Source organism: Cornus florida, unplaced genomic scaffold, assembly GCF_030987335.1.
Source record: "Cornus florida cultivar Cherokee Brave unplaced genomic scaffold, ASM3098733v1 CherokeeBrave_3.0.0_Hap2_Chr02, whole genome shotgun sequence".
NCBI classification, from domain to species: domain Eukaryota; kingdom Viridiplantae; phylum Streptophyta; class Magnoliopsida; order Cornales; family Cornaceae; genus Cornus; species Cornus florida.
In genome coordinates this window covers 113,009,475-113,131,370 of record NW_026775572.1, presented here as the reverse complement: position 1 = coordinate 113,131,370, position 121,896 = coordinate 113,009,475, and the positions used below count along the sequence as shown (strand labels likewise).

The 121,896-nt window shown below is 35.7% G+C and overlaps 5 protein-coding genes and 1 long non-coding RNA gene across 10 annotated transcripts; 3 read left to right on the top strand and 3 right to left on the bottom strand.

The window, feature by feature from the left end:
- Positions 1–9,373: 9,373 nt before the first annotated feature.
- On the bottom strand, positions 9,374–14,272 carry LOC132295575 (probable inactive purple acid phosphatase 29). 2 transcript variants are annotated; one of them, XR_009478548.1, is made up of 5 exons: positions 13,851–14,272; positions 12,691–13,085; positions 11,991–12,444; positions 9,978–10,070; positions 9,374–9,630 (listed from the first exon to the last, which is right to left on the bottom strand). XR_009478548.1 is itself a non-coding variant. In XM_059793871.1 (4 exons), the coding sequence occupies exons 1-4, from the start codon at positions 14,149–14,151 to the stop codon at positions 9,596–9,598; spliced, it is 1,185 nt and encodes a 394-aa protein (XP_059649854.1). In that variant the 5' UTR covers positions 14,152–14,264; the 3' UTR covers positions 9,374–9,595. The 2 variants fall into 2 exon arrangements, 1 of the variants encoding a protein (XP_059649854.1); XM_059793871.1 differs by lacking the exon at positions 9,978–10,070 and having other exon boundaries at positions 13,851–14,264.
- A 2,329-nt stretch (positions 14,273–16,601) lies between these two features.
- LOC132295574 (mRNA export factor GLE1-like) lies at positions 16,602–44,658 on the bottom strand. Its single transcript, XM_059793870.1, has 12 exons — positions 44,297–44,658; positions 43,956–44,123; positions 43,263–43,386; positions 38,959–39,107; positions 30,959–31,130; positions 30,085–30,289; positions 29,112–29,221; positions 28,672–28,742; positions 27,454–27,535; positions 22,312–22,395; positions 16,934–17,065; positions 16,602–16,720 (listed from the first exon to the last, which is right to left on the bottom strand). The coding sequence occupies exons 2-12, from the start codon at positions 44,108–44,110 to the stop codon at positions 16,715–16,717; spliced, it is 1,290 nt and encodes a 429-aa protein (XP_059649853.1). The 5' UTR covers positions 44,111–44,123; positions 44,297–44,658; the 3' UTR covers positions 16,602–16,714.
- Positions 44,659–46,767: 2,109 nt separating this feature from the next.
- On the top strand, positions 46,768–47,343 carry LOC132296624 (protein FAR1-RELATED SEQUENCE 5-like). The gene has a single exon (XM_059794809.1). It carries the CDS (start codon positions 46,768–46,770, stop codon positions 47,341–47,343), a length of 576 nt encoding a protein of 191 aa, XP_059650792.1.
- Positions 47,344–47,505: 162 nt separating this feature from the next.
- On the top strand, positions 47,506–48,929 carry LOC132296623 (uncharacterized). The gene is made up of 4 exons (XM_059794808.1): positions 47,506–47,948; positions 48,050–48,119; positions 48,191–48,652; positions 48,795–48,929. The coding sequence occupies exons 1-4, from the start codon at positions 47,506–47,508 to the stop codon at positions 48,927–48,929; spliced, it is 1,110 nt and encodes a 369-aa protein (XP_059650791.1).
- Positions 48,930–97,167: 48,238 nt separating this feature from the next.
- LOC132295572 (uncharacterized) lies at positions 97,168–112,024 on the bottom strand. Of its 4 annotated transcripts, none has more exons than XM_059793867.1 (9): positions 111,539–112,024; positions 111,385–111,438; positions 108,517–108,600; positions 101,091–101,216; positions 100,848–100,915; positions 98,028–98,097; positions 97,821–97,886; positions 97,671–97,748; positions 97,168–97,595 (listed from the first exon to the last, which is right to left on the bottom strand). In XM_059793867.1, the coding sequence occupies exons 1-9, from the start codon at positions 111,839–111,841 to the stop codon at positions 97,572–97,574; spliced, it is 873 nt and encodes a 290-aa protein (XP_059649850.1). In that variant the 5' UTR covers positions 111,842–112,024; the 3' UTR covers positions 97,168–97,571. The 4 variants fall into 4 exon arrangements, with proteins under 4 accessions (XP_059649850.1, XP_059649849.1, XP_059649852.1 ...); XM_059793866.1 differs by having other exon boundaries at positions 97,168–97,581; positions 111,539–111,990; XM_059793869.1 differs by lacking the exon at positions 101,091–101,216 and having other exon boundaries at positions 97,168–97,581.
- Positions 112,025–113,107: 1,083 nt separating this feature from the next.
- LOC132295573 (uncharacterized) lies at positions 113,108–114,674 on the top strand. The gene is made up of 2 exons (XR_009478547.1): positions 113,108–113,166; positions 114,157–114,674. It is a non-coding gene; the product is annotated as an uncharacterized LOC132295573 (long non-coding RNA).
- The last annotated feature ends 7,222 nt before the right edge of the window (positions 114,675–121,896 follow it).

The window sequence follows — 121,896 nt, the reverse complement described above, 5'->3', positions numbered from 1 at the left end:
GATCCAGATTCCCGGGTTTGGTTCGTTATATGTTGATATTTAGAAAACCTATCACATAAAATATGTTATTTATTTATTTATTTTTATTTAAAACTCTTTTTAAAATAATAATAAAATTCTAATTCATCAACGTTTTTTCTTACGTTATGAGCTTAGAATATATCGCACTTCCTCTCCCATCTTCACTTTGATGTAACATCAATAACAAAACACTTAAACGTATTTTTTCCCATGTTTTTTTTCTTTCCATTTCTTGATTTCTATATGTTTTCTTCTAAAATCAAATAAGCTTTTGTATATAGCAAACTTTGTATTTGAGTAAAATTAAAATTTTCTTGATTTTCAATTCAATTAAATGTTTTTGTATAATTAGAGAGGATTTATTTATTGATATAGAGTTTGCTTCTAATTCAAATATATTTATTCTAATTACATGCCTTTTATTATCCTAATCATAATCCTTATATTTAAGTATAATTCTTCCTCATACACTAATTATGTGTATTATTCTCTATCCCAATGGATGAAATTTATTCTAGAATAAATATGGATTGTGACAACCCAAGTTTTTCAACCCGGTACGTCAGTGATGATCCGAAAGTTGATCAGATAACGGATCCGAAATGCGGAAGCAAAAGATGAAACCATAGTCCTTTGAGATAAAAACCATATCTAAGACATCAATGTGATATTCCATGAGGTCATGGAAGTTAAAGAGAGCAAAAGAGGAAACTAGAGTTAAAACGGGCAAAATTCGTTAATGAAGGGTAAAATGGTCAATTCACAACTAAAAGGAGAAAATTGGTTCTAAATAGGTCAAACAAGGTGAATACAACCTAATCTAATCATTTCACAACATTTCAAGAGGTTCTAAGAACTCTGGATAAGAATCCCATAAAAATGCCCTTTCCCGGTTTAAGCGAAAACTGACCCTACTTCACTAAAACATGAATATCTCTCCCTGTGTTTTGAATCTGAGGATGGGATTGGTTCCATTGGAAAGGTGACTCATTACACTCAAGAATCACCCCATTTGGATTAGAAACGAAAGAGTTATGGCATTTTGAAGTTGGAACTTCAGTGTTGAAGTAAAACTGAAGAGCTGCGCAAATGAGGGCTATTTCGGTCGACCGACATAGAGTTTCAGTAAACCGAAACTCACAGAATCTTTTCTAAAGGCAGGTTTTTGAGGGGAGGATGGTTTGTTAGACCAAATTAAGCCATCAGTCAACCGAACTGGAGTTTCGGTCAACCAAAACTCCTTGAAAAGCTACTGAATGACTTGCTAAGCACATGAATTGTTGAGGCTTCACCCAAGCCTCAAACCCCAACATGAATGTGGACCAAAAAGATGATTTTAAGCTATACAAGCATGCTCGTAAGTGTACTTTATATGAACTAACATGTTACAATGGCCCATGGCCTCATTACACAACGTTTACAAAATTTGACATGCCAAACATCCAAAGTAGATAAAAAAAAAATACATCTTCAAAAAAGAATGTGGTACCAAATGAATACAAGTACTAAATTTAAACATGCTTGGCCCTTGTGATACCCCTCGGTTCTAGAGCCTCAGGTGATCAAGTCCGAACATAGATCCGAGAGATACCAAACAATTAATATTTAATTGAACATAGAATACAAAATGAATTAAATAAATTAAAATTATTGAAGCATTCTTTTTAAGAAGGTTTTGGATAATTGGATCTCAAGTATTTTAATTTCAATTAAATCAATTAATTCAATTTAAAACAAATATTACAATTAAATCGATTAATTCAAATAATCAAGCAAATAATTAATTAATCAAAACAAGCAAATAAATGTATTAAAAATGCACATAAATAATTAAAACAAATTCCAGGATTGTCCTTTAAAATTAGGGATATTACAGCCCTTGGCCTCTTGTCATACATATCAAATACATTGTAAAGAGCGTACTTATGTACACTTTACATGTTTAGAATCAAATATACACATTTAGATATATAAGGCCACGAGTGGCATTTCAAGCCAACCTTCACAAGAATGGAAACCTTCAAGTCCACAAACCATCCAAGCATAATGAGAGTCTCAACTTTAATTCATTTACCTGAAAAATGTCCTCACTACGTGAGTGAGTAACATAAAGCTACTCGTAGGAAATGAGCATGCATCGACCTAGCATTTTACAATTTTATCACCTTAAGGTGAAACATATTAAAGGGGCTCATATCACCTAACGTCTATATCAAGGTGAGACTCAGGGAGCATCCTAAGCTACCCTAGAATATTTCTAGCATAAATCACATCACTCATGCAATTTCAATAACATAGGAACATGTTATACAAGGCAACAAGATATAGATTCTCAAAGTTATCAGTTTGAAATCTAAAATGAGAAAACAACCAAAGTGAGTCATGCCACCTAACGTCTATGTTCCAAATGAATATATAGGATCATTCCTAAGTCACATTTGAACAATAAAACATAAGTCACAATATCTATGCAATTTAACCGACATAGAAGCATGCTATACAAAGCAATTAGACATAGATTCTCAAAGTTATCAACTTGAAATCTAAAAGTATGAAAATAACTAAATATAGCAATTTAGTATAATTAGAATTCTAATACCACACATCAAGACATAGATTCTCAAAATTATCAACTTGAAATATAAAAGTACGAAAACACTAAATATAGCAATTTAGTATAATTAGAAGTTCTAATACCACATATCAAGATGTAGATACTTTAGGTTATCAATTAGAAATCTAAAAGTGCGAAATCAAATAGTGGAAGACTTGGACATCATGCTCGGAATTCTGCCGAGATCTTAACGGTTATTTTGGGCATTAACCCGCTGGGAAGACCACCCTAGTGCGCATTATCTCAATTGAGGAGAACTCATACCTCCCGCACTAGAGCCAAACTCTAGCCATATCACTTGTAACCATAATTTCCCAAGACTTCAAAATAAATAAGTTAACAACTTATATATGTATAAAATGGTACACAAGACTACCTGCATGCACAAATAGGTTGAAACCACACAATACATGCTTTAAATCCACAACTACTATAAGATGACAATGTCGAATCTTCAGAGCGTGATTCGTTACGCGCTATAATAATATCACATATCGAATCTTCAGTGTGCGATTCGTTACACGATATAACAATATAATCTAATATTGAAAACATAAACTTATAAATCCATTCTAAGTCAAAAATCATGCTTTAAACATACTATCAACGTCAATATATGATTAAATCATTAACGTAATAGAAATGAAAATTAATTACATAGCTTAATTGATTTATCTAGGTTTCAAATCTCAATCAAATGACCCCTAATTAACACATGTTAGACAACATAACATGGTCATTGCATAAATCAATTCAAAGGCTTAATTAGGCCATTTGAACAATAAAATGGAATTTAATCAAATCATGATAATCAAATCCCTAAATTCTAAAACAACATAAAATGGTCCCAAATTAATATATACCAGTATACAAGTCATAGTCATCTCAAATATCAAGTCAAAACTTAATTAGGCCAATGGAACCTTTAAAATAGATTTTAATTAATCATTTTAATTAAAATCTCTAAATTTTCATACTCATCCAAATGCTCTCAAATTAAAGTATGTTAAAGAACATGCCGAGACTTAATTTAGAAGCATGTTACAAATTAATTTCATACAAGGTACGTCCATGAGAATTAAATTTTCACAAAAGATGATTGTTAAATAAAGAGCGCAATTCTTATTCAAATAATTCCAATTTAATATATGTTAACAAGCATATCAAAACATAATTTATCATCATACCACAATTCAATTTTAGGCTATATACATCTTTGTAAATTAAATCTTATACAAAGAAACAAATATTACTAATATTCTAGATTTGATACAAGGCATACATATAAGTTGTATAATCATGGAAAACACTTAATACAACACATACAAAATCCTAAAACATCCCCTACCTCCATTTGAGATGAAATCTCAAATCCCCACTGAAATAATATCGCTCCAAATCTAACGAAATTTCTAGGTTTTGTCGGGGACAACAAGGTGATCATTAAATACCAAGGAGGTACCATGAAAATCCTAACTTGGCCTCAAACCCGAACTCATGAAATAGCCAAAAACGAATTTTAATAAGGGGGAAAGGTAAAGCACGGCAAGTCGAACATAAAACGCTAAGGCACTACACCTTTCTACCAAAGGGAAGTGGCCGAAAAATGAAGAAGAAGGGTGGCAGCCATGGCTGCCATTGATGGCCGGCCAAGGAGGGAGGAAGAAGAAGAGAAAATCTGATTTTTCTCTTAAGTCACCCTATTTATAGAAAAACCTTAAAAGTGTCCCGAATGGGTCCGGAAAAGTGAAATTTGAGCAGACGAGCTCAAATGACAAAACTCTGTGGACGAAAAAGATTTAAAATGAGAAAATATGAATAACGGAAGAAACGACATCGAAAACCGAGTCCCGAGCAGAAAGATATGCCCCAAACAAGTTTTGCACTAACCGGGGCTGGAAAACCTGAAACTGAAGAAAAACGACTAGAAGGAAATTCTAAGAGTACATGATTCGACGAAAAGTGAAAATGAATCCCATACGAGGATTCATGCTCAAAATAAGACATTTAGTAATAACTTTCATTAATTGCACAATGACCCCTCCAAAAAGTGAACTGTATTAATGGCCCAGAATGAAAATATCATTCAAAAATATTTTCTTAACAACCCCTGAAATAAAATATCTTCAAAGGATATTTATGAAAAAAACCCCAAGAAAATAAAAAGATTCTGAAAAACTATATATCCATGCTCCTATGGACACCGGGAACAACAAGAGTACTTTACTACAAAAATAAAGTTACGTATTTCGTAGAAACCACTGAGAATGAAGATACGTAAAGTCAGAAACCAACTCCCAACACAAGAAGTGAGGTTTTTCCAAAAAGTAACGAACGGGGAAAAGACGAAATAGGGAAAAGATCGAAAAGTGAAAGTGTAGAAAAACGAAAAATGCGGAAATGAATCAGTCCTTAAAGGAAGTTGTCAATCTTAAGAAAAGAGTCTCAGAAACTATTTTCGAGTACTCGAGATGATACTAAGTGATGAGAAACTGAACTCAAAAAGGAAAAGATCAACGGAAAAAAAAAAAAAATCCGTGAAAATCAGAAAAAAAAAAAAAAAAAAAAAGAAAATGACCGGGTCATTACATGGATAGATTCATCAAAGAAAAAGTATTTTCAAAATCAACTCAAAGATATATATTCTAAAGAAAAAAGTAGAACAAAAGAACAAAATAGTAGGGTTGGCTGATTCATAGATTTTTGAGCTTTCTTTAATATAAGTTGTCTTAACAAGTTCTATAACTTCTTCTAACTCAAACACTATATCATTAGTGAGATCTTCCTTTTTGGAGAGAAAAAAAGGGAGAGAGAGAGAATGGGAGGGGACACGAGAGAAGTTAAAGAAATTTATGCGCAAGAATTCTAGTTTTTGGCGCAAAAAATCTAACTTTAAGGGTTTGTTTGGTTAGGGTGAAGTAGGTAGAAAGGAAAAGAAACAAAAAATAAAATTAATTTTTGGGAGTTTGGTTACCTGAAAAAGGAAAATTTTTGGGAAAGTGGGATTCCCGCATCAATAAATTTTCCCAAATATTTCCCCGTATAAAACACGAGAAAGTTTACTTTCTCACAAAACTGTTATTTTATTTCCAAATTTCCTATTATGCCTCTCCATTTTTTATTTTTTTTCACATAACAAATATAGCGTGGTTATTAAATTCAGACTTAGAAATTCCAACAATTATTACATATTGGGACACATAATTTGTTTATATCCAATAGGTCGTTACCTATAATTTTTGGAAATAAATTAAGAGTTGAATGGTAGAATATTAAATAATATAATTTTTAATTTTTATTAATATTCAATACAAATATGAAAAGAGATTAATTTGAGTCATCATATTATTTATATGACATAACAATTTCACATGGATGGAAATCAATATAATATTTATTCTTTTCTATCTATATAGTTTTGAACTAAATAGAGTTTTATACTATGTGATTTTTGCAAAGAAAACTTTGCATAGAAGTGGTTCATATTCATAAAAAATATGAAAAGGGACTGATAAATTATACATTAACCATAAAATTATTATGCATGAATTATAAAATATGTTACTTTTGCGTAACAATTTTTATCCTAGAGTTGCCATTTAATGTTTCTTTGAGGTGGCTAAAAAAAAGATATATTTAATAATTCAATAAATATGAATATGTTATCATAAATGAACTATATTCTACATATAAATATAAATAATTATTATTGAAAACACAAAATAAAAAAATCTGGCAACCAAAATGCAGTCCTCCTTAGTTTTTCTAATTTAAATATGAATATAAATAATAATAATAATTATTATTATTATTAATCCATTATTTTATGATAAAACATGAGTAAGTTATAATAAATGAATTATATTCTACATGTAAATATAAATAATTATTATTGAAAACAGAAAATAAAAAGAATCTGACAACTAAAATGCATCTTCCTTAGTTTGTCTAATTTAAATATGAATTTAAATAATAATAATAATTATTATTAATCCATTATTTTACTATTTAATGACTAAAAATTAATATAAATAATTAGGTATAGAGATGATTCATCCAACACAAAACTAATTAATTTTTTAATATTTGAAATCATGAGGGTAGTTTTGGTAAGTAAATCATTTTCTTTTCCTTTTCATACTTTCCAAATTAATAAAATAATATTTTTTCACAACTTTCTTGAAAATTTTTCTTACTAACCAAATGCATGCAGAAAACTTAATTTTCCTTTCTTTCACTCTACTTTCTTTCACTTTCCATCATAAATTTTCGTTTAACCAAATGGATCCTAAAAGAAAGGGCAATTGTGAAATTAAAATTATATCATAATGGAGCGCCGATACTAGCTCCCAAAATATATAACATTTAACTTATAATAACAACGTGTACAAAATTACTATGATTTAAGAAAGATATCTTGATATTTAGAAATAAAAGTTTAGAGGACATTTTTAACATAAATAATTATTTTTAGAAATAAAAGTTTAGAGGACATTTTTAACATAAATAATTATTTTTAATACATGCGCAATTATTTAACGATGACTGGTGACGTGAGTATGAATGGGCCTGTTCGTTGCCCGCAGATCATGGGATTATATTGTGAGAGATGATTGTTGGCGTCAACATAACTGAAGCTTCAGTCAGCGCAGCGCATGCAGACAGCCACGTTGGGACTAGTGGGGGACTGGATTTTTAATTTATTTATATTTTTTACTTTCAAGTTTTGATATTTCTAAAAATTGTCCCCGCTGAATTTTTATAATATTCATAAAAAACCTTAATAAAACCTTGTAAATGTCAAAAGATTCCTCACTTTTTAAAATCATTTGCTCAATAAGATTTTTAAAATTCAGTAAAGACTCATGTCCAAAAATAAAAATTTAGAAAAAACTCCTCATTTGGTATTAAATTTTCTATTATTTATATTTTGCATACGCGAATTTTAATACTCATAAAAGTACCTGGATTGAACTCCTAAAGAAATTGTAAAAGACCATAAAAAAGTTATGGAATTTTAAACTTCTTAAGTAAGTTTAATTTTTCTCAGTGCGAAATTGTAAAAGATCATAAAAAAGTTATGGAATTTTAAACTTCTTAAGTAAGTTTAATTTTTGTCAGTGCTCTCAAATTAATCTTGCATGCACGCTTGTTATATTCTCAGGCTTCGTTTGAATTGAATGATTTGGACCAACAGGCCTGTGGCCAAGCGATATAAGGCTCTTACTTTTCAAAAGAAGGTCAGGGGTTTGAATCTCAGTGGATGCAGTGTGTGTGAGTACCAACTAAGGGAAAAAAAAATTAAATGATTTGGAGGGATTTGAAAAAAAGAGAAAAGAAAAGAATAGTAGAAATCTTGTTTGGATAATTTTTAATGGAGATGAAAGAAAGAATTGAGAAAATAGTAAGTAATATTTTTAATTAATTTGATTCTCATCTTATAACATTTTATAAAAGAGTTATGATAATAATTTAATTCTTGTTATTTTTTTTTTTCTCTCTCTCATAATTTATCTAAATATAAATAAAAATTATTACTATCATTTTATTTCTTTCCTCTTATAATTAATGTATTTTTTTTTTCTTTATTTACCCAAAGGCTTGGGCAAAAGTTATAGATTATTGTGATCCGATTTTTTCACTAACAGTATTTTGCTTTTGTATGCCGAAAAAAAATAATAGTGGACACATGGAGGAGTTAGATGGTGACAGCTGGCCCCTGATTAATGGCCCCCTGTTTGTTTCTAAAATTAAGGGTGATAGTTTTGAACTTTTGACCCAACTGACTAAGGGCCTATAAAGCCCGAGTATTCAATGATTTAGGAGGGATTGCAAACCAGTAATGGCTCTTCATCCCTCGGAAGAGGCTCTTGTGGAAATTTTTGAAGATGTTCTGTTCCTATTCTTCTTGCGTCTTGTTTGGGTCTTTCCTTGTTGAACAGAGAGGCTTTGAAAGCCAATTGTGGTGATTTAGAGTAGAACATATGGCCCAAGTGGTTGTTAAATGTTCTCACTCCAATGTTCTCTTTTGGGTGTTTAATGAATTTTCTGGTTTGGTTTGTTGCCCAAAAAAAATAAATAAAAAAATAAATAAATAAAAAGGTATAGGTGTCATCACTAGTGGAGGCAATGAGTAGAATGAGTGAGCGAGCGCTTTATTTTGACCGAGATACAAGAATCTGTCTCTCAGCTATCAGCCGTTTCCTAAAGCAGGCCAGCACAGACAGTAACATATACGTGAGTGTTATTAACCAATTGCATAGACTCACATAATCTGGACTTTTTGGTGCCACTGCAAACCAGAGTGACGAAGCAAACAAGCAGCTATTTCAGCAAATTATGACTGGTGAAATAAATATATATATATATATATATATATATATATATATATATGATGGTTGTCAGTTATGTCACACTTATTGTGTTCATCACAGCCTCACGGGGCAGGTTGATTGAAGGATGGTAAAAAGAAAGAGAAATTTCATGAATGAAGCTCAGAATTAAGGATAATTCTCCTTTAAAAACAAGTCTGTGCCTAATCTAATGTTTTCTTACTTGCAATGACCAACCCAGTGGGAAAAATAATCTCATGAATACGCCTTCTCATACATACAAAATTACCATTCAATTTATCCAAACAACAGATGCATCATCCACAAGGGTCGGGCACCTGGCTGGTTAAATGGACTGCAAAAAAAGTTTTAGTTTTCTTGGAGATCATTAAACTAGTGAGAGAGATTAGGAGATCAAATTCTTTACCATTACCAATCACCTTCTCATACATACAAAATTACCTTCAGTGTTCACTTCTCACTTAAATCTTACAAATTTAACCAACCTTCATATAACATTATAAACTACAAAACAAAACATTCCCATTGGACCAAACATAAAACTTACTTCTGAACCCATTTTGCTGTGGTTGTCAATTTGTGTGTATATCTTACTTTTCTGCATCGATCAAACGAAGCCACCCTGTTTCTTTCTACGGCTTCCTGTTCAAAGCAAACAAAAGTAGGAAATGAGAAAAGGCCGAGGAGGACATGTAATGATCTATGTGACAACGACCCTAACACATATATTGGGTTTCCACACCGATACAATGACATTCATACAACCTCATAAAAAAAGGAAATCTGTCAACGCTGGCCAAGATGGTGGCTGGCACAACAAAGATGAAAGAAACTAATTGAAGCCAGATTACTTTACCAAGCGTTTAGCTCAAGTGCTATATCCTCCTCCCACGTGGGAGGTTGAGGGTTCAAGTCTTAAACAACGCTGGCCAAGATGGTGGCTGGCACAACAAAGATGAAAGAAACTAATTAAAGCCAGATTACTTTACCAAGCGTTTAGCTCAAGTGCTATATCCTCCTCCCACGTGGGAGGTCGAGGGTTCAAGTCTTGTTTGAGGCACAGTCAGTCTGTGTGCACTTACCTAGCAAAAGCCAGCAAAATAAAATAAAATACAGAGAGAACTCTTCTTGGGTGGACAAAAAAAAAACAAATAAGTCAAGGCAAAGCTGAAGACACCAGTAAACTCTTGTAATAACTTTTTCTTGACTCTTCACATAGAATAATGTGATTTACTGCATATCACATGAACCTAGGTTGAAACAAATTGCACAAGTCATTGATGCCAAATACTGCAATTCTAAATTCATCAAAAATCTTCGGGTAAACTAAAATCATAAAAAATGTGTCCAATATGTTAAACTTATGTCATGTAGGTCGTATGTCATAATTAGGCATGCACCACCATCTGCTTCTGAGTATAATGTGAACAAGCCGAAAATAAAATAGTATAATGTAGAAGTACATAATGAACATTACATAAAAACCATTAAACTTACATACAATATACTGAACGAGCCAATAATAGCAGGATAATGGTCTAGATATATGTGAAATAATTTTAATGTCAGCCATCCAATGTCTTTTTGGTAAGTATTTAAGTCATGCAATGTACCACACTTATACCATTAAATTGACATGAATCTCCTTCAAAAAGGACAAACAATAAGAACTCAATTACAGGAGAAAGAACATCCCTATCATAGTTCTGAGATTGGGTCATCTTCTTAGCCTAGTCATGTCAATAGATGTCTCTCAGACAGAAAATCCTAAATTATATGAACAATCATTCTTAACATTTCTAGAGCACTGCTACTGTCTACCTCTAAGATAGCGCTGCAAATGAACCGAGTTGTTCATGAACAGCTCGGAGTTTGCTTGTTAAAAGCTTGGCTTGTGTTTGTTCATTAATAAAAGAACCAAGCTCAAGGTCAATTTTCAAGCTTGTTTAATAAACAAACCGAGCTTGAACACTACTGTCTCGGCTTGCCAAGCTCATGAACAAGCTCGTATACTTAAGGCTCACAAAATTTGAATTTCTTGTACTGAGTAGTTTAGTCGATATGATATAAAGTTCAGCACAAACTCCAGCCCATTATGGTCTTTGATGTTCATTACTTCATCCCACAAAGATAGCCCATTAGCTCATTATTGATATAAGTAAGAACAGTTGGATTTGTTATTACAAGCAATCTATATTCCCACATAGGATCATATCCCGTAACAGGGAAAAACACATCAAACCCTAGTCCTAAACGTCTCCTTTTTTCCCTCCAGACCCAATGAAATGCAGCACCGCTTGTGGTGACCTTGTGAGTGGGTGGGTGCAAGGCACTAGCAGGCTACCATGCTGGCAAGCTACGGGTACATGATTCCACATCGCCTGAGTAAGGTGAATGTGAAGTGCTTATATGTGCTGGTGTTATCTCCAGACCTTTTGAGGTAAAACTCAAGAATAAAACCAAGCGGGCTCAAGCCCAAAGCGGACAATAACATACCATGTGGTGGAGTGGGCTATTACAGCATCCCTCCACCAAAGCACCATGCGGACGACCCTTTTCCACAGATAACCTAAACAACTACCTTTCCAACGATAACCTAAACGACTACCTTACAAAATAACCTAAACAACTACCTTACACCACCAGCTATTGCAAGCTTTTCTCTCACACGCACCATATCTCATATTGTGAGTGAGTGCTGGTGTATCATGAGCACCTTAAGTACTATGAGGAGTGATCAGAGATAGATGATGGAGATTGGGAGTCACAAAAGAGATCAGCCACAATTTTCCACCAGTCAAAATGGTTAGTGAGTAGGTACATACGCGCGCGCGCGCACACATATATAGTTTGTTAACGAGCTTGAACCTATACTTTTTAGCTTTTAGTGAGTGCGAGTCCATACAATCCGAAGCTCGGCTTGGTTCATTTACAGTCCTACTCTAAGATGTACCAGAAAGACTAGAACCATAGAGGGAAGAAGCCATTCAAAAGAAGCTTACCAACAGCAGAACTCTTGCTCCAAAGGACCTGACCGTCGATAGCAGTGAGGTGTTCATCATCAAGGCGCTTCCATGTTTTGATAGACTTGACTGGTCCCCAACCACCCTTTGCTGTTTTCTCCAAAGAGGCTACAACCACCCTTGCCCTCCTTGACCATCCAGCCTGCCCATAAGCATGATAACCGAAACCTCCAGCATAACAGAGGTGTATACCAGTGAGCTCACCACAGAAGTCATTGAGGTGATCATGGCCTGTGAAAACAGCCTTCACATCCCCAGCTTCCACCATGGTCGTGAAGAAGCCAGAGTTTACAGAAGCAGAGCTAATGCCTTCCTGTTTCACACCTGTGAAATTTGACGAGTCGAAGCTCGCATACTCAGGCAATGGAATGTGGAAGTATGCGATGCCGGGAGCAGGAGCTTTCTGAGGCTCTGGCTTGCTCATGTATGCTTTCTGCATTAAGAAGGGCAACAGAAAAATAAGTAACAGATTATTATTAGTACATAAAATCAATCAAGTGGAAGTTCACTAAAAGCTATCTGCTGCTTAGTTATTGAATATCCTCTGTAACATCATGGAGGCCATAGTTAGTTGATCACAGAGAGAGAGAGAGCGCAGTTGACTAAAAGAGAATGTGGGGGTATTGCTGGATGGTAGAACTGATACAAATCCATGCACCTAAAAAAGTGAGGTTAGTACCTTAAGCTTGATAGAAGTGCGTTGAAACCAAAATTGCTGGGATGGTTTGATCCAGCCATAGCCAAGGATGGATGGAACTGTGGAGTAATCCCCACTGTCAAGGAAGTAGAGATTGAGAAGTGATTTATTTACAAAATTGGAACCGTGAACCCCGTGGACTTCCAGATTGTAGTTTCCAAAACCATCAATGATGTGGGCGTCAGAAGGATTGAACTGAGACAAGGTGTGGTTCATGCCAACAATATATTTCATGACACCTTCCCTTGAGAGGGCGGATTCTTGGTCATGGTTTCCCAGAACAGCAGCCCATGGGATTTTAGACAATATTGCGGGAGCAAATGCAGCATCCATGGATTTGGCTGGATCCGTTGCATCAAACCCGAAGATGTTATCCCCTGCATTCGGTAAATACCCAAACATGTTAACTACATTGATTCATGCGGATGCATAAAGTTTTCTGGAAGGATTATATTTGACGAATAGTAGGCATACAGTTGAATTACTACTCGGCCAGTGTAGTCAAAGGCGCGCAGCTAGGTTTTAGGCTCATACATAAGCAACACTTGCTCTTGTAATATGGAATATGAATGCTTTGATAGTAATTAAAATTTTAATTATGCACATCGTTTCACTCAGGGGCGCGCCTCACCTTGAGCACCATGTGCATAGGCTCTAAAGGACCTTTGATAAAACCATACTCGGCTATTATAACAGAATGATTATGTGTGTGTAATGTTAAAAATTGCACAAACATCAATGAAAAAATTGCATAAACAAAAATAATAATAATAAAAAAAAAAAAGAATTGGCAAAGTGAAGTTAATTTTAAAGCTGAGGAGGATGTTAAATTAGAGAGAGGTACAAAAGAAAGATAGACATGATAGTTATTTTTACTAGGATTGTTGTGCAATTAGATAGATAGATAAGGCCTCCAATGTTGTTATGTGGAAACCCAAAAAAGAATTATACAATAATTGTTAGAAATGAATGAATTTATGCATAATATTGATTGATTTGAAATAGATAATCGAAATGAATTGAGCAAAACAGAGTTGAGTTGGAAAAAGGAAGGAAATGGTAGAGAAGAAAGCGGAAGAAGCAATAACAGCTGAAAAATGGAAGATTAGAGAGAGAGAGAGAGAGAGAGAGAAGTAGGGTACCGGTGAAAACGATGAGGTTGGGTTTCTCGGCAAGGATCATGCGGTTGATGAAGGCGGTAGTATTAAGATCGGAGCAAAAGGGTAGCTGTTGGGGGAAGACGTCTTCACAAGGAGTGGTCTTGCCGTCGCCATAGTGCATATCAGCCACTTGGAGTATTTTAAACTCCCCCTTTTTGCCGTCGAAGCGTAGCAATTGTTGTTGTTGTTTTTGAGTCAACTGTTTGTGTTCTGCAGCCTCTGTATGGAGGAAGAGGAGGAGGAAGACGGCGAGCGCCACCACATTCTCCTTCTTCTTCGCCATGAAAATGGAAATGAAGAATGAAAAGGCGAGTTCCGTGGAGGAGGTAGGGTAAGGAAAGTCCAGGAGTACCAGAGTTTATATTTATTTTATAATTATTTAAAAATAAATCTACTTACTTAGTACAATACCAATCAATCATATTGAGGATTAGAATTAGTCCTACTTATTGTGACAGACGACATGTCCATTGTCATTTTATGGTGATGAGAACGAGAGAGAGAGAGAGAGGGTTAAGTTCATCCCTTGTGACCTTTCCTAATCCTGTATGCCACGGCAACAACAAACAACCTCATTAAAATTCATCGAAACATCATTTTTTTTTTTGTTCTCATTTAATAATACCTCTATCTCTTCTAACTACCCATCATTATCATTATTATTTTGACAAGCACAAATTACGTAAGTTTGTTCCTACATCCTACAAAAAAATTGTCATATTTGTAAATTACGTTCAACTTTGTTCCTTCATCCTACAAAATTTGTCATATTTGCTCTCTTCTGTTCATCCCACAAAAAAAAGTTATTTTTTCAGAACCTAACCTTGTTTAGTTTTTAATATTTTTCGTTAGAGTGGTAGGTAATGATTTTTCAAACACACCCTTATAACATTAAGGCAAGCGGGGATAAACTAAAATTATTAAAAATTAATAACGTAAATTTTAAATTTAAATAACTATTTTGGAACAATGAAGATAATTTACTATATTTTAATAATATATTATAATTATCATTTTATAAAATTTGATGAACACATCTGTTGCATGAAGAAAATGCTAAAGGGTGTCGTTAAAAAAATTAAAAAATAAAATAAAATAAAAATGGCTTCAAATTTCAGACTAGAAGTGTTGTCAAATCTCAAAAAAATAAGAACTCGCAAAAATACAAATGCAATTATAACCCAAATATTATTAAAAACGACTTTCAATCTTTGTAACTCCCATTCTACCAAGGATTAGTTTGATGTAGTGGAATGAATTGAAATACAATGAGAATAGAGATGGAAATGTAATAAGAATGAAATGATCATTCCTTTTGTTTAAAGGTGGAATGATTTTAATGGAATGAACATTTTTAAAAAATAGTGGAGAATAATGATTCCAACTTTAAAATTAGCACTAAAAACAAAAAAAATAAAATAAAATAAAAAATTTCCATTCTCCTTCCATTATTTCCATCACATCAAACTAATCCTAACATTCTTGTCATAAATATATATCAATTTTGCTATTCCGACTTTGAAAAAGCAACACCAACTGTCATTATTAGGTCACGGACTGATCTTGCCTCACCTCTTAACGCCATAAATGCCTTACCCACTAACTAACGCCCGGCATTATTAACTCACGGACTGCTTTCACCTCACCTCTAGGCTCTAACACCATAAACGCCTTAAATTCAATAGCGCACTCCGCCAGTACTACGTGGCGGAAAATCATGCTAGGAAGAATCAATCTCCTTAGCTTATACACTTATTAATTTATTAAAAAAAATACCAAACAACAAAAGTAATTAAAACTATTATTTATAAACCAAACAACATCCCTCTTATACCCTTAATTAGTTAAATAATTACCTAATTGTCCACCACTAACAAAATTACTCAAATCAGAATAGCGTCATTGCACCTCTTCGATATCACCCTTGAATCACAACAAATCATACAGCAGATGTGACCGCTTTTCCCACTTGCAAATAAATAATAATAATAATAATAATAATAATAATAAAAGATTTTATTATTATTATTATTAAGTGCTAACTCTTTCAAATGTAGAAATTTATATGTTAACATTATACATGAAGTGCATGATCTGGATATCTACATGGTGTATATACATCAAGTGAGCTGAAGTAGACATCTTTTGGCTTCAGGTGTAGGGTTGTTTCTCTCTTTTTTTTTTTATAACTACATGGTGTATATACTTTCCCGCAATGGCATTTTGATTGCTTAGTTTTGTCGAGATCCAAGAGGCGAAAGTTCTAGTCATCAATAACACACACACACACAAAAATCAGATTGAACTTAAAAAACTGCCCAGGTAATTCTGGGACAAATACCAAACCATGCATCCTATACATCCTATACTCTAGTGACGCCGATTCCCCAGGTGATAATACTACTCCTGATACTCTGGTTCGGGAAAAAGCGAGTTCGATAACAAAGAACTCTCCAGGCGCCATCCTTCTGGTTCCTCCCAGAACTGGTTTGATTCTATGCAAGTCTGAATATCCTTGATGACTTTATTAATCTTTCCATCTTCTCCACCACGTTCTTTTAGTGCGTTTAAGAAGTCACATGAAATGGTGTTTAGTAACTTCTTGAACTGAGATTTGTACCTTCTGTAGAGAGCAAACCCTGCCATCTGGGAAGAAAAATATTTGCTAAACTCCTAGGCATAATATTGTATAAGTTTAAAAGTGTACAAAGACAATTTTAAGTGTCATCTTACTTGGAGGAACGCATGCAGTGCGATTCCAGTGTATAGATTTGCAGGGAGAGCATTCAAGAATCTTGCAACCCATGCCCAACCTTCTTCCAGACCAAATTTTGGACGCCCCCAGCTTATGCCTGCCATAACGTGTGTTTTTTAGGAACTAGAAAAAACTGAGGAATTGGCAATTGTTTATTTATTTTTTTCAAGTAAGAAAATTGGCAAAATTAACTGTTTTTCCTTTTTCGTAATCAATAAAATGCTTGCCATACCAGCATAATGATATGTTCTCCTCAACTTCAATTTAGAGAACTAATGAAAATCAGAATGCAGGTATGAGAGAGACAAACCTGAACAAGAGCTCCGTATAATTTCATATATGATTCCATCCGCTTTAAGTAACTGTCTTTGCTTTCAATCTTTCCATCTTCCTCTTGAAAACCAATGGCTTTCTTGTAAGTTTCTCCTCCATCAAATTCTGACTGAAGTAGCCAGAACAGTTTAAAATCCAGACAACAACAACGAACAACATCAATAACAATCAATATTAGTGGTTCTTACTCCGATGAGCAGAAAAGTTAAGAGAATTCTAACAGCAAAGAAGGTCCTCCAATGACTAAGAATGTCAATGAGGGGTTCATTACAGTTCTCTTAAAAAACAAAGCGAAATGGAGCTGCTAAACAGAATTCTACATCCTCCCCAAAGAAAGACGAAATGAAGGAAAGGGAAGTAGTATGTTCTTCGGATAGAGTTACTAGGACAATGTCCAGTGGGAATCGCCCACAAACTAAAAAAAAATATTCCATGATAGGTTGCTGGAACATGAGGGGCCTGAATAGGCCCCAAATGAAAAATAAAATAAAATATAGTTTAAATATGGTGTGTTTGCTTGAAACTAGATTGAAATCTCATAAATTCAGCTCTAGATGGGCGTGGATCAATAACTAACATCTCATCAAATGGGGAGAATCATAGTGGGGTGGAATCCTTGTATATATGATGTTCAAACAATCAGTGATGGGGATCAGTTTATGCTGCTAAAAGTAACTCAGCTTGAAGATTAAAAAAAAAAACCTTTCTTTGCTTCCCCAGTTTGTGCAGCTAATAATACTGAGGATCAAAGAAGAAATTTATGGAGAGGCCTCCTTCAAAGTCAGTATATGATTGACAGACCTTGGATTCTGTTAGGGGACTGGAATACTGTCATATCATGAAGAAAAGAAAGGGGGGATGGCTATACCTCAGAGAAATATGAATGAATTCAATAATACCATCATTACCTTGGGGCTATCTGATATGGCTGTCAACAATGGTACTTGGACTTGGTGCAACAAACAACAAATTGGTAGAAGAATACATGATGAAAAGAAAGAGGGGATGGCTATACCTCAGAGAATTATAAATGAATTCAATAATACCATCATTACCTTGGGGCTATTTGATATGGCTGTCGACAATGGTACTCGGACTTGGTGCAACAAACAACAAATTGGTAGAAGAATACATGATGAAAAGAAAGGGGGGATGGCTATACCTCAGAGAATTATGAATGAATTCAATAATACCATCATTACCTTGGGGCTATCTGATATGGCTGTTGACAATGGTACTTGGACTTGGTGCATCAAACAACAAATTGGTAGAATAATACATGATGGGCTTAACAATGGGGTATTGAATTTCCAAATTCTAAGCTTGCATTGTCTACTGCTAGCCTCTCAGACCACTATGCACTGATCATACACTCCACAGATGAAATTGCTTCAAAGCCTAAACCCTTCAAATTTTTGAAGGTTGTATGCAGGAAGGAATTGGAGATGTGGTTCAACAGGCTTGGGAGATTAATGTGGTAGGACATACTTTGCATATACTTTCAAAAAAGCTTCAGAATGTGAAGCAAGCTGTGAAGATCTGAGATTGCAGCTAAATTGGATCTGGATCGTGCCCTTTTCAATGAGGAAGTCTTAATGGCCCAGAAATCTAGAATTACCTAAAAGAGAATGATACATGTTCTAAACTATTATATCAGGAGATTGCTCAACACAGGGCTGTGAATGCTATTACCACTCTTCAGAGTGATCAAGGTGATTGGGCTACTGATCTAGTAAACATCAGTGGAATCGGTCTTCTCAAATCCCTCTCTCTCCTAGAAGATGTCTCTCTAATATGGAAGCTCAAGCCTTTGAGGAGATGGTCACAACAGAAAATATTAAAGATGTTATTTTTCAGCTTGAGGCTGATAAAAGCCCAGGTCCTGATGGATTTCCTCCCATATTTTTCCAACAATTCTGGAATATAGTTGGCAAAGAGGTAATTAGTGCTGTTCAATACTTTTTCTCCCAGTCTAGAATGAACAAGGCATTTAATCCATCTTTTATATGCCTTTTTACTAAAAAACAGAACTGTTTAGGCAGTAGACTTCAAGCCAATTTCTTTATGTTCTACAATCTACCAAGTGAATACTAAGCTATTAGCAACCAGGCTGAGTAGTATTTTGAACTTGCTGGTGGAGAAAGAGCAGAGTGCCTTTATTAAAGGAAGTATTATACATCATGTCATCATCATAACGTCATTAGTCACTATAGTCAATGAAATGGTTAGAGGGTTAGAAGAGTTAAATCAGCTATGGCTCTGAAAATAGATTTGAAGAAGGCCTGTGATTTTAGTAGATTGAGCCTTTCTGTTTAAGTTGTTGCAAGATAATGGTTTTGGCTCGAGATGGATTGGATGGATAAAAGAATGCCTGAATTGTGCTTGTTAATGGCCGTCCTGCTGGCTTTTTCCAACCTCAAAAAGGTTTAAGACGGGGGTGCCCTCTCTCACCTTGCTATTTACGTTAATCACTGCATTATTTTCAGCTTTGGTGCAAAAGGAGGTTTCTGTGCAGAGATTTCAGTTGTGTCATACTGCCAAAAAAAACCAATTTTGAATTCTCTCACTCATTTTATGCTGATGATCTGATCTTGGTAGCTATGGTACAGCCAATTGCATTGCTTCTCTGCTCAATAAGTTTCAAAATCTATCTGGTTTGTCAGTCAATTTAGAGAAAAGTCATTATCTTTTTCTCCAAGTCAATTCAGAAGAAAGAGAAGTTTAATAAGAATTCTAAACATGAAATTGGGAAGAATTCCTACGAATTATTTGGGGCTACCTCTGGTGGATTGAGAGTTAAAGCATGCTGATTTGTAAACCATTATTAGACAAAGTTGCTTCTAAAATTCACAGTTGGTCATCTGTCAACTTAACTTTGGCTGGTAGAATAGAGTTGGTTAAAACAGTTATTTCATCTTTTTTCTACTATTGGTGCAAGGCATTTAAAATCCCTGCTTTCACAAGCTCCTCAATTGATAGTTAAAATCTTTTGTTTGGGGTAGTAGAGAATCTGCTAAGAAATTACTCTTGTTGAAATGGAGCTCTGTGACTTGCCTAAAGAGGAGGTGGCTTTGGTATTCGGGGAGATTGATTCAAACCACTCAACCCACCTCCTTTTCCTTTTCTGAACAAATTCCCAGAATGCTGCTTTTACTTCTATTTGTTGTTGTACAAAGCAACCTAAATTCTCTCCATTCTGTAATCATTTACTGGAAACTAGAGAAACCATTATTGGTGGATCTAATTTCAAAATTGGTAATGGCCAAAATGTGAGGCTCTTCATTGATCCGTTGTGGAATGGGAAATCCTTGCTGCAAACTTTTGGGAGCAAACTCGACAGAGATTTGGATTTGCATATATCTGCTTGGTTGAGTGCTGTGATACAGAATGGTAATTGGTGTAGAACTACTCATATGTCTTCTGAGGTTAATCATATATGGAATAGTATTGCAAATACCCCTCTCTATTCAGATGACGATCAGGTGGTGTGGAAACATGGGCAATTCAGCTTTAAATCTTTATGGCAGAACAGTAGACGTGCCAATGAGAAGAAGAAATGGTATAAACTGATGTGGAATAGAGAGAGACCAGCAGCTTGCTTCACTGCTTGTTTGATTGTCATTAACAAAGTTCCTCCCCTGCTGAATCTTCAAGAGAGAGATATCACTTTAACTGCCATCTGTCATAACTGTATGAATGATGAAGACTTTATCGATCATTTATTTTTCAAGTGTGGTTTTGCTCAAGAACTGTGGGGTTGGATCTTTGAAGCCTTTAACTGGAGACAGGGGCAATTTAGTTCTTTTGATCAATTATTCCAATGGTTTATAAATCAATTCAAGCATGACAATCAGAAAAATACTTTGTACAGGCAAATTTTTACTACTTCGTTATGAACCATTTGGAGAATTAGAAAACAGAATATGAATATTCCAGCTCCTTGTAATGCTGCTCATTGTACTAGAGTGATTATATGGGAGGTATTGGACCAGAGGGCCCTGAATATTTTTAACATTCAAAACTTATCCCATGACTGATATGTTTTGCTTTGTGTTTGTGTTCTTGCTGTACTGGTGGGAGTTGGAAGCTATTTGGAAGAATCAATTGTCCGCTAATCAGGGAGCCTTATGCTATTTGGTTTATGCTTGATTCCTTGCAAGTGCAGCTTGAGTAATACTCATGTGATAAAAGCTGTGAGTTTGGTTATATGGTTTAGGGAGGCGGAGTTGGATTGGTACGTCTTTTCTCTGTTATCTGTTTTTAGACAAATTGTCTTTGCTAGTTGGTGGTTAATATGGGGTTGGCCTATACCGGCTATGTTTGGTAGGGTGGGTTTGAAGGGGAAGGATAACATTAGTTATGAGGGAAAGGGAAGGATAATTTTAATTTGGTATTGTGTTTGGTTGATTAATGAAGGAAAAGAAAGGGAATGACAATAATCAAGTTTGGGAAAAGAAGGGGAAAGAAAAGAAAGGGAATTATTTTAATAAATTGACCATTATACCCTTTTATATATATATATATATATACTGTCTCTAGGCCCACAAGAAAAAAAATAAAAATAAAAATAAAAATAAATAAATAAATAAAAATATTTTAAGGCATATCATTTCAGCCTCCATATTCTCGTTCTCAACTCATATATATATATGTATATTTATATTGTCTCCTCAGGCCCACAAGAAAAGGAAAAAAAAAATTTAGGGCAACTCATTTCAGCCTCCCCAATCTCGCTGCTAACTTGTATGTATATATAATCTTGAGGGTAAAATTGTCATCACAAATACTGCTTCAGCCATTGCCTTCCCTTTCCTTCCATTTCCTCCCATTTTTGGGAGGATAAGTAAAATACTGTACAAAGCTATACATAACCCTCCAAACCCTTCCCTCTCCTTTCCTTTCCTTCCACCCATTTTACCCAAACACAATTTTTTAATCATCCTCCATCACCATCCCTTCCCTTCCCTTTCCTCCCATTTCCACTCTACCAAACTGAGCCTTAGTATTTTGGGGGTATGTCCCCTATATTTTTTGTATAGTTTTTCATTTTTAATAAAACTCATTTGTAAGTGGGTGCGTGTGTGGGTGGGGGGAAAGGGACATCAATAACAATAAAAATTAACTACAGCAGCAGCATCAATTAACAAAGCAACATAGAAAACAGAAGAACCACTGAAGAGAGAGAAAAAAAAGAGTTCAACTTTTGAAACTTCCAATCTTTAATGCTCCATAGCTAATTCATGCTTAAAACAGCGAAAAGGGAAATAGGGACAAAGCGGGCAGCAACGTTTTACTACTTGGAAGACATCCTTTACTAAGCTACAATAAATAATAGGTTGAGCTGAAATTGAGTACCTCTGAGTTATTTATGTACTTTGGAACGATAAAGATGCAAACTCTATTCAACTCAGCAAGCAAAAGATCCATAAGAAGTGGGACCTAGGTTCATAAAAGTAATTGTAAGAAATCAGCACTTTTCAAATAATCAGCAGTCTAATACACATTTAATTTGATATATGCAGAATGACGGAAAATTGGGAAGGCTTAGCCTCAACGAATTAATGATTAGGGTTAAGTGCACAAAACACCCCTCTAGCACCAATATATAGCACATATACCCCCTGATGTTCCCTAAACACCCCCCCCCCCCCCCCCCCCCAAAAAAAAAAAAAAAGAAGTTTATAAAGTATTTAAATAGGGACCTCCTGACACCTTAACCTCGTACAAAGACTTAAATACCCTTACAGTTTATCTTACATTATTTTTAAAAATATCCAAATGGGAAATGACAAAATTGGACATTGCCGGCAAAACGACCCTCCTCATTGGTGACTCTGGCAATGAAGCTTATGCCAAAACAAGAGATAAAAAGCCTGAAAAGACCCAAAATATGGTTCTGAGAAGAGAGCGTGTAAGGAAACAAACTATACACAACAAAAGCGAACTTTGGAGGCAAAACAAGATATATATATATATAGACTGCAGATTAAATGATGATCCAAGACTCAGTTTCAGCATTGATCACAAAAGTGTTTGCAGATTAAGCATTTGAAGGGGAAATTCAGATGGCAATGAGAGGATTGAAGTTGATGGGGTTCACATACAGGTCCCATGGGATGTATATAACTGGTTGTTTGAAGATGAGGACCAAGATGGGTATGCCCTGTTCATGTTGAGTAAACAGGGTTTTATGAAGATTTTGAAGATGACTATGAGTTGACCCATTTGAAAGAGAAGAATGGGATGGCTTTGTAGTCACACTAATCGTGTGGGTTTGGGTTTGAGAAGAAGAAGATGAAGAAGGGGTTGTTGAGGAATTAAGGAGCTTGGCATCGTTGTTGTCAGCGGCTTCCACAGGGTGAAGCTCTGTCATGGAAAGGGCAAGTATGGAAGAGAATGAGCTCAAGGGCCCTTCTGGTTTTTCTTTGCTGGTTTATGCTTGGAAGAGTTGAAGATGATGTATACACATACATATGCATATCAAAATTTGATAAAGGCATATGCATATGTTCATGAACATACAGTAATAAACATATTTGCGAATATATGCATGTCAAAATTTGACCATTCAAAATAAAGGCAGATTAGTTGTATAGGGCAAAATTTGGAAATTAATATAACAATTGCAAGAGGGACATTTTTTGGCATGTTAAAAGGGCAAAAACGGAATAATAAAAATACTTTACGTCACATGTCACTGAAAAGCAGTTTGAGGGGGGTGGGGGGTTTGTTACCTTTTTGCAAAAGTAGGGTCTGACACCGCACAAATTTAAAAGTAGGAGGTCATCATGCACAAACACTATACTACAAGGGTGTTTTGTGCACTTAACCCTAATGATAATAATACCCAGACAATCACAACAATGAATCATGGAACATGCGAAATGAACTAAAAAGTATTTCTATTTGATTTCTGAAACATCTTTAACTTATGGATTTTAAATAGTTGAAGATATGAAATTCAAACAAAAATCTGTCACAGCCATAATTCCTCCTATATAATTACAATAAATTTATATCTCACAGTATCTTCAAAACCATGCCATCATACTTAAGCTGACTGCAAAACCAACCTCATCAACCTGACTAGACCATATTCCGGGTTCGGCTTGTACAGGGAGGTGCATGAGCCAGAATGTTTCAATCCTCAGATAGCCTCTGATCGAACTTTCTCCGCTAACTACCAGAATGATAGAACTAAAGTTTGTAGCAACCAAGAATCAAATATAGTTGGTGTACCTTCAACTTGTCCTATTTAGACCCCAAAAGCTTTGTAGTTAGTACCAATCTCTTTTTACCTACACATAGGGAATTAAGGTTCATCTATGACATGTAGGATGCATGTTGTGGTGGAGAGGTGGAGAGAGAGATCAAACATTGGATTAGAGACATCATATTTCATGTTTGTGACTTTTCGGATTAGGGAAACATCAAAGTTTTGTATGATTTTTCTCCAAGGCACTTCATGAATTGAAGATACTCAACCACAACATCATTCATCTATAAGAATTTCCTCAGGAGTGTTTAATCGGGCATATGAACGGGTTGCTTCATAAGAGAATCATTGCTGACAATCAGTGCAGTGTAGTTTTTGGGATTAGTGCATTCTAGACTCATGGTGACAAGTGCTCATTGGATCAACTGGAACCAGTAATGAACATGGTACCAGGATGCTGGCACCAGAGACTGAGCTCTTTAGGAAGAATGGTAAAAATAGATTGCTCCAAGTGTTAAAATAATTATCTTTGTTTCGAACTTGATAAATCGGATGATTAGTTCTGTCATTGTCCTGTGACTTTCTACATTAAGGATTTTTTCAGATAAACTTGGGTGCCTTTTTTTGTGGTGTAGCCATATGATTGCTTGAATATTTACTTGATTGATTGGTTGATATCGGATTAATCTTTCAGTTCATGTGATTAATAATTATTTGGGAATATCAAACCAATTCAAAATCTATTCACTGTGATTCAATAATGCATATCTATCATCTGAGAGACTCTGTCTAACACAAAAATGTATGCTCCTACTGCCCTGATTAAGATCAGGGTGAGGCCCATAAACAGGTAAAAAAACTGTGAGAGTTTTATTCTTTGATTCTTTTATATTGTTATTATAATTTTTAATCTGCATAAGCTATTAAACAACTAAAAGTAGAGGCAAGCAATAGCAAGAAACAAAACATGCATTACCTGTGCACTAACAAGAGCAATGACATGACCATAAGCAAAAATGCTTTTGATGGAGTTTCTGCAATGTGCGACAACCAGTAATATCAAAACTGGAACACCATCAGTACATTGATTTATTTACTTCTTAAACTCTTTCTTCCTTTATTTTATTTTCTTCGTTTTCTTGATAAGCAAGCAAGAAACTAGAATTTTACACACGCACAACAGAAGCAACAACAGTCTATGACTTCTAAAGGGAGAGTTAAAGTTGTGAGAGGTATACAGCTTCACAGTAGAGACTACATATAGTTTTTTTTTTTGATAAGTGAAATGTATTAGAAGGCGTTCAAAAGGGGAACGCATCCCAAGCTATACAAAAAACTGAAACTATGATCTCAAGGAGCCCAAAAAGTCCACAATATCCTCAATGGAGGAAAAATCTCTCCCCCAACCCCAACAAAAAAGAGTACAAATAATAGAAAATTTCAACACCCCAATGGAGGACTCCTTCCCATCAAAAGATCTTCTATTCCGCTCTTTCCAAATGCTCCACCAAACACAAAAGGGGATTACCCTTCAAAAGACTCTCGCCTGAGCCCCCACCCATTGGCCCCTCCAAATATCTAGCAATTCCCGAGATGTCCGAGGCATAACCCAATGAATACCAAACAAATAAAAAATGAGACTCCAACAATCATGAGCCACAGGACAATGCAGCAGCAGGTGATCCACTGACTCTCCATTCAACTTACAAAGACAACACCGATTAACAATAATATGTCTTCGCTTCCTCAAGTTATCCAAAGTCAAAATCTTGCACCAAGCTGCAGTCCACACGAAAAAGGCCACCCTAAGAGGCGCCTTGGACAGCCCCACCGTCTTCCACGGGAAGGAAAAGACATGAAAACCAGAAAGGCACACAAAAAAAGACCAAACCTGGAACATCCCCTGAGAAGAGGGCACCCAAATCAGGGAGTCAACACCAGTGCCCTCCACCTCCTGTCTGTACAAGAGAGCCAACAAGCCAGTGACATCATCCAACTCCCAATCCTGAAAAGATCGCCAGAATCGCACATCCCAAGATAACCTCTCGCTATCAAGGCGATAGCAGTTAGCAACCATAGCATGTTTGTCAACAACAATCCTGAACAGCCTTGGAAACAAAAGAGCCAAAAGCCTATCCGCGCACCAGGGATCCTCCCAAAACCGGACAAACCTTCCATCCCGAACTTTGAATCTAACATGTTTGGAAAACTTGTCCCATCCTTTTCCAATGGCCCTCCACAACCCTACTCCACTAGCATACCTGACTGGCCTAGCTGACCACCCCCCTCTCTCCTCCCCAAAGCAACAAGAAATAACCCTTCTCCATAATCTATGCCTTTCACTACCGAATCTCCAAAGCCACTTACCGAGGAGAGCATTGTTAAAGGGGGCCAATCTCCTAATCCCAAGCCCGCCCAACTGAAAAGGCCTGCAAACCTGCTCCCATCTGACAAAATGATACTTAAACTCCTCTCCACGACCCCTCCAAAGGAAGTTTCGCTGTAGCATCTCAAGACGTCCAACAACTGAGGCTGGAACCCGAAAGAGCGAAAAAAAATACGTTGGAAGGCTTAACAAGATGCTTTTCACTAGAGATATTGCTTTTTTCCAACCAGCTAATCTTCTTTCGACCCTCTCAATCACCGGGTCCCAACTTCCCACCCTCCTGGCCGAGTCCCCCAGCGGCAAACCCAAATACGAGATAGGGAAACGTTGAGTCCCACACCCTAAAACAGCAGCCAGAGTGTCCACCTCCTGAACCTCCCCCACAGGGACAAGCACACTCTTGCGCACGTTGACTTTCAAACCAAAGACAGCCTGAAAGCAAACTAAGACACATCTCAGATACCTCAACTGGGACACCTCTGCCTCGCAAAAAACAATAGTGTCATCCGCAAAGAGCAAGTGAGAAATCTCCATTTGCTGAACGGAGTCGGGACTGATCTTGAAATAGAGAGTACATATAGTTACAGAAAAAAACAGAGGAAAACAAAAGAAAATTTATACCAATGTAATTATTGATGGTTTGACTTGTATATACATTAAACAAAATGTGGGAATCAAGATTTCAAATGGAGGAAAAAGAAAACAAGAGAGATAGAGAGAGACGCCCACCATTTTCCACCTACAGAATATCTAAGCATGGCATTTAAACATATTGAATAATTCAAAATCTTGTTCTCTTTTCTTTTCATCATATTTCCAACAAACAAATCAAGTAGATAAGGAAAGGAAGTAGGGAAGGAACAAAAAACTATCAACTATAAACAATGGATAATACCTGCTCCGCGAACATTGCAACACTGGTAGTCTGAGGCCAAGGTGAATCTATGAAGATCTTAATTAATTCATCTGTTTTTGCTCTGCAAAAAATGAATTGATAAGTTAACAACCAATTTGTTGATCAAATAATAGTGTTGAAGTATTCCAACCCAAGTTGGAAAATATTGAAGAGGAAATATATTAGGAGATGCAACAAAAAAAAAATTGCAAATTCACACCAACCACCAACCAACTTCGAATTAACCAGCTGAGAAATTTTGTTTCTTTCAATTCCAATTCATCCTGGGAATGACTTTCTTGTTGGAACCAATGCACTTTCTTCTTTAAAAGTGCCTCATCGAATTAAGCTGGCTACTGTCAACTGGTTCAAGGTGTGTTGGAGTGGATGCAGGCCGGGTTTCTATAACTTGCTGCCTTGCTAATCAAAATAGATTGCTCTCTTTAAATAATTTGAGGATTAGAGGTATACAGAATATGTCACAATTGTTGGGCTGCCTGTGATGATTTGGATCATTTGTTTGTGATGTGCCCATTTGCAGTGGCTATTTGGACCTGTTTCTCTGACTTACTGGACTGGAACTTGCAGCAGTATTCTTCAATTCACCACCTGCTTCAATGGTTTGTGGACAGAAACAATATGGCAAATTTGGTATGAGAGAAACTCAAACTGCACCAACATAAATCTAGAGATCATGTGGAGGTTGCTAGATTCATTTGGTGGGAGGTTTTAGAATCAGCTAACATGTCCTTGCTTTATGCAGTGTAATATGCTGGTATCTGTTTCATTGACTGTGTTTGGGTCCTTTACTGTGGTTTAGGATCTATCTTTAGTTTGTTCTTTCTTCGAGGTCTTGGCCTTGTTTGTTTTTCCTTGGTGGATCTGTGATCTATTTGTTCTCCTTTGAGGGAATGCCCTTGTTTATCCTCATTTACAATATTGTCTATATTTATAAATTTTCCAATTTACACAGGAAAAAAAAAAAAAAAAAAACCATTGAAATGGAGCCAATAGTAAAATTTCTGGACAGCATGATCACATAAACTGGTCTCAGATATAGTAGCAAACTATGTAGCGCAAACAGAACAAGGCATTTGAGCAGAATTACAATGCTTCTCAAACTTAAAGTAAAACATTAGATATGGTTGCAGAAGTGGGAAGTCCCATAATCAAAGATATTTGAACAGGCTATAATTTAAATGAAGGTATATGCCTCACCTAACATTTTCCTTTGACCCACTTATTGTTTTGATCCGTCTAGCTATTTGCATCCCATGACTGCGATAATCCTGACAGAAATGACAACTTGTGACTAATTGATCGACATACATAATTCAGCTTACTGAAAAAAGCTTCAGGTTGAATATGGTTACCGGGTTTAAATAATATAAATAAGATTAGAATGTGAAACTGACACTAAAATTCTATGACATAAATATAACTAGTATATAGATAGATCATAAGTTCATAACCACCACCCCATTTAACTAACACGCCAATTTAGTACTTTCAGAGAAGACGTGCTACTCAAAATTAAAGATAGTTGAAAAAAAATGATCAAAATAACATTAACATTTATATTATGCATCAAATCAAAACAACCTAAACAATCTGAAGCTACAAAGTACAAAGCATGTGTCTTTCATGCAGTCAGTTACCTTATTAGAACCCAATCCGAGTGCCTTCTTTTGTGCAGCTACTTCATTGTAGATCTGTAGTCTTCTTTCCTCTAACTCTAAAGCACGTGCTGCACCCTTGAATACATTTCCTGTCATTAAATTGGCCAGTTGATGATGATAAAGTCAAGATACCAGAATTGCACACAGTTCTCTTATGGTTCCCCAATCTATCTGAGTAACACTAATGTGTTTGACAATCCACTAAGATCCCATTATTTAATGAAATATAGCTAACATAAATAATATAGTGAACTCTTTTTAGTTGACATTTTGCATTACTTCAGCTGTTTTATTTGAATTGTGCCTTGTTTTGTGCTGCAGTAGCTTCTAAAGAAGCGAATATTCCTCTAGAGCTGTCAATAAAAGATTGTTGTTGTTGGAAGGTAAAATAGTTTTTGCAAATGCAATATCTAAAGCATATTTAATAAATATACTCCTTCATAAATACATATTTTTCCCACAAATTTTACCTTTACTAGCAAATGTAATTTAGACACCAAATTTGAGCTTAGCCAAAAGCTTTGAGGTGCCAAAAATCTCAACTTACCAAAAAGTTCTTTTTTATATCACCAAACACAAGTAAAAATGTTTTCCCAAACTAGTAGCAATTCTAGCCTACCAAACTGTAATGCTGAACAGGCATCTAGTCTACAATGACAATAGAAGGCCAAAAAGGCAAAGCACTGAGGCAAACAGAGAAATCGTGATGACTTAAGCTTAACAGCCTAAACCAGTTAATGTAAGTGAGGGAAGGTTATCATAGCTGATCCTATTCAGGAATTTGACCATGTAAAGAGATAATTATCAATTGATTCCAATAAGATTTTATAAATGCTAAGAGACCATAAAATTTCTTGGCTTCAGTTACAAGTAGCAATTTATTGATTTCCTTAAAATTTGGAAAAAGGGAAGGAAAAATGATGTTTTCCTTCATTTTCGGAAACATAAATACCTGCTGATGTTGCTTTCTGCATTATATTGGATCCAGATCCCGTTTGGAGCCCATCAGCTTCTTTTAGAGGCACTACAGCAGCACTAGCCCTTCTTAAATTTTCAGTAGCAACCTTTTCTGCAGCTTCTTTTGCTGCTCTCCTTTCAGCTTCCAAAGCTGCTGCTTTGGCTTCTTCAGCTCTCTTCTTTTCAGCCTCAAGTCTTGCCTGCATCCAACAAACAAGAACTTAATTAAAGCATACTAGTGTATCATCATAGTAGTTTTCTTTAAAATCCAGCAAGTATATATGCCAGGACTAGAATAAAGTGGCCAAAAGAAGGTATTAAGTTCCAGCAAGCCAATTATAGGTGGGTATAGTGGAATAGATCTAATAAGTGACATATCAATCAATATCACAAAGTAATGTAGAAGCACGAGCACATATAGTATGAATGCAATGCAGCTAGCAAAGGCAAGAAAAAATTGCTATGCCCATGATATGTAGAGCAAAATTTTCTTCCACCCTATCTCATGAATATAAAGAGATTATGATATTGTCTGTTCTCATACATCCTTGCAAAAATCTAGTATTCAATTAAGGAAAATTATCTGCTTGAAATATTTTTGGCAGATCTGAGGAAGAAATTCTTGGCAATAGCTTCCCATTCTCTACTAATCCATGATGCTGTCTGATATAAAAATGCTGTTTTCCAATGCCATGGAGGAAACAGAAATCATTGGATCGCTGTTTGGAAGTTCAGAAGTTCGGATGGTGGAAAATATTGTCAACCAGTTGCTAACCAAAGTGATTAATGCTACAGATGTCATGGGATGCACTTAGCATATTACATCCCAAACAAAAAAAATCAATGAAATTGAACCCAAGTTAACAAACCTCTGCTTCTGCTCTGATTTTTTCTTGTCGCAGTTTCTCTTCCTGAAGAGCCTTTTCCATCCTTTTTGACTCTTCGAAAACTGCATCATCTCTTATTCTCCTTTCTTTGATCTGGGATCTGTGTTCATGGACCCTCTGAATAGCAGTCAAGTGATTATCAAGTGCTTCTGCACTACAGTAATTCAAGGAGTGTCAATAAGTCATTTTTAGAATTCCAGTGAGAACAAAATGCTGAATTATAGTATCAAATATCATCATAGTTTAACTTTTATATTTGGTCAACGGAAAAATAAAATGAAATTTATCCATCAAAATCATATATAAATTAATCAATTGACATAATTTTCAAGAATATTAAATGAATAATAACTGATTTTTGGGCATGATTCCCTAATTCTGTCCAATGACTCCAACTCACCCAGCACAAAGATTATGATTTGGATCTTTCCTAGGGCTGGGTTCCGAAGGATGAGCCGGAAAATTCAATATCGTATTGTCCCCTTGAAAAGGCAGAGCAGATTAGTGAGGGGAAAGAAGACGGGACAGTTGTTCTGCAGGTGCTCCAGCAGATTTGTGATGAATAAAACAGATCCAGAAGCAGCGGGAAGCTGGGGAACCACAACGGCTGATGTGGTGGGTGCAAGAGAACCTGCAATTATTGGAGGGGAAAGCTGATTTGTTGTATCAGTTGGAATTAAGGATAGGGAGGAAAAGCTTCTGCCATTGCACACCAAGCTTGGGCACAGACGGCAAAGACGAGGGAAGCCAACCGCCATTAGTGTTGCACCAGCAAACTCTAATGCAACAACACCCTCACTCACTCTTGAGCTAAAGCCTATTAAAAAGCTTGTCAAACCCATCTTGTTGCCTAACGAGGAGGAAGGCACTGAAATGGAAAGGAAGGTTGCATCTGTTTTAGTTTGGACTGCTGCTCAATCTGCAAGTATGAAGATCAAGAAGTGTGAAGCTACGAGGAGGACAAGGAAAATCGAGACCAAACCGGTCGGGTGAGATGCATCAGATCAAGATTTAAGCTCAGTCATTGCAGAAATCATTCTGATTGTGAGGGCAATAAAATGAAACTAGACTGATAAGGTGTGTGGAGCGGGGAGAACTCCTGCGCAGTCAATAATCTACCAGATGGATTGCTGGATCAGGTGGATGATGTTCCACAAGGTTCCCAATTGTGCTTCAAACCAGCCTGCCATGTGGAGAAGCTAATGCTGTTATACTCTACTGAGCCAACCAATTCCAAATGCAATCTCTCAGGAGATGCTATTTATTGAGAATCAAAGTTGGAATTTCAATATTCCCTTGGTAAACCTGCCTCCTTTGATAAATTCAAATTCAACAATTTATAGAAATAACAGTATTGCTAACATATTTTAATTGACAACTAAAGCAGCCCACTTGAGCTAAGCAAAAGTAAAAGGTTTATTCTGGATCCAGATGTCAGCGGTCATCTCCATTTTAGCTCCAATGGAGGGGACAAAGGTAATTAGAGTGGTCTATTCCACAATAAGCTCACAGATATTTTAAAGAATTGAGAATGGAAATCTCAAGCATGCACAACCCTCTTCTAAGAATGACACTCACTCGGTTTCTTTTTTCTTTCAAAGATCATAGAGAAAGGGATGAATTATAAAAGGAATGGATTATTGAGCACTTACCAAAGGGAATGTACTCCACACATGCTTATCAAGAATTGTGCCAAGAGAATGTTGGGACAAATATCTAGGAATTTTTTTTTTTTTCCTTTTCAAGTTAAAGTGCCCAATATAAAGAAATAGTCCTTGAGAATGGTTCCTGTGACGACCCTGGTTTTTAGGCCAGGGTGTCCTGTGATGAACCGTAAGGATGATCCGATAACGGATCCGAATGCGGAAGCGAAAAACAAAAAACAAGACTTTAAGAAGTCAAAGTGACCTTCCATGAAGTCGTGGAACTCAACAAGAACTGATGCGGAAGCAAAAGATCAAAAATATGACAAATAAGCCCCCAGGGGTAAAATAGTCATTTCTGAAAACTGTAAATTCGGGTGCCACCGAGCACACCGCTGGAAGGACAACAAAAAAATAATCAAGATGGACTCAAGAATCGCATGATTCGGAGTCCGAACGAAGGAGAAACGGCATGACGAAGAAAAACGAGCACTTAAGGCAAAAAGGGTAAACTGGTAATTATCCAGGAAGAACCGGGTGCAACCGAGCACACCGTTGGAAAGATAGTGAAAAATTAGTCAAGTTCAAAAAAAAATTCACTTGAATCGGAGTTCGGACGAAGGAGAGAAACCCAAAAGAAGAATTGACGTCGCGGCAGCCCGACGAGGGGCCATGGCGCACACGGCGCCCATGCGCGAGCCCACCGGCACCCAAAGACATGGCTGGTGGCAGCCCTTGGCTGCTGCTACATTTTTTTTTTATCTGCCCAGAACTGAGGCTTGAAACGGAGGCCAAGACGAGTTTTTCTGGAAAATCACGAAGAAGAAACCCCCCCTAAAATCGAGTTTTCTACCTGACTTTACGGACGGAATCGAATAAAACTCACTGTAAAATCCCCAAAATGCCCCTAGATCAGAACTGAACAAGAGGGTTAAAAGTTGCTACAGTGATTGTCTGCAACTGAGAGCAAAAACGAGCTAGAAGATGAATTTTTCTGGAAAAATACAAATAAGAAACCCCCCTCAAAATTAAATTTTCTACGTGACTCGCAAAGAGAATTAAAAAAAAATGCAATGTAAAATGCCCGAAATGCCCCTCCATAAAATCTGGTCATGGAGGTCCAAAAAGCTGCTAAAAGAAAACAGAAAAGTTGAACTTTGCGATCGATTTCCGGCACCAAGACGACATTTTCTGGAAAAACACGTAAAAGAAACCCCCCCTAAAATTATGTTTTCTAAGCGACCATGTCAAAAGAAGAAAATAAAACTGATGTAAAAGGTCCAGAATGCCCCTAGATCAGATTATGCAAAAAAAGTGCGAAATGAATTCACAAGAGGCTTAAAACACAAACGATAAGGTTTTGCCCGGAAAAGACCATGCACGCAAACATAACTTACCTATTTGGACGTGCTACAATGGTCCACGACTTAAAAATACCACCGATGCAAAATTCGACCCCCCAACGGGCAAAAAGGCAAAAATGGAACTTGGAATGAAAACTCAGAATCCAAAAATACAAAACGGGATCAAATGACCGTTTGGCCCTTGGCCACACTTCAAACATGATTAATAAGACCCTATGAAAGAATGAAAATGGGATTTCCACACCCGATGCAACCATGGTGAAGCAATGACTTGCGATTTTTCAAGATTTTCACAATATTTCACGAAGTTAAAAAGTACATAGAACACAATATAATGGTCATTGGCCTTCGGCCTCATCTCATACATGTCAAATACATTGAAAGAAGTGCACTTATGTACACATTACATATATGGAATCAAATATACATATTTTGACATATAAGTCTACAAAATGACATTTCATGCTAACATTTGCATGAAATGGAAACTTGAAAGCTATACGACATCCAAGGAATGCTAGGCGTCACGAACCAAGTCTTCGTACTTGAAATATGCCCCAGTATTGTAGGGGTGAGTAACATAAAGCTACTTGTAGGAGATGAGCATGCATCGACCTAGCATTTTACAAATTTATCACCTTAAAGTGAAACATGTTAAAGGGGTTCACGCCACCTAACGCCTATATCGAAATGAGACTCAGGGTGCATCCAAAGCTACCTTAGAGTGTTTCTAGCATAAATCACATCATCTATGCTATTTAAACAATATGGAAGCACGTTATACAAAGCAACAAGATATAGGTTCTTAAAGGTATTAACTTGCAATTTCGAATACAGAAACAACTAAAGTGATCATGTCACCTAACGTCTATGTTCTAAATAAGTCTAAGGAATCATCCTAGGCCATGCTGAACAATCAAAACGCAATATACAACTTCAATGCAATCTAACCACATAAAAGCATATTATACAAGGCAACAAAATACAATTTCTTAAAGCTATCAGCTTGAAATCTAAAGCACGAAAACAACAGAAGTGGGTCATGCCACCTAACGTCTAAGTTATAAATGAATCAATAGGATCAATCCTAAGCTTTATTAGAACGTCAAAACACGATTTTCAATATCGATGCTATTTAACCAACATTGGAACTTCCAATACAACGCATAAAGCATAATTTCGCAAAGTTAACATCCTGTAACTTAAAATGGAATGACAATTAAGAAACAACAAGTTACAACATCATCTAGTTAACAACTTGAAAATAAAATGCGAAATCAAACAAAGTGGATACTCGGACGTCACGCCGGATCAGACCGACAACATAGTTACTTTAGGGTTACTAGCCCATGGGTAACCTCCCTATGTGCGCACTAGACTATATATAGAGGGACTATCCCCCGTACTAGAACCACGTCCTAGCCATAGTCAAACAACGACATCCCCAAGTTTCCAAAATCAACAAGTTGTGCAACAACGCATATATCAACAGGAATATGCAAGATAATCAACTATCTACTAAGCACAACCAAATTTGGAAACCTATACAATACATGCTCTAAATCCACAACTAATATGATATGATGAATGTCGAATCTTCAGTGTGCGATTCGTTACACGCTATGCATGAAAGATGTTAAACACGAAGTGTGTAAATCATTACACAAGGTAACAATATATTCAATAAGGAAAACATATTATCACGAATACAAACATAGCAACTATGTTATCCAATGTTCAAAACATAACCAAATGAATATACAACAAGTCTAAGTCCATGATTTGAATATAGAAACCACTTCTAAAACACAACTAGATCATGGAGCAAATTGATAGAATTTAAATAGATAAACACAATTAAATTCTCTAGATTCTGATTCAATTCCAAATAACCTCAATTTAATACATGTTAAAGGACATGGCATGGTCATCACCTATATCCATTCTAAAACTCAATTAGGTTGTTGGAACAACAAAGTAGAACTTTAATTAAATCATGCTAATTTAATTACTAAGGTTCTAAAACAACTTTTAATAGTCCCAAATTAATATATACTAGTAAACAAGTCATGGCCAATACAAATATCAAGTTAAAACCTTAATTAAGCTAAAGGGATCACAAAATAGATTTTAATTAATTCTTTTTATTAAAATCTCTTGATTTTCAAACTTAACCAAATGCTCTCAAATTAACCTATGTTGAAAAACATGCCAATGACTAATGTAATATCACATTACAAGTGTATTTCATTCAATTTACGACCATGCGAATTAAACCTTCACTAAAGTTAAATATAAAACAAAAATTGCAATTCTCATGCAATAAATCCCAATTTAATACATGTGAACAACCATACCAAAACTTAATTTTCTAGCATGCCACAATACAATTCCAAGTTGTATACCACCATGAGGATTAAATCTTAAACATGGAATTTAATTAAATAAAAGGTTTCAAAACCTAACCGAATATTCTAAATCAAATATATGTGAAACTATATGGCATGTAAATCAAGAATATCAAGTCAGAATTTAAATAGAGTGAATAGTGCACTCAGGGCAAATTAATTAATCAAATTAATTAATAATTATTAATTTTCAAAACACCTCCAATCACTTTCAAATTCAACTATGTTGGAGAGCATGCTAAGGCCTAATTTAATATGCTAACACATATTGATTTTAAGCTAGTTAAGGCTATGTGAATTAATCTTTCACCTTAGATAAATATTAAATAAAATCTTTAATACTTATTCAAATGTTCCAATTTTAATACACGACAATGAGCATATCAAGGGGCAATATAAAATCATACTCAATGTTTAAACCAAGTCATGTGCAACCAGGAAAGTTAGATCCCGTACAAGAAAAATAAATAATAAAATCTCTAGATTTTATATTTAATCACGCAAACAAGTATTATAAGCACCACAAGCATGCTATATAACAAGAATTTGAACCTAGAACATCTCCTACCTCAATTTGAGATGAAAATCCCAAAGGCCCACCAAAATGGAACGGCTCCGAATCCGACGAAACTACTAGGTTTTGTCGGGGACAACGCCGTGAACATAACCCCCATGAAAGCCCTATCAAAATCATAAGTTGACCTCAAAACCAAACTCAAGAAATGGTCGAAACTGAATTCTAATAAGGGGGAAAGGTAGAGCACGGCGAGGGGAACAACAAACGTTAAGGCCGAAGACTTTCCATCAAGGAAAAGTGAACCAAAAGAGGAGAGAGAAGATGGCAGCACCCCTTGGGCTGCCATGGGAGCTCCAGGTCGTGCATGAAGAGGGGAGAAGATGAAAAATGAAATATCTCACCCCCCTTTTATAGAAATCTCAAAAAGTGCCCCGAACGGGCCCCATCGGGTCCGAAAAAATAAAATTTGAGCAGACGCGCTCAAATAGCAAAACTTTGTGAACGAAAAAGATTCAAAATGATAAAATATGAACAACGGAAGAAACGGCGTCGAAAACCGAGTCCCGAGCAGAAAGTTATGCCTAAAACAAGTCTGGCGCAAACCGGGGCCAGAAACCCTGAAACTGGAAAATATCGACCAGGAGGAAATTCCAAGAGTACACAACTCGACGAAATGTGAAAATGAATCCCGTACGAGAATCCAGGCTCAAAGAAGACATTTTGCAATAACTTTCATTAATTACACAATGGCCCCTCCAAAAAGTGAAAACTGCACTTATGGCCCAGAATAAAAATATCTTCCAAAAATATTTTTTTAAAAACCCCTGAAATAAAATATCTTCAAAAGATATTTACGAAAAACACCCCAAGAAAAGAAAATAATTTCAAAAAACTTTGCATCCATACCCCTGTGGACACCGGGAGCAACCAGAGTACTTTATTGCAAAAGTAAAAATACGTATTTCGAGAAAACCACTCAAGATGAAGGCACGTGAAGTCAAAAACCAACTCCGAGCATGAGAAGTGAGGTTGTGCCAAAAACTGACAAACGAAGATAAGACAGAATAGGGAAAAGGACGAAATAGGGCATAGTGTCGAAAAACGAAAAATATGAAAATGATTCGGTCCTCAAAGGAAGTTGTCAATCCACGGAAAAGAGTCTCAGGAACCAATTCCGAGCACTCGAGATGACACTAAGCGACACAAAACAGAGCTCAGAAAAGAAAATTAAACGAAAAAAATTCATTCGTAAAAGTTCAGGAAAAAGGAAAGGAAGGCAAATGACCGGGTCGTTACAGTTCTTGGCATGTAGCTGGGAAACTAATCGTTTTAAGGCCTTGACCTAGGCTTAAGCTCGTGAAGGAAAAGTTAAAGTTTCAATGTTCCTTTGGTATTGGACATGAAAAGGTTTAGACCACATTTCTAGTATAGTAGTACTACTTGGAAGGGGTGACAGACACTACTGAATCAATGTGTTCAAGTTCAATATATAACGATATCTACTAAATTACAGACAAGTGGCTTTAGAAAAGCATACATTTCCCTATTCTATTATTTCTGTAACATCAGGCAAAAAGTTCAGAGTTTCAATCCTTTTCCTCACCTCCTGTCGGGGAAAAAGGTGAATCTGTTTTGGATTTGCATGGTTATTGATCGGCCTGCTCTCAAAAATCCTAAACAAACTGATTTTTTGAGATTTAGGGTGTCTCTCAACTAGTGAAAATAACCAACATAAAAGGTCTTCAAGAGGCAAGCAACCTACACAAAGAAGAATTGAGACACGCAATATTGTATTTTACAATGACCTTTGAAATTGCAACTCTTCTCAGAAACAAAAACAACATTCAGGCAGGCCAGCTAATCAGTATCACAGACACTATGAAGTAACTCGGAAACATTTAAACACGACAACTAACTAGCAAAGATGACACGGAAACAACCAAACAGAATGAACGGGTAATAAAAACGTTGGTGACAAAACTAAAAGTTCCCAAAGACTTGTTCCAACTATCTAGGATGTTGTATGAAGAACCAGAATACGAAATCTTACATCTTGCGTTCATACTGCATATCAAGTTTCCTGTCCATGTCGCGCCTTGCTTCAGTATGTTTCTCAACTCGAGCAAGTGCAGAGATAAACTTCTCGTTTTCACTCATCAGATCTGTCTCCAATGCTAAAATTTGGTTTCTAATTTCCTCCTGTTAATCAAGACATTCATGACAGATTAAATATATGCACTTATCAGAGAAGATTGAATCGAACATATAAATGCATCTTTTTCCGTGTGGAGGGAAGGAGTGAGAGAGAGAGGGAGAGAGTTATGGATGCATATTAATCCCAAGTATGGCAAAGCTAGATGAAATTCATTTCTAGGCACTACATCAAAAAGTTTTAAAATAGTACATACTAAATGAGACAAGTTGAAAGGGCCATGCTATCAGCATGTAAAGTAACATATACTGTATACAAGTTCAAGTTTCAATTTTCATGCAACAATATAAAGTATGGTTGCACATACAACTCTGAGGATAGGATAACAACTTTGCCAAAAAGTAAATATGATATAGTTCTGTGTTTAAGAAAAATTAGAACTGCCCCATAAATTTTAGAACTGGTTAGAGGGATATGGGGAAAAGAACATGGTCTATCTAGGCTATTATAAGCATACCTCTATACAACAGAGGGCTCTTCACCTCATGAACATGCTAATCACGTGTTAGGTTTCACAAGTTTAAAGAAGAAACAAATTTTCTGTCAATTTCATTCATGAGAAACAATGTGGTGTCCTGTTCAGGCTATGCTGTTTCAGCACAAAAAAACAGGGTAATGTTCACAATAAAAGTGTAGTGACCAATTCTGAAGTCCAAAACCTAAGCATGCAAGTGTCCATGAGTTAGCTAGTAACGCAATAACACTGGATTTTTAAAAAAATAAAAAATAGGACTATTATTGCACTAATGACCAAGGGCATGAAATTTCAAAATTCTGAGTGAACAGATAACGCTAAAGAGATTTCATATTAATCACAAAAAGGTTCACTGAAGCCCTCTCCTAAACTCATCAGAATTTGTAGAAATGTGTTTATTAATGCATGTCAAATAGGTATCGCAGCCATCTTAAACCAAGAGTGATCACACAGACACCTTCTTATGTATCATGCTCCCATCAAAGCTTGAGGTTTTGCATCATTATTTGATACACAAAGTTTGTTTTTGTTCAGATTATGAAGCTCTCCAATTTCCCAATGCCTAAAAGATTATCATATCTTGGCATGCCAAGTGCCCAAAAGATAATCATAGAGCGGAGAACTTCCATGGGAGAGTCAGGTCCTGGTGGGAGAAGGCTTCGGTGTTTAGCACTTCGAGTTTTGTTTTAGCTGGGAAGCTTCGGTTGTTGAAGACTGAGCTTCAGAGATGAACAAGGAGGATTTTGGGAATTTGAAATGGAGGAAAAACAGGGCTCTTTGTGAGATTGCAGAGATTGATGGGTTGGAAGGGTTGGGTGGTATTGATGAGGCTCAGAGTATTCGGAGAGCAAAGTGTCAGGCAGATATTGCTGAGATTGCTACTCTGGAGGAGATTTCGTGGCGTCAGAAATCTAGGGCCTTATGGCTTAAGGAGAGTGATTGAAATACGAGGTTTTGTCATAGACTTGCCAATGCCCAGGAGGGGTAATCATATTGGGAAAATCCGTATTGATGGGGTGGGGTTGTGTAGGGAGGAAAATGAATTTAACATAATTACCCTACCTAATATGTGTAGGGGATTGCCTCCTACTACGAGAGACTGAACTCTGAGAAATTCAGATGGAGACCCCGATTTGGAGGCCTTGCCTTTAACTCAATTTCTGAGATGGAGAGGGATGGACTTGAGATTATTTTTTCTGAGGAGGAAGTCTTGAAGGCGCTGAAGAGATGTAATGGTGATAAAGCTCCCAGCCCGGATGGTTTCACTACGAGGTTCGTGTTGGAGAGTTGGGATGTGGTTAGGGATGAGGTGATGGGCACTTTTCATGAGTTTCAATCACATGGGCGGTTTGAGAAGTCATTGAATGCTTTTTTTATTGCCTTTATCCCTAAGAAGGGTGGAGTGTCTGATGTGAAGGACTTTAGACCTATTAGTTTAGTGGGGTGCATTTAAGCTTATAACTAAAGTCCTCACCCTGAGATTGAGGGATGTCTTGGACGGAGATATTTCAGAGTCCTAGAACGTGTTTGTTGGCGGCCGGCAGATTCTAAATTCTACTCTCATCGCTAAAGAGTGCATGGACTCTAGGTTGAGTAGTGGTGTCCCCAGTATTCTCTAAAAGTTGGATATCGAGAAAGCTTATGACCATGTTAGCTGGAGCTTCTTACTTTTATCTGTTGGAGAGGTTGGGTTTCGGGGTGAGATGGAGGAGGTGGATTGAGGCATGCATTTCATCGGTGAGATTTTCGGTTTTCGTTAATGGGGTTCCGACTGGTTTTTTTCGCAGCTCTCGGGGTATAAGATAGGGGGATCCCCTTTCTCCTTTTCTATTCATCATTTTTATGGAAGCACTCAGTAGACTGATGAGGAGGGCTATGGATTTGGGGTTTATTAGGGGATTCAGGGTGGGCAGAGATGTGGATCATCAGCTTGAGATTTCTCATTTACTGTTTGCAGATGACACTCTGGTCTTCTGTGACGCCAATATGTTGCAGCTACGATACTTGAGGTGTGTTTTGGCTTAATTTCTGGTAGTCTCTGGCCTGAAAGTAAATATGGGAAAGAGCACTTTAGTTCCTGTGGGGGAGATTCATGACATTACTTCTCTTGCATCGGTGCTTGTATGTGGGGTTAGCTACTTTCCGATTTCTTATTTGGGGTTGCCGTTAGGTTATCCGTCAAGGACGGTGGGGGGTTGGAATCCTGTGATTGAGAGGTTTGAGAGAAGATTGGCCTGGTGGAAGAAGCAGTATCTTTCAAAGGGTGGGAAGGTCACCCTTATGAAGAGCACGTTGTCGAGTCTTCCTACGTACTTTCTTTCTCTTTTTTAGGTCCCGTTCTATGTGGCTGAGAGGATTAAGAGGATTCAGCGGAATTTTAAGTACCATCTTGTTCATTAGGAGTAGGTGAGCAGACCGTTTCAGCTCGGTGGTTTAAGCATTAGGAGGTTGCCCCCATTCAATAGGGCCCTCCTTAGCAAGTGGTTGTGGAGATTTGGAGGCGAGCGTCATCGATTGTGGAGGAGGGTTATTTCGTGTCGCTATAGGGAGGAGAGAGGAGGATGGTGCTCTTGTGTGCCTAGATTTGTTGGAGGAATCGGTGTTTGAAAATTAATATGAATTTTCAAAACACATCAGATTTAAAGTTCGACATGGTTCGGGTACTTGATTTTAGGAGGACTTATGGTGTGGTAATCGTTCTTTGGCTTGTCTTTTTCCTAGACTTTTCAAGATTGCCTTTGATAGACATGTTTTGGTTGCCGACTGTTATCGGCTTGATAGTGGCAGGTATTCTTGGGATGTGTGCTTTCATCGAAATTTCCAAGATTGGGAACTAGATGACATTTCTTTGTTACTGGATCTATTGTATAGACAGGAGGTGGATTGTGGATGTTCTGACTCCCTTTTTTGGGTGCCCTCTCCCCAGGGTAGATTTGATGTACGTTCCGCGTTTTGTTGCCTTTCCGAATTTTCAGGGGTTGATTTTCCTTGGAAGACGGTTTGTCGCTCTAAGGCTCTCGTCAAAGTGGCCTTTTTCGTTTGGACCGCAGTTTGGGGTAAGATTTTGACGCTTGAGAAAGAGAAGACAGGTTACTATCAATTGGTGTTGCATGTGTAAGAAGGATGGTGAGTCGGTGGATCATCTCCTTTTGCATTGTCCCGTGACTCATGATTGTTGGAGTCTTATTTTTGGCTTGTTTGGCGTTTAGTGAGTTATGTCACAGTCTTCGAGAGGATTGATTGACACTTGGAGATGTTTTTCTGTGGGATCCCATGCCCATGATGGCTGGAGGGTGGCACCTTTTTGCGTTTGGAAGGAGCCTAATAGAAGATCTTTTGATGGGGAGGAATCTTCCATTGGGGTTCTGAAATTTAGTATTATTAGTTTTCTTTTTTGTTGGGCGAAGGGGACATATTGTAATTTAATAGAGGAGATAGTTGACTTTTTGGGTTCCTTTGGTCCGTAGGACCTTTTCTTTTGGGCTCCGGCCTTTGTGTTGTCTACAGGATGTGTTCCCCTTTTGAACACTCTCTAATACATCATTACTCATCAAAAAAATAAATAAGTTTAATAAATAAATAAATGCACATGCACTTTCAAATTTAGTCAATTTCAAAGCTTTCAATAGTGATATTATTATAACAAAATAATCAACAAGCTACGCACCGTAATACTAATCTGATACTCATAAGTTAGTTCTAATAATGCTCCTTCTACTGGTCCCACCACTTTGTCCATCAAATGATATTGGGTTTCAAGAGCTGACTCATCTCCAGAATTATCGCTGTCACTGAAGAACAAACACAGTCATCCATCATCAGACTAACAGTTTGCATATCTTAAAATCATTATTTTGTTATCATGAACAATATAACAAGGAAAAAAATCACGTGCTCAAATGATAAGAGTAACCTCAAAAGTCGGATACAAAATTGATTCCCTCAAACAGCTCACATTATATACTTTTAGTGACTCTATGAGATTCATACACAATATCTATAATTCTATATTCATAAATTAGAAACTAGCAAGCCCAATCTGATCTTCAGATCCCTAATCGGACTCTGTATTTTTTCAAAATTATCCAAAATATTGATGAGGCTCCTCTGAAGCTCTAAACCTCCTATCTAAGCTCACAGCTGTAAGCCCTCAGCTTGTCTTTAAACTCGTAAAACTTCGATCCACTATTTCAATGTAAATCCTATACCATTACCCTCTAAATTCTAATGGAACTTCCTGCTTCTACAGTGTTACCTTCCCCATGTATAGTTAATGTTACTGCTAGTTTCTTTTAATTGTTAATTTGCTATTTTAATTATACATGAAGTTTGACAATAGGAATGTAATATGAATGTGCACCTTATGTAAAGTTCATCACAAGCAAATCGTCTACCCCAAACCAGAAATTGCTCACGAGCCTCCCCATCACCATCACCATCACTTCCTACATCCTCAATCTCATAGTCTGATATATGCATTGCGAAAGTCCTCGGACTTCTTCTGATATCCTTCATAATTGAAAGTTCTCTGAAGAGAGGTGACCAAAATGTTAAAAATACATTAACCAACATAAAAGTACTTGCAGATTTTTAAAAGATCATAAAAAATTTCACCAAATAGGATTTAGTTTGCAAAACAATTATTACAGACCTTGATTAATTGATTTAGAAAAAAAAAATTAAAACAAAACCCATACATACAAGTTAGCAGTTGCAGAGAGATAGGGGGCAAGCTTGAGAGTTGAGAGACAGCGGCTGAAGCTTGCGAACGGCGAACCCGAACTGGAACAGCGGGCGATGGAAACTGAAGGATATGGGTTTTGAATTTTTGAACAATCTGAAATAATATGCCGAAATGGGTTTTGATATACGTAATAGGTTTTGGAATTTTGATTCTCGCAGACAGATAGATAAACTGAAGTATATGGGTTTTGAACTTCTAATTCTTGTAGGTTTTGTAGTTTGCAGTTGCAGAGACAGAGAGAGGGAAGTTCAGAGTTGAGAACGAGAATAGAGATGGAGGCGATTGGGGAGGGATCAAAATCGTCTCCGGCGCAACAGTAAATCTGTTGCAGCCGGTGCACGGTACATGAACAATAAATCGTAAATAAACAGTAAAACGCGTTAAAAAATAATGAACAGTAAAAGTAAAAGTGTATAGTATATATATTTGGATACTGCCTATTATAGATACTACCTACTATATTATACATATGGGCCCACCAAATAACAAGAAAAAATGGGTAAAATTTGAGTTTCATTTCAACTTAAAAAAGGGCTGCGATTTTTTTTCATTATATTGTGATTCATTTTTTTCTCATCACAAAATAGAAGGCTAACTTGTGAACTGGTTGAGGGGGTTCGTTTGGATCTGAAAACAAAGTTGAGGCATGTTGTAAAGATGATCTATTTTTTTCTCTTCACAAAGTAGAAGCTAAACTTGTGAACTTGTTAATTCTCTTCTTTGGAAGTGAAGGCAAAGTCGAGGAATTTGGTAAAGACTTTAAAACAACACATTCTCTACAACTGACTGATATTGGGTATGTTTTTTGGTTTTAATTTTTGTTGTTTATTCAATGATCTATCTGTTATTTTTCCCTAATAAAAGTTGAGTATAATATTTGCGATCGACTATTGATTCTAAATACTTGTATGAATTGATACAGTGAAATAAAGTAAAATATGAGATTTTGTATATATATATAATTGGGTAGGCATGTTAGAACAGAGTTGGGACGTTGAAGTATTGGAAATAGGGATTGATTAGATTAACATGTTGGGATGTGCGGTCAATATACTTTTTTGGATTATTCAATTCAAATTAGTTCTTCCTTTTTTGTTTTGTATAGTTATAAATGTTAGATTTTTTTTGAAGAGATATGTATATCAATTAATATGTTGAAATATAAATTTCATTGATCAGGCATGTTAGAACAGAATTGGGATTTTGTAGTGTTAGAGATTAAGATTATTCATATTGACATGTTGGAACATGCACTTGAAACACATTTTGGGAATATTCAAGTCAAATCAATAATTTCCTTTTTTGCATTGTATAATGAAAAATGTTATAATTTATTTGAAGAGATAGGTGTATGAATTCCTATGTTGATATGAATTGAAAATAATAATAATAAAAAAAAAATATAAAAAAAAAAATTTGATTTTGTATATATTTCATTGCTCAGGCATGTTAGGATATAGTTGGGATCTAGTAATCTTAGAGATGTGGATTATTCACATCAGTTTTTGGGATTATTCAATTCAAATCAGTTCTTCCCTTTTTTGCATTGTATAATTATAAATGTTAGATTTTATTTTAAGAGATACTTGTATCAATATTCATATATTGAAATGAAGTTTAAAAAGAAAAAACACAAGAGTGATGTTGCATATATTTCATTGGTGAGGCATGTTAGAACATAGTTATGATGTTGTTGTCTTAGACATGGGGATTATTCACATTAACCTATTGGATCGTGCTCTTCATATAGTTTTGGGGATTATTTAATTCAAATAAGTTGTTCCCTTTTTTGTATTGTATAGTTATAAATGTTATATTTTTGGAAGAGAAGTTTTATGCAGTTCATTGGTGATATATGACCAAACTAAGTTGGGATGTGCAACTCTTAAGTGGTCATTGGTGTTCCTATATTTTAAATTTAAGCTCTTCCATTATCTTGTGTATTTTATATACGTACAACAAGTTAAAAAGAGGAAATTTTACTTGAATTATGTTGTAGGTTAAAAATTTTACTCCTTTCGATGGAAGATGACATGATAGATATTGAAGACACAACAAATGTTGTAGTTATAGAACCCCAAGTGAATCAATGGAACCAAGGTTTAAGATGGAGTTTGATACGGAACAAGAGGCATACGAATTTTATAATGCATATGGGGGTAGAGTTGGATTTAGCATCCGGAGGGAGTATTTTAATAATAGCCGTAAAATTGGGAAACTTTTAACGAAGTTGTTTACTTGTTTTAAGGAGGGTGTTAGAAAGAAGGATAGAAGGGACAAACATACAAAGACTACGCGAGCTGAAACAAGAACTAGTTGTGGTGCACAAATGCATATTAAATATGATGAAGCAAAGGGAAAGTACTTAGTTGATAATTTTGTAGATAGTCACAACCATCCTTTGATAATTGATTAATGCACCCACATGATGTCGTCGCAGAGATGTATTTCTAGCGTCCAGGCCATTGATGCGGACTTGGCTTCAGATTCAGGAATTGCAGCTCGTAATTCATATGAGTTAATGGCAAGGCAAGTTGGTTGTAAAGAATCAGTTGGATACATTAAGCTGGACCAACAAAATTATATAAGGACCCACAGACAGAATGAGCTTCAATATGGTGAGGCAGCATGGCTCACCAATTATTTTGTCACTCATGCTTGTGATGATCCTTCATTTTTCTATGTCTTACAGTTGGATGCTGAACAGATAATAACCAATATATTCTGGGCAGATCCTAAAATGATAATTGATTATGGCCATTTTAGAGATGTTGTAACTTTCGACACTACATACAAACTTGTACATGGCAACCGTCCCTTTGCATTGTTTTTGGGTGTTAATCAACACCGGGAGACGGCTGTATTCGGGGCAGCCCTTATGTATGATGAGACGGCAGATTCTTTTGTGTGGTTATTTGATACTTTTTTGAAAGCGATGTCCGGAAAAACACCAAAGACAATTTTGACTGATCAAGATGCAGCAATGGCGAAGGCTTTTGTGTAGGTAACTTGAATTAAGATTTCCACTCCTTTTCATATGCTGAAAATACCTATAATGCCTAATTAATACAATGAAGTAAATAATGGAAAAATGTTTATTATTCTAACATGATTTTAGGGTTTATTTTAAATGTCATGACTCAAACATGATTTTATGTTTTAGGTTATGCCTGGTACAAAACATCATCTATGTACGTGGCATCTAATGCAAAATGCACAAAAGCATGTTGGGTTCTTGTTTAAACGTGATGAACGCATCAAAAATGTGATATCTAAATTAATGTTCGAAATTGAGGAGGAGGAACAATTTATGTCAGAATGGGATTCAATGCTAAGGGTGTATGATCTTGTTGGTAACACATGGCTTGAGCATTTGTTTAGCCTGAGACATAGATGGGCCATGGCATTCGTTAAATATACGTGGTGTGCCAGAATGCGCACTACACAATTGAGTGAAAGTTTCAAAGCTCGCTTGAAGGAATACTTATCGAGGCAACTCATTCTTCCTGATTTCTTCACCTATTTTGATAGGTTGTTGTCGGATAAGCGTTACAAGGAGTATGAAGCCGAGTACCATTTGGTGCAGAGGCTTTCGCAAGTTAAATCAAAGTGTGACATGTTACTTAAAGCCGGGAGACATACACAAAAGTTATATTTCAGCTTTTCCAGGAAGAGTTTTTAATAGCTTGTGTGAGTGATAATGTTAATAGTTGCAGTGACATGGATAACAATGGACAACGTGTTTATAAAGTTACTAGTCGTAATGGGATGCAACGTTCTGTGACTAGAACAGTTGAGGATGAATTATCTTGTTCATGTGGTAAATTTGAAATGAATGAATTTTTGTGTAGTCATATTTTAAAATCCTTAAGGATTGTATGAACATCATTGAATTGCCTTCTCGATATATATTAAGAAGGTGGATTAGGAAAGCCAGAGATGGGAACTTGGATAAGATTCTTGGCTGTGAAGTGTTGATGGATCTTAAACTTAAGGTAAGGCGACAACACAGGACCCTTTGTCGTATTTTGACCGAAATATCTTCCATTGCATTGGAAGACAATGAGGGATACAATGATTTATTAGTAAAAGCAATGGAATGGAAAAAATCTGTCCAAAGAAGTTGTAGTCGTACTTTGGTTGGCAGTAGAAAGGCTGGTAAAATGCAGAATAATGGGGAGATAAAAAACAGTGGAATAATTTCCGTGGGCGTCAAGACGAAAGATACATCTAAAGGACAAATGCGTAGGTGCAAATCTCCCATTGAGAAAAATGCCAAGAAGAAGAGCAAGTGTATGAAAAGAATAGTTGAGGTATTTACCAAAAGTTTTTAGTTTACTTTTCATATTGTACTTACATTATTGTGGTCCTTGTTTTACATTAATGTTATGGATTTATTTGTCGTTTCTGGTTGTGTACTGAATCGAATAAAAATTGAATTTTATTGTTTTTTAGAAAGCGAATGATAGCATGGTCTCCAGAGTGGGAGGTGGCAGTTGTAGTCAGACATGTCTATTAGTCGATATTAGTATTGTTACGACTATATCATATCCAACACTTAATTTTCGTGATAGTTGTGCAATTCGTTAATTTTGTTTACAAGTTTACTGTAACCTAACAGAAGTACACAATTTTTGTTGAAGGGCAATGAAAATCCAGGCGAATGTGTACATCATCAATGTTATATGCCACCACCACCTATAATGCACAATAGGCAGGCTTTCCAACCTCCGTATAGCCCCGGTATTCATTTTTCGCAACCCATTACTCCATTAAGTAACTAGGTAATTATGTTGAATCAATTGCATTGTATTAGTGGAGCACGCTTTCTAGATTTAATTCCCATAATTTCTAATGAACACTATAAAATGTTGTAAAGTTCTATTGGTGATTCACGGTTGTTTTCATCTGAACTATTTAGTACTCTTTCTTCGTATGGCGAATCGTGCACGGCTAATTTTGGAAGTCAAATGGTATATATTTTAATATGATTTGTTAGTCAAACCAATATATTTTAGGTCTTTATTTCTTTATTTTATCTAACAATTCCAATTTCTTTCCACGGTCATAAATAAAGACACCTGCTCCCAACCTCGGGCAATTGACTTCCACTGAAATGTCGCAACTGCCAAACTCAGAGATTAGTCGTCCAATTCAACAACAATTGTTCAAATATTGAGTAAGCAATGTTTATGTATTTTACTTTATCCATGTCGACTTCGTCTAATTCTCTGCCACTGTATCGAAAAGATAATTTTAAATTACATACATCTCTAATTGGGCTAACCAATGACTGTGGTATCTGCAGTAAGAAAACAAAGGAGGGAGCTTTTGGTTTTCTGAATTTTTGAATGAATTCGTCTGCCATAGTTAAGTGCAGTTTGGTGTTGGTACTACCTCCAAATGGGAATTGGGTTGTATGGATGAAGTTTGTATATTCTTCCTAGTTTGGTAGGTTAGCATAGTTAAGTTGCACTGGAGGAATTTATATTTCTGTTATTTGCCAATTGTTGTAAACGATTTTATGTATTTGTGGATATATGCATTTGGCAATTGGTAAACTATTGGTTTTTTTGCTTTCACTTTTCACAAGTAAATGTATAGTTTTGCAAATGATGAATCCCAACATTTTCATACTATGCATCTCAACACACAAACTTGCTGCATCACAACATTTTCCCAAATTGTATCCCAAATTATCCCGACCAGCTGGGACAGATGTATTGTTGCATTAAATAGAATAAGTGGGGGACTAAACTTTTGGCTGACTCACTATATTGCAAAATTAAATCTTTAGTTTTTATGTTCATATATACTAAATTCAATATTCTCTCACCCACTATGATAATTACATACATCACTAGTCAATCAAACTGAATTGTGTAAATCAATGTTTTCCAGCTGGGTCATACAGATGTATTGTTGATAAGTGGCAGAGTAAACTTTCGGCCCTTTCAGTATACTGACATGGAACTCTGACGTTCATAGTTAAATCACTACTTAAACTAGATTCTCTAAAAGTTAACTTGATCATAATATCACACTAACTAAACCTTCGCAACAGTACATTCAGTCAGGGGTTTGGTAAAAAACGAAAACACAAATTCATAATCAATACATAGGTGTATGAAGGTCTTCAAATATGATCCATTTTCATCATTTCACAACTATTAATGACATAATAATTTGAGCCAGTGCGTCACCAAAATTTGCTAAAGTGCATCCCAAGTTTGTCCCTACTAGCATCCCAAAATTGGCAAACATTAGGATCCAAATAATTTCATATGATGAATCCCAACATTTTTATACTGTCCATCTCAACACACAAACTTGCTGCTTCCCAACATTTTCCCAAGTTGTATCCTAAATTATCCTGACCAGCTGGGAGAGATGTATTGTTGCATTAAATAGAATAAGTGGGGGACTAAACTTTCGGCTGACTCACTATATTGTGAAATTAAGTCTTTAGTTTTGATGTTCATATATGCTAAATTCAATATTCTCTCACCCACTATGATAATTACATACATCACTAGTCAATCAAACTGAATTGTGTAAATTAATGTTTACTAGCTGAGTCATACAGATGTATTGTTGATAAGTGGCAGAGTAAACTTTCGGCCCTCTCAGTATACTGACATGGAACTCTAACGTTCATAGTTAAATAACTACTTAAACTAGATTCTCTAAAAGTTTACTTGATCATAACATCACATTAACTAAACATTTGCAACAGTACATTCAGTTAGGGGTTTGGTAAAAAATGAAAACACAAATTCACAAGCAATACATAGGTGTATGAAGGTCTTCAAATATGATCCATTTTCATCATATCACAACTGTTAATGACATAATAATTTGATTCAGTGCGTCACCAAAATTTACGAAAGTGCATCCCAAGTTTGTCCCTACTAGAATCCCAAAATTGGCGAACATTAGGATCCAAATAATTTCGTATGATGGATCCCAACATTTTCATACTGTGTATCTCAACACACAAAATTGCTACATCCCAACATTTTCCCAAGTTGTATCCCAAATTATCCTTACCAGCTAGGACAGAAGTATTGTTGCATTAAATAGAATAAGTGGCGGACTAATCATCAGAAGTTTCAACATTATAAAGAGATCACAATTACATCACTAATTGCTGGTCATATCAACAACCACCAACATTAGAACTTTCAACATTATAAAAGCAGACATACTCAGCAAGGAAATGTTCTCCCACAACTAAATTATCAAACATGTTCTCAGCAAGCTCAACCAATAGAGGAAGAGGGGGAAGAGGAGCGTGGGGTAACCACCCCCTTCCTGCTCAGATCTCCCATCCACCTGTTTTCCCTTATCCTCCTCCAACAAGGTCGCAATTGGTTATGTGTTTGGACAACCTTACTGCAGAATTGGCCAACCTAATTGCAACTATGGGCAACCTGACTGCAAAAGTGGCCAACCTTATTGCAGAAATGGGTCGGATGAAAAACCACTTGAGGGTGTTACACAGACGTGTGCGCCACCTTCAGAGGGTAGGCGACGACTCTAATGTCACCGAGGTTGTTCCTGTTGCCGATTCAAGTTCCTCATCCAGCTCCTATTCTTTCTGAAGGATAAGGGGACTTGGTCTAGTGGACCCTTTTGCAGTTCCTTTTGGGAACTTAGGTCCCTCTGTCGAACCTTTCTACTACCTTTTGTAGTTCCTTTTGGGAACTTAGGTCCCTCTGTCGAACCTTTCTACAGATGTATTTTAGTTTACTTTTGCAATTTAGGTCCAAATGTGGAAGATTTGTATTACCTTGTGTAGTTCTGTTTCGAGTATCAAAAGTTCTTTTTATAGACCTTATATATGTATTTACTTTCAGTATATGTTTACTTTGCAATGTAAAAAAATTGTATGATGAATCCAAACATTTCTCTACTGTGCATTCCAACACAAAAACTTTCGGCTGACTCATTATATAGTGAAATCAAGTGTTTAGTTTTGATCTGCATACTAAATTAAATATTTTGTAGTAATAAATATTCTCCCACACACTATGATAATTACATACATCACTAGTCAAACTGAATTGTGTAAATCAATGTTTTGCAGCTGGGACAGACATATGTATTGTTGATATATTGTTTTGCAACTGGAAGTCTGACTTTCATAGTTAAATCACTACTTAAACTAGATTCTTTAAAAGTTAATTTGATCACAGCATCACACTAATTAGTTCATAGCAATATTTCGTATTCAGTTACATATGTATGAAGGTTTTAAAGTAGAATCCATTTTCATCATATCACAACTATTAATCACATATTATTTTTGGATACACGTCACCAAAATATTCCTACCTCGCATCCCAACATTTCCCTATTGTAAATCCCAACATTTTCGTACATTGCATCCTAACATTTTCCTAGTGTAAATCCCAACATTTTCCGACCTTGCATCCTAACATTTTCCTAGTGTAAATCCCAACATTTTCCTACCTTGCATTCAAAGTCATTTTCCTAATAAGTACTTCATTACATCAGTACTTTCACTTGAGACTTGCATCAGTACTTTGACCTATATATATATATACTACTATTATGACCGTTTGTAAACTTTGTTACCATTGAAAACCCCTGTACGTCAAAATCCCTTATATATAGGTACAAAATTATCTCCTTTCACATAAACTTCTATTTTCCTCAATCTTCTATATATCTGCTTATTCCATGGCTTCATCAACCAACAGTGGTGGTCATCCAAGAACTGTAAGTACAAGTATCTATTGCAACAAAAGACATGCCTACTCTATTATTTTCGTCCATTATTTATACATATTTGTTATATATGGTTATATATTTTTTCACTATGCATTTGAATACCTTGGACAGGTTACTTCTGGTGAGTTTAGAGACCTAAGGTATGCAATTAAATATTGTGGGTGTGGAGAAAAAGCAGACGTTAGAATTACAGAGAAATGGAAGAACACAGGGAAGCTGTATTATGTATGTCATCATCCACAAAAAGTATGCGGCTTTTGGGAGTGGTGCTACCCCATTTCATCCAATATCACTGAAATGGTAACTTGACCACAGCACCTACCATTGGATGAAGGAATGACCGGGTATGATAATTTGGTGGAAGATGTTGATAAAATTAAATATGAATCTGGACAACTTGCATCAAGTGTAAGAGTAATTGAAGCAACACATGAATTTGTTAAGCTACTAGCTAGGGTAACACTTTTTTGAGTGTTTTAGCTTTTCTAGTATCTCTGTTTGCTTTATGTAAACTTTAGGTGATGTAAGATTAATTTTCTAGTATCTCCGACTCAATATTAATGAAATTTAGTTGAATGATGTGTGAAATAGTAAAAAACATAGCATGCTATGAACCACAAATGATATGTCAAGCAAGAGTCACTTTTTATTCATACGACATCTAGAAGAAGAAAATTTAATGTGCTTATCATTGTTAACATCTCCACTACACAAAACACATCCAGCACAAAAAAATATTAAGGTGCTTATCATTGGTAACATCTCCACTACATAAAACAATATGTCCTATAGTCATTACAAATTGCCACATATATAATAGAAGCGAAATAAGAGAAACGCTTCATATAAAAGACATCCAGCAAAAAAACAAAATAAAAGTTTACAAGTACTAAATATGTACATTGTTGGTAACATTTGCATTACACAAAGCAATATGTCACGCTTCCTTCAATATACATCTAAAACAGCAAAAAGTAAAGTTCATAGTTAGCAAATACACCACCATAAATAACACCAAGTACTACGACAACACAGGAGTCGCCCGAGCATGAAAACCTGAAAATGTTAGGGACAGAACTTTGTAAATGGTCAGAAATAGAAGAAAAATTTATCAGCATGCAGTAAGTTAAAAGTAGGACAAATTCTGGACTGCAACACAACTAACTCTGTCAAATTATGCAAGTGCCAGTCTGTACAATTCTGTTTGTCTTTCATTCAGTGAATTATCCAACAATTTCAACAGAAACTCTGAATGCATTAACTCTGGCTTTTTCTGCATCATTAATTTAATTGGTATCATTATTTGTTTAATGTTCTTACATTAAGTTCACAGTTAAAAAATATATTACATTAAATTTACTTTCAACTTCTTGGATAATTTTTTGCCATCCCATAATTCCATGAACTTCATTACGAATATGCCACAAGATGTCCTAAAATATTCACAAAATGAAAAATATCTACTTAGGTAATAATAGTAAGATGCTGTGAATACTTTATAATTTAAATTTCTACTTTTGTGTAATTTAGTATACATACGCATCAGGTTGTTCCGGGATTTTCACAGGAATCCTCACTAAGTATTTTGACCACTCTTTGCCACAAGCAACCTCCATGAGCTCTTTCTGTCGTACAAACATAATCATTTTGTAATTATAGTATATAGCTATAAATAAATGATAAATGTAAGTAAAATATGATAGGGCGTTTACCACACATAAGGCATATTGCTTATATACGTGAGGTGTTCCTTTTGAACAAATGTAATCAATCGTCTTCTCCGGATGGTTTACCACCAACAAAAACCAGTGACTTTTTATGCATGAAGGAAAGCATACCTGCATCAATACATAACAAACGGTTAAGGGATTGTAAAAAAAATGGGATTTTGTCACTCAATATAAAATAATACAAACAAAACCACTAACTAAATCTGTACTGGTAAATACAGCCGGATCAGTTTTAAAGATTCTATTGTAATCTTCCCACACCTCTCTTAGGACAACTTTGCGTTTTTCAGCTGATTTCAACACCACAACTCCGCTATTATCCATGAATTGTGCAGCATTGCTATTCAGAAAGAATTTTTTGGCACATTCTCCTTGGGTATTATTCAAATAATTTCCCCAAAAATTTATAACCTAATTTAATAAAACAATAAATAATAGTTGCTGAAATTTTTTAAACAATAAACCTGTCATGGAGGGTAAAACAAAAATATTCAAACAAATCATCTACTCACCGCACTAGAAACAAGGTTGGGTTCGAACAAAGTTACGATATCACATCGAAACAAGTCTTGGCCATACATCACCACTAATGTTTCACTGATAAAATGAATGACAAGTTGCAAATAAAATTTAAACATATAAGATACTTTATGCTGTCCAAAACAAAAAAAAAAAAATATTATTTAATAATAAAATGAAACTAGTATTAAACATATAAGACTTTATGTTGTACAAAAGAATTTTTAACACTTACCAATCTTCATGGCCAGTAGCTGCAACATAATTTAACATTTTGGTTTGGTCTTTTTTTAGCCTAATATTTTTACCATCTTGAATGGCCCAAGGAGAGAAAGAATATGGTCTGGGCTTTAATATCCTAGTGCCTCTTCCACACTTTTTAATATTTTCAGCAACTTCAGAGTCTGATACTGCAACTGGAAAATGGGATGGTGTACCATTTCGATCAAATTCTGTGTTGGGAGGGGATTCAGTTACTCTTTCATGTACGGGAAATGTCACAGCAGGGATTGTCGCGACTAATAACTGAGTTGTGATTTGAGTAACAGTAGGAATTTGTATGAAAAAACAGCAGGTTTGAATAAAAAAACCTTATATTCTCAGTCAAATTACTAAAAAACTAATGGTCTACTGTGCCTTCTGCTGATTCTAATAGGTTAAATAATCTTATCATGAGAAGTACCTAGTAAAAAATATCCAAAATAAATTGTTAGTAAGTTGAAGACCATCATAGGACTTTGACAGAAGGTTTCGTTATTATATAATGTCATTACTCTTACGTTTCTATTTTCTGCTATAATTTAAAAATTGGAATGATATAAACTGTTTTTTAAGTTACCACAACTAATATACAATAATAATCACAATTCAAGCTTAAATATACAATAATAATCACATAATAGGTAATAAAGAACTAAATCAAAGCAAATAAAAAGTAACGATCTTACAGGAACACTGGTGGAAACAACATCGTTCCGAACGGCCTCTTGATCCATAATTAATCTCTCTTCCTTGCTGGGCATATCGACTCCATACATCATCTTAAATAGTCCACTGATGGGTATATCCCATGTGTCGTCATCATTTAGAGGTAGATGTTGTTGCTCACCAATTGTCTCCATCTCCTCCGGAACAATTTGTTCCCCCTCACGTGTAAATGGGGAAGACAATGTTTTCCTTCATGCATGTATCTTCATTATTTAAAGGTGCGTCTTGTTGCTCACCAATTTTGTCCATCTCCTCCCGAACCAATTGTTCCCCCTCACATGTGTCAATGGGGGAGGCAATGTTTTCCTTCGTGCATATCTCTTCAACATTTAAAGCTGCATCTTGTTCATCACCAATTGTGTCCATCTTCTCCCCATTGAATTGTTCCCCCTCACATGCGTAAATGGGGGAAGCAATGTTTTCGTTCATGTATATCTCTTTTTCATAGTCGGACACGTCTTTCCCCTCAACTAAACCTTCCCCATCCCCATCAGTTATGCCCTCCCCATTCTTCGTACCAAACACTCTTGCTCTTTTCTGTGTACGACGCTGCCTCAACAAAGACTCTAGTCTGTGAAGCTTCTCTTTTTATTTCTTCGCATTCTGTATTATTTCCACCTGAAGATCTTTGATGTAATGCTGCATAAAAAGACAATTGTATTAATTTTAAATTGCCAACAAAATGTATTAATAGTGCGTTAACATAATTGAATGTATTTTTACCTCCAACACGGTGTCCGAACAACTATCATTGCAAGACTCAGACTGAGGGGGGGATAACCGATGTCGAGATGGGCTAACATTAGCATTCCTGCAATATGGTCTCGCCCGAATTATGACCAACTTTTTGTATGTTATTAAAACAAAATAAGTCAATCTTCAATCATTCCCAAATGTCATTGTCATATATTGAACTGCATATTGTACAATTAAATATACATAATACAAATTACTTGTACACGCAAATAAATTAATTTTATTAATACCTGACCGTATCCAAAATCTCCCATCTCATGCTCCCATCTTAATCGTTCACAGACAAGCTTTGTGTCCCAAAATCCAAGGCTTTGGGTATCAACATTTTCATAATATGGGTATTGCACTTCACATCTCATTAAATAAAGAAGCTGAATTTCATTTAACAAAACATATGAGATAGGATTAATATTAGCAAATAACATCACTCATAAAATGATCTAACTAGTGTAAATATATCTATTAATTTATACCTGCAAGAAAATCATGCATCCAATGTACAGTTGCTTCCCATCCCCATCTTCAGTAGTTTTCAACGATTTCACCAAACAATTACGTACATAGGTGCACCAATTGTAAGATGTAATTGCATTCACATCGTCAACAGCTTTCCACAAGCCTACGTGTGCATGATATCGTCCATTTGGAGACAGTACAACTGCATAAGCAAATAGTACAAACGCTCTCTTGAAATCTTTGCCAGCCTCCAAATTCGTTACCCTATCCATCAGTTGGTCCACATGTATTTCTTTATCATTGCGATACCCACCTTCGTCTACCCAATCAGAATCAATATTTTTGCAAATAGGCACGGGATAATGCCAGCAGGTATGCCAAGAATGGACTGGATATCAATTGCATTAATGGGCAGATACACATTCTCCTCTTGAAGTCTAATCCGACATTTTTGCCCATTAAAATTTTCTACGAAGTAATTAAAGAGTTTAGTTGACAAAAATGAACATTTCAGGTCAAGCATATTGCCAAAACCAATATCCTCAACATTTTTCCTCTTTTCCTCATTCAGATTGGATATTACTTCAATGAATTTCGATAAAGAGCATCTATGCCACCCAGCTTTTAATTTAAACTCTTCATTCTAAATCAAAAAATTAATTATTATTAAGAATCAGATATTATATGTTTTCAAACAAAATCACATATCATATAAAATATTACCTTATCTTTTCGAATTATTTTCTTTCCCGTCTTCTTACCCATTACAACCCTAAAAGATATGGTTTTTCAATTTGTAATGAGAGGTAAAGTAAGATTAAATTTTTTTTGATGGATTGAAATTAGTCAACAGTGTCCTGCCTAAAACATTTTTCAATTACTCCAATCTTGAAACACAATGCAAAGCAAAGAAGAAATAAGTTAAGCAGCAAAAATAGATTGCAAACAGTGGAAAATTACAGTAGAAGTATCCTATAATCTTATAATTTTATATACATAATTTACAACTTAATAACTGTGTCATTATTGCAGGAATTCATAAATACAATTAAAGATATGAGTGTGTGCATAAAATGTAAACATTGCATTCTAGTCTCGTACATCGAAATTGAAAGTAAAAGTAAGGGCGGGCTACAAATGCACTCTCACAACTCACTAATTACCTTCTTAAAGAAAGATATCACATAAATTCGCATTAATAATTACCTTCACATAAAGCTTGCATTTGACTTCATGTACTACCTTAATACCCTCCTCTTCAGTATTTTTTTACAGATGGGCTGGTAGGTCGTTCCCCATCATCTTCTGATAATCCAAGAGAATATAAGTAACAGAAAAATAAATACACAAGTAAACAACAGTCGCCTATTGCAGACAATATTTTCTTATCATTTAAATATTTTACCTAAGTTTTCTAAATTAGATCAAATCTAAATAAGTTCTCAAAACATTGCGGCTTTCAGAATTCTATGAATGTAAGGATAAAGGAATAGTCTTATAAATGTGAGGAAAAAGGATTACTCTTCTAAAATGTGAGGAAAAAGGAATGGTCATTTCACTAAAGTGAAGTAAACTTTTAGTGGTGTACATGCCACGAACCAGCATGGAGTACCACCATAAGTTTCACATTAAACTAAAAATTACAATCAAGATCTACAAATAGGCAACAAACTAACAACCAAGGTCCAAGAGGTTACCACCCTAACAACATAGTAATTCAACAGCAAAAAAATAAATAAATAGACCAACGACCACCATTAGGTCCAGGGAAAGATTTTTCAACCCCATGTTCTATTAAGACAAGCAAGTTTCTTGCTATATGCTAATTGTGTGTTTTTCTTCTTCTTCTTTTTTTTCACTAAATAATTTATAGCAATTTCTAGACAAAACAATTTAGAAGTTAGTTTCTACCTTAGTTCCTTTTTTTTTTTCTTTTTTTTTTTTTACCCCTTAATTCTAAGAGATTCCCTAACTTTAATCGTTCACAAGGAGACTTGTGCACTACAATTAAGACTAGTAAGTTCAAAAACTACTTTCACTTTTTAATGGAATCCAACTACTTAGGTTTAATGGTATATACTTATGATGTATATTAGGTTTAGTGGGGTCAGACCATTTTTTTGTCCAATTAATAAACGCATAACAAATAAGGTAATTAACAATGGAAAGAAATTGATGCTGCAGAAATCAAAACGAAAAGCTAAGAATTATGAAAGTGCAATATTGCTTCACTTGTAGAAGAGAACAACATCTTAGAAAAAGTTTTTTATGTGCGTTCAAACAGACCACAAAATGTCTTTAACTAATGGATCTTGCATAAAAACACAGCAAATACGATAAACATAAATATATATATATATATATATATATATATATATGTATGTATATATAATTAAGATTAGTAAGTTCAAACACTCCTTTCACTTGTTAATGGAATTCAACTACTTAGGTTTAGTGAGGTCAAGACACTTTTTTTGTCCAATTAATAAACGCAGAACAAATAAGGTAATTAACTGTATAAATAAATTGATGCTTCAGAAATCAAAACAAAAAGCCAAGAATGATGAAAGTGTAATACTGCTTCACTTATAGAAGATAATTAACAGTAGAAAGACAAATTACACCCAAATGACACAGCAAATACGATGAACATAAATATATATATATATATATAAAAGAGGCATTTCAAACGAAAAAGACAGCTGGGACACCCAAATGACTCACACGGCACACATCAATTTTGGTCCCACAACACACACTAGAACTGAGTTGGGATGTGGTAATCTTAGAGATGGGGATTATCTAGACTGACATATTGGGACGTTTACTTCATACAATTTTTGGGATTATTCAATTCAAATTTGTTTTTCCCTTTTTTGCATTGTATAATTATAAATATTAGATTTTAATTTAAGAGATACATGTATCAATATTCATATATTGAAATGGAATCCAACTACTTGAAAGTGATATATTCTTACTTATGATGTATATTAGGTTTAGTGGGGTCAGACCCTTTTTTTGTCTAATTAATAAACGAAGAACAAATAACAGTCAAAAGAAGAAATTGATGCTTCAGAAATCAAAAGGAAAAGCCAAGGATGATGAAAGTGCAATATTGCTTCACTTGTAGAAGAGAACAGCATTTGAGAGATCTAAGAAACAGTTTTTTATGTGCGTTCAAACAGACCACAAATTGTCTTTTACTAACGGATCTTGCATAAAAACACATCAAAGACGATAAACATAAATATATATATATGGCATTTCAAACGAAAAAGACAAATTACACCCAAATGACTCACACGGCACACAACAATTTTGGTCCCACGATTTGATTTTGGTCCCCCACAACACACATTCTTATTACACTTATAAATATTGGAGTGCTTTCAACATCCCACGACCTTTACACCCTGTATCTCCAAAATTTTCTTCATCCTTTCCTTATCTCTGCAACTCCACTCTTCAATTATTTCTCCCTCTCTCCCTCCATCTCTTTCTAGTCACTCTTTCTCTCTTTCTAAATAAGATTTTGGGTTTCGTAGAAATATCTGTTCAAATTAGGGTTTCTGATTGGAGATTTGGGGATTAGAGAGCTAATTTGAGAGGGTTTGGATCTTTTTCTTTGCTAGTTTCATACGGCTTCAAGATTGGGAACAAAATACAATAGATTTAAGCTTACTCTCTCTCTGTAAATGGAACCCTAACACCACTCACAATACAAATTTTGATAGAAATCATACTTTCTGGGTATCATACGGCTTCAAGATTGGAAACAAATTCCTCACGATCGAAGGATTCTTCAGTTCATCCACCTTCAGTCGCTTCAAAATCGGACTTTTCTTCTTTACTTCATACACCACCTTCAGTCGCTTCAAAATCGTCTCAGTATCCGAAGACGAGAACGAACAAATACAAATAGTGCACTTTGTCTGTGTATGTATGGCTTGTAATACGTATCCAACAGATTTGTCTGTGCATATATACTTATAATACGTATTTAGTAAAAAATGATTTACCCAGTTTTTGTCTCTTATTAGTAAGTGACGTGGCACAATCTCCACCGCACATCGCTCACCGGCTGCAACAGATTTATTGTTGCGCTAGAGACGATTTTGATCCATTAGGGAGAGGCTGAAATGATTTGCCCTAAATTTTTTTTTTTTTTTTGGTGGCCCATCATCTATGGGTCTTTAAATTTTGAGGCCCTAGGCAACCGCCTTGGTCACCTAGGGTCAGGGTCGGCCCTGTACACAAGGAATACATATTAACAATTTTTATTAGTTAAATTTAGGGGTGGATTTGAAAGTGATTTTAAAACTTCTTGTGATACTCTTGATTTCGGAAGTTAATCAAGTCCGCGTACAAAATTAGGGGATATTAAAACAATTAAAGTATTTTAAACAAATACAGATTACAAAATGAAATAAAATAATAAATAATACACTAAACAAAACTAACAAAATAATAATTCTCTAAAGGTTACAACTCGGGAATCCCATAATTCAAGGACTCCTTAACTAAAATTCATTATCAAAATTCATAAATAACTATTAAAGTCAAATGAAGTAATAATATCCAACTTTGACATAAAAATAGGAAGTGTAGATAAGTCCCCCAAGCTACAAATCCTCAACTTTGAGACTTGAACCTATAATAACCTGAATGATAAAAACAAGTGGGTCAAACCCACGAGCAAATTCTCTCTACCAAGTCTCTGAAAACTAATAAACAAATCATTTTAAACTAAAACCAAACCTAATAAATTTTTTTTATCTTTAATATACAATGATACACACACATACACATATATGTATATAATTATATATACTACACTAATCACATCCATTAATAGGTTCATTAAAATTTTAAACCTATTAAATAATGAATAAAATAATAATCATACATTGACCAATCCACCATTTCTTTTAAAAAGGAATTTCTTTAACCTTAATCTCATCCTTGTCAGTTATTTAATCATTTAAACAATAAAAAATATAATTAGAAGAATATTATATTTATTCCAAAACCCAATAATGATTTTAATTATTTAAATCACACAACCAATATCTAGGTTTTGACAAATCATCCATGTCTCCACCAATATTATTTTATTAATACATATAAAATAATACATTAACTTGTAAGTACTAGATTATTCTAATTTAAGAATATATAATCCTAATGCAATATATACATACAATAACCATAGATGAAATATTAATCATCTAATACGTAACAATTTAATTATGCATTGTCAATTCAACCATACCATATTAACAATTCAACTATGCCTCCTTAAGTATATATATTTATACTTTTAAATTAGCAATTCATCCATACTTTTTATGCATGTAATTTATTTATACTTTGGTAAATCAACCATGCCTTACAAATATATTTATTTACACATTGTCAATTCAACCATACCTTTACAAGTATATTTATTTATATTTTTAATTAGCAACTTATCTATGCTTCCATGTATGTATTTTATTCATACAAATATTTAGGCAATATATTTAAGCTTTTGGCAACTTATCCATGCCTACAATTCAACCATGTACCAACTTTAAGCTTAACCATAAGCTAAATCATACATAGACCTCTCGTGCCTATTATAAGCATAATTAATTTAATAACCAACCTATTATGATTTAATCAATCATACTAACTATAAAACATGATAAATCATATAAAAATAATAATACTAATAATCTTAATTAACATACATATATTTACACATATATTATATAATATAAATGTATAATACCTTCCATGATAATCCTTAATTATTTAAAATCATAAATACATATATATCAATAAATATATATACGTACATCCTTCCATACTAATCATAGATTAATTAAACCATATATACACATATATAAATAATTATATATATATATATATATATATATATATATAAATACATACACTTCCTTTCATAACAAATTATTAATTAATTATGTTTACGCAAATTAAATGTTACTAAATATCATCAAAAATGGTTTCCCATAAATACTTCATCTCGGTTTAAATAATTTTCCGACACCATCTCACTAAAACGTAAATATCTCCTAGTAGGATAGGAATTTGTGAATGAAATTAGTATCATTGGAAAGAGGACAAAAAATCCTTAAATTTGAGCTCAAGAATGACCCAATTTCGATTTAATGTGACTAAGTTATGACCGTTTCAATTTCATGTGTCGAATCGAGCCAACAAGGATTTCCCACGTGCGCCCACGCGCTGGATCCAAGCCTCTGTGTGAGCTGGCGCGTTTTGATTGGCTAGAGTCTTTTAGCTGCTGTGAGCTCACCACACTGAATCCATCACTTCCTTTATGCTGCATCCAATGGTCATAAATCCGTGCACAAATGAACACGCCCACATTGGATTATTTCATGTTGACTATAATAAATGTAAGGTCTGGATCAGCAAGTGCACCATCTCCTCATGGTCTGCGCTACACCAGATTAACCAACAAATGACCAGACCACTTATATGGCCCAGATACACATGCGCGCCAATACCCCATGCACTGTACCACGCTAAATCATCCATCCTTCATCAGCACCATCTAAGGGCCAAGATCTACGTGCACATGGTATACCATACATCACATTGCACTGGATTATAACCCTGCGCCATTCCACAGCCGTCATTGTATACATACATATAAACAGTATATATGTAAATATAAAAATAAACAGTATATATATTGGAAATTATATATATATATATATATATATATATATATATATAAAATTTCCAAACAAATAATAGAAAAATAAATCTAATAAATTCCAGACTAATATATAAAAATACCAGAAATTCCAGAAATCATAATTAACCCTCTTGGGTCATAGATCAACCTATAAATTTATTTTAGAATATATATACAACATCTATAAATACAATTAAAATCCAATAATCCAAATCTAAAAATATATAATAATTCATATTTTTAAATAATCCGATCTAAATATGATTTATTCAAATAAATTTAACCTAAAACTTTTGATACTCAAGGTGAAATACTTATGAGTTTTAAGAGGAAAGATAAAGAAGAACTCGCCTGAAGGTTTTGAAACGAAACACTCTCTTTCTTAGATTCGGCCTCCTCCTTGTCACCTTTCTTTTCATCTCTCTCTCTTCCTTTCTTATTTTTCTAACTTGTAAATATTTTAACCCTAAAGCCTTATGTGTATATTTATACATACTAAATCCAAATCATATTCCTAATATGACTACCAAATAAAATAATGAACTAATAATCATCTTTAAATAATATATATATAAACATATATTATATTATATTATTTATATATATATATATATATATATATTTATTGATATATAGGTATATATGATTTAATTAATTAATGATTAATTATGGAAGGTATATATATATAGGTATATATGATTTAATTAATTAATGATTAATTAAATCATATATAATTAAATCATATATATATAGGTATATATATATATATATATATATATATATATATATATATCTGAAGCTGTAATAAAAATGTTCTCAATTTGAAAAACTAAATTTCTTACACTTCAAAATATCTCAACCCCTTGTCCCTCTCTTTTCCTTCTATTTATAAATTTTTACAAGTATTCTAGAAGCTTCCTCTTTCATCTTTTATGCTGGGCAGATCCTTTGGGCTTTTCTTTCAGTACAGGTTCAATTCCTCCCCTTTGAGATTGGGCTTGGAGATCATCTTAATGGAGATTGGGCCTGATGGGCTGTCATCCGATTGGGTCAATTGTTCTCTCCCGATCCAGTCTTTAGTGGAATGAATAATGTAATACCCTTAATTTTAAAAGGATAGTCATAGTATTTTTATTTAATTATTTAATCGCATTTTTATTTAATTTTCTTGCCTATTTGTTTAAAATCGTTGTTTTTAATTAATTAAATTGTTTGTTTTTGGTTAATTGTGTAATTGTTTAGTTAATTGAATTAATTGAATCGTTTGTTTTTGGTTAAAATCGTTGTTTTTAATTAAATGCTTATGTGGAATTTAATTGTTTAGTTTAATTAATAAATTGCTTTAATTGGTCATTACTATAAGCTTATGTGGAAATTCATGTATTAGTTTTTGGTGATTAAATGTTTTACATTCGTGACATTAGGGTTTTATATTTTTGTTTATGTAAGTACGGGATTTAGTTTAGCCGACTTAGGATTATTGGGGAATTAGAATTAGGTTTTCAGAGACGCCTACTTATATATATATATATGACGTCTGTCTAGGGTTTATCACATAAACCACGAACAGAGAGTATTGAGAGGCAGAGATAGAAACAGAGAGAAATAGAGAGAGGAAGGCTAGGGTTTGGCGTAAGACTTAGACTGAATCAAGGAGGAATTAGTGACGCATGCTCATGGGTTGAACTAGGAGCAACAGAGGTCAGTAAAAGCAGTTAAGGTCACCGGAGTTGCTAGAGACGACGGTTTAAGATTTCTAAACTGAAATCAGAGGTAAGTCTCTATTCTGTCTCTTTCCCTTTAATCTGTATTCTATGCATGCCTAGGTAGACTCTAGGGGTTTAATTAATGCTAAAACATATCTATAATGCATGTTTAAACTGGAATTTGCTTCGTTGTATTAAACTATTTTGAAAATTCTTAACTCGTTTACTTGTATCTTTCTGTATATGTTGTTTAAGCCTTGTTTAATTGAGATTATTGATGCATGTTGATGTCTTTAAAATAGTCTGGGACATTAATTGAACACTAGAACAAGTATAAAAAAAATTACATAGGCCATGGGAATCACAGGAGGCGAAGAAGACGAAGCAGAAACATGTAACTACTTCAAGGAGTGAGAGAGCAGGCTCCCAAAAGGAGGGAGCCAGCTCCCTCAAAGATAGAGGCGGCTCCTAGCTCTAAAGATCAGGCTCCAAGGCTGCAAGAGTCTGCTCTCCTATGTTGGGAGGCGGCTCCCAAGTTTATGGAGCAGGCTCTCAATTTGTGAGAGCCTACTCTCGCCCAGAATTGCGTATTACTTGTTTTTAGGTTGTGTTTAGGCTGTACTGGGTCTTTTTGATCCATTTAAATTGCGTTAAATGGTGTAGGTAATTGTTATAGACCTGTAAGAATATAGGGAAATAATAATTTAATAATGGATTAAGGAATGGACAATGTGAACTTAGGGAAAAGTCCTACATGTTGCACTTTAGTTGTTAAGCAACTTACCTACTGGAACTTGGAGATTCTTGTAAATATGATTTAATACTATTTAAACATATTTAAATAGAGGTATAAGTATAGTGAATTACTTAAAACTAACTATGCTTGGTTGGGATTAAATTGGTATTTAATTTGCTATAAACTGTATCAATTTATGAACGATTTGGAGGATTTAAATGCTTTAATTGATTTTAGCAATTTAAATAGTTGGAACATGATTTTTAGGTTTTATAATGAATGCCTAATATCGTTGTATATGTATTAATTTATGTTGATGCATACTTTAGAGAATGGTTGATGTGTTAACTGTTTGGATTTCATCAATTATTGGATTTATGGATTCTTATGAAATTTACATTTAAGAATTTCATTATAATATGTTCAGTAATAATTCTGATTATCATTATATTGTTCTGGATTATAATTGATAAACTGCTTATTTTGTTTTGTCAATTGTTGGATTTGTTGTGTATGTATGCACCGGTATGGGACGGTGACATATTAGGAACGGATTAGTTCAAAATACTAAGTCCTACCTATTCGGAAATAAGTTGGATTAACTTATAACAGTTAAATCCTATATATATATATATATATATATATATATATATATGTATATGCACCGGTATGGGACGGTGGTATATTAGGGATGACTTAGTTCAAAACACTAAGACCTACCTATACTAGGGACGGATTAGTTCAAAACACTAAGTCCTACCTATTCTGGAATAAGATGGATTAACTATAAAAGTTAAGTCCTACTTATATATATGACAGGTCAATAAACATTTGAATGTCATATCTTAAACGGATTATATATATATATATATCTTTATGGTGCCGTGATATGAGTTTGAGTCTCAGGATCATGGTTAGGGTGCGTATATCGCCTAGGATGGATAACTGGACATAATTGTTGTTCCTTGGTAGGTCTAGGTATACATGACCTCGTTACGTGCGATTTGCATGTTACCTTCTATTCAGGCTGAGACTACACTATAGTCTAGTGAACGTCCTATAGTGTGTATATATATACATATATGGACTATTTTAGTTATTGTTGAGCTACCTAGGATGTATCTACGTATCGGGTTTCTGCATGGATTGTAGTAGGATAGAACTTGCATGTGGGCCTGACCCACTTTTATTTTTTCAGGTGTTCGCAAGTTCCAGGCTTAGAGCTTGATCGTGCCGAACAGATACAGATACTCACTCCTTCGACTATGTAGGACTGTTTTCCATGTTGAGCTTTGTATTTTTATTTTAGTTGTATTACTTTACAGTTTGGGATTGAATAGGGGTCCACTAGATGGATTCTCGAGTTATACAGATATTGGGAAGTTGGGAATTTATTATTTAATTTTTGAGGATTTTTAATTTAGAGTTCTTTCAGTTATTATTATTTTATTCTTATTTCATATTTGTATTCTGTGCTTATTTACATATTAATTGTTTGGTATCCCTCGGATCTGTACTCGGACTTGATCACCCGTGACTCTAGAATCGAGGGGTATCACAGATCATACCCGGCCCAATCTATTTTTGGTATCTTCACCTACCCCCTAATCTCTCCCTAATTGATTAAGGCGAGACTACCAAAGAGATACAATTGTGACACGACTGCTCGAGGCGGTGACATGGGCACAACTGCTCGATATGATGACGTAAAAAAGTGAATGGTTGGTTCAGAGGTTAACGTTTTAAATTTTGAAATCTCTTTATTTCCCTAACGCCTCGGTCATTGGGACCATTTTCCCTTTTAAAACTCTTTAGCCTGCATTTCCAGTCTTTTCTTCTGTCTCTATCACATCCCTTGTCAATCATCCCAACATCTACTCTTCTCCAGCAACATCAAGTCTTCTCCAGTGAATTCCTACTACGGGTTTCTTGCCCCCAATTCTTCCATAGTGTCTTTAGCAAACCCCAACTCTTAAAGTTAGTCCTAATCTTTTTCTATTTCTCAAAAAGCTATATATTTTTTTACCAGAGGGCTTTGATCGTCTTCGTTGTGGCTATTGACTTAGAACTTCTTCACTTAAAGAATGAAATTCCCAATGATATACTTATTAGGGAATGTCCCAAGGATGTAAATGTGAGGACCAGTGAAGGTCTTCTCCCCGATGAGATCTTATTTTCTCTCCTTCATCTGAATGTGGTTAGATTTTCTTTACATCCCTTTTTATGTTATGTCTTCAACAGATTAAACCTCTCCCCCCTTCAAATAAACCTTAACTTTCTTAGGGTTCTGTCAATTCTTTTGATTCTGAACCGTAACAGGGGCTTAGATCTCGACATTCTAGATATCCTTCTTTGCTACAGGGTCAGTAAGATTAAGCTAACCGATATGTACTACCATTTATTCCCCATTGAAAAATGGTCCATATGTACGAATAAATTTGATTCCTAGAAGGGGTGGAAGAAAAACATAATCAGGGTTAAAGGGGCTTGGTATACTCCGACTTCTAGGGACTATCTCATCCCGACCGCTTTTGGGGAGTGTTCTGTTTCTTTGTATAAAAGATTTAAAAATCATAAGAGTCAATGTCCTTATGAAATTTGTCTTCCACGCTTCTGCTTTTTTCTTTTCGATCCTCTAGGTATTCCTTATAACGAATTGGGTTATAGCATTTGTAGGGATAGAGTCGATCATTTGAAGGAGAAAGTTTTAAACAACATTCCTTCTTGCTCAGAAATCCTTACCCCCAAGAATCTTTGTGACATATCAGTTTTGGGCACTAGCATAGATTAGATCCAGATTCCCTCGTTCAGTAGGAGAAAGAACCCTATCAGGAATGCCTTTGCCTTGGCTTCTGCTTCTACTACCACCTCAAACGTTGTTCCTGGCACTGTTCTTCTCATCAATCCGAGCGTAAATTCCTCTCGTGTTGCCCCAGTCAACAGTCTTGGCATTGATAAACCTCCTCTTGCTCGAGCATCTGCCTCGGATAAGAGTCAAGGAAAAAGATCTCAACCAAAAGGTGGATCCGACCTAGATGAGGTTCCTCTGTCACAAAGGGTCCAGACTTCAGGGGTGACTGTACCTGTTCCATCACAAGGAATGCCTGTCTCCGCCGCTGGAATAGGGAGAACTTCCACCTGGCCTTCCGAGGCAGTCCAATGGACACCTCGATTCATCCGAGCAGATAGATCTATCGTTACTTCCAATGACACCATGTTCAAGGATGGTCCAACCACCCTTGCTTATTATAGACACTTGTGGTCTCTGATGGATGTTAAGATGCAGAAGGAATTGATTCAAAAGGAAATGTTCAGCTGTTTTCCTCTTGCTGCCATGGAGGTAATTTTCCATCCTTTTTTACTAATGTCAATCTTTTTACTATTCTAACTTTCTCAGATATACGCTCGGCATAATCAGTACTCATGCATCTGTCTGCAGACTCTGTTCGGAATGATGACCATGTAGAAGCATGTCGAATTAGCTAACACAAAGGCACACAGACTCTTCGTTGGGCTTGACATGGCTAACAAGGAGAACAAGCTAATCAGTACCAAAAACATATAGTTAATAGTCCGGTTGGATGCTGTAGAGAGAGAAAGGGACGCTCTGAAAAAAGAGAGAGATTCGCTTCATGATGAAAAAGATGCTCTGCAAATAGAGATAAATGTTATGCAGACCGAGAGAGACACTCTGACGGCTGACAGAGAGAATCTTCAGCGTTCCCTGGATGACAAATGGGTGAACCGATTAGCTCTTGAAAAGACATCTTTAGATGAACGTGCAACCTTGCTAGGTATTGTGAGCAGAATTGATGGTGGTATAAAGGCTCTTCATGCTTGCTTTTCCCAGATTGGGGCCCTCAGATATGCCGAAGGATATAAAGATAGTTATATAAACTGTTCTCCTCTTGAAGGTCAGACTAGCTCCAATGCTGGTCTGAATGATGTTGACGCATTCTTGAAGATTGATCTGCTGAACGATTATAATGATTCGATCTCTGACCCTGCAGAACGTATCTTCAAGGAATGCAAAGGAATTATGTCTTCTGGGGTCATTCCTGCCATTCCAACTAATCATCCTCTGGACATTTCTCCTTTTTCGACCAATGCAAAACTAGACTCTTTGAAATATTAATTATACTAGTATTATCACAAAAGATAGCAATAATACCTTGATCAACTCCATAATCCAGAAGCATCTGTTTCATCCAAAGCAATTGTGTGCAACAATTTCCAGCAGCAATGTATTCAGCCTCACAAGATGATAAAGATATGTAATTTTGCTTCTTACTGTACCATGAAACAAGATTAGTACCAACATAGAAACAACCACCTAAAGTACTCTTTCTATCATCCTTGTTACCAGCCCAATCAACATCAGTATAGCCTGCAATCTCAAAGTTAGACTCAGAAGAATAATGCAATCCATAATTCAATGTACTATTGACATAACGAATAATGTGCTTGACTGCAAGAATGTGTTGTTCTCTAGGATTAGCTTTATACCTAGCACAAATACCTACACTAAATGAAATATCTGGCCTAGTTGCTGCCAAATATAGCAAGCTACCAATCATACTCCTATACAAGAAATGATCAACCTTGTTAGGATCATAGTCTCTATCTAAATTGGATGAAGTATTGGTAGGAGTTTGAACATGCTTTGAATCTTTCATACCAAACTTCTTAACTAGTTCATTTGTATATTTTGATTGAGATATGAAAATCCCATCATCAATTTATTTCACTTGGAGACCTAGAAAGAAAGTCAGTTCACCAACCATGCTTATTTCTTTTTAGAAAAATTATGAACAAGGTAATCACATGTAGCACCAAAAATAATATCACTCACATATATTTGAGCAACAAGAAAATCTTGTCCTTTCCTGAAAATAAACAATGTTTTTATCTGCTTCTCCTCTTCTGAAGCCCTTATGCATTAAATAAGAAGTTAATTTTTCATACCATGCTCTAGGTGCTTGCTTTAAACCATAAAGAGCCTTTTCAAGATGAAACACAAAATTAGGATTATGTGGATCAATAAAACCTTTTTGGTTATGCTACAAAAACTTCTTCATGCAAAATATCATTTAGAAAAGCATTTTTAACATCCATTTGAAACAATTTGAATTTAAAATGACATGTAAGAGCAAAAAGAAGTCAAATAGACTCAAGTGTAGTAACAGGTGCAAAAGTCTCATCAAAATCAATTCCTTCAACTTCAGTGTATCCTTGTGCAACTAACCTAGTGGTGATGCTCTCCCCTAGGTGTGCACAAAATAATGCACAACACCTTGAGATTGGAAATTAGTGTCAAGTGGGCATCATAGTTAAATTTATAAACCGCTTAACACCTATACTATGTAGTATGAGTGAAAAGGTATTGTCCCAAGGGATTGGAGTCGTACTTGAATGTGAAAATGCAACTAGGGTCAGTAGGTCGAGTGATCAACAAATGGTTGGTTGGTTAAGTAAACTAGAGAGCAACTAAATTAAACTAAGTGATTGAATGTAACAAGAGTAAGTAAGAGAGATAGAGAGATCTTGGGGTTTAGAAATCACCACCAAGCAATGCTTTTCTACACTTCCACTAGTGACTAAAGAGGGTAAAGTGTGTTGCAATATTTGTGTGTATGTGCTTGGTTGATTCAATTAGCAGGGGTGAACAATTTAAGCATACATTGTCTAATCAACAGGTGAAAAGCACAATATATCTAGCAATTAAGTATATATTTTCTAAATAGCATGTGAGAAGCACTACATATCTTGCCAGTCATTAATCCTTCCATTAAGTTCACAAGCCAAACACACCACAAGGTTAGAGACATATGTTACTTGCATTCAAAAGTATGGAACATCAAACAACTAGTATGGATTGTCCTCTAATATAACAATTATACTATCACTACACTACAATTAAACTAGTGGCATGAAATTAAACTAACTAAGTTAAGGAAGAGGCACAATCCATCAAGAAGTGAGCATGGACCATCTAGAAAATCACAAGAGCATTCTTTTAAGCACAATGTTTTGACAATCCCTAAATCCATAGCATTAATACACAAAGACATGCATCAATTACACAAGAAATAAAGGTAAATACATGAACATCTATTCTAGCATACATAGACATATGTATAGAATGAAATGATTGATTGGAAGCATTAAACCACATAAATCATTGAATAAACAAGATCTATATGTATAAAAGTGTCAAAACATTAATTACAACAATAATCCTTCAATAATACACAAGATTAAGATATAGAAAGCATGCTTGGGGCTAACTCTAGCCCCAAGAGGATGTCTAGCCACTTATGGTGATGATGCTTTAGCCCTCAAGGGCTAACTCCATGGTTGAAATCTGCTCCTTGTTGATGAAGAGTCTCCAATGGTGTCTCTAGCCTCCTTCTCCTCTCAACTTCCTCTCTAAGAGATGATATGAAAGTAATGTTGGCTCCCCCTTGAAAAAGCAATCCTTATCCTTATATAAGTAGGTCAAAATGATACCCAAAATGAGCTGGGGTCATGCACATAATATTCCTTAATGATTGGATAAAGGACAACTTTCAATGAGATGGAATTTTAACTTTTTCGCACTGGAGGAAGTTCGATCGATCGAAAGTAAGTGAGATTGGTCGAATTTAGGCTGGATCGATCTAACTGGCTGAGCTTTTTGGAAAAAGACAAATCCGAGATATTTATGGGAGATATTTATGGGAAAAGGACAAAAGTGGTTAGTGGGTGCTACAGCTGTGGATAGGATCAATCATTTGAATAAGGACAAAAGTGTTTGATCGATCGAAGGATGGTGTCGGATCGATCGAACTTTTGGAACTTTATGCTTTTGGGTCAAGGCTTGGATCTATCTTGAAGTGCTGAGATCGATCATTGTTCGATCGATTAAACCTTGAATTTGGATCGATCAAACTTTGCTGCTTTCCACCTTTGGCTTCATTTGCTTCCTTCTTTCTCTACTTTGCTCTTTCCTTTGATTAATCCCAGAATTGCTTCAATTAAGCTCTTATTTGGCTGAGTTAGCTTACTTTTGGGATAAGTGCCTGAAAATGGAAATAATACGAACTCAATCTAAAACGGTAAAGTAAGATAGATAAAGGTACTAGAATGTCTAAGCTTAAGGGGTTTAAATATGCACTTTTCAGTGCTTATCACACCCCCAAACTTAAATATTGCTAGTCCTTAGCAATGAACTAGAAAGAAAAGGAATGAAATAAATAACTATACAAGTATGAATCTAGAAAATAGTAAATGGATAATGTCACTTTCATAGGGAACACGATTGCATTTAGCATATGCAACAAGCCTTTTAAACCCCTAGGTTACCCCTAGTGGACGAGTGAAGTCTCGTGAGGTTTTCCAGAAATGGTACCCACAAACATTAAGCTCATTCTTTCAAAAGAGGTACCAATATTGCAAACAAGCATTGGGAGAAAACTACCTCAAGTATGCAATTTTTCAACCCTTTCTAAGCAATCTCCCAAAATTTCAACCCTTTCTAAGCAATCTCCCAAAATTTCAACATCAAGCAAGCAAGTATGGTCCTCCACACATCAAGAAAATGATCATGCAAATGAAAACAACTCTAGAATCCTTTTGAGTGAACCGGCATCAAATGTGTTGCTATCTAAGCCAACTAAAGAATTAATCACATCCTTACCCTCAAACTAGCACACAAATCTAGTACCGATCATCAAAACAAAAAATGGACCTTTTATTAAAGCTTTATTCATCTAGGTATGCTTATTCTTTTCACTCATTAATTTATATATATATATATATATATATATATATATATTTTATTGAGGATCAAAGATGGAAGTATAGTGCAATGTGTTGATCTATTAAGTTTTCTAGCAATTTATGAGGTCGAGCGTTAGGTCAATGACTCCCAAACCAGACGGCTTTAGGGCACTAGGTGTTCAAACACCCCTATGGACTTACAAGCTCAAATCAACTAGGCTACAAATCAAGACAACAACCATCTAATCATTTCCCACTTCTCACTTTTTGAGAGAAGTCCTCACTTTTTATTGCTTTTGCTTTTGCTCTTTTTTTTTTTATTTTATTTTTTAAACAAGTTCAATTATTAACCTAGAGTTTGGGCCCTCCACCTTTCGGAGCGAGAAGTTCAGTGCTTGATGAGGCTAGAATCCCGGCTACTTAGTGAAAAGGGGTTGTTATCCACCTTTATCAAGAATGAAAGCTTTCAATGCACTACTAGCTCAATTGGGATATAACCAATTCAATAATTAACAAAGCATGTACCCCACAAATGAATGCCAGTGTGCACCGGTGCTAGTGTAGAAGACTAGAGTGAATCTCAAAACAATCACAAAATCAAGATGATGTGGACCACAAGTGCAAGTAAGATATCAATCTTTCGAAAAATTTACTCCTAAATGGCTTCCACAAGGCATACAAGGAGTATTGGCCTCTCAAGTCAAGCAATTTTTAAACTTTAAGCAATATAGTCCTCAAAAGATCAAAATCATAGCTAGATATGGACCAATCATAGAAATATCCCTCAAATACACAAGTCATGCTAAAAATTTGAATTTAAAACTAACACTGTAGATCACCATTCCCCCCAAACTTAAATTGCACAATGTCCTCAATGTGCAAAGAGAACAAAGGAAAGAGTATACCAGTACAACTAAGCAAGAATGATCGAGACTGAAGTATCCGAAGTGGGTGGCATTGCCCCCCCCAAAACTTGGGATAAACTGTGGTCCTGAAAATTGGCACTTGGATAAACTTATCAGATAACAAAATGGGATAATCAGTGCACAGTGGTCATGCAAGTGTAAATGGGATAAACAGATAATGAAATGAGAGAGGTATAAGGGTGGTCCTGGAAATTGGGTAGCACTCTCTCACTGAAGTCACTGTGATGCACCTGATGGAGTTAAAAGGGCAGATGTATCAATAAAAGCATACAACATCCATCACAAATAAAAACACCAATAAAGTGTAATACATCCAGTGTCAAAGCCGACAGACCCGGCTGAAAAAATAATAGTAGCACAAGTGTAGCAGACACAGAACATAGATAGAGAGCATAAAAAGATAAAGAGACTGGAAGTCTCAGGCAGAGGGAGCTCCACGGATCTCCCTGGCTAAGTCATCAATGGCAGTCAAGATCTCCGTACGGAGGCGAGAAATGTCAGCTCGAATGGCAGCCATCACATTCAGACGAAGAGTACTAATGTCAGCTCTAAGAGCGACCAACATATCCTCCAAACTCTGGAGGTGCTCCTCTAAGCGACATATCTGGTCATGAGCCTCAGGTGTGGCTGAAATGGAAGAATTGTTATTCTTAGTCATGGTCTGCAAAAAAGAAATCTTGCAATGGGATTAAGTGCTAGAATAATGAATTAAAGGCACAATAATAACATGTTTGTCAGATAGGATAGACAAAACATATATGATAAAAATCCATGCAAGTGATAGGATGTGAATTATGCCAAGCAATATAAAAATGAAACGCATCCAATGTGGAATATCACAGGCATTGGGATAGATATGATAGCATGAACATAGGATATGATGAATGACGTGTGTGTGTGAGATCTGTGAAGTTCGATCGATCAAAAAAAAAAAAAATGAGATCGATCGCAAAAGTTGGATCGATCGAAAGTAAGTGAGATTGATCTCACAACTTTGATTGATCTGGGGCACAAGTTCGATCGATCGAACTGTGTTATGTGAAAAACGAGAAGTCACAGATCTGTAACTATGGGAGCGCGGGATCCACACAAATATGTTCATGGGCCTATCAACACAACAATCATCAATCATAATTACCTAAAATGGCTCACACTCCCAAAAATCAAAGCGACTCGTTACAATGGCTATGGCATAAAGACGAAAATGGACATAAAAACATGAAAAGCTTAAAATTTCATCCATGGCCAACAATCATCATGAATATGGGAGTGGATCTAACATTTAAAACATACTGTTAGAAATCATGGTGTGAAATCAATAATGGGGTCTCGGATCTTACCTTGAAGCAAAGAGAGGAGAAATGAAATGAAATGTGAAGAGGAAGAGGATCCGAGAAGAGGGAGAGATCGACACCTGGCTCACTATGGAGATCTCGCCGGAGATGGAGGAGATGGGCGACGATACGGTGACGTAGGAACTGGGGTTTGGAAATGGGAGAGAATGGGATCTTATCCTCTATTTAAAAACTGTCGCACGAGAATTCGATCGATCGAACTAGAATTTCAGATCAATCGAAACTGCTTCTTCTTTTTTTTTTTTTTTTTTTTGAAGATTGAAAAGTCAAAACAAAGTTAAACAATGAAATTGAGAATTGAGATCGATCAGACAGAGAGCTAAAAATATGCAGGTGGATGCAGGCTCAAAATTTTTCTAAGTGTTGAATCATGAGATCGATCGAACTTGGAAGTTGGATCGATCGAAAAACTTTCAGATTGATCTTGGAATGTTTCGAATGATCAGACAGAGAACTGAAAATATGCAGGTGGATGTAGGCTCAAAATTTTTCTAAGTGTTAAATCATGAGATCGATCGAACTTGGAAGTTGGTTCGATCGAAAGTCTCTTGATCGATCTAAGAGTTGGTTCGAATGATGGGACAGAGAGGTGATTTGGATGCAGATTTCTGCAGGGTGAAAATTTTTCTAAGTGTTGGATGCAGAGAGGAGTTCGATCGATCGAACTCAAGTTTGAGATCGATCGAACTTTGCAGAAGGCTCAATAATGACATGAAAGCTCATGCAATCCTCACCAAAGTTCCTTTCAATGTATATGAAAACAAAAAACAAGTATATAGACTTTGCATGAAATGAAATGAAAGATAGAAATGAGGGAGGAATACGGTTTTGACACCCTACGAATGCCTTTACTAGTCTTTAATGTCTCTAGCAAGACGTTGGACTCTTTTAGCCCAGATCAAAGATCTTGTTATGCATCCCCTCCTTATTGGGGTGATGAATGGTTCTTTGAACTTTTCCCAACAAATGGTTCTTTGAAGAACTTGTTGGTTTAAGCTCGAAAGGAGCTCTTGGTTCTTTGTCAATGCAATCTTCTATGTGCTCATACACCGGGTCAATTAGATGTGCAGCTTCAAAATGTCTTTGAAAGACTTGACCCTCTATGTAAGGTTTCAATCTTTGACCATTAACTTTGAAAATGTTGCCCTTCTTCAAATTTTTGATTTCAACCGCCCCATGAGGTGTAACAGAGATGATTTCATAAGGGCGTTCCCATTTGGTTCTCAATTTCCCAGGAAAGAGTTTCAGCCTAGAGTTGAAAAGCCAAGCTTTTTAACCGGGTTCCAAAGACTTTTTCACAATATGCTTATCATGAAAGACTTTGGTTTGTTCTTTGTAGATTTTGACATTATCATAAGCATTGTGTCTCAATTCTTCTAACTCACTCAATTGGAGTAACCTATTCTCTCCGGCTTTATCAAGGTCAAAATTGAGCTTTTTAACTGCCCATAAGGCTTTATGTTCTAGCTCAACCGGAAGATGGCAAGGCTTTCCATATACAAGTCTATAAGGAGACATGCCAATGGGAGTCTTATATGCCGTCCGATAAGCGCACAAAGCATCATTTAGCTTTCTTGATCAATCCTTCCGGGTGGTGTTAACCGTTTTCTCAAGAATATGCTTAATTTCCCGATTAGACACTTCAACTTACCCGCTTGTTTGAGGATGGTAGGGAGTGGCTACCTTATGAGTGACGGAGTACTTAAGGAATAAGTACTTCAATAATTGATTGCAGAAATGTTTTCCTTCATCACTTATTATAGCCCTTGGCATACCAAAACGAGCAAAGATATTGGATTTGATAAATTAAATGACCACGGAGTGGTCATTCGTTTTGGTAGCACATGCTTCCACCCACTTGGAAACATAATCAACGGCAAGAAGAATGTATTGAAAACTATAGGACGTAGGAAATGGACCCATAAAATCAATGCCCCATATATCAAAGATCTCAACAACAAGTATATTGGTCAAGGGCATCATATCTCTTCTAGACATTGTTCCCATCTTTTGACATCTCTCACATGATTTGCAAAAATTGTAGGCATCTCTATGAATAGTGGGTCAAAAGAGCCCACTTTGAAGAACCTTCAAGGTGGTCTTCTTTGCACTAAAATGCCCACCACATGCGAGAGTGTAACAAAACACTAGGACACTTGGAATCTCACTCTCTAGAATGCATCTTCTCACAATTTGATCCAGACAATATCGGTATAGGACAGGGTCCTCCCAATAGTAATTTCGGATCTTGGCAAAGAAACGATTCTTTTCATTCTTCGACCAAGAAGTTGGTAGCTTGCCTATTGCCAAATAGTTCACAATGTCGGCAAACCAAGGCATTTTCCTATTGGAAATTTGAAAGAGTTGCTCATCCGGAAATGAGTCACAAATTAGTAGACTATGGAAAGGCTCTATCGATAACCTAGAAAGATGATCGGCAACCACATTCTCGGTGCCTTTCTTGTCCTTAATTTCGAAATCAAATTCCTGAAGAAGCAAAATCCATTTAATTAGCCTAGGTTTTGTTTCCCTTTTTGTCAATAGATGCCTCAAGGCGGCATGATCAGAATAAACGATAACCTTGGACCCTAAAAGATAGGAACGAAATTTATCAAGAACATATACTACAGCAAGTAATTCCTTCTCGGTAGTGGAGTAATTCAATTGAGCTCCCGAGAAAGTTTTACTTGCATAGTATATGGCACAAGGAAGCTGACCCACTCTTTGTCCCAAAACTGCCCCCATGGCATAATCAGAAGCATCACACATGATTTCAAATGACAATGACCAATTGGGAGGTTGCATGATAGGAGCAAATGATAATAATTCACGCAATTTATGAAAAGCGTCTAGGTATGCTTGATCAAAGACGAAAGGAGTTTCCTTGGCAAGAAGATTGCACAAGGGTCAAGCAATTTTGCTAAAGTCCTTAATGAAACGGCGATAGAAGCCGGCATGACCTAGAAAGGAGCTAACCTCTCTCACCGTTGAAGGTGGAGGCAATTCATAAATAAGCTTGACCTTCGCTTTATCTACCTCTATTCCTCTCCTTAAGATAACGTGACCCAAAACAATACCTTCTTGAACCATGAAATGGCTCTTTTCCCAGCTAAGTACAAGGTTGGTTTCACGACATCTCTTAAGCACTAGATCTAAGTTTTTGAGGCATGCATCAAATGAAGATCCAAAAATAGAAAAATCATCCATGGAGACCTCTAGATACTCTTCCACCATATCCAAGAAAATTAACATCATACACCTTTGGAATGTGGCGGGTGCATTGCACAAACCAAAAGGCATCTATCTATAAGCAAATGTGTCAAATAGACATGTAAAAGTGGTTTTCTCTTAGTCTAATGGGTCGAAGGCTACTTGATTGTACCCCGAATAGCCATTAAGGAAGCAATAATATTGTTGCCTGGCCAATCTCTCTAGAATTTGATCAATGAATGGCAAAGGAAAGTGATCCTTTCTAGTGGCGGCATTTAATTTACGGTAATCAATGCATACACGCCATGAATTGGCGGTACGCTTAGAGATTTCCTCACCCTTTGCATTTTCAACCACCGTAATCCCCAATTTTTTGGGAACTACTTGAGTTGGACTCACCCACTTGCTATCGGAGATTGGATAAATGATTCCGGCATCTAAGAGTTTGACTACTTCCTTCTTGACTACCTCCTTCATGTTTAGATTAAGTCTCATTTGGGCGTCCCTAAAGGGTTTTGTCTCATCTTCCATAAGTATGCGATGCATACAAATAGAAAGGTCAATTCCCTTAAGATCCGCTACACTCCATCTTATGGCTTCCTTATTTTCTTTAAGCACACTTAAGAGGGCCTCTTCTTGATCTTTTTCAAGACTTGAAGAAATGATAACCGGAAGAGTCTCTTTTGGACCTAAGAATGCATACTTGAGATTAGAAGGTAGAGTTTTAAGCTTAAGAGTTGGTGAAGAGACTAAAGATGAGACCGGTGGAGTGCTAGAGAGTGGAGGGAGAGGTTCTATTGGAGTTTTCCAAGATGGAAAATCTAAGCTTGCCACAGATTCCATGAGATTGCTTACCTCATTCATTGAATTTTCATTATCAAATCCACAACTTCCATACATTTCAAGAAGGCAAGAGACTAGAGGATCATCGGATAAAAGAGATGAAAGACTATCCTCAATTGGTTGTTTCATTACCATTGTTGGAATTGCTTCCTCAACAACCTCATCTAACACATCTACAAGGCAACACTCCTCCTCATCCATGGGATGTCTACTTGCATGGAAAACATTAAGTTTGATCATCATATTGCCAAAAGAGAGGTCCATTATCCTGGATCTACAATTAATTGTTGCATTTGCAGTGGCAAGGAATGGTCTTCCCAAGATGATTGAGATGTGGGTGGAAGGATTGGCAACCGGCTCGGTATCAAGAACTACAAAATCAACCGGAAAATAGAATTTATCCACTTTTACAAGGATGTCCTCTACCATGCCCCTAGGTGTTTTGACGGATCTATCGGCCATTTGAAGTACCACCGAGGTTGGCTTCAAATCTTTCAACCCTAATTGGACATATATGGAGTAAGGAATCAAGTTGACATTTGCACCTAAGTCAAGAAGAGCTCTACGAATTTCATGTGTTCTAATTACACAAGAAATAGTCAGAGCACCGGGATCTTTAAACTTAAGTGGAGTGTTTTGTTGAAGAATAGAGCTCACTTGCTCCGTGAGGAACACTTTTTTAAGGCTTGGTCCCTTGCTCTTCCTCTTTTGTGTGCAAAGATCTTTCAAGAATTTTGCATAGGGTGGTATTTTCTTAATGGCATCCAAAAGAGGAAGATTGATATTGACTTGCTTAAAAACTTCCATCATGTCATGAGTTTTCCTTTCTTGCCTCCCATGAGGCGAAGTTTCCTTTAAAGCATAAGGGAATGGAGCCTTTGGCTCACAAGACTTTGTGATTTGAGAGGATGATGGAGAAGATTGAGAATTCCGATTAGGCTCATTTTCATTCAAAGGAGTAAGAGTAGAATTGAAAATTGGATAGGTGACAACTTTAGGTTGTATCGATTCACTATCTTCCTTAGGTAGCTCAACCCTATTATCCACTATTCTACCACTTCTCAAGGTGGTGATGGCTTGCGCTTGAGCTTGGGAGGAATACCCCGATGTAGGGTTTGCTTCCACACAAAATTAGGCCTTTGGATTCCTCTCGGGTTGACTAGGCAATTTCCCAATTTCTCTTGCATTCAATGCATTAGCTATGGTCCCAATTTGGGATTCAAGCTTTGATATAGATTGGGAGTAGGAATGCAACAAACTGGTATCCTTTTGTAAGCTACCCAAAGCCATCAAGACCTTATCTTCAAATGTGGAATTACTAGAAAGTGCTTGAGGATAATGAAAGCCAACTTGGGAATCATACATTTGAGGATGCGAGAAGTCATTCATTCTTTGATGATGAAAAGAAGAAGAAACGAACCCCTGAGAACCTCCATTTCTTTCATGAGGTGGAATGTATTTTCTTTGGAGATTTTTAGCTTAATAAGGGTTTTCATTCCACAAGGGAACATATGCTTTTGAATAAGGGTGAGCAAATGTGGCATTAACTTGTTCAAAGCGTTCATTAACAACATGTCCATGGGGACAATTGAAAGTAGTATTCAAAACACTTGAACATATCATACAAGGCTCACAAAGATGAGTTGTATGGTGAAAAGGGGGCACATTGGTAGCCAGTTTTTGATTCAATAAGAATTGATCAAGTTTTTGAGAAAGTTTTAACCTCGGCTACAATTTCCTTTGAATTATCAATTTGACACACTGTTACACTTTCCTCTTTTTTAGTAAAACCATGGTCAAGCCGAGAAGTGTAATATTTGTGCAAAGAATTTTCACTCATTTTTTCAAAGAGGTGCCAAATGTCATCTTCATGTTTTCCAAAATATGAACCCCCACATGAGGTATCAACTATGTCCTTTTGCATGTCGGATAGGCTTTCATAGAAGTACTGGACAACTTGCCATTTTGGGATACCATGGTGTGGACACTTTCTTAGCAAGTCATTCAATCTCTCCCACGCCTCATGCAACAACTCTCCTTCCCTTTGAGAAAATTTTCTAATTAAAGCACACATTACATTGGTCAAACTTACGGGTAAATGTTTTTTAAAAACTCATTTTGCATTTGTGCCCAAGATATTATTGAATTCACCCCTAAAATATTGAATCAATGCTTTGCTTTATTTTTAAGTGTAAAAGGGAAGATGAGTAATTTAAGAACTTCCTCCGGGACGTTCATGTACCTCACGGTGGAACATAGTTTAAGAAATTCATTAAGATGCCTATATGGTTCCTCTTCATCTAAGCCATAAAAGAGTGGACACATTTGAATGGTCTCGGGCTTGATTTCATATTTGATTAGCCTCAAAATTAGGTAACACAATGCAAGTAGGTGTATGGTATGCATGAAGATTATAATGATCACGAAGGACCATCGGAGGAATTGGAGCTTGGACTCCGGGGCTATGTTGATTAAGAGGTGGGTTTTGCATGAAACGTGGGTCTAAGTAGCTAAAACTACCCTCTAGATTTTCCATGTGAATGCCTAGAATGTACGATAGAATAAGGTTTATACAAGGCTACAAATCACTACAAAACAAGTAAACACTCCTCCTTCGCACAAATCAACAATCAACAATCAACAAACTTCCTCCATATACAATGTTCCCATACTCCTATGCTTTGATAACAATGCAGAGTAAAGTAAATAGCCTCCACGCGGGCTCACAATTTATCTAAAAATTCAAAAACAAGCTTCCATGCGGGCCGACGATTTAACTAAGGGATTGAGTAAGAAAGTCTCACAAAGGTCCTTTAGCACTTCAACTTCAAATTTAAAGCTTAGCTTAGCAAAAAAAAATTTATTTGAGCACTTTTCCTTTCTTTGCTTAGCTCCTTTGCTTGCCTCCTAGCTCAATACTCCTTGTCAAAGATGAACAAACACAATATGTAATCTAAAGGAAAAACAAAGTAAAGACACAATCAAAAGAGTACTAATTCTTAATTGATTCCACAAATACAACGTTGCCTAATCCCCGGCAACAGCGCCAAAAACTAGTGATGCTCTCCCCTAGGTGTGCACAAAATAATGCACAACACCTTGAGATTGGAAATTAGTGTCAAGTGGGCATCATAGTTAAATTTATAAACCGCTTAACACCTATAGTATGTAGTATGAGTGAGAAGGGATCGTCCCAAGGGATTGGAGTCGTACTTGAATGTGAAAATGTAACTAAGGTCAGTAGGTCGAGTGATCAACAAATGGTTGGTTGGTTAAGTAAACTAGAGAGCAACTAAATTAAACTAAGTGATTGAATGTAACAAGAGTAAGCAAGAGAGAGAGAGAGAGAGATCTTGGGGTTTAGAGATCACCACCAAGCAATGCTTTTTTACACTTCCACTAGTGACTAAAGAGGGTAAAGTGTGTTGCAAAATTTGTGTGTATGTGCTTGGTTGATTCAATTAGCAGGGGTGACCAATTTAAGCATACATTGTCTAATCAACATGTGAAAAGTACAATATATCTAGCAATTAAGTATATATTGTCTAAATAGCATGTGAGAAGCACAACATATCTAGCCAGTCATTAATCTTTCCGTTAAGTTCACAAGCCAAACACACCACAAGGTTAGAGACATATGCTACTTGCATTCAAAAGTATGAAACATCAAACAACTAGTATGGATTGTCTTCTCATCTAACAATTATGCTATCACTACACTACAATTAAACTAGTGACATCAAATTAAACTAAGTAAGTTAAGGGAGAGGCACAATCCATCAAGAAGTGAGCATGGACCATCTAGAAAATCACAAGAGCATTCTTTTAAGCACAATATTTTGACAATCCCTAAATCCATAGCATTAATACACATAGACATGCATCAATTACACAAGAAATAGAGGTAAATATATGAACATCTATTCTAGCATACATAGACATATGGATAGAATGAAATGATTGATTGGAAGCATTAAACCACATAAATCATTGAATAAACAAAATTTATATGTATAAAAGTGTCAAAACATTAATTACAACACTAATCCCTTAATAATACACAAGATTAAGATATAGAAAGCATGCTTGGGGCTAACTCTAGCCCCAAGAGGATGTCTAGCCACTCATGGTGATGATGCTCTAACCCTCAAGGGTTAACTCCATGGTTGAAATCTGCTCCTTGTTGATGAAAAGTCTCCAATGGTGTCTCTAGCCTCCTCCTCCTTTCAACTTCCTCTCCAAGAGATGATATGAAAGTAATGTTGGCTCCCCCTTGAAAAAGCAATCTTTATCCTTATATAGGTAGGTCAAAATGACACCCAAAATGAGTTGGGGTTGTGCACACAATATTCCTTAATGATTGGATAAAGGACAACTTTCAATGAGATGAAATTTTAACTTTTTCGCACTGGAGGAAGTTCGATCGATCAAAAGTAAATGAGATCGATCGAACTTAGGTGAGATCGATCGAAAGTAAGTGAGATCGGTCGAACTTAGGCTAGATCGATCCAACTGGCTGAGCTTTTTGGAAAAAGACAAATTCGAGATATTTATGGGAGATATTTATAGGAAAAGGACAAAAGTGGTTAGTGGGTGCTACAGCTGTGGATATGATAAATCATTTGAATAAGGACAAAAGTGTTTGATTGATCGAAGGATGGTGTCGGATCGATCGAACTTTTGGAACTTTATGCTTTTGGGTCAAGGCTTGGATCTATCTTGAAGTGCTGAGATCGATCATTGTTCGATCGATCGAACCTTGAACTTGGATCGATCGAACTTTGCTGCTTGCCACCTTTGGCTTCATTTGCTTCCTTCTTTCTCCACTTTGCTCTTTCCTTTGATTAATCCCAGAATTGCTTCAATTAAGCTCTTATTTGGCTGAGTTAGCTTATTTTCGGGATAAGTGCCTGAAAATGAAAATAATACGAAATAAATCTAAAACGGTAAAGTAAGATAGATAAAGGTACTAGAATGCCTAAGCTTAAGGGGTTTAAATACGCACTTTTCAGTGCTCATCACCTAGCTTTATTTCTCATCACAAGACCATGTTCATCAAGTTTATTTTTAAAGATCCATTTGGTCCCTATGATATTAATATCAAAAGGTCGAGGCACTAATTCTCAAACATCATTCTTCACAAATTGAAGCAATTCTTCTTGTATAGCTATAAGCCAATCAGAATTTTGAAGAGTTTCATCAACATTCTTAGGTTCAAACTGAGCCATGTGACATGAGTGCCCTATGTCATTTACAATGCATGAGTGTCCTAAATGATCACGGACTGTACTCCTAGTACCATACTGATCCCATGGACCTATCACTTTGTCAATTGGATGACTTGATCGATCTCTAGAACTACTAGATGTGGGAATGTCTAAGGATAGTGCAGGAATTCCTATAGGTTCATCAATGGTGACCTCTAATTCCTCATCATCATCTTCTTCAACCTCTTCACCTTCTCCACCTAAATTCTTAACTCTTTCTTCTTCTTGAATTGTAGGTTCTATCATTTCTCCTATAATTTCAAAATTAGTTTCTTCTTCATCATATTGAGAAGAGGTTATCTTAGATTTTGTATCATCAAATACCACAATTATAGGCTCCATGACCACTTTGGTTCTAAGAGTAAAAACCCTATAAGCCCGATTTGTTTGTGAATAACCCAAAAACACACCTTCATCACTTCTAGAGTCAAATTTTCTCAAGTGTTCTCCATCTCTAAGAATACAACATTTATTTCTAAAGACTCTAAAGTATTTAACAGCGAGCTTTCTATCGTACCACAATTCATATGAAGTCTTTTTAGTTCCAAGCCTAAGATAAACTCTATTTAGGATATGACAAGCAGTACGTAATGATTCAGCCCAAAAGTGACTATCAATTTTATTCTCATGAAGCATAGTATGTGCCATACCTGCAATTGTCTTTTTTTTTTTTTTTTTCCTTTCCACTACACCATTATGTTGCGGTGTTTTAGGTGTTGAAAATTCATGCTTAATGCCATACTTATCATAATATTCAATAAACTCCTTAAGTTCGAATTCACCTTCATTGTCGCACATAATCCGATTAATTCGATATCCCTTTTCATTTTGAATAAGTTGGCAAATAGACCTGAAATTCACAAAAGTATTATATTTTTCTCTCAAATATGTAACAAAAGTGAATATAGAAAAATCATCAACCATAACAAGCATATATATTTTTCCTCTAATGTTATCAGGTATTATGCGACCTATCAAATTCATATGAATCAATTCTAAAGGTCGAGAAGTGACTTTATGAATAAGTCTCTTATGCGACAGTTTAGTTTGTTTTCTTAATTGGCATAGACCACATATTTCATTCTTAGACATCTTCAATTTAGGCAAACCTCGAATAAAATCATTGTTAGACAAAGTCACTAAATCATTAAAATTCACATGTCCAAGTCTTTTATGCCATAAAACTGCCTCATCAGTAACTGCAGAAAAACACATTAGTGAAGGATCTAAAAACACAACATAGTAATTATCAGAAGTTCTAGTTCCTTTCCAAATGCATTCACTTTTTTCATTAGTTACAAAACACCATTGTTGAGTAAAATTGACTTGAAACTCCTCATCCCAAATTTGACTAATACTCAACATATTAGCAACTAAACCTTTAACATACAGAACATTTTTAACTCCCTAATTCCTAAAAAATTGATCTTACATTTACCACTTATACTAGATGCATTACCATCACCAAAAGTAACAGCACCAACTGAGCATTCCTTAAAAGTGGTAAACAATGTTCTATCCCCTGTCATATGCCTAGAGCAACCACTATCAAAGCACCAACCACATGGACCAGGTGTTCTAAGTGTTGTGTGCATAGCAAGTCATTTAAAATTCTCTTTCTTTACCCAAACAATTTTAGATTCATTATGCAATGATTTCCTTATTGTTTTAGGCAAAGTGTCGCAAGGCTCAAAAGTCCTAATTCTTTTCTTCTTCAAACTCTCTAGATTTTTCAATTTTTTCCCTAGTTCAATTTTTCTTTTCTGACACTTATACTAGATATGCCCTTTTTCACCACAAAAATGACATGTTGAAATAAGTTTGGGAGAATTAGAAATAACTCAAGGCTTGGTTTCAACTTTCACAAAAATATCTTTAGATTTTTGAAAATGCAAATCCTTTGAAGTTGATGTCAATTCTTTATTATTACTAATATTCTCAACCATTCCTTTCAACTTATCAATTTTGCAAGTGTCAATATCAATTTTCTGAACAGACTGTTTTGATTTAACAAATTCACTACTTAAATTATCAATTTTAAGTTCCAGTGATTTATTAAACAAATTTACCTTCTTAAGTTCATTTTCTAGAAAATCAATCTTATGAAGAAGATTCAAATTTTTATGGCCAATTTCTTCTAAATTTTTATTAGAGACAGAAACTTCTAACTTATAAATATCTCTATCAAGTTCTGCAAGATTCAATTTCTCTAACAAATTTTCAAAATCCTTTTTAAACTTAGACCACTCAATTTGCATGCTTGTGACAGAATAAAAAATATGAGTTAAAGGCAACACATCAACAATAGATGAATTTTCAGACATGATGCAAAAATCAACAATTAATCAACAAATATGATCAACTCAGTATATCGAGTTACCCGCTATGATATCAATTGTGAAAATAGAGTTACGCAGGGTGCGGAAACAGTTAGTTGATTTTAATTGTTATTGACTCCTTTAATGACCTAGATCTAATTATTAGGTCAACTTGCTCAATTTATGATTAATTAATTTGTATGATCAATTAAACATCCACAATCATAAATATAAATATTAAAAAGTAAAGTAAGTTAAGTTTAGAGAAATTGCACTAGGATTTTTAGCGAGGAAACCCCAGTTGATAAAATACGTCAACAGTTTGCATGGGAAAAACCTCATGGATTATTCAGTCCAAAGTAAATCGATCTACTATGTTTGAAATAAAGTACACCGAACTTTGACTCTGGCTCACACCCTATCGTTTTACCAAATACCAATTGCTGACAATCCTCTGGCTTTGCGACTCCCCATCCAACAGCAACTTGACATCGGGCTTATACTTGATATTTGTAGAAAAGTAACAGGTTGATCAGACAATACTCCTCAAATGCTCCAACCCTTTCAAAGTGTGATCGCTTTTACTTCTGTTCTTCAAGATCTGAACTCGATATAGAAGAATTAAATCCTGCTCTTTATACGAAATATCTGAATCTTCAAAATAGCTCAAATTCCGATGAGATAGAGAACAACACCACTAAATCGCTCATGAATATATGTGTATGCTCTCATAAATAAATTCAGAGTAATCAGATTTGATTTTCTGAATTTTCTCTCTCTAAAAGACTTTCTCAAAATATAGAATTAATGTTCCCTAAAGCCATGAATAAACCTAGAAGCCTACTAAGGTTTATATAGAGTTTAGAATGTCCTAATCCCTCTGAAAATATAAAAAATTTCGTGCATAGGACTTGGAAAGAAGTTGGGATCAAAAAGGAAACAATCAGAAGAAGACACTAAAAGTTTTAATGCTGTCAGGACTCTTGGTACCGGTTCCCAAGTTTGGTACCGATTCAAGAATGTTAGAATCCTTTCCGACGCATTTTGGCTACCAGTTCCCAACTGTGGTACTGGTTCAAGAAGGGCAGTGAAGAATTCTGCTGTGAACCAAGTTTTGCTACCGGTTCCCAATGGATAGAAGTGAAATCTCTATTTCCTTCAAACTTCTAAACTCCCTAAAGTGTCCTCACTCTCTGACATACCTTCCAAAAGTATTATTCTCATCATTCTAGAGTGTAGTATACCATGAATACTTAAACTTCTTCAAATCCACATCCGATCTTCAAATTTGAAATTATGAATCGAAAAATTACAACTCGATCGGACTTATTTTGACAACAAAATTAGCCAATTATTAAATATATCTCACACTTGCAAGGAGAAAGGGTGAGCGGACTCCATTTCATAAACCGTTTGTGTTTCTTATATTTTCAGCCTAAATTGAACGTTGATGATGATTGTTTTGAGACATGGATTTGGTGCAGTATGCAGAAGAATATTGTGCAAGCCCTGATGTGTATCCTGTGCCGAATCACGAGCTAAATTAGTTTTACCATGGAAATGTAAAATTAAAACGGTTGATCAGAGATGCGCTATGGATTTATGGGATATCTTAAATGGGCACAACATGGCGGACATTGTTGACATCTTCAATTTTTATGTGGAGCACAGCATTGCATGGCTAGTTTAGTTAGTGGTGTTCTATTTGTGAATATTTCTTCTCTGGTACGTATTATGTTTGTGCTTGGTAGTAAAGTTGATGGGAAGGTGTCACTTTAACTGAAGTTACTACATTGAATGATTAGTGTATGTTTGGGACTGAGAAACAGCACCAATCACTTTGTGATTCATAATGCAAGTAAGTGTATGCCATTAAATATTTGTGCAGGAGGTGACAACAGTTGCAGTCAGAGGCAAGTATTAATTAATGTCCATGCCTCCCATTTGAACCAAGAGAAATTGAAAAAACTAGAGAGAACCAAGAATTCTCTAACAGTATCTGTGCTGCGTTTGTTTCGAATTTTTATTTATTTATTTATTCGGTGTTCAGCAGAGGTCAAGGTTGAGGATGAATCCATCGGATGGGACGTGTAAGTTATATTTTAATATTTTTTTTCTTCGTAAATATTTTACGACAACCAAATACCAAAAAATAAAAAAATATTTTCTAAAAAATATTTTCACCCAAACAAACAAAACCTAATTGCTTTCCTAACTACATATTTCCAGTTTTTTTTTTTTTTTTTTTTTTTTTTTTTTTTTTTTTTTTTTTTTGGGTAATTAACATATTTCCAGTTTTAATTAGGGCAAAATGAAGAAAACCCACCTCAACAATTATTATATTTATTCCGAAAATCCCTTGAACTATAGAAAACTCCTGTCATCTTTACCGAAACACTGCAAATCACCCCCTACCATTAACCGTTAAAAATAAAAACGAAAAAGTGAAATATTGTGTCAAATTACTAATTTACCCTTTTATATTGACCGAAATACTTGGAGCATTTTTTGGATCTATATAACAACCCATTGTAAGCACGAATAGAAACAGGTTATTTCAATTTCGTTTGTAAATTTTGCAAATAGTTCTTTGAGTTTCTCTGGAGTAGAGGTGCTCTCTTATATATATATATACAATTTATTTATTCAGAATTGTAGAATAATATAACGATAATATATGATAAGATATATGATAAGACAAGAATAATAAATTTAAACAGACTTACAGAAAACTTTTTTTATTGGACTTCCAAGCTAATACAGAAAATTATTACAAGGGGAAGAAAAGGAAAATTAAAAGATACATTGAGGGGAAACCTTGCCCTCAATTTATACATAAAATGGATTTGAAATTAACATTTTGAAGTCCGCATAGTGCATGGGATCGTGTGCTGCAATAATGCAGTCGGTCGGCCTACCACTAAGTTCTGTCTCCTTATCTGATGGAAAGTAGACATCTGATGAAGGAAATACTGTAGAACCAAAGACTTTGGGGAAAAGTTCTTTGTCTTCTTCTGTCGGTAGGATAAGAGGAATCTTTACTTTTTGGGTGGATTCATCTTGTCCATCAAGTGACTGGTGAGAGAGTCCCAATAGTCAGCTACTGTAGGCTCATCTTCAGAAATAAGATCTTCATTGGGATCTTGGGCATACCCAGCGAGACAGGAAAACTGATTACCGTCTTGACTGGTTTGGCTAGAGACTGACACCATGGATGCATCATCTCGTACTGTAGGTGTGGAGGAATCAAAAGATTTAACAAATTTGGTCCTCATAAAATCCATGCATTTAACCATTAAATTGGCTTCGGTAATTAATGGTTGTTGTTTTCTGATCATATCTTTAACAAGTTCAAATGGGTTAAAGATTTCGGGTTCTGGAATAGTTAACTTTGGAACTTTATCCATGTATTCCAGTGTTTTCTTTCTGATATGATGGAGGAGGGCTTGGATAGGGTCTTGAGTCATGCCGGACCACCATCGGTAATAAAAGATCCTCTGAAGGACTGGTAACTTGTCAGTGGTTGGATCCGATACCCAATCCCCAACATCAAAGATCTTTTAGATAGGTTGCAATCTGCTGTAATCTTTTCTAAATTTGATCTTAAATCTGGATATTATCAGGTACAGATTGCAGAAGAGGACAGGTACAAAACAGCTTTTTGCGTGCCTTTTGGACAGTACGAATGGACAGTAATGCCATTTGGATTAAAAAATGCCCCTTCAGAATTTCAACATTTTTTGAATGACATATTTAATCCTTTTACTGAATTTTCTATTGTTTATATTGATGATATTCTCATATTTTCAAAATCAATCGATCAGCATTATAAACACTTGAAAATTTTCAAAGATATTATTTACCGCAGTGGTTTAGTAGTTTCTGCTCCTAAACTAAAACTGTTTTTACCTAAGGTCAGATTTCTTGGTCATGAAATTTGTGATGGGAAAATTAGACCTATTAATCGCAGTATTGAGTTTGCTTCTAAATTTCCCGATGAAATTAAGGATAAAACTCAGCTTCAAAGGTTTCTGGATAGTTTGAATTATTTTCGAAATCACTACAGAGATCTTGCACAGGATACAACAATTTTGTACAACAGGTTAAGGAAATCTCCTTCCCCATGGACTTTGGAACACACCAAGGCCGTCCAGAAGATTAAACTCAGAGCCAAACAAATTCCTTGCTTAGCTCTAGCCAATTCTTCATGGTTCAAAATTGTGGAAACAGATGCATCCAATATTGGATATGGTGGTATTCTTAAACAGAAGAATCCAAATACAGGAACAGAAGAGCTTGTTCGCTTTACTTCAGGAACTTGGAAAAATGCACAATTAAATTATTCAACCATCAAAAAGGAAATTCTTTCTTTGGTTAAATGCATTTATAAATTCCAAGATGATTTAATCAATCAGAAATTCTTGTTACGCATTGATTGTAGTGCTGCTAAACAAGTACTGGAAAAAGATGTAAAGAATTTGGTTTCCAAACAGATATTTGCTGGTTGGCAAGCTGATTTATCTGCTTTTGATTTTTCTATTGAATATATTAAAGGCAGTTCTAATTCTTTACCTAATTTTCTAACTCGTGAATTTTTGCAGGGTTCATGAATCAGCCCCCCCATGGGCAGGGCCGGGGTAATACTCCAAAAGCTCGTGGCAAAAACAAGGCTAAGGCCAAAGTGGTTATACCACTAAATGATGATCAATTTCCATATTTGGATCATGTTGCTGATCTGCTCAACACACATTCTAAAGGAAGCAGCAGTACACAACAGAAACAACAGAAACCAACCATGAAAGAGGTTCTTGAACAAGAGACTCCATGGATACCTAATCAAAGGTATATTCAGACAGTATTGGTACTGGATTCTCAGGATGAGCAATGGATGCCAGATCCTTGGGAAGTGAAATCTAGATATTTCCAAACTCAACAATATGCTGCACCGGATGGTCGCCATAGATATATCTATGAAGCCATTCTTACTGAAACTTCCTCTGTGGAGATCAACCACACGAAGCAATTTCTGAATTCCAAAGATAGTCCTCTTACTTATAGTAAAGCTATCTTTAAGAGGCTTATACGGCCTAGTGACTGGGGATTAAATCCTAATTTGCCAAGGAAAATATCCTATGGTCACAATTACAATTATTGGGATTATATCTCAGCTTAGACATATTCGTTCTTTTATCAAAATCCGAAGCATAAGCATTCTTGGTCCTTCAAGATGGGTTATACCCTGGTGGGCTATATTTGGCCCTGATCTGGATATTTTGCCAGAGGCAATCCGGCAGTTATACTTGCCATGGCAACAATTTCATCCTCAATTACGGGGACAGGATAATATTCCTGTAGGGAAATCCACCCTCTTGTTCTTTACTGAATTTGGAATCCCTTGGATTTGGAAATGGGATTTCCAATGTGGTTATACCACTGACAAGTTACCAGTCCTTCAGAGGATCTTTTATTACCGATGGTGGTCTGGCATGACTCAAGACCCTATCCAAGCCCTCCTCCATCATATCAGAAAGAAAACACTGGAATACATGGATAAAGTTCCAAAGTTAACTATTCCAGAACCCGAAATCTTTAACCCATTTGAACTTGTTAAGGATATGATCAGAAAACAACAACCATTAATTACCGAAGCCGATTTAATAGTTAAATGCATGGATTTTATGAGGACCAAATTTGTTAAATCTTTTGATTCCTCCACACCTACAGTACGAGATGATGCATCCATGGTGTCAGTATCTAGCCAAACCAGTCAAGACGGTAATCAGTTTTCCTGTCTCGCTGGGTATGCCCAAGATCCCAATGAAGATCTTATTTCTGAAGATGAGCCTACAGTAGCCGACTATTGGGACTCTCTCACCAGTCACTTGATGGACAAGATGAATCCACCCAAAAAGTAAAGATTCCTCTTATCCTACCGACAGAAGAAGACAAAGAACTTTTACCCAAAGTCTTTGGTTCTACAGTATTTCCTTCATCAGATGTCTACTTTCCATCAGATAAGGAGACAGAACTTAGTGGTGGGCTGACCGACTGCATTATTCCAGCACACGATCCCATTTACTTTTTTATTAATATTACAGGGATGCAAATGCCATTTTATATGGTCATTAATGATGTGTAGATGAAGATGAACTGTCCTTAATGGTAACTTTTTGATACATTGGGGATTACTTGCTTCAATATATAGAAGGGGTATTTGCAGGTTTTAAAAAGTTGAGTAGGTATTTGCAGGTTTTAAAAAGTTGAGGGGGTTTTTTTTTAGCATTTTGCTCTTTTAGTTATCTAAACTAAACTTTTATGGTTAACATATCATTATCCTACTCTCCCATATATATCTAAGAAAAAGCACGCGCAATCGTGATGAATGTTTTGTAATTTATAGAATTTTTTTTTTCATTTATATATTTTAAATTGTTTATAGTATCTCTCTTGCATGTCCCTAGGCCCGCCAATGAAGGATGAAGGAATAACCACTCTTTTCTCACATTATTTCTTCTATTTTCTCTTGCCACAACACTATTAACAATTCATTGATATAGCTCAACACGGTTATGTGATTGTTCTTTCCGATAGTAATTCAAACGTTATTTTCTCTTGCCACAACACTTTCAACAATTCCTTGATATAGCTCGGCATGAATATGTGATTGTTCATTTCGATAGTAATTCAAACGTGTTGTTTCAATCTAATGTATCAAAAATATATTGTTACAACAACCTCCCGACATATAAGATTATCGATCGGTCATGGTTGCGGATTTGAAGCTTTTAACAATAATAAATATTTTTTATATTAATAATTTTTGTTTAATTAAATTTTCTTTTATTAAAAAACTCATAATAAATAGATAAATAGGTAACTTGTGTTAAAATTTTGTAGAAACACTTTTAAAAATTCTTTTTATATTAATTAATAATTTTTTTTTATATTAATAAATAAATACTAAAACTCTTTACATTTTAAATACTAGAATAGATATATATGATTTCCTACGCTCAACATAGTTATCTTTCTTTGTTGGAATTAATATCAATATAGGGCGAGTTTGATTTAGTAGAATTAATTTCAAGCAGTTAGTAGAATAAATATAATTACGTAGGGCCAGAAAGAGTTCATTGATTTAGAAGAATATATAGTACGCATGCGCCCCTTGTGGGCTTGGTTGATGGGCCATTTGTCCCACGTTATAATTTTCAGATTTGCTGGAATGGGCCAATTTTATATTGTACCTTTGTTTTGGGCTATTTAGCCTTTCACTGTACAGTTTCCTCATTAATAAATTGCTTTATCTTTCGAAAATAAATAAATAAATAAAAAATTGTGGTCAGTATTTACAGTTGTGAGGTCTCTCGCCTTCATCGACCATGGCTTGGCCTGGTGTTTTTGGTTGTTGGCTTAGATCATTAGCATTTCTTTTGTTGTGGTAAACCGTAAACTTTTCATTTACCTACTAATAATAATAATAATAATATATTTGTAAAGTTTCATCTTAGATTAACATGTCTACAATATTACTAAGTGAGCATTGGTCAACACCACTTTAATGATAGGGGTAAAGTACAGCTACACTTTCTCAGGTTTACCAAAAAGATACACAGATGAAACTTACCTATTTTTTGGACAAAGACACCCTTATACGAAACTCCAACCAAACAAGGCCTTAAATCTTCTGAAAAGACAAAATTACCCCTCAATATTAAAATCAGATTAATTATAAAATATCAAATACAGTAAAAAGATACAATTACCCTCAGTTTATTTCAACCACAAATTACCTGCCAAGTGAAAATTGGCCTCTTCCCCCCCTTTCTCACATTCATTGCGCCACAGCCAACGCCGCCACCCATCTTCCCCTCTCTCTCTCTGTCTTTCTCTCTATATATATACACAACCGACGTTCACTCTGCCGCCACCACCACCACCATCGATCTAAAACTACCGATGGAGTACGAATATGAGAATCGCAAATCAGAGGCAAAATCCCATTGTGAGAGCTCCACGCGCCGGCAATCATCTTCTTTATCTAGATTGCCTTCCCTACACGCGCCGCACATGCCACCATGGAGCTCTCTGCAACAAGGCCTGAAGCGACGTCGAGGCCAGTTCCAAGGGTTGAAGTCTTGAATAGCAGTCCCTCTCTTCCAAGACATAGAAATCAAACAATGCCGTTAGCAATATCTGTTCTGTCGCCAATGCTTCTGAGTCTTGCTGGACTGAGAGAGAAAGAGGAAGAGGGCGGATTTGTTCTATCCTCGATGCTTCTGAGAGAAAGAGGAAGAGGCCGATCACCACGTTGTTGGAGCTTTAGTCTACCTACCCAGGGTGTTGCCGTATATATATATATATGGAGAGAGAGAGAGAGGGCGGTGGCGATGGCCATTGTCTAGACCATCGTCGCCACCTGCATCTGGCCCATTAAGAGAGAGAGGTATTAGGTATTGAGAGAGAATACACTGCCGATTTTTTTTTATTTTTTTCATGAGGGGCAGATTTGGCCAACTAATTAAATTGTAAAGTTAAAGAGGTTGCTTAAACTATCAAAGGGTAATGCCTTTGTCCACTTTTGAACCTTCAAGGAGTGTCTTGTTCCAAAAAAGTGATAAGTTTTATGTGTCCTTTTGGCAAACATCATAGAGTGTAGCTGTACTTTATCTTAAATTCAAATTTCCTGTAATGCCTGTCCTGAAAGCTCATAACTTATCTGGGACTTTTGTTATTACAGCAACTAACTACATTACTGAATCAAAGAATTCTAAAATCTTTTTGGCCGTCCAATTTGATTAATTGATCTTTAAGTGTCAACCCTGCAAATTAGAACATGAATGTTTAAGATTCAAGATTCAACGAACACAAACCTTAATATATATCACTCTATGGGTTCACCAACCAGAATCATGTAGGAGAAAGGAGGCCATTCCTCCAGTTGGAAGCTATGAATTTTATTGGCAGCTTGGTAAAGTATTCACTTTTAACAGCTTCCAATTGGTATATATACACTCGGTTACCTTTCTAATAATTGGCGGTAAGGGAACATCTGTTGCATGATGCTAGCGTACACTTCATATTTGCCATTACAAAATGTTGTCGAACCAATGTAATGCTATCAGTCAGTTGTCATAAAATCATCTTTTCCGACATATAGTCATGCCGTCACCTATGGGTACCTAAAATTCAATGGCTTAACAGTTATGGATAAATAAAATTGAATTGCTCAAAAAAATGTTAGATTCAAAGGAAAAACTCTTACACTCACCATACTGATGCTTACACGCTTGTCCTCCATTAAACTCCTATTGAAATTCCTTATGTTGATAGTCTTCGAGTCTTTTACCTATTCAACAGACCGCAGTTGAAAATTAACCAATATTTACAACGGGCAGAGTTTATAGTTTCTTTTATTTACCAGTGGATCGGCAACTTTTCCGTGCCAGAGGACATTATCAATCACAATAACACCCCCAACCCTCACCTGCAACAGGAGACTAAAAAATTAAGTATATCCTCACAAACTGCAGCAAGAAAACTGAATCATTAATTATAACAGATCCGTAAAACTAAATGGTGTATATACATCAAGATGGACCATCTAAAGCTTAGGACGTAGTCTAACCAGTTGTAGTAGCAGTTCAAAGTATTCCTGATACATTCGCTTCTCAGCATCGACAAATGCAAAATCATAGCTGCATAATAAACAGGAGATATGTGACGTATGTAATTAGACTCCCTAGATATCTGAAAAACTATAGTATTTTCAGTTTTGCAGAAGAGTACACAAGTAAATGCATATGGCCTCATGGACATCTTTCATCCATATTTATCAACAACTCATTTCTTGAGGGCGAGGCAGCAGATTTTCAAACTAATTGCAGTTTGCATCAGTGTTCAGTCCAAGTCCTTCGTGAGTCATGACTGAAATCAAACTAATTCGATATTGGTTCTGATAGGAAGTCCCAACAAGCATTTTGACTTTTTTCTGGAGTCATAATGAACCCAATGAAGCTTCAAAATGGGCTTAAATCCACTGTGACCATTTGACCACCTCAGATAAAATACAAAAATGCCATTGGAAGGTCCTATTTTAATCTCGGGCTTTCTACCTCTTTTGAACCAAATTTTGAGGACATCCCGGATAGCTAGAAAGCATATGAAATGAACCATCCACTGAAGTATGCTAGACATTAATACTAGTACCAAGATACAAGTAAGAAGTTTTTTGAAAATGAAATTTTAAAGGACCTTTTTGTGGTTTTACTATTACATCTCCAAAAGTACTTGGGGTTCTCAAACAAAACTAAACTTAACCTCAAACTCAAACACACCTTAGTCTAAGAGAATCCCATTCCATCACTGCACAGAGCTGGATTAAGGGAGTAGGTTCTGAAGAAAGGTATGGAAAAGCCGAAACTGAAGTTGGCACTCTTGAACAACTATTTCTGTCAGTTTCAGAACAGTTTTGAGTGTCCAAGGACACCCTAAGAGGTTTAAACTTGGAGGTAGGTGATTTAAAATCTTTTGGTTACTTCTGTTTTGCCATGCATGGTCGTGCAAGCTAGTTAAAAGGTAATCATATAATCTTGTAATTTGAAATTTATAATATTGGTGTGTTTATTTAATGATTTTAACATATATTGGGGAAAAAAAAAATCGCCATTCTTCAGGGCAGTCCCTACTCCCTAGTAATCAAGAGTTGTGTATACTACACCAAAGAATAGCCCCTTGATTTTAACATTTTTATTATGCTTAGAATATGATTTAGATTTTGATAGGCCAAAAGCAAATGTTATTTTGTACTCTAGCTTAAGATATTGGTCTAAACTGCTTATTTTCAGGTAAAAACCTTGATAAATGATTCAATGTCATGATTAGATAATTTTTAGCCACCGGAATTTGTTGAAATTCCTGATTGAATGAACCTTGTGTGTATTATATGATTGAGCATGTTTATTACTATTTTGCACTTTTTACCAGTTTTTATTTATTTATTATTATTTCTGAAATTTTATGATGAAAGTTTATGCACAGTTAGTTCAAACCTGGTTTAATGGAAATTAAATGCGCATTATAGAGTACAGTTTTCTAGAATTTACAAACTTCAGTAGTCTGAAATTTGATCATTGATCAATGTTTTTTGAACTTTTAGATCATATTCAAATGTTAGAATTTATGCTTTGGCTGCTTGAACTGGTTTATTTAAATTTATAGTTTTACATGTCTAGGGTAGCACAGGTAAGCTACTTTCTATCTTTGTGTAATGTCTGCTTGATTATACTTCTTTATTGTTTAGTAAAGTTTTCAAACTGTTTTTAGTACGGTTTAGCCACTGGACTTTATATTTATATGGCTTTAATCAATATTGCATGTCTATGACTTCTTATGGCTCTTTATAAGACATATAGCTCAATTTGATGAATAAATCAATTCTAGGGTTTAATTTTGAAATAACTGAAATTCTCAGAATAAGCAAGATCTGTTTGACTTCATATTGCATGCTTTAGACACACAGGTTTCAAATTTTAACTTGTTCATCACTTAGCCTAGATTAAATTATGTTTATTTGATTTTTGCATAATATTCTTTTGTTGGTAGACCATGGATTTTCACATCTGACACCGAATGTGGTAAGGAATTTTCATCATGACATTCAATTAAGTACCGATACACGGACTGCTTCAGAAAAGCGCCCCTGCATGAGCACTTGCACACATAAAGCTGTTTGGAGAATAATTATAGGATTGACTCCTATAATTAAGTCACTCCTATAATTATTCTCCAACATGTTAACAACCATCTACTCTAAAAGCTTAAGCTACTAGAGAGGGTGCAACTTTAATATTTATATCCTTCAACATGGCCCCTCACGTGTGGCCTTCTTTTGGTCCAACACGTGTATTTCAATTTTTAATTAGGGTGACGGTGAGGTGACGGTGAGGTTTGAACTCGAGACTTTTGGCTCTGATACCAAGTTAACAACCATCTACTCTAAAAACTTAAGTTGTTAGAGAGGGTGCAACTTTAATATTTATATTTTTCAACAAAAGCAACAAGAAGACTACACATGCTTCAACATCCAAACACAATGTAGTGAAAATGCAATGCATGTGGATGAATTAGAAACACCTGCTAGTTTATCCAACAGGATGAAAAGCAACACTCAATAAATGGCTCACAAAAAATATGTAAATAAATGTCATACGAAGGTGACCAATTCATATGACTTTCAGGGATAGAAATGCTCAATGTTCATCTCCCCTAACCTGGACTACATTTAAAGAACAGATACGAGGAAAAATTGCATGATAGGATAAACATCAAAGGTACATACAACCCACCTAATAGCTTAAGCTTTTGGGTCAGATTGCGAAGCACCCAAATAATTTTTACTTAAAAATAATCACTAGCTACATACAACGAGGTTTGTAATGTGAAATACCTGCAAGCTTCCCCATTCTGAATCATAGATTTTAGAGAATTTGCTGCTAGTCCATGTTTCACATCTACCTGATGTCAGAATTATCTCAGCACAATAAAACTAAAGCTTAAAGAAGAAAAGAGCAGCAGGAATACGTAATTTTAGGTCCATAAGTTAACATAAATATGCATTCCAATCCCATCGCAGCAGAATACTGTGAGAAAAAGGAATCATTACTAGCACTAGTAAAGAAACGCATATCACCTTGTGCAAAACACCAGCTCGGTCATAAAATCTTTTTGCAACCTCAAGAGATGTGGCATCCCTTTCACAAGCAACTAAACGGCCTGATTTTGGTAGGACTAAAGCAATGGCCAATGATGAGTATCCCTGGAAAACAATCACATTGTTGTTTCATTTTCTTTTTCCTTCGGCAAATAACTCACGCACCCACTTTGCCCCTATGGGGACTAGAACCCTCAACCATCCTCTTTGAATGATGGAGGAGATGCCACTAGGCTACAACTTTTGATATTGTTACAAATGAAATGAACCAACTTGGAAAAATAATATCAGGTGAGAGCAATCTATTAGTCGACATTGAGCATGTCAATATATCTGACAATTTATTTGAAAAGGGTAAAATGCAACCCCCTAGCGAGTAATATGGATATTGTGTATATTACCCTGATATGATGAGAAATCCACCACAATATTACCCACCAAAAAAATACCACTGCCTTTGGTGCAACCTGATGAAGAGGTTGCTGATATGGGGAAAGATTGGGTAGTTGACAATATTGGAGTCACTAGTGAGCTGTTGGGAGTCTCTTCAGAAGGTAATGACGATCAGACATTATCTATCCTTCAAGCAATTGTGGAAGGAAGAGAGGTTGCAGTAACCAATGAAGTTATGAACACGAGGCCCATATCGTCCTGGAAAGGAGCACAGAAGATGAAGAATCTCATCTCTGAAGTCAACTACGAAGGGAAGAGAGGAGTGGTGATGGAAAGGGGAAGGACCAGGAGTAGGAGTATTAGGAAGGGAGGAGGGGAGATAATTTATCTGGTTTTTAATGAAGCTACAAATCATTACATGGAATGTTCGTGGTCTCAATGATCCGAACTAGAGGAGGGTGGTGAAGGTAGCTTTAAGGAAGTGGGGTGCCCAGGTTGTTTGTTTACAAGAAACCAAGCTGGTATCCATTTCTGACGGGGTGGTTAAGAGTTTGTGGGGAAGAAGGTTTGTGGAATGGGAGGCCTTGAATGCTATAGGTACTTCGGGAGGATCTTAGTCATGTGGGACAGCAGATGGTTATCTGGAACGGACGTATGGATGGGGAGATTTTCTGTGTCTTGTGTGTTCAAGATGGAAAAGGACAATTTCAGATGGGTTTATACTGGAGTCTATGGACCGGTTGTTGATGATGAGCGACCTATTTTCTGGGAGGAGCTTAGCCATGCCCAAGAATTGTGGTCTCTCCCCTGGTGTTTGGGAGCGGATTTCAACTATGTCAGGTCCCCGTCAGAGAGTTCTATAGGGGGAAGGTCCTTGAAAATGGATCAATTTTCTGATTTTATTGATGAGCATTTTCTTGTTGACTTACCAATGGAAGGTGCAGCCTTGGTCAAATGGTAGGGATCCAATCACTCTTTCAAGATTGGACAGATTTTTAATTTCTGGGGAGTGGGAAGAGAAGTTCCCGGATGTCGTTCAGGCGGTGTTAGCAAGGGTCACTTCAGATCATGTTCATTTGGTCTTGGATTGTGGGGGTTTGTGTTCTCGAAGATCCCTATTTAGATTTGAGAATATGTGGCTGTGAGCGGAGGATTTCCAAGGGAAAGTCAGATCTTGGTGGGAAGGAGTTATTGTTTTAGGTTCGCCTAGTTTCACGATAACAAAGAAGTTAAGAGCTCTCAAATTTGCTCTTAAGCAGTGGAACAAGGATGTTTTTGGGAATCTGGAATGGAGGAAGAACAGAGTCCTTGCTGATTTTTCCGAGATTGATTGTCTTGAGAGGACAGGAGGGGATGTGGAGTCTTTACGTTCTAGGAGAGCTTCCTGTCAGGCTGCTCTTGCCGAGATTGCTAGTATGGAGGAGATTTCGTGGCGACAAAAATCTCGGGCTCTTTGGCTAAAAGAAGGAGATCGGAACACAAAATTCTTCCACAGATTAGCTAATGCTCATAGGAGGAGTAATCATATAGGAAGAATTTGGGTGGAAGATGAGGAGTTATGGAGGGAGGAAGAGGTGCGTAATGGGATTGCTTCTTTTTATCATAAGCTTTACACCGAGCCATTAGTTTGGAGGCCCAAACTTAATGGTCTCCATTTTGAGGCTATTTCTGAGCTAGATAGAGATAAGATTAAGAATCCTTTTATTGAAGAAGAAGTTCTGAAGGCTTTATCAAGTTGTAATGGAGACAAAGCTCCAGTGCCTGACGGTTTTACTATGCATTTTCTGATGGAAAGTTGGGCGGTAGTAAGAAATGAGGTAATGGGTACCTCTCAAGAGTTTCATTCTACTGGCGTCTTTGAGAAGTCGCTTAATGCTTCATTTATTGCCCTTATCCCTAAGAAGGGAGGCGCTTCTGACATAAAGGATTTCTGTCCAATTAGTTTGGTGGGCTGTATTTACAAACTCATTGCTAAGGTGCTTGCTCTAAGAATGAGGGAAGTAATGGATGGGATTATTTCAGACTCCCAGAACGCACGCTTTTGTTGGAGGACGGCAAATTCTTGATTCAGTCCTTATTGCAAGCAAATGTGTGGATTCCAGATTGCGTAGTGGTGTTCCTGGAGTTTTATGCAAACTTGATATTGAGGAAGCGTACGATCATGTGAACAGTGAACTGGAATTTCTTACTCTATTTGTTACAAAGAATGGGGTTTGGAAGTAAATGGAGGAAGTGGATTGAGACTTGTCTTTTGTCTGTCCAGTTTTCAATTCTTGTGAATGGTTCTCCCGCTGGTTTCTTTGGTTGCACTCGAGGTATAAGACAAGGTGATCATTTGTCATCTTTCCTTTTTCTTGTTGTTATGGAGGGTTTAAGCAGACTCATGCACAGGGCAGAGGACCTTGGTTTTATTAAGGAATTCAGGGTGGGCAAAGATTCAGTCCATCAGATAGAGATCTCTCATTTACTTTTTGTAGATGATACCCTGATTTTCTGTCAATCACTGATTTTCTGTGATGCTGATGTGTCTCAACTCCGATATTTGAGGTGCATCCTGGCTTGTTTTCAGGCGGTTTCCGGGCTAAAGGTCAATATGGCTAAGAGTGTGCTTGTCCCGATAGGGAATGTTCAGGATATTTCCTCTTTAGCTGCAGTTCTTGGATGCAGGGTGAGTTCTTTCCCTATTCCTTATTTGGGTTTACTAGGGGTCTCTTCAAGTATAGTGGGGAGTTGGGAGTCAGTGATTGACAGGTATGTGAAGAAATTGGCAGGATGGAAGAAGCAATACTTGTCCAAGGGGGGCAAAGTTACTCTTATTAAGAGTACATTATCGAGCCTCCCCACTTATTTTCTTTCTATGTTCCAAATCCCTTGCTTCGTTACGGATAGGATTGAAAAAATTCAAAGGGACTTCCTATGAGGAAGAAGGGGTGATGAGTTCAAGTATCAACTTGTCAGATGGGAGCAAATTTGCAAGCCTATGAAATTGGGTGGTCTTGGCATAAGACGATTAGTTCATTTCAATCAAGCTCTCATGGGCAAATGGTTATGGAGATATGGGAGGGAAATACATCGTCCTCGGCGTAGGTTAGTCTCTTATCGGTTTGGCGAAGAGGTTGGTGGCTGGTCTACACGTTCGGTTTCCCTTGTGGGAGGTGTAGGGACGTGGAAGTCTATTCGGAAAGAATGGGATGCCTTTTCTGCTTATATCAGATTCAAAGTCCATGATGGACGTCGCGTTCGTTTTTGGGAAGATCTTTGGTGTGGTGATCAGCCATTATCTCGTACTTTTCCTAGATTATTCAGTATTACAGTTGATAAACACGCCTACGTAGCTGACTGTTATCCGCTTGATATCAGTGGGATTACATGGGATGTGCACTTTCGGCGTCCTTTTCAGGATTGGGAGTTGGATGAGGTATGTGTTTTTTTGGATCTTTTGTATCGGCAAGAGGGTGGTGGCAGAGATCATGATGATTTGTTGGGTTCCATTTTACCACGATCATTTCGAAGTAAGATCCTTGTTCTTATATCTGTCTAATTTCGATAATCGTGACTTCTCGTGGAAGACTATTTGGCGATCCATGGCTCCAACTAGGGTGGCTTTCTTTGTCTGGACCTCTGTCTGGGGAAAGATTCTGACAATTGATAACTTGAGGAAAAGGGGCAATTGTATTGTTAATCGGTGTTGTCTATGCAAAAAAGATGATGAGTCAGTTGATCACCTGCTAATGCATTGCCCTGTGACGAATAACTGTTGAAATCTTATTCTTGGGTTGTTCGACATGCGTTGGGTAATGCCACGATCTACTAAGGACTTGATTCATGTTTAGAGAGAATGTTGTGTGAGAAGGGATGTACGTAATTTCTGGAGAATTGTCCCACATTGTCTATAGTGGTGCATTTGGAAGGATAGAAATAGTAGAATGTTCGAAGTGAAAGAGTCGTCTACGACAATGTTGAAACTTCACATTCTTCGTTCTCTTTTTAATTACATGAAGAGGAGCGCTTGCTCCTCTTCTGATGATTTAATTATTTTTTTGGATTCTTTGGGGCCTTAGCCCCTGTTCCACTTCTTTTTAAGGGACGTGTTCCCCTTTTGAACGCCTTTTTATGTTATTATTACTTATAAAAAAAAAAAAATTATTACCCACCAAAAAAACACAAAAATCCTCCACAATATTGAAAATGTGCAAAGCGCATTTTGTCATATTGCCTTAAAGGTTACTGCAAATTACAAATACATCCTGTCACCATCTCAAGAGGTTATACGCACAATATCCATATCATAGGGAGGGTTTTTTGCACTTCAATTAAATTATTTTTTCAAAAGACATAGTATATACTTCCTACGTCCCCAAAAAAGGTGTCTTGCTTTCCTTTTTGGGCTGTCCCAAAATAATTGTCCACTTTCCTTTTCTTTTTTTTTTTCCTTTTTTTTTTTTTTTTTTTGATAAGTAAAAATAACATTAAAAAAGACGTTTAAGAGGGGAACGCATCCCAATTACAAAAGTGGAACCGGGACTAAAGCCACAATGAATCCAAAAAAGTAATTAAATCATATGAAGAAGAACAAAAGCTCCTCTTCACATAATTGAAGAGAGAACGAAGAATGTAAAGTTTGACCGTTTCCGTAGGCGACTCTTTTTCTTCGAACAATCTGCTATTTCTCTCCTTCCAAATGCACCACCATACACAATGTGGTACAATTCTCCAGAAATCGCGAACGTCTCTTCTCACACGACAACCTCTCCAAACATGAATCAATTCCTTAGTAGATCGTGGCATAACCCAACACATGCCAAACAACCCAACAATAAGATTCCAACAATCAATCGCCACAGGGCAATGCAAAAGGAGGTGATTAACGGACTCCTCATCATCCTTGCATAGACAACAGCGATTAACTATACAATTGCCCATTTTTCTCAAATTATCAATTGTCAGAATCTTTCCCCACACAGCAGTCCAAACAAAGAAAGCCACCACTTTCCTTTTTCAAACAGTATATTTCACATCTTTCCATATATGTTGTTGGAGCTTAAAATTTCAAACTTGAATATTCAAAACTTAAAAGGTTAAGTTAGTAGCTTTCCAGGGAGACAATGCATATCCCACACGTTCCCTTAAAAATTGCTACTCAGCAAAAGCGACGCTTAAATTGGGATGGAGGAAGTGTATAATTAGGGTTGCGTGCAAAAAACGCCCTTAGTATGCATATAGTGCGTATAACCACCTATAGGTTCTCAAAACCCCCTAACGTTCATTTTTGGGGCGAACAAGGGCCTCCCGTCATTCAGCCATTAATGAAGCGATGAAAATACTAAAATACCTTTCTTAAAGTAAAATAAAAAAATAGCAAAATACCCGGACGTTGGGAAAGAGAGAAACAGTGGACTAGAGAAAGAAAGGAAAATGTTGGGGGAGGAGAGAGAGGGAGGAGCCACAGAGACAAAGGGAGTTAGGAGAGGATGAGATTTATATAGAATATGGGTAAGGGCATTTTCGGGACTTCAACAAGGCATTTTGGGTATTTAGTACCATTAATTAGTCATGTGCCACGCACATGACATTTGTACTTTTCTAACTGTTTAGTTCAGATAAACCCATGTTCGCAACATTTTTAAAATTTTAACGGACTTATATACCCAAACTAAACGATAGGGGTGTTATTTACATAACAAGTAAACCTTAGGGGTGTTTTATATACCTAACCCATATAATTACGCTAATACAATTCACAATTTTGTTGTTCCATTTTTAGCCTTTGACTATTATTGCACCCAAACAATCCATTAGCGGTCCAGGTATCAACAGCCAAAAGATTGTACCGGAGATAATATGCACTATTTTTTTATTTTTTTCCCTGACACTTATAGGAGGGGTTTTTTCGCACTTTAATTTTTCAGTTGACAGAGGGTACAAATTACAATTATTTTCAATAGATAAAGGTGTTATTTGCACAAAAGATAGTGTAAGGGGTTACATACACTACTCTTATATTATATTGGGGATATTTGTACCTTACCCATTTAAATAATATATAAACAAGGTTTCATTCCCAATTACTATAGACTTGCAACAAGGAACAACATTAAAAAGCCAAAAGTACCCCACTATGATGGTCTTCTTGTTGAGAATATGCCCAATCATGTGACAACCACATGCTCCTTTGTGCACTTCATCACCTTTTCTACCTCTTTGGTAGTCGACCATAGTAATAATCCTCGAGGAGTTTTCTCATACATATTCTTTCCATTGAGAAAGAACTATAAGCCCAGCCTTCTAGAGTTTTTTAGCAGTCTGAGTTGCTCCTTCATGATAAATTTAACACTTCATAACTGAGATAGTAGGTCATGTAGGGTTACAGGATGATTTTTGAACAATGAATGAAATTGACAACTGAATTTATGTTTTTTGATCTTGTTTGTGAAGAGCTATATTCTTTCCCTTGAGAAAGAACGATAAGGCTAGCCTTCTAGAGTTTTTTAGCAGTCTAAGTTGCTCCTTCATGATAAATTTAACCCTTCATAACTGAGATAGTAGGTCATATAGGGTTACAGGATGATTTTTGAACAATGAATGAAATTGACAACTGAATTTATGTTTTTTGATCTTGTTTGTGAAGAGTATGACACTAAAATTTTGAGGATGAAATTTCCTTTTAGGTCAATAGACTATAACAGCTGGTTTCCTAATGTTTCACAAATTTAAATATGACAATGATGGACTTGAACTTTATTTGGTATAAGTACTCAATCAATTGTGGTTAGAATTTAGACATTTTGAATAAGTTGGGTGTTGGGTATCCCGAGTATATTATGAAATCAAAAGAATAGGATTGATCAAGAAAATAAGAATTTTTTTTTTTTAACGATAAGAACACACGCTCACTATGCCCCAATAGGGACTTGAACTCTCACCCTCCCATTTATGAGAAGGAGAAGATACCACTTGAGCTAAAGATATTAAGAAATGAAGGAATTAAATTCCAAAATTCATAGATCCATACTGTATAAACACCAACTTCGATGCACCTTTCTGCCCCAAGAATCTGGACAAGCATTGCAAGTAGTTGTGCTTGATCAGGAGATACCTGTTAACAGAGCATGGACATATTAACTTGTAATCTCACAACTTGAAGGATGCCGGACAAAAATGAATTAACAAAAATTAGTTAGACCTATCAAATCCATGCATTAAAATATTCAATATACCGTTTCAAGACTTCCAAATTTAACCTTTCCCTAAAATAATTTCAACAATCTGATTTACAATCTAGGTTTGATGCCTATGAGACAACATAGCTTAAGAGACATTTATAATGCCAGAATTGTTATACCTGGCTGGGTAAACAAAGAATCCCAACTTCAATACCCATAAACAAAGGTGATAGTGCAGATACAACCAAGAAAAAGTTCAATGGTAATTATCAAAGTATAAAACAGTGTAATTTTAGTGACAATGTGTCTAAGTAGGCTTCAAGGTGTCAATATTAGGAGAATTGTTTTAAAATTTAACCAAAAAATGAATTAGAAAAAATACATATACACAAACAAGGAAGTTGAAAAGGTAGTAAGAGATGCCAGGTATACAGGAAACAGCAAATTTGTTCTAAATTAGGTATGAAGGATGTGAAGAATAATATATGCATACTTTTTTGTTTTTCTTTTTTTTCATAAGCAGGTGAATAATATATGCTAACTTACTGAGTTAAGGCAGAAAAAAGAACTAGAAAGTTTTTTATCATTTGAATTTTATCAGGACTGAGTACCTAAGTTTCTTGATGAAATGTGATGAAAATTGAGAAAATTGAAAAAATCTTGGTAATTAGTTAAATGAAAAGATATGGGAAGCTTAAGTATACAAAAATACAATAACCTCATGAAAATAAACAAAAAAAAATTCTTTTAATAAGATTAGGAGTGTGAAGTAAAAATTGTATCGAGTAAGACAGAAACAAGAAAGCTTTAGGATCAGATGGTACTTCTGTAATGAAGGCTTGGAAGTGTTTAGGGGAATAATGGTGTGTCCTGACAACTTAATTTATTTAATAAGATCATAAAAACCAAAAAATGCTGGATGAGTGATAAGAAGGTTTTTAAGGCCTATATATATAAGGCTATGTCTGTCTCCTATCTTTTCCTCCCAGCATCATACGTAACAAAGCTGGACATGGGTAATGGCCTTTCATATGTAAAAATAAAGGATTTATTTATTTTTGATAAGTAAGATTACATTGAAGAGCACTCAAAAGGGGAGCGCATCCCAAGAACAAAAGCCAGACCAAGAGAGTCCGCTATAAAATCAATGTATCCACAAAAGACACTATATCCCCAACTGATTTACAGTTCCATCCCTGAACCCAAAAAAATAAAGTATAAAGAATAGACAAGTTAAGCACCCAAGTTGGAACTTCAACTACATCAAAAGACCATCTGTTTCGCTCACGCCACAACCCTTACGATAAGCAAAGGGGTGCCACCCTCCAAGCACCTCAGACTTGGCTCCTCCCTGTACACCCTCTCCAAAAGCCTCAAGCATACTCTGCGGGGATTCCGGCATAACCCAAGAAACACCAAAAAGGGCAAAAAGCAAAGCCCAACAATTATGAGCTACCGGACAATGCAAGAGGAGACGACTGACCGACTCTCATCTTTCTTGCACATACAGCACGGATTGACAATAATCTGACCTCTCCTTCTCAGATTATCAATAGTCAAAATCCTACCTAGTGCTGTCGTCCATCCAAAAAATTATCATAAAGGATATTTTTGAAGTTGTAAAAATTATCATAATATTAAATTTAAGTCGTAAATGAGACTTTACAAAAAAACAAAATTGAGAATGGACTAAGACTTGAAAATCATCAACGGGAGCTCTTCACCTAGTGCAACTTATTTGCAATGGAGTGAGTCAAACAATAAGATTTGTTCTCCACAGGTCACCTTATGATGATGGTCTATTACTGATGGAGTCACACAATCAGATGTTTATACAACCATAATCTCCTAGTGGTCATTCTTCATCAGCCACCCCCATCATTAAGATCACGAGATCTTCCCTATAAGGTCACCCAAAACAGTCTATTCATCATATATCAACCCTGGCACCAATTGACATGAGATATCTAAATGGAGTCAAACAAATAAAAACGAAATTATTGGGAAGGGAATTCTTCTCCCATCTTTGTTTTTGTTTAATGGGGGGAAATAAAGAAATAAAACATTGAAGTGTATGCCAGGATGTTGGATTATTTTTTGCACACTTAAAAAAAAAAAATGTGAGAATTGAGATATAGAATTCATTTTTTCTAGTAGTTGTTAAATTTCCCCTTATGCTTCATTAATGAAAACCTTTATGACAAGTACAAAATTTGCTACAACCAGGAAAAAGGCATCGTTTATTCCCAGAAAAAAAAAAAAATGGCCTTGTTAACATTTCTACTGTGTGCAAACTACGTCTATTCTAAGAGTAATCAGTGCTGATGCAGCTGAAATATATAAATTCTAGAGAGGAGATTACAGTTCAACTAAGGTAGTGTTATACTAGATACTAGTTATGCATTGTTGAAAGGGGGAGGGGAAGAAACTCTCGCCTGACCAGTTGGTACAAAGAACCCAATCAAATGGTTGAACAAAAGGAGCGAGAGGGCTATACATGCACTAACCAGGTTTAACTCTGGAAAACCACAAATAGAGAACCAATCCCGAAATTTTGCCATCCTCAACAATTCCCCCTCCCCCAACCCAACCCAACCCAACTGATAAAAGGTGAATTTATCAGAAGTATGGCAGAATGATATTAAAACCCCAAATATATATATATATATATATAGTTCACACACATTCTGGGAAAAAAATGATATTAAAAAAAGTACCTGCATCTGACTACCCCGCATGGTGGCAGTCTCCTCTCTTAATTCCCGTAGGATCTGAAATGCAGTAAAGTCATAACAACGCAGATATAAACCTTACAATATCTGTGTGCGTGTCTCAAAACCATGACTAACAAGTTGAAGTTGAAGTGTTCACCTCTGGCTCCCTAACATTTGACAGTAAGTACTCGTAAAGCTGTGGTGTGATGCTGATAACCTGTTTTTTGCCGTACTTTTCGTCCCTGGCGACAACGAATGTGTCTGCACAGCCACAGCAGCTTCTTTTAAAATGATAACTGTACTTGTCATCATTAACGGCGGCGATTGAAGTGGTTGCAGAGAACACGTGGATGAGTCTTTCCGGCCGCAGGATAACTGCGCATTGGGAAGGAAAACCCTTGCGGAACAATTGTGGGCGAAAGATCCAAAAAGGGTAACGATATAGCACCGAGCTAACCATTGCAGCAAGCAGCCAAGCACCAATAACTGCACCATAAAGTAAGAGAGTGGTAGTCTACACGTCTAACATGGACTAATATTATAGTCGGGTCGGATCTGGTTGCGGGAATCCGGGTCGGATCCGGTTGCTGAGGACGTCGTCTTCTTAACGAAGCTCTGCAACTTCCGAATCTGATGCGCAAGGGACGACCAACTATGCAACGTAACAGGGGACGGCGAAGAGGACAAATCGACCCCCGACAACAGATCTTGCCACTGCAAGCTGGAACGAAGAGAATAGAGAGAGGTCGCGAGCCACTGTAAGCAACAGATCTTTTGCCACTACAAGCTGGAACGAAGAGAAGAGAGAGAGATCGCGAGCGCGACGCGGCCGACGACGAGGACTCAACTACCTGTAACACGCCAAGCAAAGACGAGGACAGCAGGAGTCGGCAACGAAAAACAAAAAACGGCGGAAGAACTGAGGAAGTCTCACGGATGGAAGCTCTGTAATAGCCTCTGCGACCCTCGAATCAAGCTGCGGCAACACACATTGGCGGATCGTCTGATACCATGTAGAAGAGGAGAATCAGTGAGTGTGAAGTAGAAGAGGAGTATCAGTGGCGGCAGAAAATTGTTAGGCTAAGGGCCTGTTTGGAAGCCAAATCTGATATTGTTATGATGTTTTGGTTTTGAATTTTTGGCGATATCATGTTTGTGGCCTGTTGTGATATTGAACAGTAGTAAAACATTTCCAAAATAATCGCCAAACCCATATCACCAAATTGATTTGGTGATATTGGGTGATATGGTCGCTGTAGCGGAGATATCATGCCCAAAAATTGATATCAAACTTATATCAGTTACTGTAGCGGCCATAACATGTATAAAATCTCATATTTTAGAAATCCTACCCATTCGCGCCTCTCATTTCTCTCTCTTCTCGCAGCTCGGTTGAGGCGATTTCATGGGCGATTCTTCCTTTAATAATTTTTCTCTGCAAATCTTTCAAAAACCCTACCATTTTCATCTAGTATTTGGTTTTCCTATTGTTTCTCTCTATTCTCTGCTTGTGTGATGTGAATCTGAAACTCTAGTTCTTCGCTTGCGACCATGGAAGGTTTTCTCTACAAAATCATTGGTTTTCCTCTCGTTTCTGTCTGTTCTCTACTTCTATAGCGCGAATCTGAAACCCTAGTTCTTTGCTCGCGACCACAAATCGAAGGTATTTCTCTGCAAAACCATTGGTTTTGCTTTGTTCTCTACGCGAATACGAAACCCTAGCTCGGTGGCGAGCACATCGAAGGTATTTCTTTGGAAAACTTGCAACAGCGACACCTATTCGCGGTATGTGTTCTTATTCGCATGATTATGTGCACTATTTCCGAATCATATTTCAATTTCTATTGTTTTCCTTAACGGTAACCTACAAAACCATTATATGTGTTCTTCTTTAATATCTTTGCCTTTATGAGCCAAACCCTTCTATTTATGATTTTTTTTTTTTTTTTTTTTTTTTTTCAAATACTGAAAACGAATAAAATTTAAGTTTAACTTCTGAAACAAAATATTCGTAATTTTTAAAATATATTTATAAACTACATCGCAGACCTTGAAATGTATACACATACATATTAGCCATATATATTTTCCTTCATTATATCAACCCATGCTAGTTTTAGTCTTCCCCTAGCATTACCCTTGGTAAGGACTTCAATTGGGTATTCAGAAACTCTTAAATATAATTTTTTCGTAATTTGGTTTAGTGACTTAGCGAATTCTTTTAATACAATCCTTATTGACAAATTTGAGTATTGATGTTTAATTTGTGTTTTACCCTTGATTGAGCTTGAGGTTTTTGTCTAATTGTGTTTGTCTTTCTCTTTCACTCTCACTCTCTTTTGTTCTAAATTTGTGTTTATGCAATCACTTTGTGTCAGTTCTTTTTTCGTTTTTTTGCTATAATTATAAGTGGGTTTATTGTCAGTTTTTCGTTGCAAAGAAGCATAATAAGTTGTGAAGCATCAAATATAGATAATAAGGCCTTGCTTGGATTGGTTCTATGAAAACAGTTGACAAAAAACAGAAAACTGTATTTTATTTCTGCTTGGATATATTTTGTGGAAACAGTTTTTGAAAAACTAAAAATTGATAGTTGCAATTTTTAGAGAACAATAAAAAGGTGTTCTCACAATTCACAATATTTGGGTTGTGCTCTACAACTGCATGTAATTTTGCACTTTGACATTTACAATTAAAATTATATTACATATAGTCCATGGTTCTTTTTTTCTTCATACTTCGAACTTCTTGTTGTTTCTTTTTCTTTTTTTCCAGGCAAGTTCATACTTAGAACTTTTGATAGCACAACTGCATTTTTCTCCCCTTTTCCTGAACTTACTCAGATGAATTGTTAGGCTATGATGGTTGCTTCATTTCAACACTAAGAACAAATTAAATGTTTTTTTTCCTTGGCTAAGGAAGTTTGGAAGTGCTTCATGTCTTGCTGCAAATGGGAGGGTGTCCTTCAATATACTAATCTGCAGGAGGTGGTCCAGTGGTTTGAAGCTCAAAGTTGCTAGAAATCTATTTTGTGCCATTTTTTTGGCAAATTTGGAGTAGAGAGGAACTGAGACTTGGTGAAGACAAGAAGAGTGATATAGGTTTGCTTTGATTGCATTCAGTTCCTTGGGCTCAGCATGGAAGATTGATTTTGTTAGTATTTTTTGTTTAATCTTTGGCTGGAGTACTTGTATCAGCAATAAAATTAGGATGTGTGACCTGTTTGTTACTAGATCTTGATCTTAATTGCAATGCTTTATCTTATTGTTGTCAATGAAATTGCCTTTTAATGATGACAAGTGTTAAAAAAAACTTTAAATAGCAAGGTTTCGAGATTAAAGGGACTCTTCTAATAAAATTAGCAATTTTGCAAGATGACAACTGGGGACTCTTCTAATAAAATAAATAAATAAAGAATTTTAAATTATCTAAAATCATAAAAAAAAAAAAATGGACTATTATATGTAAATTTATAATTATATTAATAAATAGTCTTTACCGACAACAAAAATAACTTCCCAAACGTGTTTTGTTTTTGAATTTCTTGAAACGCATGACATTACCAAACGTGTTTTCATATTTTTAATATCAAATTATCAAAAACAAAACAGTCGTTATCAAACATGGTTCCGATTTCTACTAAAAACACACCAATACCAAAACGGTTGTTTTTATATCATACCAAACCATAACGCCTATATGTTAACTGTTTTGGTATTACCAAACATGGTTCCGATTTCTACTAAAAACACATTAATACCAAAACGCCTATATATTTTCGCGATAACATATAGGCGTTATGGTTTGGTATGATATGAAAACAACCGTTTTGGTATTGGTGTGTTTTTAGTAGAAATCGGAACCATGTTTGGTAACGACTGTTTTGTTTTTGATAATTGTATATTAAAAATATGAAAACGCGTTTGGTAATGTCATGCGTTTTAAGAAATCCGAAAACTAAACACGTTTGGGAAGTTAGTTTTGTTGTCAAAAATTGTGAATCAATATCTGGATACCTGTTTGGTAAAACTGTTTTGTTTTTGTTTTGAATAATTATATATATGAATACAAGTATAAGTTTATATGCAATAGTTCATTTTTTTTTTTTTTTTTTTTTAATGATTTGAGATAATTTGTCAAAATAAAATAATAATAAAAGTTGGTAAAAAAAATTATGAATAAATTTATATGTATAAATAAGATCATGTGAGATATTTATAAGGCATAAACATGATTAGTGGCAACTAAACTACGCCAAAAGAAAAAGATAAATGGAGTGCAAAGATCTCCTTTCATTGAAAGATTATTACAAAGTGAGATATTTATAAGGCATAAACATGATTAGTGGCAACTAAACTACGCCAAAAGAAAAAGATAAATGGAGTGCAAAGATCTCCTTTCATTGAAAGATTATTACAAAGCTACTTTGTAATAATCTTTCAATGAAAGGAGATCTTTGCACTCCATTTATCTTTTTCTTTTGGCTTGCACTCCATTTAACTTTGTTTTGTTTCATATATATATATATATATATATATATATATATATATATTATATAAATTCATTATGAATGAGAGAGAGAGAGATCCTTGTAATTGAAACTAACAAGAAGTAAAGCTAAAACGTTGATCTTCTTGAATTGGTCAGAGTTGAGGTTTACTTATCGTGGACATTGAAGCTTCTGAATGATTTTACTTCACTGAGATTAGTTTGAAATTTTCTGGTAGAGATCCTTCAAAGTGTTAATATTTTGATCGTTAACTCATGAGACCATTTCCACTTTTCTTAAGTATTAATTTTGATAACCAACTTCTGAATATTTCATACAAGTTCCAACCATAACCAGAATTGATAAATAGGAAGAAAAATTAAAAACAAGCAATCAAGGAAGATTCCTCTCTTACAAGACTGAACAATAAATCACCCCGAAAAAAATTGATTAAATAAAAAGAGAGGCATGCCATCAAACAAGTTGCTAGAAAAATTATTGCCATCCAAACAAGTAGTTGAAAATATTTTGTAGGATTTTAATCAATCATAAATAACACACCAAATCACAAGTTTTTTTTGTACATTACAAACTTCATAAATTGTTGTTGCACCATTCACATATATACTTGCACATATAGGGAGTTAGACATTCCTTAGAAATTTATGTTTGTACACACACACTTCATTATACTTACATAAAATGTACACACAACTAGAAATCACTAAAATTCATTCCATAAAATGTACACACACGTCTTTATACTTACATACGCTTCCATTTGATTAACTTAGAGATCACTAGCTTCCTGGAGTTGCAGCAACTAGAGAATGCTTCCTATAAATCCCATTGGTGCCACTGCCTATTATAAAAAAAAAGAAATAAATATCATGTGATCTATGGTGTAGACAATAATCTATATCGACAAGATAGAAAAATAAATAAATACTGAAAGCAGAGGAATACCAAAAATATCAGTGGCAGCCTCAATAGCTTTCTGCTTTGTCTTATCATCGGTTATGTTCATGACCTTCAACACCACCTTCTGCTATTAAATTTTAAATGAGAAAAGAGAAGATAACATTTATGGACTACTAATTTATCTGGGAAAAAAAAAAAGAAAAAAGAAAAGGTTAGGGACATGAAAACCAACAACAATTTCTAATGGCTGTAATTAAATTGGTAATCCAATACCTGAGCCATTTGAAGAGCAAGCCAGTATGAACTCTGACACCTTAAAGCCTGAGAGAAGAAGTGAGTTTTTATAGGGATGAGATGTGAGGCCTTGGGTTTAGATAAGAAAGGGACTTGTCTATAAGAAAATTGCAGACCTAAAAGGTGCATACTTAAATACAAAACCATGTCCTTGAGATGTTGCAAGGCTTGTCCTTCAATCTGGTGGCACTGCCCACAACTTACTGCCATGTCCTTCAATCTAGTGCCAGTTCTTCCAAGAGCATATATGGATCACATGGTCTCATGAAACTTAGACCAGAAAATTATTTGGTTAGAAAACCATTTTCAGTGTGATACTGGGTTAACAATGGTTTATAATTCACAAAAAAAAGATATAACGAAGCATTAAGAAAAAAGAAAAAAATGAATTTGAATCTAAAGCAAGACATTACCTACAGTAGCAAAATATAAAGCAGAGTTAGGTTTTCCGATGAAAAGGCCGCATTCTGCTAAGCCTTGAAACAACAAAGGCTGCATTCTGTCAAAACTATGCATGTCAAAACAACTTGGATTCTTAAAGCAATTTAACATTTTCTTTCTTTTCAATTCAAATCCACACTTCAAAACTCTTTAAAAAATCTATTTCAAGTTTCAAAAATCAACCACATGCCTTTTTGGAATGAAAGTTTGAATTCAATTTTTTTTTTTTTCAAAAATCCGGCATGATTTTCCCTTAAAAATGGACATTTTCAAAATTTCAAAACATAATAAACATATATATATTTATCATTCAACAATCAAAAATCAATTTTAACATTTCAAATCATCTTCATTCAATCAATTCAACAAAGGACACCGCCTACAAAATTAATCCACAAATCCAAGTAAAATTGTCCGTTCTCCTTCTAAACTACTCCAACAACCACAAGATATATCTAACATTTTTTTAGGCTAAGTTGCAAATTTGGAGTGTAAATGACATCATGTAAAACCAAATACATGAACAACATTAGAGAAAAACAAAATAACACATGGTAGGAATGAAATAATTAGAAGTAGTAAGCAAAATATATTTAACCTTTTTTCATTCTAACTTGCAAATTTAGAGTGTAAATGACCTCAACATTAGAGAAAAACAAAATAACACATGGTAGGAATGAAGTAATTAGAAGTAGTAAGCAAGATATAACTAACCTTTTTCAGGCTTAGTTGCAAATTTGGAGTGTAAATGATGTCGTGCAAAACCAAACACATGAACAACATTACAAAAAAACAAACACACACATGGTAGGAATGAAGTAATTAGAAGTAGTAAGTAAGATATATCTAACCTTTTTTCAGACTAAGTAGTAAATTTGGAGTGTAAAATGACTTCATGCAAAACCAAACACATGAACAACATATACTACATACCAAAATTAGTATTATTAATAGCCACATTGGGAGCTTAGTTTTAGTATTATTGTTGGACAAGCCGATTTATTTATAAAAAATTAGTGGTAGCCGGAATCGAACTTGAATTTAATTGATCTTTGGTAGTTATAACTTATTTTAGTGATTTGGTTCTTACTCTCATTTTTCTCATGAGACAATGTCAAATTTAGTTGTTTTAAGGATTTTTTACTGCTGTATGGATGTAGTGTAAACTACTTTACAGAGATTTTAATGATATTTTAGTTTTATGTATAGTTTGTGATTCTTTTAACATAATTTTTAATTGAGTATTGATAGAAAATCTGATCTTCGGACAAATAATTTTCTATGAGTATGAATTAAAGTCATTATAAAATTAAAGATATTAAAAATATCATGATAACATTAGATCTCATTCACGTAAATCAATTAAAATTATCGGACTGTAAATCATTTTCCTTCTTAATTTTATCTCCTCTTCGGTTTGCTTGTAGCCATTAGACTTACAACAGAATTCTTTCTTCACCGAGTGCCATCTCAATCTTTGGTATAATACTAAATAAACACTGATCCAAAATACTATGGGAGCAAAAAAATTACTGTATAATGTAATTTCTATGAAGATGGTAGATATGTAAATTCTTAAGGTTATATCATTTTATTTTATTTACGTACCCTGTTTTTAAGTTGGAGTGTTTGGTGGGGAAACAATAATAACATAAATTAATAAATAAAAAATTGATTATTAAATTCTTTATTAATTTTCAAAGTGCTTCCCAACTTTCCTAGTTCACTGATGAGACATTACAATAGAATTTGTTTATGGAATTCCAGACCAATTTTTCTTCTTTATTGGGATTTCTGTGACGGCCCAAGTTTTTCAACCCGGTGCGTCAGTGATGAATCGAAAGTGATCCGATAACGAATCCGAATTGCGGAAGCTAAAGGTAAACCAATGTCTCTAGAGATAGGAGTCACTCCTAAGACACAAATGTGACCCTCCATGAGACGGAACTTAAAGAGGACAAAAACGAAAACAAAGGTCAAAAAGGACAAAATTTGCTATCCAAGGGGCAAAAAGGTCAATTCACTATTAAAAGGAGAAACTTGACTCTAAACAAGTCAAACAAGGTTAATACAACCTAATCTAATCATTTTGAAACATTCCAAGAGGTTCTGTGAACATTGGCTAAGAATCCCACAAAATGCCTCGTCCCGGTTGAAGTGAAAACTGACACTACTTTACTAAAACATACATAACTCCCATTGTGTTTGGAATTTGAGAATGGGATTGGTACCATTGGAAATCTGACTCAAAATTCTTGAGTTTAGGCTCAAGAATCACCCCATTTGGATTAGAAACGAAGAAGTTATGACCCGTTGAAGTCGGATGATCAGTATTGAAACTCAACAGAGGCAAGGCTCGGGTTCTAGCTATTTCGGTCGATCGAAATGGACTTTCAGATGACCAAAATGAAAGTACTGAGACCTGAAATCATGAAGAAAAGATGCAATACCAAAATAAGGGTTCGGTCGACCGAAATGAGCTTTGAACAGTTGATTTGGCTACTGGAATGTGAGATTACTGTACAAATACCAAACCATTAACCATCGGTCGACCGAAATGGAGTTTCGGTCGACCGAAACACCTCAAAAACCTGCTGCTGAACCTGCTATCTACTGGAGGTGCTAAAGTTCCACTTCAACTTGAATCCCATGATGCTTTGCTCAATGGAAAATGGATATGTGAACATGCTAACATCGTTGCTATGGATATTTGAGTACAAAATAATGGCCCATGGCCTCATACACATCATTTATAAGATTTTGACCTCTCAAACCTCAAATTTTGATTAAAAGACATTTAAAGCAAAACTTTGATACAAAAAGTGTCTAAGTACAAAAATAGACATGCTTAGCCCTTGGCCTCTTTACATATATGCTTCTAATGTCAAGAGTGATTAATTAAGCATCTTTACACATCAAAGAGGTTACAAATCTTCAAAAGTACCATACATACATGGTATACAAAATATGATATCAAAAGTTAAGTCATGCTAAACACTTGCATGTTAATATACAAAAATGCTTCAAATAGCTCAAAAGCTTCTAAGGATGATGAGCATCCATGAACATGGTCTCCTTACTTGAAAAACAACCCAAACCACTAGGGTGAGTAATCAAGTTACTCGTAGGAGAAGCATATGCGTATATCCTAAAGTTTCAATATCATTGCAAGATCAATATAAACGAATACAAGGGATCATTCCACTTAACGTCTATGTTCGAGATGTTCTAAGGGATCATCTTAAACTAACTTAAATGATTCTTTAGCAACACAAATAATTATCAATGTACTCAACAACATCAATTCGCCAATAACAAGAATTTCAAACTACAATTAAGCATTAGTTGTCAACTTAAAATTTAATGCGAAAACAAGTATTGGAAGACTTGGATATCACGTCTCGGACTTAACCAAGATCAATACGGTTATTCCGGGCATTAACCTGCTAGGAAGACTACCCTAGTGCGCACTATCTCAATTGGGGAGAACTCATACCTCCCGCACTAAAGCCAAACTTTAGCCATGTCACATGTAACAATGTCCCAAGAGATTCCAAAATATATATCAAGTTCAAAACCTATATATATATAATAAGGCATACAAACCACCTTCCATGCACAAGTATTTTGAAACCATATAAACCATGTCTTAGGGTTCCAAATCTAGAATGGCATGCCAAATGACAAATTCATATCATGATATTATGCACAATACAATATCACAAATTTATTAATTTATGTCATGCCTCAATAACAAGCTCTATATACTATTTATCAATATCATAGCAATAAGCTCCTAAATAATTACAATTAGTAATTCACAAAGGCATAGAATTATTGTAACAACAAATATAGCAACTCATATCAATAGAGATTGCATATAACATCAATAATTCTACAAGTGTCCCACATCACTAACACATGTGAAATTTCTAGAATTTAGCATGCTACTAAATTATATAATCCTCCTATACATGGTTTACACATATCATACATGCTTAAATTAATAAACCCTAAGTCAAGAAGTGAGGGTTTCCTATAATATGCAATGCTATCATATCAAAAGCATGTACACAATATATATTAAACCACAAGGACTATAAAACACTTAGAATATAAACATACTACCACTCCTACCTCAATAGAGAATTGAATCTCTATAATCCAAGCTACCAAGCACAAAATGAAAAATAAGGTTAGGATTCTTGAAGAGGAGAGTGATAGGAATCTTTTCTCTCCTAAGGTCAAGAGTCTAGGGTGAGTGGAAGAGTGCCAAATGTGAAGTCCAAGCTCTATACTAAGCTTTCCTCTAATGGAGTCTTTGCTAGGGTTCACAAGAGATAATAGAATGAAGAAGGTCAAGTGTAAAA

What these genes read in the sequence shown, in the direction of transcription:
- LOC132296623 (XM_059794808.1), top strand. Translation starts at nt 47,506, where the DNA reads ATGCCTGGTACAAAACATCATCTATGTACGTGGCATCTAATGCAAAAT. An exon ending in GTAATGGGATGCAACGTTCT is followed by an intron (nt 48,120 to 48,190) that starts GTGACTAGAACA and finishes ATTTTTGTGTAG; the next exon opens with TCATATTTTAAAATCCTTAA. An exon ending in GTATGAAAAGAATAGTTGAG is followed by an intron (nt 48,653 to 48,794) that starts GTATTTACCAAA and finishes ATTGTTTTTTAG; the next exon opens with AAAGCGAATGATAGCATGGT.
- LOC132296624 (XM_059794809.1), top strand. Translation starts at nt 46,768, where the DNA reads ATGTCGTCGCAGAGATGTATTTCTAGCGTCCAGGCCATTGATGCGGAC.
- LOC132295572 (XM_059793866.1), bottom strand. Translation starts at nt 111,841, where the DNA reads ATGGTTAGCTCGGTGCTATATCGTTACCCTTTTTGGATCTTTCGCCCA. An exon ending in TCGAAGTTGGTGTTTATACA is followed by an intron (nt 101,217 to 108,516) that starts GTATGGATCTAT and finishes ATTGTTTTCCAG; the next exon opens with GGATACTCATCATTGGCCAT. An exon ending in GAAAAGTTGCCGATCCACTG is followed by an intron (nt 97,749 to 97,820) that starts GTAAATAAAAGA and finishes TCTGTTGAATAG; the next exon opens with GTAAAAGACTCGAAGACTAT.
- LOC132295575 (XM_059793871.1), bottom strand. Translation starts at nt 14,151, where the DNA reads ATGGCGAAGAAGAAGGAGAATGTGGTGGCGCTCGCCGTCTTCCTCCTC. An exon ending in GCACTTCTATCAAGCTTAAG is followed by an intron (nt 12,445 to 12,690) that starts GTACTAACCTCA and finishes TTCTTAATGCAG; the next exon opens with AAAGCATACATGAGCAAGCC. An exon ending in GAGCAAGAGTTCTGCTGTTG is followed by an intron (nt 9,631 to 11,990) that starts GTAAGCTTCTTT and finishes TGCTTTGAACAG; the next exon opens with GAAGCCGTAGAAAGAAACAG.
- LOC132295574 (XM_059793870.1), bottom strand. Translation starts at nt 44,110, where the DNA reads ATGAAGGATATCAGAAGAAGTCCGAGGACTTTCGCAATGCATATATCA. An exon ending in TGTGATGAACTTTACATAAG is followed by an intron (nt 43,387 to 43,955) that starts GTGCACATTCAT and finishes TTTGTTCTTCAG; the next exon opens with TGACAGCGATAATTCTGGAG. An exon ending in TTGCAATGTTCGCGGAGCAG is followed by an intron (nt 22,396 to 27,453) that starts GTATTATCCATT and finishes TTATGAACCTAG; the next exon opens with GTCCCACTTCTTATGGATCT.